The sequence below is a fragment of the Leucoraja erinacea genome, chromosome 24 (assembly GCF_028641065.1).
Source record: "Leucoraja erinacea ecotype New England chromosome 24, Leri_hhj_1, whole genome shotgun sequence".
Classification (NCBI taxonomy): domain Eukaryota; kingdom Metazoa; phylum Chordata; class Chondrichthyes; order Rajiformes; family Rajidae; genus Leucoraja; species Leucoraja erinaceus.
In genome coordinates, this window is record NC_073400.1 from 5,764,399 (window position 1) to 5,908,577 (window position 144,179).

General features: G+C 42.8%; 1 protein-coding gene across 1 annotated transcript; it reads left to right on the plus strand.

The window, feature by feature from the left end:
• Positions 1-3,376: 3,376 nt before the first annotated feature.
• On the plus strand, positions 3,377-90,174 carry trim33 (tripartite motif containing 33). The gene is made up of 20 exons (XM_055654427.1): positions 3,377-4,089; positions 18,957-19,075; positions 27,241-27,388; positions 28,483-28,615; positions 37,810-37,926; positions 40,050-40,164; positions 40,250-40,396; positions 43,958-44,075; positions 44,493-44,746; positions 45,319-45,498; positions 49,723-49,923; positions 52,792-52,936; positions 64,865-64,934; positions 65,521-65,689; positions 68,764-69,116; positions 71,055-71,178; positions 73,280-73,354; positions 80,360-80,512; positions 84,504-84,578; positions 86,323-90,174. The coding sequence occupies exons 1-20, from the start codon at positions 3,438-3,440 to the stop codon at positions 86,533-86,535; spliced, it is 3,561 nt and encodes a 1,186-aa protein (XP_055510402.1). The 5' UTR covers positions 3,377-3,437; the 3' UTR covers positions 86,536-90,174.
• Positions 90,175-144,179: the final 54,005 nt, after the last annotated feature.

Genomic DNA, 144,179 nt, shown 5'->3' on the forward strand with positions numbered 1-144,179 from the left:
TTCCTGCCAGACAGGAAGCAGCATGTGAGGCTGGGAAAGCACATCTTGGACCCGCTACCCTCAGCATAGGAGCATCGCAAGGCTGTGTACTCCCCTCTCCTTTACTCTCACTACACCAACAACTGCACCTCCACAGAGTCCTCTGTCAAGCTTCTCAAGTATGCGGATGACACAACTCTGTTTGGACTGATCCAGGATGGGGAGGAATCTGCCTACAGACAGGAAGTGACACAGCTGGCATCCTGGTGTCATTGCAACAACCTGGAGCTCAATGTTCTTAAGACACTGGAATTGATTGTAGACTTTAGGGGGAGAGAGCTCCCCCCATTCACCATCAACAACACCACAGTCACATCTGTGGAGTCATTTAAGTTCCTTGGAAACATCATCTCCAGGGGCCGTAAATGGGACACCATCGACTCCAGTGTCAAAGAGGCCCAACAGAGGATGTACTTCCTGCGGCAGCTGAGAAAACACAATCTACCAGTGGCAATGATGGCCCAGTTTTATACTGCCATCATAGTCTGTCCTCACCTCTGCATCATGGTCTGGTTTGGCTCTGCCACCAAGCATGACATCCGGAGTCTGCAGCGCATCTTTCGATCAGCTGAGAAGGTTGTTGGCTGCAACCTTCCCATCGATGAACTGTACACTGCAAGGGCCAGAAAGCAAGCGGGTGAGATCATCCCTGACCCCTCTCACCCTGGCCACAATCTCTTTGAAGCACTTCCCTGTGGAAGGCAACTCCAGACTGTCACATCCGCCATAGCCAGCTTTTTCCACGAGCAGTAGTTCTGCTCAACCAAGAACGGAACTCATTATCAAAACATTGAGGGGACGGGGGACACAATTTTTTGGCAGCCGCGCGCGCATGCGCACACTCACACGCGAGGCTTCGGAGGCTCAATCCAGCGCTAAATGCAGCTCAACTGCCTGTCTCACCGGGTTAACTAACAGCCCTGTCTGGACTGATGGGATACCAGCGCTGCTTCTCCGCGCTGGCCATATTTTCCGCAAGCCCAGGCAGGTTAACCTGGCGGGGATGTCGCCCACCTCTCAAAACATGGGAGGGACGTGTCCCCTCTGCCCCCCCCCCCCCCCCCGGATTTTCCGCCCCTGTGCTCAACAACCAAAAGTCTGTAGCCTTCTTTTGCTCTTGTATTTTATTTATTCTTCCCATGTTTAAATTATGTTTTATTCTTAATTATTTACTGTATATTGTGTGATTACTTACGAGCAAAGCATCCTTGTATGTATACATACTTGGCTAATAAAATGTATTCAATTCAATGGATATCTGAGGTTAAAAATAAAAACGGGCAGTACATGTAGGAAACGGGCAGTGTACGTAGGAAAAAAAGTTAGTGCAGCACAAAAATGCTTGTACTCCACCTTGCAACATTAAAAGTTTTGAATTGCAGAACAGTTTTATTTGGTATATGATTAAATGAATTCCATGTGCATTCTCACATTGGATGCCATTTTGAAAATCAAGTATCCCATGTGTCCCATTATGCCCAATATTTATTTCATGAAGAAAATAATAAGGAAAAGTAACTTGGATATCATCACCTATCGAGATAGTTTTTGCACTAGCATTGGGTTGATTAATTAATTTATTTTTTTGTTTGTTAGATATTATCTATGTGTATTGTGTTTACAGGCCTATCATGTTGCTGCAAATAAGAATATTATAGTTCAGTTGTCGATACATAATGACAATTAAACACTCTTGACTTGTAACGCACCATGCAATGATTAGATTTGGAAAAGAACAGCAATGCAATGCTTGCCTGATAGTGTTGTTGAATACCTTCAGTGGGCATACAAACATCAGGATATATTGTACATGCATTGTATTATATGCAGTGAAACAGGTACCTGATCCCCATCTTGTCCTGGGCTTGTTCCAGTCGGAGTGAGGCCCAATACAAATTGGAGGAACAGCACCTCATATTTTGCTTGGGCAGCTTACAACCCAGCAGTATGAATATTGTGTCGGAAGGAACTGCAGATGCTGGTTTAAATCAAAGTTTCGGGTTGAGACCCTTCTTCAGACTGATGTCAGGGGAGTGTGCAGTGCATAGATAAGGAAGTGTATAGACAAGGAAGTGTGAGGTGTGAAAACAGGACAAAAGGAGTGGAGGTTTAGAGCAGGAGCCAGCAACCTTGTTCTGCATAGAGGCCAGGACCCATGTATGTAATCGGATGGCTGGCCACATCTATCGCCATAGTACGAAACTTGGTGTTGTTTTTCGCATTAGTGTTCACGTGTTTTTCAATTAGTTTTCTGCAGTTCCCAGGTCCCTCAACTGCCCAGGGAGTGGCTATAGCGCCCTGGTTGCCTTTGTGCCTCGGGACTAGCTGCAGTTCCCAGGTCGGCAAGTACATGTTAGTGAATGGGAAAACACGCACTTTCACACCCGTTAAAAACAACGAAAACGGACAGTTTTTGAGCTGTAATTTATTGTGCCAGTCGGGGTGACCGTGAGGCACAGCGACCTAAATTTACAGCCCAAAAAAATGATAGAAACTAAGGTAAATACAAGAGGGAGCTGAAGGTGCCAATCCAGCAGAAGTGAACAGCGGACATTTGCCGTGGAGATTTAAAGGTCCAAAATATCGGGAATTATCGCGTTTGCTCGCTGAATTTCATCAAAAGTAAGGCATTATTGACTTTTTTTATCTTTATTCATTTGTTATATGAGAACTTTTAAAAGTGAAAAATCCCTCAGTAAAATTGCAAAATCGCCCATGGATCTCAGGTGGGTTTTAACATGCAAAATGAAAACGCTTCTGAAGCTACATTTACCATTTAAATAATGGTAAACTATCAATGCATTTTGAAATAAATTTTACTCAGATGCAAGCTAATGAATGGGATAATTGTCAGCTGTCAGTTGGACAAAATTAGGACATTTTATTATTTTCCAAAATATATTTCTCAATGTTTCTTGTTTAAAGCCTGCACATGCACATTCACACAAACTACTTATTTATTTATTTCTTTATCATCGAATACATTCCATGCTGCAGGCTTGTATGTTATTAGGATCTTTGCTTCCTATGACGTGGAATCCCCCCTCCTCTCCGTGACGTAATATTTCCCCCACGTGCCGTTGACGACCCTCCCACTCCCCCGGTGGCGTTAGGTCACCTGACCGACCGCAGCTCCCCCTCCCCCACGTGATGTTGCCGATTCCTCCCCCTCTCGGCGTGACAAAACCCCCCCCCCCCCCCCCACGTGACGTGGACGATCTTTGCTTTGGTCCACCCCCCTTGAGCATGGTGCCCAGGCACCCAATCAGCAGCCGTCTAAGACGAGGCATCGAGCCCAGCCAATAAGCGCCGCCGTCTCACGCGGCCGTCGGCGAGCCCGAGAGGATTTTGAATGTGAGCGTGCGCCGTCCGAGGGAGAGAGGAGGAGAAAAGAAAAGATGGCGGAAAACAAAGGTGGAACTAATATCGAGGCGAACGGCGTTGGCGAGGAGGAGAAGAGCGGCCCGTCTGACAAAGACGGGGAGAGTCGGGAGAAGCAGGATCCGGAGGTGGGGGCGATGCTGGGCGCCGCGTTGACAGTCACCACATCGACGCCGACAGCCGCTGTGACGGCGACAACGACAACGACGGCACCATCGCCAACGGCCGCGGCGGTCGCTGTCTTCGAAATGCCAGGGCCCAGCCCCGGACCCGGACCGGCACCCAGTCCGGTACTCAGTCCGGGGGCGTGCCCCAGCTCGGGGCCGGTACACACACCCATCTCCGCATCCGTCCCTGCTCCAGGTCCAAGCCTTGGACCGAGTCCGGGTTCGGGACCGAATCCGGTGGTGGGACCTAGTCCTGGAGTGGGCCCAGAAAAAGCGACGCCGGTGGCGGCGACCGCGTCTACGGAGGTGAACCTGAACCTTTTGGACGAGTGCGCCGTATGCCGAGATTCTCTACAGGGGAGGGAGCCCAAGCTACTCCCATGCCTTCACTCCTTTTGTAAACGGTGTCTGCCGGAACCCGAGCGGCAGCTGAGTATCCCCGTTCCCATCGGGGGCAATAATACTGCAGGAAATAACGGGGAATTGCCCGCTATTCAACAGGGTAAGTACCACTCTACAGACTAACTGGGGGGATCTACCCGTACACTGCGGACTTTAGTTATAACTTTTACAGTAGCGTCTGCCCCTGTTGACATAACCATGCCATCGTCAGATTGTCTGATCTTTTCTTGTTACGTGTGGCAAATCATGAACTCTACTGGTAAGATATACTAGATGTTATGCCAAACGAATTCACGTGGAGTAGGATAACAAAAGTTGGAAGAGGTGAATGAAAAAACAGTTGGGAGATGGTGCTCTCCTTGTGTTATTTGTCCCTAAGTTGCATTAAATTGAATATATTGAATCCTAATATATTCTAATGCCTTTTGCTTTTTTATGATATTTAATTGATTGAGTAAATTTTCATAATCACCATATTATCGGGAATTACCCTTAAAAGTATTTTTAAGCAAAATGGTAATGAATTTAAAAAAAACTTACATTGCATATTTGATACTCTATTCAAGTTTGCCAGCTTAAAAATAAGTTGGGGCTGTTTTGGTCTCGAACATGTTCATAGAAACATAGAAAAACATAGAAATTATGTGCAGGAGTAGGCCATTCGGCCCTTCGAGCCTGCACCGCCATTCAATATGATCATGGCTGATCATCCAACTCAGTATCCCGTACCTGCCTTCTCTCCGTACCCCCTGATCCCCTTAGCCACAAGGGCCACATCTAACTCCCTCTTAAATATAGCCAATGAACTGGCCTCAACTACCCTCATGGGCAGAGAGTTCCAGAGATTCGCCACTCTCTGTGTGAAAAAAGTTCTTCAAAGCGTAGCCTGTCATTTATACTGACGAAAAGATGCTTGCAATAGATGCTTGGTTAATTATTGTTCAGGCGTTGCATTTCATATTTAAATTCATACCATATTGCTATATTCTGAACTGATGCCATCAGAACAATTATGACAAAACTGAAGCAGATGTAGACAACCCCATAAACATAGTGGTGTCAAGCCTTTTAAATGAACTATTTAGTTATCGTTTACAAATGTTTGGAAGTACTGAGAATATTGTTTAGGAAATAAGACCATCAAAATCACAATTTTATAGTGTACCTGTGCAAATCTGATGCTATTTGACTCCTCCCAGTGGTATTTTTCCATTGAGATTGAAATCAAGACCTAACTTCCTTTCATTCATTGAGAAATGGCACTGACGAGGGAAAACAATATTTACAACCTTCCCAAAAACAGAGTTTGTAAAAAATTTCCAGAAATTAATTATATTAGGTGATACGTAATTAATTGCATTATCACGAAAAACATGCTTTTGAACATTTGTGTGGTCTTTGCTGGACAACAGCTGGAAACAATCCATGATAATATGCGGATTGCTTGGTGATTGGAAAGAAAACACATTAACAGGCGATTTATAACCTTCTTTAAATTGAGTAAATGTGTTTTATTAACTGGGGTTTTATTATATTGGATGTTTCATTGCATTTCCCCAAAAATGAATCATGAGAATAAATTCACCTGAACTAACATTTTCGTGAAAACAGATCTGCACCAAGTATGGCAATGTGAATATAGTGAACATTATAATTAAAGCGAGTTGGGTTTGCAATATTTTGCAGGATTGCAATGCTCATAATACCCAAGCATAATAGCTATAAATTGATCTTTTTATGATTTGAGATTGTAAATGTGACGCATTAATTACTTGGCTAAGTACAACATTTCTAGTAATAGGTGATGGTTGGGAATTTCAGAATTGAGAATGCTGTGGAGGAAAAATGGTTATTTGTAGTTGGTTTCAAACCGATGAATGCCATAAATAGTCACTTTGTGAGGGGTTGTTCAAATGGTTGTTTACTTTGCAAATCTTAACCTGTTTCTGCATATTTTTATAATTTAATACTTCATTTTTCATACAAAATGGGAAGGAAATCCAAGTATGCAGCGGTCAACTACATTCAAACTACTAAAGTGCATTTGGTAGGCAAAAATGCTGGAGAAACTCAGCGGGTGAGGTAGCATCTATGGAGTGAAGGAAATAGGCAACGTTTCGGTCCGAAACGCTGACTATTTCCTTCACACCATAGAAGCTGCCTCACCCGCTGAGTTTCTCCAGCGTTTTTGTCTACCTTCGATTTTCCAGCATCTGCAGTTCCTTCTTAAACATAAAGTGCATTTGGGTTTTGTTATGGAAATTTGTTATTGAAATTATTCTTAGCATATAAGTTGTAATTTGCATATGGTATTTTCAGTTCTTTTCAATCTTAGGCTAAATATCACATCTGTTACTGATGAAACTAGTGAAAATGAGTCAAGGTAGCCTTTTGTTGTAGTATTTTCTGAATATTTACATTGAGATGCAAATTATTATTGAGATGAAAATGGGGTATTTATGTGCAATGTATCTCCATGTATATCTAACTTTGAAATTGTTAGTTTTATTTACTCTGTACCCTGGTGTAGGAAATCAATATACCTGTACAAATACATCCTGATGTGCATTTAGATCTCCTTGCTCTCTGAAAGGTTTAGTGCAGATGTTCTCAAATATGCACAGAATTATTGGAAATTAGTACAGAAGATTTGTTTAATATTGGTGTGTACCCTTTGACATTGCAGAAAAGAATGCAGATAAGGCTAATGTAACCCTTTTGACTAAATTGCGTTTATTCATGACAATCTCAGCAGATTTTTATGTTGGTGTTTAAATGTTGGGCGTTTTTTATTGCGTTTAAAACAATTGCAAATTTGGTAAGAATACTTTTAGTGAAACAAAACCATGTCTTTCAAAAATATACAGTGAGTAGTTTGTAAATTGATTTTTTTTTTAAAGATTGTGTGAAATCAGACTTAAAAGTGGGAGCATTCATCAGTAACTGGAGAAAACGGACACGTTTATTTTTGAAGTGCAAATATTTCTGCAATGTTTGCAGCAGACATCTTATTTAGAAGGTTATAAGAATAGAGTAAGCAATGGTAGGATTTGTCCAAAGATTATTGACATTTGTATTGTCAGCTTTGGCGTTGTTTGATATTAGTTTCAATTTGAAGTAAATGTACTGAGAAACTTGTAAGATAATGCATTTTAATTTGCTGAACCATCATTTTTAACAATGCACATAAAGACTGATCATGTAAAACTGTATTTTGGTCGACTATAACAATACAGTTTACCCTTAATCGTGATGTGTACAATGATTATTGCTGCAAACTACTCACACAGAAATGTAAATAATTAATTATTAGGTAGTTAAATTGCAGTTTGTGGAGGTGGTGCTGAATGCTTTCATGGGCACGAAGTATACTCTGCAATACTATGAACGATTAATTTGGTATAATATTTCATAGGATTGTAGCTATGAAATTGATAATCACAAACCCTTTTTAAATACTGTTCTGCTTTTGGAAAAGAGAATGACTTTTTCAGGTAAATTTTATGTAAGTTGTAGACTCACACGGGAGGCCTGGTCCTCCAACGCAACCCACTCCACCACTCACCCATAGCTCCTAACTGCCCCTCTAACTGTTCCCGTCCCCAGCTGCAGGATGTGGCCTACCCCGGCATATCGCTGTTGTGACCTACCACTGCCTGCCGCTGTCTTGGCATACCGCTGGAGCTCCCCACCGGCTTCAGGCGGGGACCCATTGGGAGCATCCTGCAGCTGGGGACGGGGCAGCTTGAGGGTGGGGGGGGGGAGGGGGAAGAGCGTCCTGTAGCGGGGGAAGAGGATGGCTTCAGGCGGGGGCCGGTGGGGGAGGGAGGCTTTCTGGAGGGCTAGTATAGGTTTTGTGGTCCGAAGGGACTGGTTTCCAGGGCTAGTATGCGTATTATGGGCCAAATGAACTTTTCTTGGGCTAGTACTGACTTTCTGGGCTGGAGGGAATTGTTTCCAAAGGGCTAGTAGGTAATTGTGGGCCGAATAGACTTTATTGGCACGTATGGGTGTTATGGGCCGAATGGATTGAAGCAGGGGTCCGAAGGGACTGGTTTCCAGGGCAACCTAAAAGCCCAGCATTATCCTGCACCGACCCCCCCCCCCCCCCATTCATCCTGTACTGATCCCCCCCCCCCCCCCATTCATCCTGTACTGATCCTGATCCCCCCCCCCCCATTCGTCCTGTACTGACCCCCCCCCCCCCCAATTCGTCCTGTACTGATCCCCCCTCATTCGTCCTGTACTGATCCCCCCCCCCATTCGTCCTGTACTGATCTCCCCCCCCCCCATTTGTCATGTACTGATGCCCCCCCCCCCATTCATCCTGCACTGACTCCCCCCCCCCCCCCCCCCCCCATCCATCCTGTACTGACCCCCCCCCCCATTCATCCTGTACTGACCCCCCCCCCCCCCCCCATTCATCCTGTACTGACCCCCCCCCCCCATTCATCCTGTACTGATCCCCCCTCCCCATTCGTCCTGTACTGACCCCCCCCCCTCCATTCGTCCTGTACTGACCCCCCCCCCCCATTCGTCCTGTACTGATCCCCCCCCATTCGTCCTGTACTGTCCCCCCCCCCCCCCCCCATTCGTCCTGTACTGATCCCCCCCCCCCCCCCCCCCCCCCCATTCGTCCTGTACTGATCCCCCCCCATTCATCCTGTACTCCCCCCCCCCCCCCCCCCCCCCCCCCATCCATCCTGCACTGAGCCCCCCCCCCCCCCCCCCCATTCAATCCCCACTGACATCCCCCGTGCTCTCCCCTCGCAATTTTACCTACTCCAACCAACAAGCACTAATTCCCCTGCCAAAATCAATCAATCTCGCACCGATTGCCTTCTCAACACCCTAATGTCTTCAGAGCGAACATTGACTATGTATGGTAACGGAATGCAGTCAAATGTGTTTTAATTCCCAATGTTATTATTTGTTTTAATCTATAAAGATGGATTATGCCCTTTGGCCATCTCTTGTTAGTTAGTGTAATGTTTAACCTGTCAGATGGGTAGAGTCGGTTTTAACAGCTATTATCATAAAATGCCTTTAGAAATTTCCCTGCAACCTGTATATTTTGTTGTGGATAAATTATGTGGGAAGCGAGAGTGTTTATGTATCAGTAGCAATAACGACCCGTGCTATGGCCATGTTATAATTTTTGGTCCTTCACAGAAAACATGCTTGCATCAATCTGTGGTGTGCATGGTTAAGCATATATGTTACCATGGTCCAGGATTTATTGACACAGATTGATCATAGGCTGAATAATCCAACCACATTTTTGTTTGGAAGTGGAAAGAAATAATAGAAATTGTATTCATTGCAATGTGTAAAAAGAGTTGAGATACTGTATTATAATGTTGCTACATGTCATTGTGGTATATGTCATGTCTTGAGATTGGTGAATATGTTTAGTTTATGACTTTTTTTGAAGCGGAAATAATATGTGAATGCTTCATTGAGCATAATTCCGACTGGTAACTACGAACTTCGGCCGAGCACATTATCGCACACGTCATGCATGCCATCTTAAATGACCACCTAAGCTGTCATTTGGCAACCGAAAAAGCTACCTAGGTTGCCCGGCTGACAACAGAGGAAAAAAAAGTTAAGTGAGATCCCTAGGGTGTCCTGCAGCCAGTGGAGGGGGACAACCTCAGGCGGGGCCGTGGGGGGGAAGGCGCTGCCGTTGCCTGCCCCTGCTGTGGTCTGCTGCTGCCTTGGCCTATCGCAGTCGTGTTGTCTCGCCATTGTGGCCTGCTGCTGCCGTAGCCTCTGCTGTCATGGCCGGCCACTGCTGCTCGCCACCGGCTTCAGTTGTGGACTGGTGGGTAGTATTCTACAGCTGGGGACGTGATGGCTTCAGATGGGGGCCAGTGGGGGAGGGGAGCATCCTGCAGCTGTGGATTTTTGTGCGTTTTTGCGTCTGATTTTCGAAGAGATGCGTTGCAAAGGCAAATTGACACACACAGACACAGACACCCCCCCCCCCCCACCTCCTCCAACCGCATCTACTGTATCCGTTGTTCAAGATCGTTGTTATACATTGGCGAGACAAAACGTAGACTGAGCGATCGTTTTGCGAAACACCATCGCTCATCCCGTGTGAACCAACCTGATCTCACGGTTGCTGGGCACTTTAATTCTCCTTTCCATTCCTACACGGACCTTTTTGCCCTCGGTCTCCTCCATTGTCTGTGAGGATATACGCAAATTGGAGAAACAGCATCTCGTATTTCGCTTGGGCAGCTTGCATCCCAGTGGTATGAATATTGATTTTCTTCCACCAGGTAGCCCCGGCATTCCCTCTCTATCCCTCCCCCCCCCAAGTCGCACTACCTTCTCATTTTCATCCTACAAACAGCTTACAATGGCCTGTTTCCTTTATCATCATTACTATTTTGCATATCTTTCATTCATTGTTCTTTATCTCTCTCACCACCATCTATATCTCATTTCCCTTATCCCTAACCAGTCTGATGAAGGCTCTCGACCCAAAATGTCACCCTTGGTTTACCACAGGTAAACTATATTGGAGAAATTGAAGTCCATGACCTTGCTGGTTTTGCATCTTTCCTTTGGCCTATAATATATTCCCATTAAAGTGATTGTCATTTTCTTGTGTTTCAGCTCTGCACCTAATGCCTCAGTGGACAAAGCCTTCTGTATGTCCTCTGAGTGCTGTCGTGACATTCTCCCTGGTTAGTGAGTCAACTCCTCCAATTTTTTACTTCCCTCTGTCATGTCTGAAATATATAAACCCTGGAAGGTTGAGTGGCCAGTCCTGTCACTCTTGCAAACCATTCCTTCTCTCCAGAGATGCTGCCTGACCCGCTGAGTTACTGTTGATTTTGTCGATCCTTGGTGTAAACCAGCATCTGCAGTTCCTTCCTACATCATAGTTTGAAGCACTGAGTCGGGCTTTAAATTAATCTACTTTATCCAGAATACTCCTTGCGCTGAAATAAACATCCCTCTCATTGGCCCTTCATTTGAGACCTACTGGTCATAATTTTACCTATCCATCAGACCTTTAATTTGCTGACCTTCTGCCTTGGTTCCCACCATGTCATTCTAGTTTAACTCAATTCAATTCAATTCAACTTTAATGTCATCGCACAAATACAAGTATCAGTACAACGAAATGCAGTTTTGCGTCAGTCCGTAGTAGTTGTACATAAAGAAGAACAAAAAAAATAGAAATAGGGAAGATACAGAATAATCAGGAAATACAGAATGATTAAACAAAGGGGACGGAGGGACCAGAGAAATCTATCGTCGGGACTCCGAGTTCAGCAATGTGATTGTATTGTTATAGAAGCTTTTCCTCATCCTACTAGTACGTGACCTGAGGCTCCTGTGCCGCCTCCCTGATGGGAGGAGGGCAAACAGTCCATGGTTGGGGTGTGAGGGGTCTTTGATCTTCCCAGCCCGTCTCAGACACCGTTTTCGGTGGAGGGCATCCATGGCAGGGAGCGGGGCACCGATGATGTGCTGCGCGGTTTTCACCACCCGTTGTAGTGCCTTCCTGTCCGCAGCAGTGCAGCTGCTGTACCATACCGTGAAGCAGGTGGTCAGGATACTATCTATGGTACAGCGGTAAAAGTTGGTCAGGATCTGGGGGGACAGGTGGGCTTTCTTGAGCCTCCTAAGGAAGTAAAGGCGCTGTTGTGCCTTTTTGATCAGCTTGGAGGGACCAGGACAAGTCCTCCGAGATATGTCTTGAGGGACCAGGACAAGTCCTCCGAGATATGTACTCCGAGGAATTTATAGCTGGAGACGTGCTCCACCTCAGTCCCGTTTATATGGATGGCGGTATGACTGCCTCCTCTGGTCTGCCTGAAGTCAACAATAATCTCCTTCGTCTTTTTGGAGTTGAGGACGAGGTTATTGTTGGCACACCAGGTGGTCAGGTGCTGGATCTCATCCCTGTAGGCTGACTCATCGTTGTCGCTGATCAGTCCTACTACCGTGGTATCGTCAGCAAACTTAATAATGGCGTTGGATCCGTACTTTGGGATGCAGTCGTGGGTGAAGAGGGAGTAGAGGAGAGGGCTGAGCACACAGCCCTGTGGCACTCCGGTGTTCAGTGTTATAGTGGAGGAGGTGAGGTTATTGACCCTAACAGACTGTGGTCTGTTAGTGAGGAAGTCCAGTGTCCAGTTGCAGAGGGAGGTGGAGATGCCAAGTCCACTGAGTTTGGTGATCAAGCTGGCTGGGATGACGGTGTTAAAGGCAGAGCTGAAATCAATGAACAGCAGCCTGATGTAGGAGTTGTTGTAGTCCAGGTGGGTCAGGGCAGAGTGTAGGGCCGCCGATATGGCGTCCTCTGTAGACCTGTTGGTCCGGTAGGCAAACTGGTGGGGGTCCAGTGTGGGGGGGAGGCAGGCTTTGAGGTGAGCCAAGATCAGCCGCTCAAAGCACTTTGCAATGACCGGGGTGAGTGCCACTGGGCGGAAATCGTTGAGACTCCCTGTAGCTGACTGTTTGGGCACTGGCACGATGGTTGATGTCTTGAGGCAAGTGGGGACAACACCCTGGGCCAGTGAGAGATTGAAAACGTCGGCGAGGACTGGGGATAGTTGTCCAGCACATGCCCTAAGCACCCGGCCAGGGATGCCATCGGGGCCGGCAGCTTTGCGCTCATTCACCTTGCTCAGTGCATCTTGTACAGCAGAGGTGGAGAGGCTGAGAGGTTGTTCATTCGGGGGTGGAGCAACTTTAATGGCTGCGGTTTTGTTGTCCCGGTCAAAGCGAGCATAGAAGTGGTTTAGCTCATCAGGCAGGGTGGCGTTGTCTGGGGGAGGGGTGTTAACTTTCTGATAATCGGTAAGGGATTTGATTCCTTGCCACATGCGCCTGGGTTCAGAGTTGTTGTGGAAATGCTCCTCAATCCGCCGTTTATGATTGAGTTTAGCAGTCCTAATTCCCATTTTCAGATTGGCCCTGGATGAGCTGTATCCCTCAACGTCGCCAGATCTGAAAGCGGCATCGCGAGCCTTCAGTAGGAGTCTGACCTCCCTGCTCATCCACGGCTTCTGGTTAGGGAAGGTCTTTATCTCCTTGTGGGTAGTGACATTATCGGTACAGAATTTTATATAGTCCAGAACTGTTGAGGTGTACGAGTTGATGTCCACTTGTGAATTGGAGGTGGACTGAGTAGCAAAGAGACTCCAGTCTGTCTGCTGAAACTGCTCCTGTAAGTCAGAGACAGCCCCCTCAGGCCAGACCTTCACTGTCCTCATGGTAGGTTTCACACGTCTGATCAGAGGTGTGTATTTGGGGAGCAGGAACAGGGAGAGGTGGTCAGACTGTCCAAGGTGGGGGAGGGGGAGGGCTTTGTAGGCTTCAGTGATATTAGTGTAAACTAAGTCCAGAACATTGTTTCCTCTGGTTGGGCAGGAAACATGCTGATGGAACCTGGGGAGTACAGTTTTAAGGTCGGAGTGGTTGAAATCACCCGCAACAATAAATGCCCCCTCTGGGTGAGCAGATAGATGTTTGCTGATAGCAGCTTGCAGCTCTTCCATTGCTAGCCTGGCATTAGCGTCCGGGGGAACATAGACTGCAGTGATAACAGTTGATGTGAATTCCCTGGGCAAATAGAAGGGCCTGCACTTTAACATCAGGTATTCCAGGTCAGCAGAGCAGTGACTACCAATCTTAACAGTGTCCGTGCACCATGTATTATTCACATAAATGCATAGTCCGCCGCCCTTGATCTTACCGGAGTCCTCCACTGATCTGTCGGCCCTGAAGACAGTGCGTCCCTCCAGCTCAATGGAGTTGTCTGGGATGTTGTCCTTGAGCCATGTTTCCGTGAATACCATGGTGTTGCAGTCGGCGATCCTTCTGTGTGTGGTGATCCGCAGCCTTAGTTCATCTATTTTACTCACCAAGGACCGGACATTCGCGAGGAAAATGCTGGGCAGAGCTGGCTGGTGAGGATTTGATTGCAGCCTAGCTCGATGGCCTCCCCGCTTCCCACGCCTTTGTTTGCGGTCCCTGCGCCGCCTCCAGACCCTTCCTGTCGGGGGCGCGGACCCGCTAGACCACGGTGTCCTGGTGATCTCCGGTGGCAGCTGAAAGTCGCTTCTGGTGCGCGTTGTGCAGAGACGGCCGAGCTCCAGGAGCTCCTGACGGCCGTACAGAGTCTTCGCTCTAGTGCTCCGGGCGAAAACTAAGGTAATTATTAACAGGAAAAAAACTAACTTACAAAAACTACGGAGACGCAGAGCCTCGCGTTGTGCACGCGACGCCATCTTGGTCCAACGTTGACACCATGTCATTCTAGTTTAACTCCTCATGAGCAAACCTGCACTGATATTGATCCAGTTCGGGTCCACCTTGTTGCTTCTATAGAGGTTATCTCTGCCCCAGGACAGATCTCAATAGTCCAGAAATCTGAATCCCTGCCCCAACTCTTCAGCCACTCATTCATCCATCCTATCTTTCCATTCCTATCCTCGCGTCTGAATGGGATGGTTAGTGTGGACTCGGGCCTGCATCTGCATCTCTAAATTAAACTGCCCTTGACAGGGCTCTCACTTACCTTTTTTTCTCTCTCTGTTGCCAGCTGGGCAACCTAGGCAGCTTTTTAGGTTGCCATGTGACAGTTTTGGTGGTCATTTAAGACTGCTTGCATGATGCGTGCGATAATGTGCTTGGACGAAGTGCGTAGTTGCCAGTCTGAATTATGCTCAATGAAGTAACAACATCAAGAGGGGAAAAAAAGACACATAATATATCCCTTCTGCTCTAGGATTTTGTAATTAAAAAAAAAAGAGAGAATGGAAGTGTACTTTGATTTTCTTTTTCTTGTAACATACTTGCTGCAGTATTATTATTACCTGACCAGACCTATACCATACTTTTGAATGTACATAGTTCCTCTTTTACTCTGCCCACTAAGAAGATGAGTCATGGAAGTAGGTGACTATATTGAATCAATCATGGAACTTGGCAAGTGAGATAAAAATGGCTGAAGTGTTGTTTTGGGGGGTTTGGAGGTGTGGGGGGGGAGGGGGAAATTTCAACTTTAAATGAACAGAAACATTATATTTATGAGTACTTGTGTAACTTTTCTGCTTGATATTTAAACCATCTCCTGAATGGAGAGAGAATCCAGACATCCAAGGTATAAAGAGACTTGGGAGTGCTGGTACGGGACTCCCAAAAAGTTAATTTGCAAGTCGAGTCGATAGTAAGGAAGACAAATTCAATACTAGCATTTATATCAAGAAGACTGGAATACAAAAACAGAGATGTAATGCCGAGGCTCTACCATTTGGAGTACTGTGAGCAAATTTGGGCCCCATATCTGAGGACGGATAACCATATAATAACCATGTAACAATTACAGCACGGAAACAGACAATCTCGGCCCTACAAGTCCGTGCCGAACAATTATTTTCCCTTAGTCCCACCTGCCTGCACTCATACCATAACCCTCCATTCCCTTCTCATCCATATGCCTATCCAATTTATTTTTAAATGATACCAAAGAACCTGCTTCCACCACTTCCACTGGAAGCTCATTCCACACCGCTACCACTCTTTGAGTAAAGAAGTTCCCCCTCATGTTACCCCTAAACTTCTGTCCCTTAATTCTGAAGTCATGTCCTCTTGTTTGAATTTTCCCTATTCTCAAAGGGGAAAGCTTGTCCACATCAACTCTGTCTATCCCTCTCATCATTTTAAAGACCTCTATCAAGTCCCCCCCCACCCCTTGACCTTCTGCGCTCCAGAGAATAAAGACCTAACTTATTCAACCTTTCTCTGTAACTTAGTTGTTGAAACCCAGGCAACGTTCTAGTAAATCTCCTCTGTACTCTCTCTATTTTGTTGACATCCTTCCTATAATTGGGCGACCAAAATTGTACACCATACTCCAGATTTGGTCTCACCAATGCCTTGTACAATTTTAACATTACATCCCAGCTTCTATACTCAATGCTCTGATTTATAAAGGCTAGCATACAAAAAGCTTTCTTTACCACCCTGTCTATATGAGATTCCACCTTCAAGGAACTATGCACGGTTATTCCCAGATCCCTCTGTTCAACTGCATTCTTCAATTCCCTACCATTTACCATGTACGTCCTATTTTGAATTGTCCTGCCAAGGTGTAGCACCTCACATTTATCAGCATTAAACTCCATCTGCCATCTTTCAGCCCATTCTTCCAAATGGCCTAAATCATTTTGTAGATACTTACTAATCCAATTTACCACACCTTCACCCAGATCATTGATGTACATGACAAACAACAAAGGACCCAACACGGATCCCTGAGGCACCCCACTAGTCACCTGCCTCCAACCTGACAAACAGCCATCCACCATTACCCTCTGGTGTCTCTCATTCAGCCACTGTTGAATCCATCTTGCTACTCCTGCATTTATGCCCAACAGTTGAACCAACCTTCCATGAGGAACCTTGTCAAAGGCCTTACTAAAGTCCATATAGACAACATCCACTGCTTTACCCTCGTCAATTTCCCTAGTAACCTCTTCAAAAAAATTCAAGAAGATTAGTCAAACATGACCTTCCAGGCACAAATCCATGTTGACTGTTCCTAATCAGACCCTGTTTATCCAGATGCTTATATATATTATCTCTAAGTATCCTTTCCATTAATTTGCCCACCACTGAAGTCAAACTAACAGGTCTATAATTGCTAGGTTTACTCTTAGAACCCTTTTTAAACAATGGAACAACATGCACAGTACGCCAATCCTCGGGGACTATTCCCGTTTCTAATGACATTTGATATATTTCTGTCATAGCCCTGGCTATTTCTACATTAACTTACCTCAAGGGAATATCCTGTCAGGACCTGGAGACTTATCCACTTTTATATTTTTCTAAAGTGTCAGTACTTCTTTTACTTTGAAACTCATAGTATCCATAGCTACTTTACTAGTTTCCCTTACCTCACATAATTCAATATCCTTCTCCTTGGTGAATACCGAAGAAAAGACATTGTTCAATATCTCCCCCATTTCTTTTGGCTCTGCAGATAGCTGTCCACTCTCTCTGGATGTGCTGACTCTGGAGAGGGTCCAGAGGGGGTTTACAAGAATGATTCCAGGAATGAATGGGTTAACATATGATGAGCATGTGATAGCACTGGGCCTTTACTCGTTGGAGTTTAGAAGGTTGAAGGTTGAAACTTACAGAATAATGAAAGACATAGATAGAGTGAATGTCGAAAGGATGTTTCCACTGGTGGGAGAGTCTAGGACCAGAGGTCATAGCCTCGCAATTAAAGGGTGCTCTTTTAGAAAGGAGGTGAGGAGGAACTTCTTTAGTCAGAGGGTAGTTATCTGTGGAATTCATTGCAATGGATATTTTTACAGCAAAGATAGATAAATTCTTGATTCGAATGGGTATCAAGGGTTATGGCGAGAAAAGCAAGAAAATGGGATTAGGAGGCAGAGATCAGCCATGATTGAATGACGGAGTAGACTTGATGGGCCGAATGGCGTAATTATACTCCTAGAATTTTGAACCACCACCACCTGTTGATACATTGACACCTCTGGGCTGTGTGCTTAATCCCCTGCTCTATACCAATGACTGTATCCAGACACTCCTCCAACACCATTTTAAAATCTATCAACAATATTGCTGTTGTTGGGTGAATAACTGAAAACAAATCTGAGTACAGAAGGGAGATTGATAATCTGGATATTGTGCCAGAACAATAATCCTTGCTTGATCAAGGAGCTGATTGCTGACTTCAGGAAGGGAAAGCTAGGGGACCTTTCATCTCTCGTGATCTCTCTAGATTGAGGCAATCACAAAAGAAAACTCACTAATATCTCCATTACCTCAATGTTTGACGAGATTCAGCATGTTGCAAAATACACGACCGATCGGTGACCGAGCGCGTCCTGTAGAAAACAGTGGCCTGAAGAAAGTGTGTCCAATCAGCGGCTTCATGAGCCGTGACGACCAGTGAAGAATGGCTTGCAAATCAGCAGCATTGGCGCCTAGTTTTAAGATGAAACGACACAAAGTGTAACTTGGCCGACTGAATCGGAATTTTCCAGAGATGCTGCCTAACCCGCTGAGTTACTCCAGCACTTTGTGTCCTTTTGTGTATTAACCATCATCTACGATTCTTTATTTCAACTACACACAATGGTAGTACTGTATTCAGTTATAGCAGACCATGGGCAATTATCAACACCATCTCTCCCCCCCCCCCCATGGCCTGTTATAACGAGGGTTTACTGTACTTTGATATTTGCACCATCCTGGTCCTAATTTGTATAGAGCAACTGATAATGGTATATTATTGTTGTTATTGTATCCAATGTGCTTGAAAAAGTACAGCAAAAAAAGATTTCATTGTTCTGGTTCCTGTCTGATGCATATGACAAACACTCTTGATCACTTTTTTTAGAAGATTAACTAGAACATTGTGAATCTGCAAAGTATTCCAGTTTATATGGTGTAAAAAGGAACTGCAGATGCTGGTATGTACCAAAGATAGACACACAGTGCTGAGTAACTCAGCGAATCAGGCAGCATCTGGACAGAAAGGATGGGCGACGTTTTGGGGTCGGGGAAGAAGGTGACCCAAAACATCCCCCATCCTTTTTCTCGCAGCATGCTGCTTGACCCGCTGAGTTACTCCAGCACATTGTGTCTATCTCCAGTTTTTTTTTTTAATGTCAGCTGTGCAAGTTTATATAAATATTGCAATCTCCTGGAGAAAGAAAATAAATGCTTGAATGTTAGAATAATTTCAACTTTTCCCCTGCAGGTTCAATTTTAATCTTGTAGGTTTTCTATCTACCTTGCAAACGCTATGCTTTTGGTGAATGTCTCGCATTTGAGGGAAATTCTGTGCAGAAAATTAACTTTTTTTTTAAACTAGAAATTATTCAATGTTTTCAATTTTAGAGACTAAAAAAATATATTCAAGGTTGAAATTATTTTTTAAATCTTTTTCAGTGGGTGTCATCCGGTGCCCGGTGTGCCGACAAGAATGTAGACAGATAGACTTGGTCGATAACTACTTTGTGAAGGATTCCACAGACGGGTCAAATAATTCTGATGAAAATTCATGCCAGGTGAGAATGATTTACTTCTGAGGTTTTAAAATTGGCACAATGTAACATATCTTGTGGTTTAGATTATTTGATTGCATTTTATTAGTCGCCCTGGTTAATGCAACTGTTCAAGTGTATTTAAAGTGACAGCATTCTGCCGCTTTGCCATTGCTGGTCATTAGCTTAGATAAAGCCTTGTTTGTATCGCTGATCATTCACAAAAATATTAACGTGCCGGGTAAGTAAATGTTAAAGCAAGGCTGCCAATGCACTTTGTTGAATGCTGTTGCAAGGGGAAGCGACTCTGTTTTGCTCCCAGTATATAAAAGCAGTATTTCCCTGCAACTGAGATGTTGGGAATTACAGATTGCTGGAATCTTGAGCAAAACTATGCTGGAGAAACTCAGCGGATCAGGCAACATCTGTGGATTGGATGGTCAGGTGAAGTTGTGGGTTGGGACCTTCAACCTGATCAGTCCCTCCCCAGATGCTGCCTGACCAGCTGTTCCTCCAGTAGGCTGAATATTACGCAAATATCTGGATCATGGGAATGACTGATGATTTGTCATTGTGTCAAAGCAAGTTGTGGTGGTAGACAATGAAATGGTGTTGAGGGGCCAATAAAAGCTTTTCAAGAAACCTCTTTAGACAGGTGTTCAATAAAATGTACCTCTTTGTTATCCTACCTCATGGGGATTATTTTCAGAAGCCAAATAACCTACCAACCTGCGTGTCTTTGTAATGTGGCAGAAAACCAGAGAAAACCCATGTGGTTCCAGTGAGAACATGGAAACTCCATACAGATAGCACCCATCAGGATTAAACCCAATTAGCTGGCGCTGTAAGGCAGAAACTATCAATGTGCCACCATTCTGCAAGTTGCTTTTCAAAATTGAACAAGGGCCAATTTGGAATTTTTTACTCAAAGCACTGAAATTGCTGAAGCACTTTGAATTACCCAGCTTCAGAGTTGCAACAATATGCACTTTATTTCCAGGTTATGTGTAAATGATGAGATCTTGCATGTGTTGGAACAGTCGTATGGTCTCTGATGGCCCAGATTTCTTTCTGTCCAGAGCATATAATCGTATGTCAGTTTTGCATTTCCGCTACTGTAAAGTGGGTTTTGAAATTGTTCTTTTCTCATCTGCTCATTGAGGGTTGGCTATTAATAGGCAATTTGTATGCCTGTAATTAACTGTTACATCTAAGTACTGAAGAGAAAGCCGAGATAGAGGAGCCTGTTGACGACGCATGTAGAATGGTGCATACGTGTCTGTCCTTGCTAACTGAGAAATTACATGCATGTGATAAGAGGGAGTGCAACAGAGGCCAATTGGGTTGAGGGGTATTTGTCCTATGAAGAAAGATTAGGCAGATGGAGTCTAAAGAGAATAAAAGATGGTTGTAATGAATTGTATAAGATTCTTGCAAGTCTTTTAAGGGTAGATGCAAGAATGATAGCAGGGAGGTTCTACTGCAGTTGTACAGGGTCTTGGTGAGACCACACCTGGAGTATTGCGTACAGTTTTGGTCTCCAAATCTGAGGAAGGACATTATTGCCATAGAGGGAGTGCAGAGAAGGTTCACCAGACTGATTCCTGGGATGTCAGGACTGTCTTATGAAGAGAGACTGGGTAGACTTGCTTTATACTCTCTAGAATTTAGGAGATTGAGAGGGGATCTTATAGAAACTTACAAAATTCTTAAGGGGTTGGACAGGCTAGATGCAGGAAGATTGCTCCCGATGTTGGGGAAGTCCAGGACACAGCTTAAGGATAAGGGGGAAATCCTTTAAAACTGAGATGAGGAGAACTTTTTTTCACACAGAGTGGTGAATCTCTGGAACTCTCTGCCTATGAGGGTAGTCGAGGCCAGTTCATTGGCTATATTTAAGAGGGAGCTCGATATGGCCCTTGTGGCTAAGGGGATCAGAGGGTATGGAGAGAAGGCAGGTACGGGATACTGAGTTGGACGATCAGCCATGATCATATTGAATGGCGGTGCAGGCTCGAAGGGCCGAATGGCCTACTCCTGCACCTAATTTCTATGTTTCTATGTTCTAATGATGTCTAGCTAGGCTGGGGAGTCTAAAACTGGTCCATGTTAAAATAAGCCATTAGCCATCAGGACACATTATAAATAAATGCCCTCACTCTGCGATAGTGAATCTTTTGCAATTCTGCATCTAGAGGTGATGTGGAAGCTCAGTTGTAGGGTATATTAGAGCACCAGATTAATAGATATTTTGGACATTAAGGTAATCAAAGAGTATGGAGCCTTGAGTGGGAAAGGGTGTTGACAATGAAAATGTCAACCATGATTTTTTTGAATGACAGCAAGTATGAGAGGCTGAATGGGCAACTCTTATTTCTGCCATGGAGATGGGAAACTGCAGATGCTGGGATCTTGAGCAAAATAGCCAGGTGCAGGTCAGCCGAAGCCGGTATGTGATGTGTGGATACAGGCAACAGGATAATTTTGGGGTGAAGTAAGTGACAAAGGCAGGAGATGAAAAAGCAACAAAAGATTGTCAGATAAGGAAAGAAGTGTAGTGAAATGTGTAGCTGGAAGGAAGGGTATCTTGGAAGGGGAAAATGAGGGAATAAAAGGGAACTAAGAATACTGAATGTAAGGCGTGTACGAAGGAGGGTAAAGAAGCGGGATGACTGGGGTGGTGGTATGTGGGAGAACTGTGCAGACTATGGTGGGGGGAGGGAGTGCAGGGGTAGGAGTTGGTGTGGAGGAGTGGGGTACTGCATTTGGTGTACTCAATATGACCTCCCTTGCATTGGCAAGGTCAAGCATAGACGAGGCAATCTTTTTGCTGAACACTTGCGCACTCCACCTTATCGTCCCTGTGAGTGTGAGCAGTGAGGGGTTCCCTGGGAGTGTGAGCAGTGAGGGGTTCCCTGGGATTGTGAGCAGTGAGGGGTTCCCTGTGAGTGGGGGAGACCCTGCACGAAATTAAGGGTAAACAGGCAAGAAAACAGTAATTTCAAGTTACAATTATTAAAAATAAATCTGCAGAAAGGGGGCGCTTCCCCCTTTTATCCCAGCCAGGGGAGTTGCCCCTTGGACCCCCCCTATCGCTTCCTTTTTTTCAGTAATTTTTCCCCTGTCTCTTGCCTGTGCGTGAATTCACTCCCTTCAACTGTATCAATCTATCTCTTGCCTGGCTTCTTACCACCCCCAGCTCTTTGCCAACTTATCTCCCTTCTCGAATCAGTCTGAAGAAAGCACCTGCCAAAATGTCACCTGTCCATTCCCTCCACAGATGTTGGCTGACTTGCTGAGTTCCTGCAGCACTTTATTGTTTCTTATTTCTATCATTCTTTATATTCAGATTAATGTATTGTCATGTGCTAATCTAAATGAAATTCCGTATTCACATGAAGCTCATAAAATAAATATAGACTCAAGGCGCTGTAGTCACTCAGCAGGTTAGGCAGCATCTCTGGAGAAAAAGAATGGATGACATTTTGGGTCTGGATCTTTCTTCAGATCAACCTGAAACATCACCCGTCCTTTTTCCCAGAGATGCTGCCTGACGCGTTGAGTTACTCCAACACCTTGTGTCTACCTTTGTTGTAAACCAGCATCTGCAGTTCCTTGTTTCTACATAAGCTTATAAAGTAAACAAAGTGCATACAGTAATGATAAATACTGTAATAAATACTATGATGTTGGAAAACGGCAGAATGGCCCAATGTTGTAGTGGAATCAGAAGATGGTGCAGAAAAATATTAAAATGCAATAATAAAATCAAATGTGGTAGAAATGAGAGCACATGGCTGTCCCTACAGGAATATTGTTTGAAGGAGCTAATCTGTTCAGGAGTGGGGAGATGGTGATTTCAGTGGGGAAGAAGCCGTTCTTAAGTATGAAATGTTGGAGCGAGCAAACCCCAATCTGGGTATCGTCTCCCAGACGGTGGGAAGGTATGGGATTGACCTTTTTTTAACTTCTATTTTTGTTTCAATTGATCATCGAGCACTTTCCTTACAGTCAACTAAGCTTTCTTGCATTTATCATGAATGCAAGCATACAGCAAAGTGGTTGCCGGGTCTGCTCTTGGTCTCGCTGATGTACAAGAGGTCACTGTGGGAACAATGGATGCAGTTGTTGAGGTTGGAGGAGGTGTATGAACCTCTGTCTCACCTGGAAGGACTACTGAGATCCTTGGACAGTGGTGAGGGAGGAGGCGTAAAGACAGGTGTTGCATCTCCTGCGGCTGCAGGGGAAAGTACCCGGGAGGGCTGGTTGGGTGGGAAGGGATGAGTGAACCAAGGAGTTGCAGAGAGTAGACATCTCTGCGGAAGGCGGAAAGGGGTGTAGATGGGAAGATGCGACTAGTGGCAGGATCACGGTTGGGAGTGGTGGAAATGTCAGAGGATGATGTTTTAGTTTATTGACACATGTACCAAGGTACAGTGAAAAACTTTTGTTGCATGCGAACCATTCTGCGGTAAGACAATACATGTTTACAATCGAGCCACTCGCAGTGTGCCGATACATGATAAGGGAATAACGTTTAGTGTAAAGTAAAGCCAGTAAAGTCCGATCAAAGATAGTCCGAGAGTCTCCAATAAAGTAGATAGTGGTTCAGGACTGCTCCGTGGAATAGTTGCGGTGGAATAGTTCAGTTGCCTGATAACAACTGGGAAGAAACTGTCCCTGAATCTGGAGGTGTGCTTATTCACACTTCTATACCAAGAACCGGAGGACATATGTTTAAAATGAAGGGGGAAATCTTAATTACTAAAAGTCTGATCTTGACCACTTCCTGTTCTGTATATTGATTTTAGAAAAAACGCTGCCACTTGCGGCTGTGATTTTTGGCCATCTTACTCGGAGTCCCTCTCTGCTGCGCAGGACAAGAGGATTTTCCTATCAATTAAAAATAAGAGTTATTAGTGTTTTAAAAATGTTGAGATTCTCTCTCCTGAAGGCCACGCCCCTTCTGGAGGGTCTATAAAACCCGGAAGTGTTGAGTGCCTCAGTCAGTCTCTGCAAGATGGGGGAGCGAGAGGGTCACATCTCTCAGTCTGAGCTGTGAATAGCACTGAACACATGTCTACTAAACTAAGTGGCTTTACTGACCTGTCAGTGCCCTTAATGTGGTTTGAAAATATAGTTTGGAAATGCTGAAGCTGTGTTGCCTTTGGTTTAGAAATGCTAAAGCTGTGTTGCCATAGGTTTGGAAATGCTAAAGTCGCCTTGCGTACTTAAAGTCGCCTTGCCTAATTAAAGTTGCCTTACCATCTATATAATTAAAAGTCTAATCTTGACCACTTCCTGTTTGCGCTTTATGTTGATTTCAGAAAGAAACACTAACATGTAAGGCTGTGATTTTTGGCCATCTTACTCAGTCCCCCTCTGCTCATCAGGTGCCGAGGATTTTTCCTGTAGATGAAAAATAAGTTATTAGTGTTTTAAAAAAATGTTGAGATTCTCTTGTCAAGGCCACGCCCCTTCTGGTGGGAGGGGGAGGGACTATAAAACCCAGAAGTGCAAGATGGAGGAGGGAGGGGTCATGACTCGCTGTCTTTAGTGGCCTTGCACCCTGCTTGAAATGGTATGAAACTGCACTTGAATTTGGTGGCCTTACCCTGCTTGAAGTGGTAAAAAACTGCACTTGAATTTGATGACCTTGCACCCTGCTTGGAATGGAATTTCAAGGAATAGTGAATCGACTGCCAGCCCACCAGCCGTGAGTGAGCTGCCAACACCTCAGGCTTGAGTGACTGAGCCACCAGCCCAAGAATCCATTCGGCCCACAATGTCCTCTGGAAACCAGTCCCGCCCACAACACCCATACTAGCGCTCCAGAAAGCCCCTTCTCCCCCCCCCCCTTCATTTCCAGCATTCCCCAATCAGTCTGAAGATGGGTCCCGACCCAAAATGTTTTGTCCATTCCACAACAAAGATGCTGCCTGGCCTGCTGAGTTTATCCAGCACCTTGCTTTTTGTTTATGATTTTAGCATTTGCAGATTCATGTTTCTCCAGCTGATGTTTTTGTCCATTAATGATCAAATCTGTTTATTTGAAAGTACTTAAATGGTTGGGCAATGCAGCAAAACTGGAAAGAGTATATACCCATGATGAAACGGGAAATTAAATTGTATTCTTAATGTCAAGAAAAAAATGGTCATCAGCTGCAGTGCATTCTAGATGTTGTATGTTGTGCATATGTAACCTTTTACTGGGCTGAGCAATTTACCCGAGCTGTCTTTCATTGTATTCAGTGATTGTGTTTCAGTGTATGTATATTTTCAATTCACAAATTGGCTGCAGAAGTGAAAAAAATATACCCAAGTGAGTCATCCCAATGGCTACCCTAATGTGTGCCTAACTGACTGTTCCCTTGTGGTAAAGTTTGCACTGTTGAACACCTTTTTTCACCATGTCTCAATCAAGCTACTGCCGGCTTGAAAGAGAAATGGTGGATCTTATTGGTTTCCTGCCTGAATAGACTACCAGAGCCACGTGGCAGAATTCCTCATTGGCATGCAAGGTATCAGTGTTGCCTGCCTCTAGCGTGTCCAAACACTTAACAATCCTATATGTCCAACGAGATCCCTTCTCATCTTTCTAAACTCCAGAGTGCACAAGCCCAGCTGCTCCATTCTCTTAGCATTTGACAGTCTCACCATCCCGGGAATTAACCTTGTAAACCTACGCTGTATTCCCTCAATAGCAAGAACGTCCTTCCTCAAATTAGGGGACCAAAACTGCACACAATACTCCAGGTGTGGTATCACTAGGGCTCTGTATAACTGCAGAAGGACCTCTTTGCTCCTATATTCGATTCCTCTTGTTATAAAGGCCAACATGCCATTTGTTTTCTTCACTGCCTGCTGTACTTACATGCTTACTTTCATAGACTGATGTACAAGGACCTCCAGATCCCGTTGTACTTCCCCTTTTCCCAACTTGACGCCAATCTCAAATTGAAATACAATTGATAGATCAAAGGGGAAGATAGAGAGTGCAGAATGTAGTTCTCGGCATTGTAGCACATCAGCAATAGCAATGTTTAATGATGTGGAGATTTAGCATAGGGTTGATAATTAAATCAAATCATTTGGACTAGATTGGTTAATAAATTGATATTCAATCGTGTATTTGAAAGTTCAAGTGCAGGATGAACTCAGTGGGTTGGGCAGCATCTGTGGAGGGAATAGGCAGATGACTCGTTTGGATTGGGTGCCTTCAGGCTAATGGAGTAGAGGGGAAAAGCAGGGTGAGGTTGGGGAAAAGCCTGGTGAGAAACATGAGAATGAGGGAAAAATAGTTTGGCTTTGATTGGATGGCAGAGTAGACTCAATGAGCCGAATGATCGAATTCTGCTCTGATGTCTTTCTGTCTTGTGGTCTTAAGTAGCAGGTGGATACGGGGAGGAGAAGGGGATTGGCAGATGGATGGAGGAGGTGACAAAAGCGACAGGTGAATAGGGGGAAAAAGGTGTCAGATGAGGAAAGGAGAGGAATGAAATGTAGAGCCAAAGAGAGAAGCATGGGTGGATGGGAAATAGGGGACTGGGTTGGGGGAGGAGCTAAGAGTGGAATAGTGTAGGGTAGCTAAGTTGATGTGAGATGGTCAGATAAATTATTGCACGCTGGGTGGGTTCTGATGCTGAGGAAATAGAGTGGATATTACTTGAAACTAGGATTTAATGTGTTGAAGATAATTTGCATTTCTCATTTATGCTCCATGTGCAAGCTTATGGTATCAGACATTTGTTTTATTGGCCGAATGTATCAAATGTCTACTTGTGTTTTCCAACATTTCTTGATGTGTTTCACTTCTCTGGTGTTGGCATTTAATTTCTTATTCCTTCATTCAAAAAATATTTGGGAAGTTGTCAAAATTTGAGGGAAACTAATTTGCAGGATAAGTGCCTTCTACATCCAGAACACAGTTATGGTTTTCAAGGTGATTTGTACTTAAATCCTTGCATAAAAAAGTGATTACATACCTGTGATAAGTGTGTATACATTTAATTATCTTAAGTGCAAGTTCTAAATTCTGGAATGGGTTCAAAGAAAGTTTAAATCAAAGTTGCACAGATTTCCTAATGATAACCAACAATACCTTTTGGAGTGATTCTAAATTGACAAGACGCTTTTTAAATTGTCCTTGATTTTTGGTGTACCTACAGATTTCTTTTTTTGATCCACAGGTATGCACAAGCTGTGAAGATAATGCAGAAGCTAGTGGATTTTGTGTGGAATGCCTTGAATGGCTCTGTAAAACATGCGTAGAAGCCCACCAGAGAGTGAAATTCACAAAGGATCACACAATAAGAAGAAAGGAAGATGTTTCACCAGGTTGGGAAACTTGCTCTGAACTTTGAAAATCTAAATTTCTTTGCCGAAGCCATGTAAACGATTAAATGTAGTAGTACAAAAGAATTGGGGTAAAAATCTGATGAACATGAAGAAACTCAAAACTATTTCAGATTTGGGTGTTATCAGGTTGTCTTAGATTGTGCTTCAAAGTCTATGGATTATAATCGTACCTCTAAAAGACGAATAAGGAGTGTCCAGCATATACTTGGATCTGGAAGTTGTCGATATCTGAATGTAACCATTGTATTTATAGAAGGGAATAAAGATTAAGAGTCAGTGGTAATAGTCATAAAACAAGGTATGTTATTCTAACCGCAATTGATATGCTTCCAGGTGTTAAAGTTGTGATCCTTGCTCCAGACTAATAAGGGTTTAGAAAATTGGGGTGAGCTTTTTGATACATGCTATTTGATACGTTGCAGTCCAAACCACTCCTAAGACTTTTTAGTCTTTTTTTAAACAATTTGGCCTAAAAGAGAATTGCAGCCTGATCGTAAATCACAAGCGCATTGGCCTAAATACAACTTTATATTTTATGGAATGTAGAATTCCCATTAATAGCTTGGTTATTCATTAAAAAAATGACACATCTTTCTAAAGTTTGAATCCAGTGCTGGACTTCAAAGTACATTTGTATAACAATTAAAGTAAAATGTTAAAATGGATTGAATACTGCTAAGCACATTACTTAACCCATCTCTTCACTGTTTCATTGTTCATGCAAACAATAATAATTGTAATGGTTAGGAAGAAAAAATAATGTTTACTGGAAATTATATATTGAATACCTGACTTTTTATAACGTGCCCTGTAGCCACAACATGTGTAACATGTGAAAGAAAAGTCTATGGTTTTATCAGTTATTGATTTTGCGATGGAGATCTGTGATGACCATGCTTTGAGGTTTTTCTATCAGGTAGTGAGTGGAAATAAATATTCCCGACAACACTTGCACCGACGCAAACATTGTATTTGCAGAAACTTGTTATTCGCTTACAAATATTCTGTGATGCGAAGGTATACATTCATAGTTTAAATTGTGTTCATTATTAAGAATTTCCTTTGAATTATAGAGGCAGTAGGAGCACCTAGCCAGCGACCTGTGTTTTGTCCCGTCCACAAGCAAGAACAGTTGAAACTTTTCTGTGAAACGTGTGATAAACTAACCTGCCGGGACTGCCAATTATTAGAACACAAGGAACACAGGTAGGTGCAGATTTGCATAGTTTACAAAAGGTCGATCTTGTGAAAAATAGCTTAATATACTGTACAATAACTTTCAGATCTTATTTGGATGTGCGTGTAATGAGCAAATCTGCCAAAAGTAGCCTTTCTTCTTGGTGGTTAGAGGCATGATTAGTAATGAGCATTTTTAATGTGGATTGAGATTTGAATTGGTGCTTTCCTAACTCCACAATTATATTACTAATGACTTCATTAAAAATTAGGAAACGCCAATGTATATGTAGACAGCGTAAGGGTATTTTTGCTATAAAGCGATAGTTGTGTTCTGAAGAAACCTTGTGCTATAGAGACTCGTGTTGACAATTGTGTCCATAGGGGAAGATGGGGTTAGGGGCTAGAAAGTTTCAAATTTCAAATAAAAAAATAAAAAATATATATATATATTGTCAGTAGTAGTTTTGTTACTGCATGCAAAAAATACCAAATGCTGTTACATTGTTTGATAGAATCCCGAAGCACAAGTGCTAGCTGAAACTTTTGATTTTCAGTTTTAATGGCCGCCTGTAACATAGCAGCTATGTTCTTGAGAGGCAATGGTGCCCCAATTACTGTGGGGAGGTTACATGGAAACGTTTATATCCAGGACAGTGTTTTTGTCAATTTCCAAAGTAACTTTTAAGTGGTTCTCTAGTTCTTGATCAAAATCACATTATAACCAGTTTGGTCCGCGCAATGCAAATATTGTTCACCAATTTATCACGTGATATCCAATTTGTGTTATGGAAAAACACGTTGTAGGAGAACCCATGTATATGGATATTTGTAAAAAGCAAATTATGGCATTAGTTCCTCTTAGGAAAGAGATGCATACTGTTGAATTAAACAAATTAGAATTTAGGAAAGTTTCCAAATTTCAACATTTGAGTAGCTGTCCCTGAGGCAGACAGTGGGAAGTGATAAAATCTGAGATGGTCTGTGTGAAGATGTCCTGGTGCTCATCTGTGGGGTCATGGTAAGTGGGAAGAGCTGTCTAAGAGTTGGCACCTGGCTTCAGCCTGGTAGAGGTCAGCTCGCCAGACTATCATGGCATGTCCCTTGTCGGCTGGTTTGATGATATTGTCGCAGTTGCTGCAGAGTGAGTAGAGGGCTGTACGCTCAGAGGCGGTGAGATCGGAGTAGGTAATGGCTTGGATCTGGAAGTTGTCGATATCTGAATGTAACCATTGTATTTATAGAAGGGAATAAAGATTAAGAGTCAGTGGTAATAGTCATAAAACAAGGTATGTTATTCTAACCGCAATTGATATGCTTCCAGGTGTTAAAGTTGTGATCCTTGCTCCAGACTAATAAGGGTTTAGAAAATTGGGGTGAGCTTTTTGATACATGCTATTTGATACGTTGCAGTCCAAACCACTCCTAAGACTTTTTAGTCTTTTTTTAAACAATTTGGCCTAAAAGAGAATTGCAGCCTGATCGTAAATCACAAGCGCATTGGCCTAAATACAACTTTATATTTTATGGAATGTAGAATTCCCATTAATAGCTTGGTTATTCATTAAAAAAATGACACATCTTTCTAAAGTTTGAATCCAGTGCTGGACTTCAAAGTACATTTGTATAACAATTAAAGTAAAATGTTAAAATGGATTGAATATTGCTAAGCACATTACTTAACCCATCTCTTCACTGTTTCATTGTTCATGCAAACAATAATAATTGTAATGGTTAGGAAGAAAAAATAATGTTTACTGGAAATTATATATTGAATACCTGACTTTTTATAACGTGCCCTGTAGCCACAACATGTGTAACATGTGAAAGAAAAGTCTGGTTTTATCAGTTATTGATTTTGTGATGGAGATCTGTGATGACCATGCTTTGAGGTTTTTCTATCAGGTAGTGAGTGGAAATAAATATTCCCGACAACACTTGCACCGACGCACACATTGTATTTGCAGAAACTTGTTATTCGCTTACAAATATTCTGTGATGCGAAGGTATACATTCATAGTTTAAATTGTGTTCATTATTAAGAATTTCCTTTGAATTATAGAGGCAGTAGGAGCACCTAGCCAGCGACCTGTGTTTTGTCCCGTCCACAAGCAAGAACAGTTGAAACTTTTCTGTGAAACGTGCGATAAACTAACCTGCCGGGACTGCCAATTATTAGAACACAAGGAACACAGGTAGGTGCAGATTTGCATAGTTTACAAAAGGTCGATCTTGTGAAAAATAGCTTAATATACTGTACAATAACTTTCAGATCTTATTTGGATGTGCGTGTAATGAGCAAATCTGCCAAAAGTAGCCTTTCTTCTTGGTGGTTAGAGGCATGATTAGTAATGAGCATTTTTAATGTGGATTGAGATTTGAATTGGTGCTTTCCTAACTCCACAATTATATTACTAATGACTTCATTAAAAATTAGGAAACGCCAATGTATATGTAGACAGCGTAAGGGTATTTTTGCTATAAAGCGATAGTTGTGTTCTGAAGAAACCTTGTGCTATAGAGACTCGTATTGACAATTGTGTCCATAGGGGAAGATGGGGTTAGGGGCTAGAACGTTTCAAATTTCAAATAAAAAAATAAAAAATAAAAAATATATATATTGTCAGTAGTAGTTTTGTTACTGCATGCAAAAAATACCAAATGCTGTTACATTGTTTGATAGAATCCCGAAGCACAAGTGCTAGCTGAAACTTTTGATTTTCAGTTTTAATGGCCGCCTGTAACATAGCAGCTATGTTCTTGAGAGGCAATGGTGCCCCAATTACTGTGGGGAGGTTACATGGAAACGTTTATATCCAGGACAGTGTTTTTGTCAATTTCCAAAGTAACTTTTAAGTGGTTCTCTAGTTCTTGATCGAAATCACATTATAACCAGTTTGGTCCGCGCAATGCAAATATTGTTCACCAATTTATCACGTGATATCCAATTTGTGTTATGGAAAAACACGTTGTAGGAGAACCCATGTATATGGATATTTGTAAAAAGCAAATTATGGCATTAGTTCCTCTTAGGAAAGAGATGCATACTGTTGAATTAAACAAATTAGAATTTAGGAAAGTTTCCAAATTTCAACATTTGAGTAGCTGTCCCTGAGGCAGACAGTGGGAAGTGATAAAATCTGAGATGGTCTGTGTGAAGATGTCCTGGTGCTCATCTGTGGGGTCATGGTAAGTGGGAAGAGCTGTCTAAGAGTTGGCACCTGGCTTCAGCCTGGTAGAGGTCAGCTCGCCAGACTATCATGGCATGTCCCTTGTCGGCTGGTTTGATGATATTGTCGCAGTTGCTGCAGAGTGAGTAGAGGGCTGTACGCTCAGAGGCGGTGAGATCGGAGTAGGTAATGGGAACCGAAGTTTTAAGATGGCTGATATCACGCCGGCAGTTAGAAAATAAAAGGTCTATAGAGGGTAGAAGGCTGTCTGCGGGAGTCCCAAGAGGAGGGGAACCAGTGGGGATAGGAAATGGGGATCATCACTGGGTGGTGAGGACTCTCCCATAGAAAAAGGCGTAGAGGCTATAAGCGTCGGAGACAGAAGTGGAGTACATTCCAACTTTCAATCATGGCTAATCTATCTTTCCCTCTCAACCCCGTTCTCCCTGGAACCTTTGACATCCTTAAGGGCCTATCCCACTTGGGAGACCTCCACCGTGACCTCTGGTGAATTTAAGCGACTAAAAAAAAACGCAAGGTTGCGGTGACCTATGACCTACGACTTGCCTCGACTATGTGTACGACCTACGACTATGTTGATGACCTCCCTCGACTATGAAGAAGACCTCCTTCAACTATGCTTCGACCATGTACGTTTTACTCGAGGATGGTCTCTGGCATATTGGTCCGTGAATGAGCTCGAACCCCTTCCACCTCAGAAGACCACACGGAAAACCAACAACGACCAGTGACAAGTGTCTACAGCTCAGATGATTACCTGATAAAATGATGTCATGTCTGCATTTTTTTCACTAAAAAATGCCTCCCAGGTTTTTTAAAAATCATTCTGAACCATGCAAGCGAGGAAGGAACTAGTTTGGAGGATGTTAATAAACATACAACTACTGCTGTTTGCTTCAGCAGCCTTTTTAGAAAGGCAGAAGGGGAAGAGCAAGGGTGAAGAAGAAGCACAAGAAGAGGTCTCAATGGGTGAATGGAGATGTGATGTACTGTCCCAGTACACCAGATGACTGGCTACCTCCTCCTGCGCTATCACCTCCTGTGGCATCACCTCCTGCCACTCCTCCTGGGTGGCATGGCAGGTGTTTTTGAGGGTTGTGCCCTCCCCTGCGCTGCTGCCTTTTTGGTGCCATCGCTAAAACACAAGTCTCCTCTCCAAAAAATCTCACCAACTATGAATGAACATGCCTTGGAGTGAAAGAGGTGACGTTCTGCTGTTTAAATCACCTTTTTTTCCTAGACCTTTTTTTCACCCCGGAACTATTACCTTCAACTACCTAGGACTAGCTTCACGACCTACTACGACCGGCTTCGACTAGACCTACGACTAAAAAAAATCGATTTTTCCCACGCGACCTGCTTTTAGTCGCGGTCAATTTTTAACATCTTGAAAAATGTGCTGCGACCTAGCTGAAGCCTGGACTACGCGGAGACCACTCGCGACCATGAAGGAGAGTGTCGAAGACCTCCTACGACCTCTTGGCAACCTTGGTATGGATCGCGGGCAAACTCAACAGAGGTCACGGTGGAGGTCGCCCAAGTGGGACGGGCTTTACTAATCAGCCCCAGTCTATTAGTTTATTAACTTGTTGGTATGCTTTTAATTGACTGATAAGGGCACATCCTGCACCATTTATCGCTAATTGACAGCTGCTGAAATTTATCCATTTTGGTAGTTGCTGCTCTGAATCTTTTCTGGTTGGTATTTATGAAATTGCTCATTTATTCATTAAACCTGCCTTTAATCTTTTCACCAGTTGTATTAGACTTTTTGAATGAGAATTCGGCCAACTTTTGATCAGTTACTTTGTTCGGAATCAAACATTTGAACAAGCTAGTGAATTAATCACAGATTGGATTGATCACAGCTCTGCTCAACACTGCAAGAAATTGCAGAGTTGTGGGATGTAGCCCACCATTGACTTCATGCGGCCCTGGAAAAGCAGCCAATATAATCAAAGATGCGTCCCACCAAGGTCATTCCTTCTCCCTGCTCCCGTCAGGCAAAAGATGCACAAGCTGGGAAGCGCTCGCCAACAATGCTGAGAAACAGCTTTTTCCCCTCTCATCAGGTTTCTGAACAGTGCTTCCGTAAGATAGCATACTATTCGATTTACCTCTGCTCCATTGCGGACATTGGACTTTGTCTTTGGAACTTGTGCACTAAAATGCTGAAAATTATATCCTGCACCCTGTATCTTTTCCTTTCCTCTACTATTGTACTTCAGTTTGGCTTGATTGTATTTATGTGCAGTATTATCTCATTTGATTGGATAGCATGCAAAACAAAGCTTTTCACTATACCTTGGTACATGTGACAGTATGTACCTTGGTACACATGACAATAAATTAAAATAAACTATATTAAACGTAAAACCTAAAAAAAATCAATAATCCAGTCCATGAATAAATTGATTTATTGATTATTACATTGTTAGTTTATGATATTTTTCTATTGGTGTAATATAACAAACTACGTGAGTTTGATTCAATGTATAATTGTATTTTTTACATTCATACTTTCCTTTTGTTTAGTCCACCAAATGTCAGTTGGGAAAATATTTTTAAACAAAGATATGTCCCTTTCTTTGCATTTCAAGTGCTATTTTCCTCAAGTCTAGTCGCCAAGCAAAGAAGTGTGCAAATGTTGGATTATGAATTGCGGAAAGCCCTTTGAAAACAAAGAAAGAAACAGAGCTTTTGAAGATGATGCTATGTGTGCAATTGCTCACCCTGAATATTTGCCAGAATGGCTTCTATCCATTTCATTTTGTGGGTGGAGGGGAGGTGGAGGATGTTAGTTTAAAGAATGGGCAAGTTTTAACATTTTCTTTTCACAGAGTGGTAAGTACCTGGAATGCCTTGCCAGAGGAAGGAAGCAGATGCAATCGCGGTATTTTTTAGAGACTTTTAGGTTAGCCATATGAATATGCAGAGAATGAAGGGGGTATGAAACATGTGGCATCATGTATGGCACAGATGACATGGTCAGAAAGGCCTGTTCCTGTGCTGTAATGCTCTGTTTACCCGGGAAAGAGAAAACGTTTGTTTTTCAATAGCGGCGAAAGTGGGAGAAGATTGGGTAGAACAATGGAAATAAACCTGGGGTAAAATAAAGTGACCAAACAGCATTTAATGTCAGATTTTTGCCCTCTGTGTGGTGTTGCAAATAGCAAGGCAATGCAGTATACCTAGAAGGCCAGGCAGCACTGATCATTCCGATACAGGTAGAATTGGAGATTTTTGATGTAGAATCCTGAGGGTTGTCATGTGCCCAGACAGAAAATGAGGTTTGTTCCTCGGGCTTGCATTTGGCTTTAGCTGTGCCAGAGGAGACTGTGGAGTGGGAGTAGTACAATGAGGCTCGATCTGCCATAATTTTCTGGAATTTTCAGATTTTTTACCTTTTTTCCGATCGCAGCTTTTGCAGCAGTTATGTACTTGTTTATTTCCTGGCGCTGGGACATGGAAACCTATGTACACTCTTAGATGAATGTTAAATGTTGTTATGTGAAATTTAATGATTGTGGAACTTTGAGTTGGTGTACTGGCCAACACATACAGGTGCACAACCTTTTATCCGAACGCCTTGGGACCAGACACTTGTCGGTTTTCGGATTTCCGAATGGAAGATTTTTAGCGTAGATTAGGTAGGTAGCGCGGGCGGCTTGAAAAGTCTGGAGCGACTGCCTCCCCGGAGACCGGGGTATCATGGTAAATCATTGCATAAATGTTAGTCAGTTAGTTTGGAGGGATTTTATGTGGTGGTGGTGGGGTGGGTGGGTGAAGGGGGAAACTTTAATTCTTAGTCCCCTACCAGGTCGGCGACTCCCAACATCGTGGAGCTGGGGACTCCGTCCGTCCGGCCGCGGGCAACTCTACCCCTGGCTGCGCGTCGCTCCAAATCCAGCGCCGCCCGCGGCCCCAGCTCCGCGAATGTTGGGAGAAGGCGGCCTCCGCGCCCTGGAGCTTACCGCACAGCGACCCGGTAAGGCATTGCCCGCTCCCCGCTGGTATCCCAGCGCTGCGACGCCGCCGACTCCCAACATTTGGTGGATTTGGAGCGCCTCGCAGCCAGGGGTAGAGTTGCCGGGGTCGGAGCTACAACCGGCGCCGCCCGCAGCCCCAGCTGGGAGTTGAGCGGCCACAGCGCTGCGGAGCTTACTGCACGGCGACCCGGTAAGGCATTGACCGCTCCCCGTCTCTCCGACCAGGTAGGGGACTAAGAATTAAAGTTTACCCCTTCAACCCCCCCCCCCCCTTCACATAAAAGCCCTCCAAACTAACTGACTAACATTTAAGCAATGATTTACAGATGTTTAAGTGTCTCCCCGGTCTCCGGGGAGGAGGCAGCCGCTACAGTAGTACAGACCTGGGTTGACCGTGGGTCGTTTCGGGTCAAGTTTGGTGCCAAACGCGAGCTTTGGTGTGCCGATGACATCCTGGAAAAAATGGCCGGTTTTCGGAGGTTTTCGGTTTCCGGAACACCGGATAAAAGGTTGTGCACCTGTACTACATTACCAACGCCACTGAAATTGATTAGAAACAATGCTGGAGTAGCTCAGCGAGTCTGGTAGCATCTCTGGAGAGAAGGAAAGTCAAAGTAGCCTTTATTGTCATTCAGACCTTGTGGTCTGAACGAAATTTTGTTGCCTTGCAGTCCTACATATAGTAAAAATGACAAAAATACACAATAAACACAAATTAACCAGGCACCTCCTCACTGTGATGGAAGGCAAAAGTCTTAAGTCTTTGTCTCTTCCCTTATTCTCCCTCTGCGCCGAGGCGATCCAGGCTTCAGATGTTGTGACCCCGCCGGGCGATGGTAAGTAATGTCAGTCCCGCGGCTGAATCCGAGCTCCGTGAACGGGCCGGTTCAACTCCGCGGCCCGTGGTGGTCAAAGCTGCCGCCCTCCAGTCCAGTGGACGCAGCTGTTGTTACGGGAGCTCCGGAGAACAGGTCACCAACCTGTGACTTGCAAGCTCCCGACAATGTCGTCCACTGGGCCCGTGATCGGGTGGCCGGGTGGCGGCTTCCCCAGCTCTGAGGCCGGGTGGCCGCTGCCCCTGCCCCAGCTCCGAGGCCGGGTGGCGGCTTCCCCAGCTCTGAGGCCGGGTGGCCGCTGCCCCTGCCCCAGCTCTGAGGCCGGGTGGCGGCTTCCCCAGCTCTGAGGCCGGGTGGCTGCTGCCCCAGCTCCATGGCCGGGTGGCCGCTGACGCTGCCCCAGCTCCGAGACCGCCAGCTCCGCTATTAGACCTCGGCGCTGGCGGAGACTGAGACGGGGATACGACAAGAGAAGTCGCATCCCCCGAAGGAAGAGACCAAAACATGTTTCTTCCCCCCACCCACACACATACACAACCTAATAAAAATAAAATTAACTTAAACAGGACAAAAGAACAACAAAAAAAAAGAAAAAAAAACAGACGGACTGCAGGCGAGCCACAGCTGGGAATGGGTGACGTTTTGGATTGAGACCCTTCAGACTTATCTCCAGAGATGCTGCCTGTCCTGTTGAGTTACTCCAGCATTTTGTGTCCTTCTCTCCAGAGAATGCTGCCTCTCCTGCTGTTACTCCAGCATTTTGTGCCTTCTCTCCAGAGATGCTGCCTGTCCCGCTGAGTAACAGCAGCATTTTGTGTCCATCTCTCCACGGAAATTGATGAATTAATAATTTATCTAGTTTGTGCATTCTAACTGCATGACAAAATTACTTTATTGGGTGAGTGATATTTTGGGCAAAATGTCCAGAAATGCAAATATTCTCTACATAGCCAAGAGTACATTATTTAATGTTAACATTATTTTCCTTGCAGTTAGAGGAACGTTTACAACATTGTACCTTTCAAATAATAGCTTTCAATATGAGATTATTAGAAATCTAAACATTAGAATTTTTAAAAAAAAACTGATCTGGTTATATGGTTATATGGTTATCTGCATATCTCTCCTTTAAGCAAATTTAAGAGTTTATTTTCCACCCTCCCTCATGAATGATCTTAGTAATAAATGTTACCCTTTTACCTTCACAGATACCAATTTTTAGAAGAAGCGTTTCAAAACCAAAAAATTATTATTGAAACTTTAATGGCCAAGCTTCAAGAAAAGAAGAATTATGTACAGTATGCAGCTAGTCAAGTACAAAACAGGTAGAGGACTGTGGTCATGATTATACCCTATTGAAATATTGTCATTTTTATTTCAAGCAGGTCATCTTGATCTTGATACTTAGAATATCTTTCAGCAGTTCAGGATGAACCATTCTGTTCCATCCGATTGGCTGCATATTTCTATAGTCAAATGCAAGGTTACTTTTTTTCTAAATTAAGGATCTCGTGTCAAATCTGCCAGTGGCATGCAGGACTGATTTATGTTCTCTGACACTGTCATGTGTTCTGCCATTTCTTCCCCAGCTCTTTATTTTTTGTATCAATGTTTGTATTTGCCTTGGCAATATCATCTGAAATACTTGATTTTTAATGTACCCTTTGCCACTCTTCCACCACCTCTCATTCCTGAACCCAATATTGAGTTTAGTATGTTGTTTTCTCTGTCTGTGTCAGTCGTCCATCCGTAATCTTAACTCAGTTATTATTTTTTTCTCTTGGAGAGGGGTACATGCCCATCCTGAACTGCTGAGCAGACCCGCCTGCTTTACATTTCACAACTCCATCTATTCTTTCATCTAGGTTCTCTTGTCTATGTTCTCACCCTTATTGACCAGATTACTTTGTTTACAGCTTATCACTGTAGTCGCCCTGGTTTTAGCCCATTTGGAGATGCATCCACTCCATTCTGTAAATCAGGGCTTTAGGTCCTAATTACTTTTGTCAATGCTGTGAACAACGTGGCAACTAATGTATAACTATTCAGCTCTGAAATGGTATATTGCATTTGGTGAATCTTTACCTATGGTTACAATCAACACTTGTGTCTCCTGCCAGTGGAGCTGATACACATATGCTTAGTTGTGTTCCTAGCCTTGCCTTACAACCTGTCCTCTGTCAATTGATAATTGGGAAATATTTTATAAGTACTTGAAGGATCGGGTTACCATGGAGAAAAGATTGATTGAGGACAAAACGGAGAGCAATAAATAGATAATATGCATGTAGACAATGTTTTTGGTAGGATACCTTGGGAATTAGGCAATTCTGGGGCAATTCGCAATTGATGAGTTGGATGAAAAAGCAGTGAAAATTTATAGAACTTTTGTGGGATCTTGTTTGGAGTACTTTGTTTACATGGCTTTAAATTTTGTGAGGTTCTGCTGGGAGTTGGTTTTAGCATTGTTTCTTTAAATTTATTCTATGGAGAGGGCATGATTTATTGTGGACAACGAGTAAGATTGACCTGTGCTCCCTGGAGTTTATAGGAATGAAGTGTGATTTCACTGAGAGATCTGAAGGGAATTGAGTAAATGTTGCAAAGCGGTTTCTTGGATGGGGTCTATACTAGTTCAAATTCAATTAGAACTGAAGTGAAAAGATTTTTTAAGTGTCATATCTTTAGAATTTTTCCTCGGGTAATGATGGATGCTCATAATTGATTATGCTCAAGGCTAAGATTAGTAGAACTTCAGGTTTAAAGGACCAAGGTATATAGTGATTGTGTAAGAAAATGTAACTAAATGTAATCAGTTCATTTTGTACATAGTACAATTTTCTTCAAAATTTTAGGTGAGGAAAAAATGATTTGCAGCGTGGTGTTTGAATGTGGAAAGTCAGTTGCAAGACGCTGCTGCAGTAATGTCTTTTGAATGGCATATTTGAAGGAATAGAATAATGAAAGGGATTTTACAGGAGGTTGGAATAAATTAAAATACGATGGAGAAAAATACTTGTAAAATGTTGCAAATTATTTGACTTGCATTTGTTCAATGCACGGAATCCTTCAGACTGACTGAAGTTAGTAAAGCATGCTAAGAAAATGTACCAAAGATTTGTGATTTTACATGTAATGTTCATTTGATTGCCTCCAGACAACGGTCTATATCAAATTGGGTGTGATGATTATATTTAAGGTAAATGGGTAGCTCCTAAAATACTCAAATGATGGGTAGTCATTTAACTAGTTAATTAAGTCTTAGAATTAGGTAATTATTTTAACTTCAAATCATTTGCTTTTTTGTTTAATCTGAAGAATTGTTAAAACTTGTACTTTACAAATAGTTCTGTCCAACCTCAATTCTAAACTCTTGTGCTATTTTAAGAAAAAAACATTGAAGATTTGTCATGTCTTTGTAAAATTACTTTTTTCCCCATATTCTTAGGTTAAATGAAGTCAATGATACGAACAAGAAAGTTGAGCACGACATTAAAGTTGCAATCTTCACTCTCATTAATGAGATAAACAAGAAGGGCAAGAATCTGTTGCAGCAATTAGAGGTATGATGAAAATATTTGTAAATCTTTATATTGTGATTATCTTCTTGCTCAATTTGACTAGAATTCACTACTTATTTTTCTGCAGAATGTAACGAAGGAAAGGCAGATAAAATTACTGCAGCAGCAACAGGATGTTACCAGTCTTGCCAGGCAGGTGGAGCACGTAATGAATTTTGCAAAGTGGGCCATTTCCAGTGGAAGCAGTACAGCACTACTGTACAGCAAGCGCCTGGTAAGGCAGTTGAAATTGTGTTATATTGCATCCACATTGCATCTGGGTTGAAAAGATAATGTTCTGTGAAAAACTAAAATCTCTGTATTATGACCAGTTGATCTGAAAATCTGAAGTATTATTGAAGATGCTTGTACCGATTAGCAGGAATTGTATGCTTTTGTGCTGTAACATTCTGTGTAATTCTGGGAATGGAGAATGAAAATTAATGCTACTAGTGAGTAAATTATGTAAATCATTTAAAATAAGTTGTTTAGAAATGTCATAGAATTATGAATAATGGAAGGAATGTGATTGAAGAGCGTTATTCTTTCTGTCTCTCAGAACTGGCCACTTCTGCCAATCATCCATCTGTAGTTTTGGCTTTTTTTTTCTCTACAATTTAGTCTGGTCTGCTGCGCATGTCTCTCAGTTCTGCTATTAGCAGCACACTACAGGCATAAAGCATAATCGGATTCAACCAGCCACATTAATTCATTTGGTCTCACCCTTACCCCTGTAGTTCTACTGTCGCTTCCCCTTCCTCTTCCCCCAGACGAACAAGGATGGAGATCCCCTGATCATTGCCTTTCACCCCACCAGCATCCACATCCAACAATTTTCCTACATTTCTGGCACCTCCAATGTGATCCCAACACCAGTGACATCTTCCCACCCCTCTCCGCCTTCTGCAGAGATTGCTCCCTCCGTGACTCCTTGTTCAATCATCCCATCCCACCTAAATCCCCAGGCAACTGGACCATCCTACCAACAACTGGAGAGCAGTCCTGAGCTACTATCTACCTCATTGAAGACCCTTAGACTGGACTTTATCTTGCACTAAACTTTATTCACATTATTCTCTTGATCATATATCTGTACGCTGTGGATTGCTCGATTGTAATTATGTATTGCCTTTCTGCTGACTGGTTAGCCTGCAACAAAAGCTCTTCACTGTGCCACTTGACATTAAACTCAACTCAAACTCAACTGCAACTTGGATTGTTTTCTGTGGAGCGATGGAGGCAGAAGAAGAAATCTGATAAAGTTTATAAAAAGTATTGATACGGTAGTCTGTTCTTTACCAGGTCAAATCTCAGGGCATAGGTTTAATTGAGGGGGGAAAAGATTAAAGAAGATGTGCAAGGCAGGTTATCGTCACAGTGGATGCTTGGAACGTGCTGCAAATGGTGATGGTGGAAGAAGATACGAAAATTACTGTTGAAATATTTAGACAGGCACATGAACACGCAGATAATTAATTGGTAAGGATCATGTGCAGGCAGATTTGATTAGTTTAATTTGGCACCATGGTTGGCAGACATTCAAGATTCAAGAGTTTATTGTCATGTGTCCCAGATAGGACAATGAAATTCTTACTTTGCTTCAGCACAACAGGATATAGTAGGCATGAATACAGAACACATCAGTGTGTCAATATACCATTATATAAATATACACACATGAATAAATAAGCAGATAAAGTGCAAATAGACAGATAATGGACTATTAATGTTCAGAGTTAATGGTCAGAGCTGATGATGGACTGGTCAGTGTTTACTACTTTTTGTACTCTTTTCCACTCCTGGGCGCTCAAATTACTGAACCAAGCCACGATGCAACCGGTCAGCATGCTCTCTACTATGCACCTGTATAAGTTAGAGTTCTCCTTGACATACTGACTCTCCGTAATCTTCTCGGGAAGTAGAGGTGCTGATGCGCGTTCTTTATAATTGTATCAGTGTTCACGGACCAGAAGAGATCTTCAGAAATATGCACGCCCAGGAATTTGAAGCTCTTGACCCTCTCCACCATCAACCCGTTGATATAAACGGGACTGGGGGTCCCCGTCCTACCCCTTCCAAAGTCCACAATCAGTTCCTTGGTTTTGTTGGTGCTGAGGGCCAGGTTATTGTGCTGGCGGCACCATTTGGTCAGTCGGTCGATCTCTCTTCTATACTCTGACTCGTCCCCATCAGTGATACGTCCCACAACAGTGGTGTCTTCAGCGAACTTGATGATGGAGGTTGCACTATGACCGGCTACGCAGTCATGAGTATAGAGTGAGTACAGCAGGGGGCTGAGCACGCAGCCTTGAGGTGCTCCCGTGCTGATTGTTATTGAGGCTGACACATTTCCACCAATACGAACAGTCTATGGTCTGTGGATGAGGAAGTCGAGGGTCCAATTGCAGAGGGATGTGCAGAGACCCAGATCTGAGAGCTTGGTAACCAGCTTGGAGGGGATGATAGTATTAAATGCCGAGCTGTAATCAATGAATAACAGCCTGACATGAGTTTTTGTTGTCCAAGTGGTCCAGAGCGGAGTGGAGAGCCAGTGAGATCGCATCCACCGTTGATCTGTTGTGGCGGTAGGCAAACTGCAGTGGGTCCAGGTTTTTGTCGAGGTAGGAATTGATTTGCGCCATGATCAACCTCGCAAAGCACTTCATCACCACCGACGTTAGTGCCACTGGTCGATAGTCATTGAGGCACATCACCTTGCTCTTCTTGGGCACTGGTATAATTGATTCCCTTTTAAAGCAGGTGGGAACGTCAGACCTCAGACGTGAGAGGTTGAAAATGTCCGTAAAAACTCCAGCCAGTTGGTCCGCACAGGTTTTTAGAACACGACCAGGTATACCATCAGGTCCAGGTGCTTTTCGAGGGTTCACCCCTCTGAAGGATTTTCTGACGTCGGCCTCTGTGACTGAGACTTAAATACCATCACAGCGAATGGGGGCTTGAGAAGGCACATCAGTGTTCACCCTATCAAAGTGTGCGTAAAACGCATTGAGCTCGTCAGGGAGTGATGTTTCGCCGATATTCGAGCTACCTCCTGATTTCGCCTTGTAGGAAGCGATTACATTCAGGCCCCGCCACAGCTGCCGAACATCTGTCTCATCCTCCAGCTTGGAGCAGGTCCCCCTTTTTGATGGCCTTACCAAGGTTGTATCTGGACTTCTTGTAGACCACTGTATCATCAGACATGAATGCCCGGTGTCTGGTCTTCAGAAGAGTGCGGATCTCAGAGTTCATCCAAGGCTCTGATTGGGAAACACTCGGAAGGTTTTGCGGGCTGAAAAACCCATTCCTCTGATGTACGGTTCTGTTTTATCTCTATTATTGAACAGCCATACTTTTAAGTACCAGATTGTAGAATTGTGTCCATAATCCATTGTAAATGTTCTAATTTGTCTTTTAATTTGCAATATTAATTACCTTTAGATTCTCTAAATGTTTTAAAATATACACAGCACAGGAACCCCTGACAAAAGATCTTTCGTACTACTGGGTCCTGTAATCTCGTGTACTATTGTTTGTTTTTGCACTATATATGGAAGGGCAGCTGAAAGGCAGACTAGCGGTGAAACTCAGTGTAAATCTGTAGACTGCTTTACTTTGCATGAAGTAATTGAATAGTCAGACTGTTGACGTTAAAGTATGATGTACAGATTACTGTCAGTACTTTGTTATTTATGTGTGCATTCATAATGTTTCCCAGTTAAAGGTGGTGCTGGATCACCAGTTGCCGGAAAAGCAGTGAAAAATTATAAAATGGTTGCAAATGTTTGTTTTTCAGATTACCTTTCAGTTGCGCCATATTCTTCGAGCACGTTGTGACCCTGTTCCAGCTGCTAATGGTGGAATGCGCTTTCATTGTGACCCTACCTTCTGGGCAAAAAATGTGGTAAATCTAGGTAAGGCATTAATAAAATTAACCAGTTAAGAAATGTACTTCTGGCCTTTAGATTGTTAATCACTTCTGTCCTCTCCATCTTCAAACTTTTCCTTGTTTCCTCTCACATAAAGCAAGTGCACCATGTAATCCCCCTATCACCAGAAATCAAAATGTACACTGTTTAAAAAGCTTAATTGCTGAAATATTTGTGAATGTTGTTTTAAATAATTTCCTGGTTTGTTCCTATTAAACAGAATACATCCCCCACAGTTTTAGATTATTTCTTTTACTTTGCTACTTTACTGAAACCTGAAATGTGTCCATAGAGACTTTTGGAATCAAGGACTAACCCAAGAAATTGATCATTTTATTGATGCACCATGATCAAGAACAAATAAAAAATTAATATGAAAGATTTTTATTTTCTAAAAACTAGGTAATCTTGTGATTGAAAACAAGCCGAACCCTCCGGGTTATGCTCCCAATGTAGTTATTGGGCACAGTTCCCAAACCCAAACCCAAGGACAAGCTGGGGGGAAACCTCAGGGTCAGATTAACCTTGCACAGCTACGCCTACAACATATGCAGCAGCAATTTGCACAGAAGCAGCAGCAGATGCAACAGATGAGAATGAGCCACCCAGTAGGACAACATCCCAGGACTACAGTACCGCAGATGGTGCAACAGCAGGTACCTCAACAGGTCATATTATTGAAATGTAGCCAATTTATCATGAAAAGAGATTTGTAAACATTACGAACAATGGAAGCGTATAACAAATATGAATATTATACTACACTAATGCAATATGAGATATTCATTGTTAATATGTCCATAAATAGTCATACATTAGAAATCTAATTGACCAGTGTTTTTAATTAAATTTTGCTATGGGGGGGGGGGGGGGGGGGGGAATGAAGATTTGTTGGATATTGCCCAGATGAATCGAAAATACCAAATAAAAGACCACTATTTAGACATATTGCACCCTAGGGTTTTTACTATCAGATCAATTCTTGTTGAAGGATTCCAGTGTAACTATTTTAAGTATACAGTAGCAAAATATAAACAATGCAAGTCCAGTAAAGTAAGGGGTAATTGTATTTAAGGCACTTGAAGGTGTATTTTTTTTATTAGTTCCCAATTTAATCTACATCAAAGCCTCCTTTGACGTGAATGAGTGTACAACATCAACATTTATGGCAATTATTTTATTATGCAGTTTAAATCCAAGAGTAGATTGATTCAATTTATCCTTTTAGCCTCCACGTTTGATTAGCATGCAAGCCATGCAGAGAGGGAGTTTGAATGGTGCTGCGCTTCAAGCCCATCAGGCTCATCAAGCCCATCAGATGAGAATGGCACAGAATGCTGCTCGCATGGCTGGGATGTCTCGACACAATGGCCATCAGTACCCAATGATGTCTCAGATATCACGGCAGGTAAAACAATCATCTATAAACTCACAATTTGGCATTATTTTATTATTGTCATGTGTACTGAGATACAGAGGAAATACCTTGTTTTATGTGCTATCCAGGTAAACGTAAATTCATGATTACAATCAAAACCATATAAAAGAACAATGGTTAGTGTAAAAAGAAAGGGAACAGGTTGCAGAATATGCTGTTAAAGCCACAGAGACAATGTAGATTTAAAAATGTGCAAGGGCTGCAACAAGATGGGTTGGGAATGGAGATGCATACTTGGCTTGTGAAAGGTCTATTCAAGAATCTTAACAGCAGGGAAGAAGCTAGACTTCAATCTTGTGGTACATGGTTTCAACCTTTTCTATCAACTGCCTGAGGTGCGAAAGACTGGGATGTGAATGACCCTTGATTATGTTGGCTGCTGGTGTAAATAGTAAATGGAGGGAGGCCAGTTTGTGTGATTTTCTGAGCTGCGACCATAACGCTGCAATTATTGCTGCATTGGCAGTGCAGTTGCCAAAACAAGCTATGATGCCTCCTGATAGGATGCCTTCTATGTTGTAGTTTGTTTTAACAAATTTAAATATTCCTTAATGTCATCAAACCCTTGACAATGAAATCGAATTAATTGTGATTTTAGTATTACAATTTTATTTTTGGCACATTATCACTGTTGTGAAAGCTTCACATTTAAAATCCACTGCTAAATGAAAATTGACATTTTGTCAAACTCTTGGATCATTGTGAGAACAACCTAAGTCTTTAAGTATTAGTCTTGCCTTTTGATCCTGTACTAAATGTTTATGGGTTCAAGCCGCATTCCTAATTAAATATGTAATTAGAACTGTCATTTCTGTGCAGTGCCAAGGAAGTATAGTTGGATATGCCCCTTCTGCCCTTACGCCCATTGATTGCAGTCTTAACAACAGTCAATTATTTGATTAAATATAACACTTTATATTCAAGTGAGAATTTTTTTTTTAAAGTTTTATTATTGCTTTAAAAAAAAAAGAAAATTTAACAATAAAGTGGACATAAACCTTTAAATTGACGTCAATTGCTTTCCAAAAATTAGTGGGTGTGGCGGCGCCTAACGGAAGCGGCTCGACTACAGTCGTCTGTCTTTTTTAATTTTTGTCTTGTTAAATGTATGTCTTGAGTTAGTTTTTATTATTTTTTTTATAGTTGTCTATATGTGGGGGGGCTGTGGGGGAAACCTTTTTAAATCTCTTCCCTGTGCGGGGACCCGACTATTCCCTGTCGGGTCTCGGATGTCGTTGGGCCTAACATCGTGGAGCCGGCGGCGACCTCCGGCCGGGACTAACCTGGGGGCTCCAGTTGCAGAGCCTGCGGAACTGAGATCGCGGAGCTGGCCAACTTCGGAGCGGGAAGAGCTGTGGTGGCGTGTGGCTGCGACCCGACTTTGGAGTTCGGAGGCACCGGCCGCAGACCCGGTGAACAGGAACATCGGGAGCTCCAAGTCCCTGGTGGGAGACCGCTTTTCCGAGCTCTGCAACGGCGACTTCTCCCGCTGGAATCGCGGGTTTAAAGGACATGGAGCCTAACATCGCCCGGCGTGGCTTAAACTGCCTCGGGACTTACCATCGCCCGCCGGGGGCTTTAACATCGGAGCCCCAGTTCGCCTCGACACTGCAGTTGGACTGCTGGACCATGGGAGTAGGAACAAAGGGTAGAGATAAAGACTTTGCCTTCCATCACAGTGAGGAGATGTTGGAGACTCACTGTGATGGATGTTTATGTAAACTGTATTAAGTGTGGGTCTTGGATTGTCTTGTAATGTAAAAAACTGTAGAAATTATATTTTGTTCAAACCTAGGTTTGAATGACAATAAATGCATTCTATTCTAATAATATAGAAAAATAGGCGCAAGAGTAGGCCGTTCGGCCCTTCGAGCCAGCACCGCCATTCAATATAATCATGGCTGATCATCTAAAATAGGTACCCCGTTCCTACATTTTCCCCATATCCCTTGATTCCTCTAACCCTAAGAGAAATCTAACTTGAAAACATAGAGTGAATTGGCCTCCACTGCCTTCTGTGGCAGAGAATTCCGCAGATTCACAACTCTCTGGGTGAAAAAGTGTTTCCTCGTCTCAGTAGACATGTAGACATTAGAAGGATTGTGTAGATTTACTCCACGCAAGCCTCTTGCTATAGCTTCTGATCGGGCTCCGCCACCATTGATCCCACTCCCCACAGAATACCTCTCCTCTAAAGAAGGGACCAGACCCGAAACATCACCTATTCATGTTCTCCAGAGATGCTGTCTGACCCATTGAGTCCATGTCGACCATTCACACCCATAGTTCTATGTTATCCCACTTTTGTATCCACGGCCTATATACTTGGGGCAGTTTACAGAGGCCAATTAACCTACAGATCTGCACGTATTTGGGATGTGAGAGGAAGCCGGAGCGCCCAAAGGAACCTCTCACACTAACGGGAAATGTGCAAACTGAACAGACAGCACCCTTGGTCAGGATTGAGCCCCCAGTCTCTTTTGCTGTGAGGTAGCAGCTCTACCAGCTGCAGCACCACTGTCAAGCCAAAATGGCACAGAGATTGCACACAAACAGAATGTCTGGATCTTCCTGGTATGTTTAGGATGAGGAATGAATCTAGCAGTTCGCCAAACTGGCATTCAGTGACGGGGTCAGAACTGAGATTAACATAGAAACATAGAAAATAGGTGCAGGAGTAGGCCATTCGGCCCTTTGAGCCAGCACCGCCATTCAATATGATCATGGCTGATCATCCAACTCGGTATCCTGTACCTACCTTCTCTCCATACCCCCTGATCCCTTTAGCCACAAGGGCCAGGGGGTATGGATCATTTTGATCAAGTTGGTGAATCATTTCCAGAATTGCTCTGCATCCAACCTGACTTGCAAATTAGGGTACAAGAGGCATTGCAATATTTTTGACATACTTTTGAAACACAAAATCCCATGGGGTACATGGCATTGAACTTGAAATGTTTCTACAAGTGGGGGAGTCTTGAACAAGGGGGCAAGGTAACAAACAGTTGGAATTTCTTATTGTAGGTGTTGGTGAATCATTTCCAGAATTCTCTATTCTAGAGGGTTGCAGATGTTAGATTTCTGGAGATAAATGGAGGATATAGTTCCATTTTTGAAAATCATGGTTGAGTGCTAGGTAACTGGCATGTGAGCAAATCAACCATGGTTACATTGAATGGTGAAATGTCCTGCTGCTCTGAATTTGTGTTTATTAATTTGAGGTTTTGTGCTGTTTATTATTTTGTATTTATTTATATTTCAATCTGTGACAACTTTGCCAAAAGTCAAAGCAATGCCTCAGCGCCAATTTCAATTGGGATCTTGCTCATGCTGACCAGCCTACTCCATCTACACTGGTCCCACCAAACTGCATTTGGCCCATATCCTTCTAAACTTATCCAATCCATGTACCCCTCTAAATGATTTTTAAACACTGTGATAGTACGTGCCTCAACTACCATCTCCAGAACCTCGTTCTGACACCACCACTTTTTTATTTTTTTTTAATTTTTAAAAGGAGCCCCTCAGGTTTCTATTAGATCTCTCCCCAAACCCCCCCCCCCCCCCCCCCTCGCCGTAAACTTATGCTCTTATTTGTGATTCCCGAACCTGGGTAAAATATGTGCATTTACACTATCTATTCCTCTCATGGTCTTATACACCTCTATAAGATCACCCATCCCTCATCCTCCCGTGGAAGAAATAAAGTATAACCTCTCCCAAGAGCTCAAGCCCTCGAATCCTGGCAATGTCCTCGTAAATCTTCTCTGCACCCTTTCCAGCTAACATCTTTCCTATAGCAGGGTGACCAAAATTGTAAATGTGACCTCACAAGTCTTATACAATATTGTTAATAATAATATTGGCCTCATGAGCAAAGCAGACACATTTTTTAATAACTTTAGACATCTTTAAAAATCTAAAGATGCCCAAGTAACTAAAGCAAAAGCAGCAGTTTGCAATGTTCTGCATTGTCAGAATAATGTGTGCTGTGAATAGTATTCAAAAGCCTAATTTATGGCATTCATGAGGTAAACCTCATCTGATCATATTATGCAAATATTCATATAATTTTTTAATGTAAATTCTGTGTGTTTATTACCAGTACTTTCTATCTTCTGTAAATGGTAGAATTATAGCAAATAAAGATAACGATGAGAAATTTTAATCTAACCTCATTTGTTTTTGTGACAGCATGCAAATCCTGGCCAGTCTGGGCCATTTTCGGCAGCATCTGTCCACAACAGCATCCCAAATCCGACCAGTCCTACAACAGCTACTTTGGCAGGTGCAAACCGCGGGCCCACCAGTCCCACAGTTGCTACAATAGAGCTGATTCCTTCAGTCACAAACCCGGAAAATCTTCCTCCACTTCCAGATATCCCGCCCATTCAGGTCAGTACCATTGTTTTGAATTAATAGCCTTTTCTGCTATTTTGATTTGTAACAATATCAGATAATAAATGCGTAGTCAACAACAAATGCAGGAAATTACCTTTTGCTTCCTTTTTCCTCCTCCTTTATAGAACCTTAATTATGACTTTAACCTATTAATCTGAAATATTAGGAAAGCTACAATTATGCTCAATTTATTATTAAGATCAAGTTAGTAATTTGCTTGCTGTTTCATTTTTGTGGAAGAGGAAGAACTTCATGGTTTATATGGAGGGACTATCCCAAAATTTAAGAAACTGTTAGACAGGTACATAGATAGGACAGGTTTGGAGGGAAATGGAGCAAACACAGTCAGGTGGGGCTAGTGTAGCTGGGACATCTTGGCCGGTGTGGGCAAGTTGGGCTGAAGGGCCTGTTTCCAGACTCTATGACTATGACTATTAATGTTATTAAGGGTCATTAAGTGGCCAAGGTCCACAACTGCAGCAATCTTCATGTCATCTGGTATCATCATCATCATCATCATCATCATTTTATTCTTCTCCCCTGTGAGTTCATCTAGCTATACTGTCTTTAGTATTTATCTCAAATCTTCCTTGCTGTAGCATGTACCATATTCTTGTTATTCATTGGGTAGAACAGTTCCTCCTATTGGATTTTTCTGGAGGAATGGGTAGATGACATTTCGGGTTGGGACCCTTCTTCAGATAACAAAATGTCCCTGCTTCTGAAGAAGGGTCCCAGCCTGAAACGTCACCTATCCATTTTTTCCAGAAATGCTGCCTAACCCATTGAATTACTCCATTGTTTGCCTCTTTGGTATAAACCAGAATCTGCAGTTCTTTTTTTATTACAATTGGTCTCCAGGTATCTGAGTCTACTCTGAACTCTTAAAGGGCCAGTATGTCCAATTGGGTGCAGTTGTTGTCAGGTTTGGGGGTTTATAGTCTTTCAATATCTCACCCAGGAAATTAATGTTTTCCAGTCAGTTTAGTTTATTGTCACGTGTACCGAGGTACAGTGAAAAACTTGTTTCTTGCTAACCAGTCAGCGGAAAGACATTATATGATTACAATCGAGCCATTTACAGTGTACAGATACATGGTATTGGAATAACGTACAAGGTAAAGACCAATCAAAGGTGGTCTGGGGGTCACCAATGAGATGGATAGTGGCTCAGGACTGTCTGGTTGTGATAGGATACATCTCCATATTAAACTTAATTATTCCTATATTAATTTTGCATTCCTGTTAATCAGGTGATCGGACACGGTTGTGATCGGAGTGGGGTAATCTATTTTGTGATAATAAGATAAGAAAAGTGGTTCCTAGAACTGCGCTCAGTTGTGTGTGTGTGCGCGCGGTCTGCCATGGTCTTGTGTGTGTGTGTGGTCTGCGGTCTGCCATGGTCTTGAATTGCAGCAACAGAATTCCTCCCTTCTAGTTTACTATGTTTTCATCACTTGTTTGTGATTTTCTTTACATTCTTCTCTCTATCTAGACCCCCAAGTCTCCTTGAATTTTCACCCTGTAAATGTTTATGATTTAGCGAGCATTTTGTTTCCTCTTCAGTTCATGACCCAATAATGGTCACATCCGTGTCTGTTCACTGAATGCACAAGTATTTTTTAGAATTTAACCAACCACTGCTGTCAATGGAAATCCTAATATTAGCAATGTTACAAAATTTTGAGATTTAAAAAATCAAGTCTGCAATTTATCCCATCAGATAAAGCATAACAATAAGTTTAATTTGACACCTAATTCACTTTCATATCTCAAGTAATAAAAAACGTTACGGCCATTTTCATACTCGGAAATTAGCATCTTGTTCCCTATTGATTTTCTATGGACATAACAAAAAAGCTGTGATCGTGGACAGTCAAAAGCCCATAACCTTCTTAAAAATTAAGAGAACTGAATGAAATTTTCAGTTATCATAGATTGAACCATTCTGAAACAAATATAAAATAATCTTACTTGGATGACCTGAAATTAAAGCATATAATTAGTTAGTTACCCAATTGTAGCTAATTTCAAACTTCAATCACTAGATCTTAACATCTATCCATTTCTTAATAAATGATTAACATTTTTAAATAGCCCAAGTGTCCAAATAATATTCACAAATAATTCACAATAAAACATGATTTTTAAATCTCATTTACATCAATTTATAGGCCAAATGGAAGGAATTTTGTGTTCATTTGCTGTAAATTAAAGTCAATTTAAATCTGCTTTCTAGTGGGTTCCTGTGAACGCGCTGGTTTAGAACGTTCACATTGCGCTGGATTTGTGCCCTCAAGTGCCCAGAAAAATACTGCGGGATATAAAGAGCCCAAAATGAACTACTCGCTGTAGAAAACTTTATACACAGGGTTAATAACAAGCCCCATTTAATGTAAAAATAAGGTACATACCTTTAATTGTTTGCTTTTTAAAACCCTGGGGCTGCGAGAGGTTGCGGAGTGAGAGAGTGATTTTTAAACTACTATAAATATTATACAAGGCCATAAAAACTAATAATACCTTTTGCGACGGGGTCTTTCAGCGATTTTCCGTTAATGATTTACTAGGCTGAACATTTTCGATTGGAACAGCCTAGTAAAAATCGCGTTTTAAACCCGCCCCCTCTAAACAGCGCCAAAATCACACACACGGGGTAGGGCAGATGCTCAGCCACGATTCAGGTAGGTTTTGTAACATACCTACTAATATTAATTAAAGGTAAATGCTTAATCAATCAGTGAAGACTGACTGATCTTTGCCCACTGTTCACAATAGCAGCTTGAATTGTGTACTACCTATGTAGTACACAATTGAAAAATAATTACTCATTTGCTTATTTGTTTAATATTCTGTACACAGCTGGATGATGCTGGATCGAGTACCTTGGATAATCTTTTGAGTAGATTTATCTTGGAGAGTCACCACCACCCCCCACCACTACCTCCATCTTCCTCGAGTTCAAATCCATCACCTGGACCCTCAGCACCATCCCCTGGACCAGCAAGTAAGGAAATAGAATGCTTGAAATGGACAAACTGAACCTGGAACTGGAAAAAACGATATTTACATTTTTTTCAAATTAAATGGAACTTAGTATTTTGGAAATAATAATAGGAATGTAATATCTAATTTGTTAATTATTACATGCATATTGGAATACTCTGCCTAGAAAACAAGGTGGTGGAAGAGACTTGGTAGTTTCAAAAGAGGATTAGGTACAATGGCTTGCAATAGTATTCATACCCCTTGAACTTTTCCACATTTTGTCACGTTACAACCACAACGTAAATGTATTTTATTGGGATTTTTTGTGATAGACCAACACAAAGTGGCGCATAATTGTGAAATGGAAGGAAAATGATACATGGTTTTCAAATTTTTTTACAAATAAAAAACTGAAAAGTGTGGCATGCAAAAGTATTCAGCCCCCTTTACTCTGATACCCCTAAATAAAATCCAATGCAACTAATTGCCTTCAGAAGTCACCTAATTAGTAAATAGAGTCCACTTGTGTGTAATCTAATCTCAGTATAAATACGTCTGTTCTGTGAAGGCCTCAGAGGTTTGTTAGAGAACATTAGTGAACAAACAGCATCATGAAGCCCAAGGAACACACCAGACAGGTCAGGGATAAAGTTGTGGAGAAGTTTAAAACGGGGTTAGGTTATAAAAAAAATGTTCCAAGCTTTGAACATCTCACGGAGCACTGTTCAATCCATCATCCGAAAATGGAAAGAGTATGGCACAACTGCAAACCTACCAAGACATGGCCGTCCACCTAAACAGACGGGCAGCTAAGAGGCCCATGGTAACTCTGGAGGAGCTGCAGAGATCCACAGCTCAGGTGGGAGAATCTGTCCACAGGACAACTATTAGTCGTGCACTCCACAAATCGGGCCGTTATGGAAGAGTAGCAAGAAGAAAACCATTGTTGAAAAAAAAGCCATAAGAAGTCCCGTTTACAGTTTGCCACAAGCCATGTGGAGGACACAGCAAACATGTGGAGGAAGGTGCTCTGGTCAGATGAGACCAAAATTGAAGTTTTTGGCCTAAATGCAAAACGCTATGTGTGGCGGAAAACTAACACTGCACATCACCCTGAACACACCATCCCCACTGTGAAACATGGTGGTGGCAGCATCATGCTGTGGGGATGCTTTTCTTCAGCAGGGACAGGGAAGCTGGTCAGAGTTGATGGGAAGATGGATGGAGCCAAATACAGGGCAATCTTGGAAGAAAACCTATTATAGTCTGCAGAAGACTTGAGACTGGGGCGGAGGTTCACCTTCCAGCAGGACAACGACCCTAAACATACAGCCAGAGCTACAATGGAATGGTTTAGATCAAAGCATATTCATGTGTTAGAATGGCCCAGTCAAAGTCCAGACCTAAATCCAATTGAGAATCTCTGGCAAGACTTGAAAATTGCTGTTCACAGATGCTCTCCATCCAATCTGACTGAGCTTGAGCTATTTTGCAAAGAAGAATGGGCAAAAATGTCAGTCTCTAGATGTGCAAAGCTGGTAGAGACATACCCCAAAAGACTTGCAGCTGTAATTGCAGCGAAAGGTGGTTCTACAAAGTATTGACTCAGGGGGGCTGAATACTTTTGCACGCCACACTTTTCAGTTTTTTATTTGTAAAATAATTTGAAAACCATGTATCATTTTCCTTCCACTTCACAATTATGCACCACTTTGTGTTGGTCTATCGCATAAAATCCCAATAAAATACATTTACTTTTGTGGTTGTAACGTGACAAAATGTGGAAAAGTTCAAGGGGTATAAAAACTTTTGCAAGCCACTAATTATATGAAAGATGGACATTTTCAGGGACATGGGATAATAGAGGGGGAGGGAGCATTTGTATAACCCTTAAATTGTAGGCTTGTGGATATGTGGAAAGAGTTGCCATAGGAACTATTGGGGGAGGGTGCAATTACAGCATTTTAAAGCCTTTTGGTCGGGTACATGGAAAGGATTGAAGTGACATTGGTCAAATATAGACAAATGGTGCTATTTTGGATAGGCATCTTGGTAGGCAAATGGAAGAGTTGGTCCACAAGTTGTGTTTCCTTCCTATAATTAGTTTCACGGTAATTAGTCCACCATGTGCATCCTGTTAAGGAGCTGATAAAAAAAATAGCCAGACAAAGTGTTATTAGAATCAGAATCACACTTTATTTGCCTGTAATTGACTTGATTCTAGGAAGTGGATCAATAGATAATATGATTGTAATTTCTTCAGCTTGTTAAGTACCTTTTTAGGGAAAACATTGCTCAGTGCAATAAAATCTTCATAGAATATATCATCTGCCATATTATATCGATGTATTTTTGCATTACCTAAAATTTCAGAAGCCTTCTTCATGAGCACTTCCACAAAGACCCTGTTTATCATTTATTTGCTTTTCTCATGTTACAGCAGTTAGTTTCACTGTAATTAGTCCACTCAATGGCATCTTGTTACTGGAGCCGATAAAAGATAGCCACGCAAGAGGTTATAATGAATCCCAGACATTCCATTCAGGTCCTCCCATAGCAATTATTTTTAGATGAACTGCTTGCATATGTTATACTTGAGGACTGCTTGATTTATAAGTATTTGAATGAATGAATGAATGAATGAATGAAAACTTTATTGTCATTCAGATATACACCTAGACACAGTGCACCTTGAACGAAATTTCGTTGCATTTTACTCTCCAAAATCAGGTAATAGTTAAAAGTTCTAGGTGCGTCCATAAAAATGCCTCGTGTGCATGGTTCTGTAAAATAAATATATATAAAAAGTTTTTAAAAAGTGTCTATTTAAAAAGTTCTAGCCTCGGTTTTTTTGATTGTTCAGTAATCTTATGGCCTGGGGGATGAAGCTGTTGCAGAACCTGGTTGTCCCGCTCTTCATGCTGCGGTACCTCCTCCCAGAGTTCAGCAGTGTAAACAGTCCATATTGTGGGTGTGTGGGGGCTCTGGTAATGCCCTTAGCTCTAATCAGACAGCGCTTGTACCCCATGTCCATGATGGAAGGAAGAGAAGTCCCAATGATTTTTTCCGCTGTCCTCACCACTCTCTGAAGGCACTTCCAGTCCGCAGCTGTACAGCTGCCGCACCACGTAGAGATGCAGCTGGTCATGACCGACTCAATTGTGCTTCTGTAGAAAGTGGCGAGGATGGGAGGGTGGAGGTGTAAACTTCTCAACCTGCGGAGGAAGTACAACCGCTGTTGTGCCCGTTTTGCCAGAGATGTAATGTTTGTGGACCAGTTTAAGGTGTCCGTTATATGCATCCCCAGGAACTTGATTCTTTTCACCTGATCCACTGCTGAGTTGTTGATGCAAAGTGGAGTGTGACTGGGATGATTTTTCTTTCTGAAGTCGACGACAATCTCCTTGGTTTTGTTCACATTTAGGAGAAGGTTGTTCCTGCTGCACCAGCTCACCAGCTGTTCCACCTCCTCTCTATATGCCTGGTCGTCGTTATTGCGGATGAGGCCCACTACTGTTGTGTCATCCGCGTATTTGATGATATGATTAGTAGTGGACCTGGCGACACAGTCATTTATTTATAAGATGGAGCGTGACACAGTTAATTCAGAGACAAGGGTCCGGAACTTGAAGAAAGGTAACTGATGGTATGAGACGGGAATTGGCCAGGATAGAAGGGCAAATCCTTATTACTATAAAACTCTGATCTTGGATGTGTGTGTGTGGGTGCGTCTATTTATTTGTTTGTGTGTGATCTCATCTACTCGAAGAAACGATGCGCTAACGGGAACATTTTTACATATTCCGGTTGAGATTTACTTAACTTAAAAAATAAACGAGCTGATGATGTCACAATGGGTCTGCTCCCGCGGCCTAGGCGCACAGTTTTCCACAAGCAGCCTGCTCCGCACTGATTTCCACGCGCTGCGAGTGACGTCAACCACCCCCCCCCTCGACCCGCAGTCCTTCTATTGCCCCTCGCGCTCTCAGCCGGCCGTCCGCCCCGCACTCGGGGTCCTTGAGTCCATGACAGCCCGGCCGCGGCCTCCCTCGATTCCACGTCCGCCCGCAGCCCTCTCTGTCTCTGCCCTCGAGCAAACCAACTCTCCCCTGTGACGACCCCTCCCCCCGGCTCTGGATTGAAGCCGCTGAACACGCAGTCATTTGGTTGACACCCGCCCCGCTCCCTACTACCCCCCTCCTCTCTCCGTGTCTCCCTCTCTGTGCCTCCGTGTCTCCCTCTCTGTGCCTCCGTGTCTCCCTCTCTGTGCCTCCGTGTCTCCCTCTCTGTGCCTCCGTGTCTCCCTCTCTGTGCCTCCGTGTCTCCCTCTCTGTGCCTCCGTGTCTCCCTCTCTGTGCCTCCGTGTCTCCCTCTCTGTGCCTCCGTGTCTCCCTCTCTAGCCGTACCTGCGAGTTGGGGGCTATGCGTGAGTGGATAGGGTGGGGGATGGGGTAAAAGTAGTGAATGAATAATATTAATATAATATCAATGGGGGTGTCTGTGTGTGGGGGGAGGGTTGGTATGTGTTGGTTGACGCCGCAGGCTGCCCCCTCCCCTGCACCCACGTGTTGTGGGAATGGGACCCAACGGGTCCCCCTTGGTCTAGTGATACTTAAAGGGTTGACAGCGGATATGCAATGGCAAAGATTTTAAGATCGCATGGATGAATTATAACAGTTGTTCATCCCTGTCTGGCATAAAAATAAAACGGGGAAGGTGGCTCAACCATGGCTAATGAGGAAAATTAAGGATAGTGTTAAAGGCATATACATTTTCAGGAAGCAGCAAACCAGAGGACTGGGAGAAATTTAGAATTCAACAGAGGCTGAAGGGGTTAATTAAGAAGGGGAATAAAGAGCATGAAAGAAAGCTTACGTAGACAAAAATGCTGAAGAAACTCAGCTGGTGAAGCAGCATCTATGGAGTGAATAGGTGACATTTCGGGTCGAGACCCTTCTTCAGACTGAGAAAACTGACTAAAAGTTTCTTTAGATATGTAATAAAGAAAAGATTAGTGGACAAATAGTGAAACAAAGAAATGTAGAACAGTTAAACAAGTACTTTGTTTGTGTCTTCCTTAGTGAAGACAGAACCAATATCCCAGAATTACTAGGGGGCCAAGGATCTAGTGTGAGGGAGGAACTGAAGGGAATCCACATTAGTCGGGAAATAGTGTTAGGTAACTGTTGGGACTGAAGGCAGGTAAATCCCCAGGGCCTGATGGTCTGCATCCCAGAGTACTCTAGGAGGTTGCCCTAAAAATTGTGGATGCATTGGTGATCATTTTCCAATGTTCTCTTGACACTGGATCAGTTCCTGTGGACTGGAGGGTAGCCAATGTAACCCCACTTTTTAAGAAAGGAGAGAGAGAGAGAAAATGGGCAATTATAGGCCAGTTACCCTTGTATCAGTAGTGGGGAAGATGCTTGAGTCGATTGTTAAAGATGTCATAGCAATGCATTTGTAAAGCAATAAAAAGGATAGGTCAAATTCAGCATTTATTTATGAAGGGGAAATCATGCTTGACTAATCTTCTGGAATTTTTTGAGGATGTAATAAGTAGAATGGATAAGGGAGAACCAGTGCATGTGGTGTATCTGGACTTTCAAACAGCATTTGACAAAGTCCCACACAAGAAATTATTGTACAAAATTAGAGCTTGGTTGGGGGGGGTAGTTCATTGGCATGGAAAGAGAACTGGTTGGCAGACAGGAAACAAAGAGTAAGAATTAGCGGGTCTTTTTCAGAATGGCAGGCAGTGACTAGTGGCGTGCCGCAAGGATCAGTGCTGGGATCCCAGTTATTTACAATATATATTAACGATTTAGCCGAAGGAATTAAATGTAACATCTCCAAGTTTGCAGATGACGCTAATCTGGGTGGTAGTGTGAGCTGCGAGGAGGATGATATGAGGCTGCAGGGTGACTTGGATAGGTTGGGTGAGTGGGCAGATGCATGGAGATGTGAGGTTATCCACTTTGGTGGCAAGAACACGAAGACAGATTATTATCTGAATGGTGTCAGATTAGGAAAACGGGAGGTCCAACCTGACCTGGGTGTCCTTGTACATCAGTCACTGCAGGTACAGCAGGCAGTGAAGAAAGCAAATGGCATGTTGGCCTTCATAGTGAGAGGATTTGGGTATAGGAGCAAGTAGGTCCTACTGCAGTTGTGCAGGGCCCCGGTGAGACCACACCTAGAGTATTGTATTGCAGTTTTGGTCTCCTAATTTGAGGAGGAACATTCTTGCTATTGAAGGAGTGCAGCGTAGGTTAACCAGGTTAATTCCAGGGATGGCGGGACTGACATATGATGAAAGAATGGATCGACTGGGCATATACAGTGCCCTCCATTGTGTTTGGGACAAAGACCCATTGTTTACTTACTTGCCTCTACTCCACAATTTGAGATTTGTAATAGAAAAAATCACGTGGTTAAAGTGCACATTGTGAGATTTTATTAAAGCCATTTTTATACATTTTGGTTTCACCATGTAGAAATGAGAGCAGTGTTTATACGTAGTCCTCCCCATTTCAAGCCACCATAATGTTTGGGACACAGCAATGACAAAAATTAAATGTCATGTTTAGTATTTTGTTGCATATCCTTTGCATGCAATGACTACTTGAATACTGCAATTCATGGACATCATCAGTTGCTGGGTGTCTTCTCTGGTGATGCTCTATAGTATCTTCAAGCAGATGCTCTTTTGCCATCTTTAGTTTATGCTTGTTTTGGGGGCTAATCCCCTTCAGTTTTCTCTTCAGCATATAAAAGGCATGCTCAATTGGGTTCAGATTAGGTGATTGACTTGGCCACTCAAGAATTAACAATGTTTTAGCTTTAAAAACTCCTTTGTTGCTTTAGCAGTATGTTTGTATCATTATCTTTCTGTAAAATGAACCGCCAGCCAATGAGTTTTGAGGCATTTGTTTGAACTTGAGCAGATAGGATATGTCTACACACTTCAGAATTCATTATGAATACCTTCAGAAGTCGTATCATCAATGAAAATAAGTGAGCCAGTACCTTCAGCAGCCATACCAGGGCTCTCGCTTAACTTTTTTTCCCTGTTACCAGCCGGGCAACCTTGGCAGCTATTTAGGATTGCCAAATGACATTTTAGGTGGTCATTTAAGATGGCTTGCATTCGGAATTATGCTCAATGAAGCATTCACATATTATTTCTGCTTCAAATAAAGTCACAAACTAACATATTCACCAATCAAGACATGATATATACCACAATGACATGCAGCAAAATTATAATACAGTATCTCAACTCTTTTTACACATTGCAATTAATGCAATTTTTATTATTTCTTTCCACTTCCAAACAAAAATGTGGTTGGATTATTCAGCATATGATCAACCTGTGTCAATAAATCCTGGACCTTGATAACATATATGCTTAACCATGCACAATACAGATTGATGCAAGCATGTTTTCTGTGAAGGTCCGAAAATTATCATGACATGGCCATAGCATGGGTGGTTTTTGCTATTGGTACAGAAACACTCTCGCTTCCCACATAATTTATCCACAACAAAATATACAGGTTGCAAGGAATTTTCTAAAGGCATTCTATGGTAATAGCTGACAAAACTGACTATACCCGACAGGTTAAACATTACACTAACTAACAAGAGATGGCCAAAGGACATAAATGCAGTAAACATTTGGTAATATATTTAAAGGTGTCAAGACGCCACATTACCAGACATTAGATGTATGTGGCAATGCATGTGGCAATGAAGATACCCTGTTTGTAAGCACCATTTAAAAAAAAATTGTTGATAAACGCTTTTTCCATCATTCCCACTTCAGAATTAACGTTAAAGTTTCAACTGAAATATCTCCTGACCAAATTTGTGATGCATATGACTGACTGTAGAAGTAAAACCGGGATAAATCCAACGTTGTGAATGTTGCTCATTAAATAACTACAGTACTGATACTCCATATTAACATAATTGATTTGCCATTAAAATTAATTCTGCAATAACGTGTCAGTGACAATCGAACACTGCGTTTTTAATGTTTCACGTGTTCAAAATTTAATTAATCCATCTTTATGGGGGGGGGGGGGGGGGGGGTGTGAATCAGTGCAGGATGGATAGATGGTTGGGGGGGGGGGGGGCTTGAGAAGGCAATCGGTGTGGATTGGATGGATTGAGGCAGGGGAATTAGTGAGTGTTGGTTGGAGTAGGTAAAATTATGAGGGGAGAGCGCGGGGGATGTCAGTGGGGTTGAATGGGGGGGGGGGGGGGGGATCTGTGCAGCATGGATGGGAGGAGCAGTGCAGGATGAAGGGTGACAGTACAGAATGAATTGGGGGACCAGTGTAGGATTGGTGGGGAGTGGCAGATGAATCAATGCGAAGTGGCTAGGGAGATCAGTGCAGGATGAATAGATGGGGGGGGGGGGGGGGGAAAGAGTGGGGAGCACAGGGGATGTCAGTGAGGAGCACAGGGGATGTCAGTGAGGACTGAATAGAGACAGGAAGGGGGATCAGTGTGGGATGAAGAGGAGGGGTCTCGGGATAAGGGGAGTGGAGGTGGGGCGTACGAGAGAGAGGAAGGGGCAGAGGAGGTGGGAAGGAAGGCCAGCGCTCCTCGTACAACACATGTCAGGCACAGAAATCGCAACCAAAATATAGAGGGGACTGCGGACACAATATCTTGGCGGCCGCGCGCGCATGCGCACACTCACACACGCGAGGCTTCAGAGGCTTCTGTGAACAGTAATTTCAGCTCAATCCAGCGCTAAATGCATCTGAACTGCCTGTCTCGCCTACAGCCCTGTCTCAATCCAGGCATGGCTGTTGGTTAACCTGGTGGGACAGGCAGAGTGAGCTGGGTTTTGCGCTGGCTGTGGGCCTGGGGGCACCGCGCCCGTCTGACTCCCGACGCCTCTGGCCACCCCTGGGCGTGGGGGGCACTCGGGTGGGGACGGGGATGGTCCAGTGGCGGTTCGGCAGCGATTGCAGCGCCGGAGACCGGGATCGGTCCTGGCTGCGGTGCAGGTCTGCCGAGAGTGTTTTGGCACGTTGCCCTCCTCCAATCATCTCCCCACCCCTACTCTACTTCCACCTCTGATCATCGACACCTCCCTCCTCCAAGGGTTTGTTTTGAAAGCGCTGTTGGCGGAGTGGCAGCAGCTGCTACTACAGGCCGGGCGGGGCGCGGCGCGGTAGCAGGTGATGGATCCGTCACCGCTGCTGCTGCTGCTGTGCGGGGCCCGACATTCGCTCCGACCCTCCGTCACGCCACACTTAGCATCTTTCCCACAACCGTCGTCGACACAAAACGTCACGTTCCTTTTCTCCAGAGATGCTGCCGGACCCGCGGAGTTACTCCAGTTTTTTGTGTCTATCTTCGGTATAAACCAAGTTGCCAAGCCAGGCAAAATGACTCGCCGTTTAGGTTGCCCGGCAGCACTTTGAGTGGTCATTGGCACCCGGGCAACCGTTAATTTCGAGCCCTGCCTACATGCCCAGGCCATAGCACCCCCACCACCATGTTTCACAGATGAGATGGTATGCTCTAGATCTTGGACAGTTTAAACACAGCTGTATTTTCTACATGGTGAAACCAAAATATATAAAAATTGCCTTTCATATAATCTGACAATGTGCATTTTAACCGCATGTGATTATTTTTCTGTTACAAATCTCAAATTGTGGAGTACAGTGGCAAATAAATAAATCATGGGTATTTGTCCCAAACATTATGGAGGGCACTGTATTCACCGGAATTTAGAAGCATGAGAGGGGATCTTATAGAATCGTATAACATTTTTAAGGGATTGGACAGGCTAGGTGCAGGAAACATGTTCCCGATGTTGGGGGAGTCCAGAACCAGGGGTCACAGTTTAAGAATAAAGGGTAGGCCATTGAGAACGGAGATGAGGAAAAACTTTTTCACCCAGAGTTGTGAATCTGTGGAGCTCTCTGCCACAGAAGGCAATGGAGGCCAATTGACTGGATGTTTTCAAGAGTGAGTTATATATAGCTCTTAGGGTTAACAGAATCAAGGGATATTGGGAGAAAGCAGGAACGTGGTACTGATTTTGGATGATCAGCGATGATCATATTGAATGTTAGTGTGCGGTCGTAGGGCCGAATGGCCTACTCCTGCACCTATTTGTTACGTTTCTTTGTTTCCAATTTACAAATTCAGAATCGAATAAGCCTGCTCTTCTGAGTGGAAGGAATTCACATTGTATTTCAGTACACATTGTTGCTTAGTTTGAATTCCTAATATGGACCTGTACCACCTCCTTGGTAAAATAAAAATGCTTATTGAAATGTGTTACCTTTGCTGGCTTTAATTTTTTGGCCACCAAAAAATAAGTATACCATGCCACAAACGGCTATGGCAACAAGAAACAAAGCCACATAAGTTGAAAGCTGCTGACTTATTCTTTTCATATCCCTTTTGTAGTTTAACATCAAACAGCACAGGAATAGGCCCTGTCGGCTACAATGTTTCTGCTGACATGATGTCAAGTTTGGATTGTCCCATCAATGCCTCTTGAAATGTTATATTCTTCTATCTGACTCCAAAGACTCAAATTCTATCTCCTCCAAAGATGTACAGGTTTGTAGGTTAATTGGCTTGGTATAATTGTAAATTGTCCCTAGTGTGCACAATAGTGTTAATGTTCGGGGGTCGGTGCGGAATCAGTAGACCGAAGGGCCTGATTCCATGCTGTATCTCTAAACTAAACTGACGTTCCAGGGAAAATAATCCAAGGTCATCTAAACTCTCCTTGTTCCTCATACCCTCTAATCCAGTCAGCATTCTGGTAAATCACTTAAATTGTAAATCTCTTACAGCCTCTGGTAATCAACACCTTTTCCAAAGCTTCCACGTACTGCATGCAATGAGGTGACCAGAACTGAACACAATACTCCAAATGCAGCCTAACAAATGTCCTAATGAGCTGCATGGCAGTGCCTGACTCCTATACTCAAATCCCAACCAATGAAGGCAAGCATACCACATGCTCTCTTTACTACTCCATCTACTTGTGTTGCTGCATTCGGGGAGTTTTGGACTTGGACCCCAAGATCCCTCTGTACAGATTCAGATTCAATTTCAATTTTAATTGTCATTGTCAGTGTACAGTACAGAGACAACGAAATGCATCGATGCTATTAAGGGTCTTGCCACGTGTACTTTCTCCTTGCATTCAACCTCCCAAAGTTTAAAACCCCGAACTTGTTCGGATTAAACTTAATTTGCCATTTCTCCAACCAGACCTATAGGTGAGCTTTATCCTACTTTAGCCTATGACAGCCTTCCTCACTATCTCCCAAATTTTGTGTCATTTGCAAACTTACCAACACCACTACATCTACGACTAGATTTCTTATTAACCTAGGTGGCATGATGGTGTTATTTTTCAACTTTATTCAAAATATATTATTGGAACAATCTTGTTTTAATCTTGTTTCTCAGAAGGTAAAGCTAAAAGCATAGGATATGTGCTGCATAATTTGAATCTCAAAACCTATTATGGCGACTTGTTCTTTGGGGCAAAATCTAATTTGGAGAGTGAAATGAACTAAAACGGTTATTAAATTAAATGTTGAGTTATACTGAAATATAAATGTTTAATGACAAATTAAGGACATTATTTGAGAATTACCAATTGATGACACTGATGAGTTAACCTTTAATGATACTTATCTTGGCACAATGCCAAAGCTAAGGTGGAAAGAATTGAGCAGCATTGACTCTTATACTTGGCTTACATACCACAGCCATAAGGACATCTTTCAGTGCAGCTTTGCCATTCATATCAGAATCAAAATGGCAACACAATCTGAAAGCCGTCCGTTTTCTGTGAAGCGCATGACTTTCTGATTCTCCATTGGTTATGCTTACAGCTAATTCATGGCTTCTGTAAATATTTGAAACAATGTTCAATTTTTTTCAGTTGCAGCATACCATAGCTCCCATACTCCAGTGAGACCGTCGAGTACCTCCAGTACTGGTAGCAGAGGCAGGTAAGTTGTTTGAAGGTTTCAACATATCAGTGCTTCTTTAGGCTGAAATTACCTTCGCTTTTTTTCAATTTTGTTGCAAAGCCTCCTGAAAATAGCCTTTGCAACAAGTGCATTTCCTGAGAAACTAAGTTAATGTTGGAATTTTTCCCCATGTCATGAGAAGGAGTCACTTGAAACCGGATAACACTGCCTATTTTAATTTTGGATCATATCCAGGCAGAGAAAAACTCAGATACCAGGATTTGTTATGGATTGTGCAGGTGGAGTTTGACGTCAATTTAATCAAACTATAAACTTTAGTGATTCTTCCTGCATCCTTCGTTGTGCCATAGTTAATTATCGTGACAAATTTATTTCCCTCTGCCTTGTTTACAGGGTATGCCAGAAGCAGACTTTGAAATTTGACTTGTTTAAGTTGTTTATAAAAAGAGCAAATTGTTGTTCTGGTTTAGATCTTTCTGCAAAGAAGAGCACAATTGAAGGTGTAATATCACCCAACGTACTTTATTTTTAAATGTGTAATGCCATAGTTATATTACTGTAACGTGGTTAATATTAATTTCTAATTGCTCGTGCTTTGTTGCAGCTGCAGCTCTTCTGGTAGAGCTCACTTAACAGAGAAGGGAATCTCTGTTTTCCGGACAGAATACGTCAAAGTGAAACAAGAACCAGGCACAGAGGATGATGTGTGTAGTTTTTCCGGAGCTTCTGTAAAGCATGAGCATTTGGAAGATGGCCGGCGAAGTGCTTGCATGGTAAACCTCAAATACTTGTGTTAAAATCAAGATCACGCATCTTTTTATAGTGACAAGAATATGCTTGACAATTTAGGTTAAGGCGGCAGAGTCATTTTGTGAGCGCATGTTTTGTTAATATTAATGTGTTGCATTAAAATGTAAATTATATTGATTAACCATTAACTTGCAGAAAGCCTATTGATGTATTACAAACTTATCTAATATAAGTACACAGCAAAGTTATTTTACGAAACTCTTCCTGTTTGCTGTTGACTTTCCTGAGTGTCAATTTTTAAAAATATTTTCAGATAGCTGGTGGTACTTATTTCATTGCAGTAGTGTGTGACAAAACTTCAGGAAAAATACAGAAGATTGTCATGGTAGTTTTTAATTGTCTGAAAGTCTATCGTAATTGTATCTGATTAATTACCAATTTGAGCAGTGGATTTCGGAAAACAAACATTCGGTATTTTAAAAAAAACCTTATCCCTCAGATCTCCTAAAAATTCCTACCTCTCACCTTAAACCAATGCCCTCGTGTTTTGGATATCCATACCTGTGGTGACTGTTTACCTAAGCTATGCCTTTTATAATCTTAGACTTCTATCAGATAACGCCTTGACCTTCTTTCCTCCAGGAAACACATGCCCTGCCCATTCAATTTATCTGTGACTGAAGTTCTTCAATTCAGACAATTTTGTGGTGAATCTCCTTTCGCGAGTGCAATTGTATCCTTCCTATAGTGTGGCAACCAATACTGTACACGATACTCCTAAGTTCAGCCTAAAGTTCTGTCAGAACCCTTCTTCAGCATTTTCTTGGTGTGTAAACCAGTATCTGCAGATCCATGTGTCTCCAGAGTTTTATAAGATTGCAACGTAATCCCCCAACCTACGAAGGCCACCATCCTTTGCCCCCTGCCAAAGTATCGCGCACCAACCACCAACCTGGACACACTGCAGCAGAGCAGAGCCACTGTCGTGCTGCTGCCGATCGGAACGCCTGTTGATGTTTAGTAGAGAGTAGAGTTTAATTTGTTCATGATATATGTATTTTTATTTCTATTTATTTTTTACTGCACACTGAATGGACACTGGTTGAGCAACGTTTTTTTGTTTCCTCTGGGTATGTGAGTACTCAGGAAAATGACAATAAAGATATACTATACTATACTATCAACCTGTATTGCCTCTTTTAGGAAATCATGGACTGGTACACCGAGGTCTCTGTTCATCGACGTTCCCGGGGGCATTATCATTTATTGTATATGTCCTACTCTTACTTGACTTCCCAATTGTATGACCAAGTTGCACCCCCCCTCCAGCAAACCTCCTTGGGGAAGTGGCACGAATCTACAGAATTAATGAGAAACTGATCAACCTGTGGCAACTATTCCAGAAGTAGTCACCCAAGCCTCAGTCATCGATTTGCAGAAGGCAGAGGGAACGTGTGCTGATACTCACTTCTCGGCCGAGCTCCAAGATGTTATTGACTTGTTTTTTGAAGTATATAAGATGTTGGGCATTGCAGTTCACATCAAGACCAAGATCTGTACCCACCTGTGCACCACATTTCCTTCCAATGATAATGATTCAAGATTATGGAAGAAGAGGATGACTTTCCGTTTCTTGCGAGGCATCTCTTGGCAACAGCACACCATGATAAAATTTGCCAACACTTTCAATGCACCAGCATAACCTTCGGTTAATTGAGGAAAAGGTATTAGAAGGTCAAGGCCTGCGATATTTGCCAGGTAGCAGTGATTCCTGCCCTTCCCTGTGCTTCTGATACCTGGACCACCACACCAGGCATCTCAAGACAGATATGTGGAGGAAGGATTTAGAGGGATGTGGGCAAAAATGCAGGCAAATGGGCCAGCTTGGTTGGAATGGTTAGGTTTGACCAAGGGACCTATTGCCATGCTGTATAATTTTATTTCTGACTTAAGGCTTTGGAAAATACTTTCTGCCAAATACTTTAAAATTATTGGGAAGAAAAGAAATCAAAATGCAGTGTCTTTTCCCAGGTTAACATCTTTAACATCTGGAGCTCTAATCCTAAATTGGCCATATTGTTCATGTTCCCAACACCACACTTCCAGAACAGATACTCTGTTCCCAGCACAGTGTGTCAGAAGATAACCAGGTGGACAGAGACACGTATTCATGCATGTTCTCATTGCTTCCTTGAAAACCTGCGTCAACCCTACTGTTTGGGAACCTCTGGGACATGACAGCAGAAAGAGGATATTGTTGAGTGTGCACAGAAGCCTCCAATGAATGACAAAAGGAAGACACCACCGCACAAACTAACCACGTGCTCACTTGGTCTGCCAGCTCTCTACCCCATCTATGGAAGATTCTGTGGTTCTTGCATTGATCTCGTTAGCCATTTCAGAACCCACAAAATAGGAATGGAAGCAAGTCATCATCAATCCTGAGGGACTGCCTGTGGTGCAAAATCCAGCTGGAAATGAATATAAATTATTGTTATTCGGGGCAGAGAACTAAATTATGGGATCCAAAACCTACTGCCGAGATTATTGGTGGAAATTCTACTTTTGGCTATCTGAATACTGACGGGAATCTTTGCAGGCATCAGAGATATATTCTGAGATACTATTCCAATTTACTGTTCTCTCTTACACTGCATTTAAGAATGAGCAAATATACACTGCATAAATATTGCTGTTCCTTTCGTCACAAGCCGCCTTGATTAGATTTTGTTGAAAAATAGTCTAGCAACAAATTGAAGAGGCTTTATTTTTGAACTGCGCGGGTCCAAACAACTAAGTATTTGCTGTAAATGTTCCCCTTGTACAATTTTTGGTGTGCAGTGGAAAAGAGTGCTTCTCTGCAAGAAAAATGGGAATCGGAAGCAGTGTTCATCTGGGGCAGTATTACTATTTCTCAGGACAGACATGGGAATGGCAAGTGAAAACAGGTTCACTTCTGACATATTTGGACAGGGAATGGAGTATGGGCTTTAGAAACCTCAGTGCAGCAATGGGGCACAAAATTAATTTAGACATAAAATTAGTTTGAAACATTTGATGAGAAAATAATTCACTTGCAAACTTCCTTCAAATTTAGATGAGCAGTCCAGAAAGCAGCTTGACGCCACCTCTTTCCAACAACTTGCATTCTGAGAGCGAGACTGATATTGAAGGGCTTCGAAACATAGAAAATCATGTTAAGATTGAAGGCTCCGACAGGACTGGAAGCTGCAGGCAATTGGGTATTACCTTTAATGGAAAATCTCCAATCCGCAACTTTACACATCGTTCACCACGTGTTGGAGGTGATAACAACAACAATAAGGATGATGACCCGAATGAAGATTGGTGTGCAGTGTGTCAAAATGGAGGAGATCTGTTGTGTTGTGATAAGTGCCCAAAGGTCTTCCATCTGGCTTGTCATGTACCTACACTTCTCAATTTCCCCAGGTGAGTCTCGTCATTACATTTCTTTCTGTGGTTATCGCAATACATCAAGGTTTTTCAAATATCCAGGTGTGCTTCCTGATAAAACAGCATGAGGTTTTTTTTTGGACTATCTGCAACTTGCAGAGTAGCATTTGCAGAGTAGCTCTGCTGATGGAATTGCTTTAATCATCCATGTGTACTAAAAGTTGCAATAGATTGCCATCAATAACTAGTGTAAGAAAGAACTGCAGATGCTGGTTTAAATCAAAGGTCGACACAAGAAGTCTGAAGAAGGGTCTCGACCCAAAACGTCACCCATTCTTTCTCTCTAGAGATGCTGCCTGTCCCGCTGAGTTACTCCAGCATTTTGTGTCTGGCATCTAACTTTTTTGGCGTAGTTTAATGGCTGTCCACAGCTTGCAAGGAAAAATTGATCCTTCAGGTTGTACAATTTCATACTCTATAAGGAGTCTGGTATAGAATCATCAGTTTTGCAAAGCATATTGCAAGCAGTTAGTCTGAGAGATTAGTAAGAGTTTGTTTTATAGTTGTGATTTCTAGAAATATGCAGGTGCACTGGGTCTATATTTGTGAGCACAGGCAGCCAGTCTCAAACCTTGATAAAAGGCATTCCGGTGATAATTCTCTACCAGTGATGATTCTCATGTCAGTCTTCTTATCAAGTCCACATCACAAGATTAAAAATTGTTCAGCCAGAGGTGAACATACTTCTCGGCATCTGCATACAATGGTGTCTTGCCCTTCTTGTGCGCACTGGTGGAAAGATTGGTGGAAACGGCCGCGACGTGAACGCTATTTCCTTGACCCCCCCGCGTGAGAGTGATTTGATATTTGATCATGATGGCCAAGCTGGAGAGCAACCTTCAACGGTACTGCTCCTAGTCTGGATCCATTCGGTACCCGAATAAGGTGGACCTTGTTACTAGAAGCTCCAGAACCTAAGAAACAAATTATAGGTTATCATAAGGTGATTGGTTCCTTTGGTGCTATTGTCTCTCCTCCACTGCTTCTTTGTGAACTTTTGGGTTTGCTCAAAATTCAAATATAATTTGTATAATTTATATTACTGCATTATGAACTTTTCCAAGTATTATGTACAAGATGCATTAAGGAATTTGGGGTCTATTGGAAGCTAGCTGCAAACCTGCCAAATACTGGTATTTGATCCACACAACTGAATGATTGTAGGTTGCATCATTGACCTGCATCATAACATTCAGTTGCTTGGTGAATATGTATATCTAGTTTTATTCCATACAATTTGCCTTTCCCATTAGGAATGAAACTAGATGTTAACAATCTGTCAGATGGTAACTATAAACACAAAAAGGGAGCATCCTGATTGCAAAGCCGAGACTTCCTCAATTAACACGCACCTCACTTTCTTTCTCTGATACAAGCATGGTCAACTAATAATAGAATCTTATCAGCCTTCATAAATGGTTAGCATTGTATCCATTGCTGAAGGCAATTGTTGCCTTCAATTTACCAATCTAATTTATCTTAACATGGGAAAATGTGCACTTGTCATTCTCTAAAAACATGGTTTAAAAGAATGGTTAAGCCTGTATTTAAACAGGTTCTCAATTTCTATTCATATTTTAGTCATGTATTGAACTAGTTGATAAACTAACTCCAGACTAATGCATGCGTGTGGGTTTATTTTCCATACGGTACGCTGTTAAACTTTTCTGTGGGTGCAAGGATGCTGTGCATATGCTATGTTTCTGGCCTTTTTAAAAACTGCCAAATTTGTTTTTATGCAAAAGTGGGGTGGCACAATTAAATTATTTATCAAGGACTCCTAATTTTTGATCCCATTAACTGGCCAGGCTGTTTAGTAAGTTTGTGATGTCTGCTGGTACTACTGATACACACACTTATAAATTAATGACAAAATAAAATTTTAACCCTGGACTTTTTCTTTTCGAAATTAAGTGGGGAGTGGATCTGCACGTTTTGTCGTGACCTGTCCAAGCCAGAAGTAGAGTATGATTGTGATAATTTGCATCACATAAAGAAAGGGAAAACTGGCCCCAGCTTGGCCCCAGTTGACCAGAGGGTGAGTTACATTAATTTGTCTCTATCTGTCTTTCTGTCTCTTTCCCTACCTCTTCCCTCCTCCCCTTTTGTACCCTATATTCATTGCAGCATAATGGTGTTGAATGGGCAGTGAATAATGGTGTGGATTTACCATATTTGTCAAGTTGTTCTTTTTTTTTTACCAAGGAACCTGATACATGTGAAGGATATAGAAGTGAATATCACGTTGAGTATATTGATGCACCTTGATAAAGTATCAGGATGGATACGATTTAGCTAATGGGGAAGAGATAACAATGTATAATGTTAAAATTAGTACTGTGAGTCTGGGTTAATTGGGGAATACCCAGGAATTAGCACTTGCACTCTAGTTTATACTTTACTGGGTCCCATTTTCACGCGGGAGGGCTGGTTCCCCAACTCAATGTTCCACCTCTCCACCAATTCCAATATTGATGGACAGTGTGGGGGGGCGTGGGGGGGGCTTTCTAGAGGGCTAGTATGGGTGTTGTGGTCCGAAGGAACTGGTTTCCAGAGGGCTAGTATGGACTTTGTGGGCCGAATGGATTCTTGGACTCGCAGTTCGGCCACTCACGGCTGGTGGACTCGCGGCTGGTGGACTCACAGTTCGGCCATTCACGGCTGGTGGACTCGCAGTTCACTCACTCGCGACTGGCGGACTCGCAGTTCACTCACTCGCGACTGGCGGACTCATCTCACACACGCACACACACACACACACACCCTCCATTTCTCTCACACACTCTTACACACCCTCCATCTCACACACCCCCTCCGTCACAGACATATCTGGGACATATGGCAGTAAAACTCTTGACTATACTCACGCCCGACTTCTGGACTGAGCGTGGCCCTGAAGCCAGGTCCGACTTCTCGACTCGGGTCCGACCTCTGAACTGACCTCTGGCCTGACCGCGACTTCCAGACTCAGCCACGGCTTGTAGACTCGGTTTACTCAGCACGACTTGTAGACTCACAGTTCAGTCGCTCACGGCTTGTAGACTCACAGTTCACTCACGGCTGGTGGGCTCAACAGTTCACTCACTCGTGGCTTGTGGACTCACAGTTCTGGACTCAACTCTCACTCGCGGCTTCCAGGCTGACTGACTCACGCCTGGCCTCCTGGGCTTTATTCTCCTCGCCCCCCCCATCCCCCCGGAAGGGGCGTTACCTTCATGGTGACTGACAGGCGAGAAGACCAATCTGCTGATTTCACGATTTTATAAACCTTCATAACTTTTCTAATATTTCACCAATCGGAACAAAACTTGGTTTGGAGCCGAGGAGAACGGTGAGTATGGTGGCGAAAAAAAATCCTAGTGATATAGGGTAACGTTTTTGCGCAAATTTAATTACAACGCAGTGGTCAAGATGAGAGTTTTAGTAATAGTATAGAAGATAGATCTAATTATAATGAATTTAATATTATATTTTTTCAGTTCTTGCAAAGTCGGCAGATAACTATAGTTAAATTGGATGGATTCTGAAATTTTATTCCCACACAGAACTCTGTCTCGTATTACTTCAGCCTCTTAAATGGGAATTTTCGAACACTCATTGGATATTGAGAAAAAAGGCAGAAACTTAAATTGAGATAAAAGGATTCAATCCCGACCCAGTGCTCTCTGCGTGGAGTTTGCATTTTCTTCCTGTGGGAGCATGGGTTTTCCCTCCCTCTTCAGTTATCTCCCACATACTAAAGATTGTTATTTGGCCACTGTAAAATATGCTTAGTGTGCAAGTGAGTAGAAGAATCTGGGGGAGTCCATAGAATATGTAGAGAATGTGATTAATGTAGCATTTGTGTAAATATGTAATTGACAATCTGTGCACATTCTGTGGACGAAGGATGTGTTTCCATGCTGTAACTCTGTCTTATCACCTGTGAACTCCCTGAATGGTAGATAATGCTCAAGGTGTCAGACATCTTAGAACTCTGTTTTTAATTTTCATATGTTAGAATTGAAATGGTCAGATTTATTCAATTCAATTACAGAGTTCCATATTACTTCAATTGTGTGATGTGCAGTCTAATATAGAACTCAGATTTTAATTCAGTTTTTTAAAAACCTTTTTCTCTTATTTTTCCCATATTTTAGAAGTCAGAACGTCTCTTATTATATCTGTATTGTCACGAAATGAGCATTGCATTCCAAGAACCCGTTCCTAACTCTGTAAGTATCACTGGCGTAGAGTTGTATTCAATTTCTGGTGCTTATTTCTGAAATGTTATGTTATTTTCCATATTCTTTGTGCCAGATCTGCGTTCCAGACAAAGCAGCTAGAATAACTATATTTAAAATAACATTCTATGTTACAGAGATAGGTTGAATAAGTTAGGTCTTTATTCTCTGGAGCGCAGAAGGTTAAGGGGGGACCTGATAGAGGTCTTTAAAATGATGAGAGGGATAGACAGAGTTGATGTGGACAAGCTTTTCCCTTTGAGAATAGGGAAGATTCAAACAAGAGGACATGACTTCAGAATTAAGGGACAGAAGTTTAGGGGTAATATGAGGGGGAACTTCTTTACTCAGAGAGTGGTAGCGGTGTGGAATGAACTTCCAGTGGAAGTGGTGGAGGCAGGTTCATTGGTATCATTTAAAAATAAATTGGATAGGCATATGGATGAGAAGGGAATGGAGGGTTATGGTATGAGTGCAGGCAGGTGAGACTAAGGGGAAAAAAAATTTGTTCGGCACGGACTTGTAGGGCCGAGATGGCCTGTTTCCGTGCTGTAATTGTTATATGGTTATATGGTAGAAATAATTCAACAGTTTAGGCACCATGCGAGTTTTTTCAGCATTTTCATCATTTTGGGTTGATGACTTTTTATGTTGGGAATCTACAACATTTATTGAGAGTAAATGTTACATTTTACTCCATAATAAAAGTGTGCACCAATGTAATAATGAGGTGCTTCTGCATTGCCCTCAGTAGCTAGCACAAAATAGAATGCTCAATTTCTGACACCTATTTACAGGCACTCCCAAACTTGTTTAACAGGCAACTTGTCTAAACAATTCACAATAGGTGGTCCCATTTCTTGAATGACCTGCTATTACATCCACATATATAGAATCATTTCAGAGCAATGTAGCCGGAAACCACTGATTCTTCCTGAAACATTTTCCTTGGCAACTCTACTTTGAAGGATGGAGAATCGGACAAGTTCAGCCAAGCCCGGGTTTGCAGCCATTGGTCAGGATCCAGCGGGTTTGGAGAGGTGGAGCAAGTTACTTTTACTGTGATCCAAGGGCTTAACAAAAGTAAGGAACATAAATTTAGCCACAGGAGAATGGTGACTTCATAGATACAAAAGGATTGCCCGGGCTCGATGTTCTTCCACTTTCAGCCACTGGCGGTGTGACATCAGGAAGGCGAGCGATTGTACACCCACTGCGCACCGTACGATTGACGAGGCTATTCATGCGGCTCACTTTGTAACCTTTGACTGAAAGTACTTTTTTCAGGACGCCACCACTGATAGGACATGTTCGGTCACCATGGGGCACACTCACCTCACACCAGTTGCCACTGCTTCCTGTTGCTGTCTTTTGTTCACTCCACCGTTCTTCCTCCACTGTCTTGCCCTCCAGTCGCTTTGTCCACTCTGCTGCTCTCCCCTCTGCCGCTGGCTCCTCCTTCCCCGGAGTCGTCGACATCTTCAGAAGATGTCGGTGACTGCAGGGGAATCACAGGAAGAGGAGGCAGCGTTGGAGTGGACAAAGTGGTGGCCGACAGGAAGAAACGGCAGCTGGTGAGAGGGGAGGGAGTCTCATGGTGACCAAGTGCGTCCTGTCAGTGGCAGTGGGCTGAAGAAAGCGCTGTTGGCTAGGGGCCTCAACATGAGCTGCAACGGTTTGGCAGCTGGTGGGGAAGGGCTTGCTGGTGCGGACTGGCAGCATTGGCATCTGGTTTTAAGGTGAAACCCCACATAGTGCTGGAGTAACTCGGGTAGCATCTCCGGAGAATGTGGGTAGGTGACATTTTTGGATCAAATCAGTCTGAAGATGGGTCTCGTTCCGGAAACATCGCCTACCCATGTTGTAGAAAAATGTTGCCTAACCTGCTGAGTTACTCCAGCACTTTGTGCTGTTTGTATATTGACCAGCATCTACATTTCTTCGTTTCTACCTAGTTTTAAGGTGATTCTGACGCGTGAAAATCTGACTTGCATAAGGGTTTATGGCATGTAACCCTTATAGTTTGGGGAGTGTCTGTATATATTTATCCTCCATGTGTAGAACCTGAGATGTGTACTTGCTCATTTTGGTACTGCATCTGGTACTAAAATCTCTCTAAAGGGAGATGGTGTACATGATAAATTATTCAATACTTAACAAAAATTAGGTTTACTTCATTACTCATTCAATCATGGCAATCTCTTCCTTCCGTGGACAGTAGCTTGCAGCATTTACTTTGTAAGTGCTGGTGTATTTCACTTCATCCCCCTGAGTTGCCATTTATCATTTGAGTCTACAAGGGAAGATTTAATGGGCTGCATTGCCAGTTATATCAATTTACCCAACAACTTGTATTTTCGAGCAAAGGCATTGGGATGAGATGATGCCTACTCACTGACGTAAACCTTGTAGTCTTTAAGAATATTTTGAAGTTAGCGGTACTTGGATTCTTGAATAGAAAGTGAGTGAGAGTTGTATAGGGAGATGGATGTGTGGAGTTGAAATTTCACTTATTAGCTATGATTCGATTAAATGGTGAAGTTGACTTGAGAGGCTGAGTAGCTTACTACTGTTCAATCGTGTTATTGTTTGCTCCCCATTCCTGTTTATACTCCTTCATAAAATATAAAAAAAGATAGCATAAGAACAGGCCCTTCAGCCCGCAATGTCTATGCCAAACATGATACCAAGACCAACTCCTATCTGCCTGCAGGTAATCCATATCCCTCCATGCCCGGTATATGCCTATCCAAAAGTCTCTTAGTCACTATTGTATCTGCCTCAACCACCATCCCTGGCAATGCGTTCCAGGCACCCTCTAAATATAAAGCAAAACCTGCCTTTTTAAACTTTGCTCCTCACTTTAATTCTATGCTTAGTATTTGATTTTTTTTTTCCTTCCTAAGAAAATAGCTGTGACTTTCTACTCTAAGCCTCTCATAATCTTATATACATCTATCAGATTTCCCAGCAACCTCCGGTGTTCCAGAGAAAACACCTCTACACCCTCTCCATAGCCTCAACATCCTTCCTATAATGGGGAGACCAAAAATGCAGACAATATTCCAAATGCAGCCTAAACAAAGTGCTATAAAGCGGCACTTCCTGACTCTTATAATCAATGCCTTGACCTGAGAGTGTGCCTTCTTTACAAAACTGGATGTTATTTTCCTCACTAAATCTTAACTGTCGCACAATCTAAGCAATTCCTCAGTCATGGTGCTTGCCCTTTTGAAAAATCCACTGTATTTTTGATTTCAGAGTTTCTGGTGCACAGCTGGCAAATGCCTTGCAGTTTCAAGCTTGTTTGTTCTCCCATACTATGTTAAAGTATCGGGGAGTTTTGGACTTGGACCCCATGATCCCTCTATTTGTCTGATGTGGGCCTTATTGTTATAACACAATTTCATTTTGGAACTAGAGAAACACTAAAAGATTACTTTGGAAATTGGCAAGCAGACAAATCTCTTGGAAATAAAATGTTTCCCCCATTGTCTCTTAAGAACACGGCTGCTACTCCCACTGTGGGAGACTGTAGAACTTGACAAGCATTGCTTCTTTTGACACCTGTGCAATATTTTATTAAAATAATAATTAATATACAGCCTTCAGTATTTTTAGCTTACAGTAACAAAAATCAACCATTATTACAAAGACCTTCATTTTTGAATATCCCACAGGGAAAAACAGCTTCATTTTTGTGAATCTGAAACTCTCTAGCCCTTAACCTTCTCTTTCCGATTGATACAATTGTTTTGATAACCTGATTTTCTGCAGCACAAAGTTACTGAGGAATCCAACTTTTGAGTTCTAACATACTACCTGTATGTGGAATTATTTGTTACTAAGATAGAGACCAACCAATCAACTGTTGCTACCATGTTATCTAATTTATTTCCAGTCTTTCCTTCCTCTGAGCTTGTGGCAGCTTACAGTATTCACCACGTTCCTTTATCCCACCTTCCAGGTGTCCAATACTGGCTCAAATCGTTCGGGTATCATCTTAATGCATCATCATCATATCTTCTCAAACATCTATCTTTGCAAACGATCTCATCATATTCAACATCCTTGTCCTTGAGTCCCTGGATATGATGTTACTTCCAAATCATGCCCATCTCTTGTACAATTAATTATCTTTCCCAGTGGACACTACTTTAACCCATTGTACAAATTGCATTCTTTGATTATGATGTGTTTTTCCTCCTTTTTATTGACTACGCATCTTCGATTGTCAACTCGGAGCAACTCTTATCTAAAGTCCATTCATACCTGTTTAATTATAACTGGAGCAATTGAATTGCAGTGTTGTGGCATTTATTCCTTCAGATTGTCCTGAAACTTCTGATATTTATACACTAACATGATGTATGCTGATGAGGGGTCAGCATCCCTTTTCTTTATTACCACTTATGATGCATGCATTTTCAATATTTTGTCAACCTCCTATCTGACATTTTCAGAATGAAGGGTCGTTTTCTTCAGCTGATCAGACTCTTGCAATGGCTAGTTGCAATTCTAGCCCTAACCAAGCATTTGTTGTGTCTTTCTCTGGTGCTATTAATCATTACAGTGGTCACAACGTTAAAAAATGTTCAACCAGGTTTATCGTGGGCAAGTGGATCCTGCAAAACGCAAAAGGCTGGAGGAACTCTTGGGAGCAAATGCGACAGTCGAAGGAATTGAGAGTACGGGATAAGTAACCAACAAAAAGACAGACATAGCTAGGGCCCATGGGCATGCCCATGGCTACATCTTGACTTGAAGGAAGTGAGAGGAGTCAAATAAGTTGTTATGGCAGAGGAGAGTGAGTTGAGGGGAACTGAATGTGTTCCTGTTCCCTAGGAAGTGGAAGTTATTGAAGTGTATCGGATGAAGGTTGGATGGAACTGGACGGAGGGGAACAGGCAGGAACAGTGGGTTTTCCAGGGCAACCCTAGTGGATTTTGGGAAGGAGAGATAAATGGGCAATGTGCTGGTGGGCGCTATAAGGTTGGAGACTAGAGGAGATTAGCAGAGACGATAACATTGGTGAGGGTTGGGAGACAATGATCTCTTGTTCATCAATGGGGTAATGGTCAAGGGGAAAGTATGAAGTGGCGTCGGAGAGCTAACGCCTAGTCTCATTACGGTAAAGGTCAGTCTGATAGTCCACTAAAGCACCTCCCTTGTCGGTGAGTTTGATGACAATATTGCAATGTGTAGCTGGACATCATTAAGTTCGCCGATGACACCACTGTTGGTGGACGAATTACAGATGGTGATGGTGATGAGTCACAGTACATGAGTGAGATCGACCAAATAATGCCTGCACAACAACCTGGCTCTCAACATCAATATAACCAAGGAGCTGATTGTGGCCTTTGGAAGAGGAAGAATGAGGACCCACAATCCCGTTTATAGCGATGGTGGAGAGGGTCAAAAACTTCAAATTCCCGGGCGTGCACATTTACGAAGATCTTTCCTGGATCCAGCACACTGATATAATCATAAAAAAGGCACATCAATGCCTCTACTTTCTGAGAAGATTACGGAGATTTGGTATGTCAACGAGGATTCTCTTGAACTTCTACAGGTGCACAGTAGCGAGCATACTGACTGGCTGCATCGTGGCCTGGTTCGGCAACTTGAACGTCCAGGAGCGGAAAAGACTGCAAAAAGTTGTGACTACTGCCCAGTCCATCACTGGGTCTGACCTCCCCACTGTCGAAGGGATCTATTGAAGTTGCTGCCTCAAAGGCAGCCAACATCATCAAAGACCAACACCATCCTGGCCACACACTCATTTCACTATTGCCATCCGGAAGAAGGTACAGGAGCCTGAAAACTAATGTCCAGGTTCAGGAACAGCTACTTCCCCACAGCCATCAGGCTATTAAACACGACAACAATTAAGCTCTGAACTAAAACAGACTATTGTTATTACTGCTCTATATTTGTTTATTTATCGAGTATTTGTGTGTGTGTGTGTGTGTGTGTGTGTGTGTGTATGTGTATATATACACACTGAACTTTGTTCTTTTTTTTTTTCCCTCGCCCGTTATATACTATGTACAATGTTTACATATTCTGTTGAGCTGCAGCAAGTAAGAATTTAATTGTCCTATTTGGGATGACAATAAAACACTCTTGACTCTTGAATGAGCGGAGGGCTGCATATTTGGAAGGGGATGAGATTGGAGTGGGTCAAGTAAGGAAGGTAGTGTTCCTTAATGACTTCTAGAAACATAGAAAATAGGTGCAGGAGGAGGCCATTCAGCCCTTCGAGCCAGCACCACAATTCATTGTCACCACAATTCATTGTGATCATGGCTGATCGTCCCGTATCAATAACCCGTGCCTGCCTTCTCCCCATATCCTATGACTCCACTAGCCCCTAGAGCTCTATCTAACTCTCTTAAATCCATCCAGTGATTTGGCCGCCACTGCCCTCTGTGGCAGGGAATTCCATAAATTTACAACTCTATTCACATTCTGTCCAATGACTCTGACATTCACCGTCATGAAGTACTTTGAGAGACTGATGATGGCACACACTAACTCTGACTTCCAGTTTGCCTATAGTCACAACAGGTCCACAGCAGATGCCATCTCCATGGCTCTACACTCATCTCTGGAACGCCTAGATAACAAGGAGACCTACATCAGACTCATTTATTCACTATAGCATTGCCTCAATACCATAATCCCATCCAAACATCTTCAAACTTCTGGACTTCGGAGTCCGCTCACTCCCCTCTACCACTGGATCTTTGACTTCTCTCAAGACCACAATCAGTGAGGATAGGCGACACACATCTTCAGAAATTGACTTTTTCTTTGAAATTTGACATACAATACTAGAACTTTTTTTAATGGAAATAAAAAGCATTTGAGTGAGCCGAACATTGAACCACTTCATTTCATTCTTCACCATCGGTGTCTAATTTTATTTGGACACAATTGTAACCAAAATTTGCACTGAAGAGGAATCAACCTTTTTTTTTGTCTCTCTAGGTTCCTGATTATTACAAAATTATTAAGAATCCAATGGATTTATCCAGAGTGAAAATGAAATTGCAGAAAAAACATTCCCAGCATTACCAAATGCCGAAGAGCTTTGTGGCTGATGTCAGGCTCATTTTCAAAAACTGTGAAAAGTTCAATGAAGTAAGTATAACATGAATATGCACGTATCAAATACACCAACATTTCCAAGTTCTCGTGTCATAATGCTGGTAAGCTTTTTCAGTCATTATTAGTTGATTTTCAACACACTATAATCACGCTTGGACTCAAACTGCATAAAACAAATTTCAGTTGGAAACCAAAAATATATATCGTACAATTTGATTCATGACCAGCATTATTGATGCATTATTGAAGACTTTGGAAAAAAGAAACTGGCACACGAGGATAATGCCACACAAGTTCACTAATAATACTAGTTATTCATCAGTAATTTCAATTTTGACTACATTCAAAATGTGGATTCAGGAAAATAAAATTGATAGCAACAGGCTACAAATTGGAAAGCAGATATTAGGGGCTAGCAGTGATTATAACAGAAGGTAGGAAGTGATAGATCACAAAAAGCAATGCTGTAAACCCTAAATGTGGAATTAAAATTTGAGATAAAATATCAAAATGTGCACGTTAAATCTAATTTGGAGTGATCTGAACCGAAGTATAATAAAGTAATTTGCAAACTTGCCAAATTTATCCAACTAAATGCGAGTTGTGCATTTTGGAAGCTAGCTGTAATGTGAAATGTTTATTGATGATTTTGCGTGATATGGATGTTGCTGGTGAGGTTAATGTTGTTCATCCCTAATTTCCCTTGGAGGAGGTTGAGTTGGTTCCGTGAATCTTTGCAGCTTATCAGGTGAACACATTTCCACGATGCTTATAGGTACAGAGTTATAAGATTTAGGCTGAGAAACAAAGTAAGAATATTTCCCAGTCAAATATGATGTATGACTTGACAGAATCCTAGCAGATGGTAGTGATCCATATGTCTGTTGACTTTGTCCTTTGGAGAGGTGGAAATGATGTGTCGGCAGCCAAAGTACATTGGTATTTAATGGTGGGGGTAAACACTAGGTACAATAACAGACTGCAAAGGTACTGTGATTAGATTACAATTAATATTCTTGGGCCTCCATACAAAAAGGATAAAGTACTGAAGAATTGGAACAATTTACAACAATCGCAACTGAGTTAAGAGGATGCGACAAGCTGTGCTGTACAATTCTACATTATACATTGATCATTCATTGAAGTTGTAAACCGAATAATTAGATTCTTTGGTTAATAAAACTTACCAAGGCATACGCCTATCTCTACCTGTAATTTGAGTGTGGCTAATAGTACCTTTATATGGGTAAAGCTGGAGAATCATTGAAGTTAAAAGGGATTAAAGGGTGCTGGATGATATAGGAGGAGACTTGTGGAGTTTGGCTGACTTAGAATTATTGGGATGAGTGACCACGTATGTTTTACATGTAATGACTTTCAACTTCAAAAGATTAAATTTGTAGCCTGATATTAAAAAAATGAACAAATCTTGTGTTTTATTATCCTTGTATGATTATGGTATTTGCTTGATCTTTTGCATTTGTCAGCTGACTTGGGAGTAATAACTTTTTTGCAAGCACAGTCTTTGGCTAAAATAAGACATAGCAGTTACCAAGCTTTCAATTTGGCAAAAACAAATCCAAAATAAATGTATAATGAAATTCTAAATTTGACATTGTAGCATCAAGAGTTCTTTAAAGTGATTAGATCTGTTTTAGCCAAATATATATATTTATATACTACTGGTTGTTTGTTCAAATGAAACTATGTTATAAAACTGACTTCATCAGGTCTGATGGACTGCTAGTGATTGCAGCCGACATGTTCTTCTATAGTCTAAGTCAGGGGTCAGCAACCTACAGCCCCCGGGCTGAATGCGGCACATAACCCAAAATCATCCGGCCCGCAGCCGTTTTTGTTTTCTTCCGTAATTATCTGGCCCACAGTCTTCCATCATCTCCGGTACCTCCCGGGCCAGAGGCCGTGGAGCCCAGGCACGGTGAAGCAAGGACGCCTGCGCTGGCGGCCGCAATGGTGGAGCCGCCGAGCTCTGGCTGTAACTCATCCTGCGCAAAGCCGCCAGCACAGTCACGCAGCTGTGTGTAGGCTTCACTGTCGGGATCAACGATCCACTCTTATGATCTTTGGTCGGGATTGGGGTTGTTAATAAGCCGGGGACGAGTGAGTATGACTGGAGTCCTCGAAGGGGCGGGATCCATGTGTACACGTGATAGATGTGGTACGCCATTCGCTCACAGACATGCGTCCAGGCCCCTATGCAGAACAAGGTTGCTGACCCCTGGTCTAAGTTGTCTTGATTAAATGTGATTTGATAGACCCCTTGGCAAATTTTGTTTGGCTTGGGTACAAGTTCATGTAAAACTACTGTGTGACTATTTTGACAAATCATAGCTCAAAAGGTCTCCTTGTTTGTGCATATACAGCGATCTTAATTAAATTTTTTTTTAAATGTTGCTGGCAATGTAAAACTGAACTTTGCATAATTTCCATAACATTCAAGGATAACATTGTTAGCTTTACTGGTTGGTTCTGGTACATGCAATAGTATTGTTTTGCAAATCACCATGATCCTTCTGTCTCCGAGTTCTGCAATTGATCATTAGATGTACGTTTCCTGCAACATCACACTTTCCTGTATTATACTCTATTCACCATTCCCCAATCTCTCTTTATCCCTTTCTAGACTCTTTAATTCATTTCTTACATATCTTTGTGTTATCAGCAAACTATTAGCCAAATCTTTGACACCGTTTTATCAATTATTTACATTAAAGTGTAAAATGCTGTGAAATTGTGACAAGAGTAACCTTACTCGTTACATCTTGCCAATCGTTTATCCCATTTTTATTTTACTCCAAGACAGCCAGTTGCTTGTTCATGCCACTGTTACATCCATATGCACATGTACTCTCTAATGTTTTGTACTGATTTGGTTCTATCTGAGCAAGATTGGCGATTTGTAAAATTGACAGGCAACTTGATTAATTATATAGTAAGTGGATACATTTTGGAGATATAGAGTCCTTTTGGGTATGTTTCTTCATCTTTGGTTCCTGTAGTCTATTTCATTTGTTTGGTGTAGTTCCATATGTGATGCACAAAATAGCTTTCTGTAGAGTGTGGACACAACATTATTCCAGATTAAATACAGTGGAAAATCTTTTTTCCTTGTCCAGCATTTCCATCCTTCAGCCTGACAAACATTATCAGAGCTCCAACCAGTATTCTTCGCGTTATCTTCAGTTTTCTCCCCTCGGTTCAGTGGTAGTAGTAGCTAGTGTAGCATTCCGCACGGTATTTGCACCATGGCAAATTGCCATAGTGTAGATTGCAATAGGCTTGTTGTGCTCCTCCATAACGCCCAATTTGGATTGTAGTGGTACTGGATGTTTAGAAATAAAGGAAATTACTGAGGGAAAGATGGTTCCTTTGACAAAACCCAGCTCACTGAACACTAACCAAGAGCTGGATTTCTGCATTGCAGATTTCAATATGTTTAACTGGTGGGAAACTGCCATGATTTTATTTAAGGTAGACACAAAATGCTGGAGTAACGCAGCGGGTCAGGCAGCATCTCTGGAGAGAAGAAATGGGTGACGTTTTGGGTCGAGGCCCTTCTTTTGATTTTATTTAACATTGTTATTCCATGATGAATATAAAATCTTCCATTTCTTGCAAGATTCATAACAAATAAAAGAACAAGGTTTACACAAACATAGCGTCTTTCTAGCAATGTATGCTCTTATTTTGATTTTACACTTTGAGCATGATCTTGTGTTGCAGAACGTGTTCACATATTTTATCTAGATTGCATATGTTTACATATGAAGATAGGGTAAGTGCTTAGAAAGTGAGCATGACATTTACATCCAGTTGTTGACCAATTATATTAAACTACTACATTATTTTACATTCGTAACAGATTGGTCCTTAGGTCTGCGGTGCAAATTGATATGCACTTAACAGGGTAAACTATACAGATATTAAGGAAACTTTTTGATGTTTATCTATTTCCGTGCAACATAAAACAAATTTATGTTATGAATTTTATTGTCTCATAAAGGTTACCCTATTACCTGGGGTTCAAAATGGTCCTCAAGCCTTCATGGGGACCAAAGAAAGGGAAATGAGAACCAAGGTAAAACATAACCCCTGCTTTTGACAGACCTGTTATTTTCTCTGCAGTCTGTAATCAGTTGAATTTTGTTGTTTATATAAATTCAAATATGACACATGGTGGATGAGAAATAAAGATGTAGGACATCACCAAGGCGCAACAGAAAATCTTTTTGCATTAGCCACTGCACTTGAATCAGATCAAAATCATAGTGGATTTTCACTTTGGTTTAAATTCAGGGAGCAGGATAAGACTAATGAGCCAAGGTCTGTGTCCTACTCTCTGCATCTTATGCATATGGACTTTAGTTGGTTATTGGTTGGCTTTGTTAGTGGAATGGCTGGTGAGAAATGGGATGTAATGGTGCTGCAGATGGGGCTTATTTAGTCTTATGCTTAGTGGAGTAAAGGGAGCTTTGCTGTTGACATGGAATTCTTTGCATGATCTAGAATTGCTTTTTGGTGGGTATCCTCAAAGGGGAACATTCATTTTACCAGAAACTGTCATTCAATTACTTTGTTACAAAATAATGTAATTGGACTAATCAATTATCTTACCACATCTCTTTTTTTCCCCCCACATGGAGGTTTTTAATGCAAATAGAGTTGTAAACAACTTGGAGACTACCCCTTTCTAGCCTTTAATGTCTCCTTACAAACCCTTTTGACATTCAGCAGAAAATTAACGCTCTGTGTTTTAGAAATATCGAAAGGAAGTTCATAGATTCCTGGATATATCCCTCAAGTAGCTTCACAACATTGGTTGTAGGACCTTGTGTATATTTATTGACTGCATTTGCCAACAATCCTGTCATGTTAAACGTAGTCAGATGAGATGCACAGAGATGTTGTGAGGTAATGAAAGACTATTTAAGTGCAATTTATTGTTTTTATTTGAGGTGTGGGTTAAATGTAAGTTGTCTTTCAGGTTTGTTGTATGGTCTTAATGTGAATTACGCAGTAGTTGCACGTAAAATGTTTGCCTAATGTGCAAAAGGATATCTCAAAACACTTAGTATGTGATCAATGTTACCGTTTCATGGGCAGAATGATGAAGTGGATTTGCCACATTAATTCATAATATATGATAGTATTTTTTAATTATTGAAAAGAGATTAATTCTCTTTATTCTCGTCCTTATCTTAATTGTGAGCTATTTCTAAAATCCATACATATTACTTAAAATAGTATGGCTATTGTCTCTAGATACACACTATTCAAAAGTGAGTTTATATCTGGGTGTGCTTTATTTTGAGGATTTCATATATGCCAAATTCATTTTCGGAGTTACTTAAAGTTTAGGGTAGATTATGTATGCATATTATAAACTTCAGAGAATTTATTCCAGAAAGTTTTCAATATTTCTCCTTATCTGGAAATGCAATGAGGGCTAATGGCTTCCCATTCCCTCAACAAAGTGAACATTTTTAATTGTGGGCATTGAGTTTTAGTAGGTGAATTTAAAAACATTAACCTTTGTCGATGATCGTATCCCCGTTGAAGGCCAGACAAGGGATATTTCCAGTAGTTACCATTTAACTGCCAAGCATAAACTAAATTTCTCAACTATTTAGACTCCAGAGGTCTAATTCATTCTTCTCCCAACTAAAGGCAATACTCTTAAAACACATTGGGAATTAACTTGTCATAACAACCCATCTAGTAATACGCATGGACTTTTAATAAAGAAATACTTACTTCCTTATGATGGTGTAGCTGTTGTGTTAGTAGTAAGATTAACTATTTTGTATGTGTTCACTTTTTAGGCAGATTCAGAAGTGGCCCAAGCTGGAAAGGCTCTAGAAAGCTATTTTGAAGCAAAACTACAAGAGGTTTATTCAGACAGAACCTTTACACCTCTAATGGAATCAGATTCTGATCATGAAGAAACTCATATAAGCGAGGATTCAGATGATGACTTTGTTCAACCTAGGCGAAAGCGTCTAAAATCAGATGACAGACCAGTGCACATTAAATAATTTTCTTCACCTTGAGAGGAAGATGAAGATGAACTTGTTAGACCTTTTTTTGCCCTTGGCTCACTGGAAGTGAGCAACATACCTGTGGCGATCTGCTGGTTGGTTGTAAAAGCTGATACCCACCAAACAGTATTTATTAGAGTTTTAAAATGATTTTGTACAGATAAATAAGACTTTGTTGCATTTGTTCATTTCCTGAATACGAGGACTCTTTCCAGACTGTTGCTTTTTTTAAAATAAAAAATCCTTGCCTTTACTGATGTAATTATATAATTCTTTGTGGTAAATGTGTAGAAGGCTTGTATTTTATTGGCATGCACAACAGAATATTTATTAACTCTACACACCTTTAATTTGCATATTTAGAACGAAAAGTTTAATTTGTGTAAAATAAAACCAGCTCAATTATCACTTTGGATAAATATATTTGATCTTGTCTTTCAGGTGGCTGTTCTTATTTTGTTATCTTGTTTCAATGATTGAGTCTTCTGAATAGATTCAAAATCTTGCGCTGTCCATTGAATGTCAGTGTTTCAATGAGGTGTACATGTGCACTGTAATAACTGCCGTTAACTACACTGTAAACTGTGTTAAGGACCACAGTAACATATGTAACACATCTTAAAAATACAAGATTTTTTAATTTATTTTTCCTAACAATTGTAAATGTATTTTATGTGTGCATATTTTTGTTTTGTACTTCGCAGTTAGTAAGGATCCATGGACATACAGGGCCAACAAAATTATGAGTTATGATATTGCCCTAATATGCTTCAGCAGTCTAACTTATCACTTTTATTCTACACCTTTTGATATTCCAGTAGTTTTTTATTACCTCATGGGCTTCCATATTTTCAAAATTATTGAAGAATTCAAGGCAGTTTTGTGGCATATTGATCTCATTCTGTGCCCTCTTGATCCTTCATTGGATGCATAAGTGAATACCGCGTAAATTTAGAACAGAATCACGAGTACCCTTTTAAAAGAGTAGCTTGCAAAATTATTAATTTTAAACATAATTGAGCAGTTCATGTGCTTGATTATTAAACAACAGGATCTTGCCTCTAGTACACTAAACATTAAGTAGAAGTGACTAGTCATTTAATGTAAGAATCATATTTTCTATCCTTTGGAATTCCCCCGTAAATTTGGCAGGAGCTGCTGCTATGTTCCGTGCTGGTTGGGATTGTCCAAACTGAGATTGACGAGTCACAACCTCGGGCTCAGTGAGTTTACTTAATTCAGCAAAGCAAAAATGTCCATAATTCCTGTAACTTGATGCTAACTATTGATGTCTGTAATTAGGGTGGCTAGTATTGGAAATTCAGGACCATGGTGCATCTAGCACAATATGACATCTCCAAATTTTACATTCGGTGCCTATTTTGGGGTATGTTCAATATCAGAATATGACAAGAAATCATGTGAACAACAAGAAAGCCATCGTGGATTTCCTCCTGGAGTTTGCTGGACAAAGATTCCAAGTTTATTCTTGAATGGCAACAGACTATCAGTTTTCCTATGACTTGTTTTACACTTCATTCCAAATTCACAAAATTTCGATCAACTGGACATTCAGATTGTATTTACAGTGGTCAAGTTATTGATGGGAACTGTGATCTACAGCTGTTCTACTCAAATTGACTTTGGAATAATATTGCTGCGAGCCAAAAATTAAAGTGTGTAGTCAGGAATGGAACTGCAAGTGATCACCCTGCTCTCAGTAGTAATACACATATAATTTTGTAGATGGAACAATTACATTTGGAATTTGTATTGATCTTTAATTTTATTAAATTGAAATCTTAACTGGATTAATATAAAATTATTCAGTGCTAATAATTTATTTAAAATATATAAACAATGCTGAAATCATTTGAACAATTTAATGCTATCTAAGATTTTTCTGTCAACCATTATGTATTGTCGTATGAGAAGTGTATGGTTTGTGTACAGAATAGGCAGTAATACCAAGGCATCTGAAGCGTATCGGTCAATTGAATTTTTTGTTGTGATTACGGTATAAATATGGAAAATCTGAACTTCTGAAAAAGGTAAATATAGGCTCATGGCACCCACAACATGTTTTGCACCACAAATATGAACGTCTGGAGAAATAATGGTATCAACATTTTAAATAAAATATTTCCCATTTCTTCTTGCCTATGGCGTGCACAGCCTAAAATTGTAGGACAACTTGTTCTATTTGATTGTGCAGGTCAGGTTAATTGCATTCGTTGAAACAGGGCGGACCACGTGAAGGTTGCAATCTTCCACCCCATTTCTCATTTGAATGCGTTAGAATTCCAAGGCAAGAGGGCTCTTATTTGAAGAGGCTTTTATGAAAGGAGCCAGCAAATATGGCTATTTGCTTTTATTGTATTTCCCTGACATCTGCTATGTAACTGGTTTTCTGTCTCCACTCAAAATACTGGTCAACCAGTAAGTGGGAAAGTTGATTTCTTTTTCAGGTTTTGAAAATCAATATACCTGCTGCTTTTCTATAATTGATGTGCTGCATATATTTTACAGTCAATGTTAATCTGTAGCATTCTGCTGGATGCTACTGTTTTTTTTATTTTTCCCAATTTCAGGATGCAGAATATTTGTTCATAAATCTTAGTTTACATGTAGCTTTTGTGCAATTTTTCTTTTGTGCTCTAGTACTATTTTGAACACCTGCATCTGACTACTAAATGTCATATTAGCTGGTGAATAGCAAATCTGTAATAGGCTTTCCATCATTGGGAGGTAGGTAATTAATGTTTGTACCCATAAACAATGCAATCCCTAATCAATTGTTAAGCTCCAACGAGCAGAATAAAATGTTTAATTGGGATCTTTTTATTTCATAACTTACACCTTTTATGTACTTCAGTAGACCATGTTTTCATTTGATAATGGAATTGTAAGAGAACATTGACATTACTTCTAAACAGTTGATGCCATGTGACATGCATCTAATGTGTACTGCAATTCTGTTAAACACCAGTAAACATTGATGCTGCTATTAGATATTGCAAAGGGGGAATGGACCATTGAAATATACAATGTTATATTTAAAAGAGAGCCTGCAATCGACTGAAGCAGTGTACAGTGAATTGTGAAGTTGCAATAATAGCATATTTATAAGTTGCACTTTGTTTCTATATATATATCTTACTACATTGTGATAATTTGTGCATTAGCTCAAGTGTTGGACTGAAATCAAAAATAGTAGAATGACATTGAAGTTATTACTATTTGAGACTAAAACTGAACAAATGACAAATGTTACTTTATCTTCATAAGCTGTTTGTGTGTGCCATGAAAATATACAGCCTCATTAGCTACTGATCATACTCGTCGATCGTCCTATGGATGAATTTTAAACGATTTAACTGTCTTTTTTTATGATTGCCAGTTATGACTGTTGCACCCGCTGTGTTTTTTTTGCTAGTTTTGTAACTTAAAGTTTACAGTATTTTTGTCAAAATGAGTTATTTAAAAGCCTGTTAACAGTTTGTAAATATTATCTGTTTAAAATAATATGGAATGTGTGTTGTAGATGATAACATTTGTTGCATTAGAACAGAAGAAAAGCTTTAATTGGAAATATTCTCCTTGGTCATTTCTATTAAATTGTACAGTTGGCAAGGGCCATGTAGTGAGGAGTGCTTTTTCTTGTGCTTAAACGCAGGCGTGGCCTTCAATGCTACCACAGTGCAGATGATTCTCCAATAAAAATCAAGGTGTCAATTTTGTTGAAATAAATGAACATTCTGGTTATTCAATTAATAAAAAATAGATTTTTGTTCAAGGCAGCGGAAAGATTTCAGCTAAATCAATGCAAGCACATGTGACAATAAATTTGAACGGTTGAATCACAAATAATTAATTTCTGCTGAGGAAAAATAATATGAATCTGTTTTACAATGTTGGAATGAGTCGGGGCTTTTCAGCAATGAAGTTTGAATACAGACTAGAATTTGTATGGGCATTTAAATACTGCCCTGGCTAACTAGATGCATGAAGAATTTTGAATCCCAGACTGCAGGCTGTGTAATCTAAATTTAGCAGACTAAATTTTAAAGTCTGAAATTGATCATAAAAAAACTAGATTGTACAATTTTTGTGTTACAGATCTTTGGGGAGATGGCCTGGTGTCTACTCAGATATGTTGGTGACACCAGACTCCTTGTCAAGCGATTGGCTCTTACTGCCTCTGAACTAACTGGCAAGCCACTCAGTTAAAAAAAAACGACATTACAATTAGATATACAATTTAACATTGACCAATGTGCCAAATTTGAACATGTTTATGTTGCATCCAGAAGATAAACATTAATGCTGGAGTAACTCAGCAGTACAAATGGGTGACGTTTTGCATTGAGACCCTTCTTCAGAATGAAAGTCACGGGAAAGGGAAAAGAGAGATAAATGATGATGGAGAGGAAAAATGAATGAAATAAAGGCAGAAAAGTAACAAGATACTGGAAACAAGTCATTGTTAGGTGTAGCTAGGTGAGAACAATCTGGTGTTACTGGGGGGGGGGGGGGGGGGGGGGGGGGGGGGGGGGGGGGGGGGGGGGGGGGGGGGGGGGGGTGGGGGGGGGGGGGGGGGGGGGGGGGTGGGGGGTGAGAGAAGGAATGCAGGGGTTACTTGAAGTTCGAGAAATCAATATTTGTACCACTGGGTTGCCAGCTACCCACGCAAAAGATGTTCCTCCAATTTGCATTTAACCTCACTCTGACAATGGAGGAGGCTTAGGACAGAAATGTCAGTGTGGGAAATGGAAGGGGAATTAAAGTGTATAGCAACTGGAAGATCAGGTAGGTCCAGGCGGACTGAGCGAAGGTGTTCAGCGAAACGGATCACCCAGTCTACGTTTGGTCTCGCCGATGTATAAGAATCCACATCTTGAACAACAGATACAGTAGATGAGGTTGGAAGAGGTGCAAATGAAAGGGTTGTAGATGTTGCATCCAGCCCAGTTCACAACACAACAGCACAGTATGGTAACAAGCCCTTCGGCCCTCAACTTCCGCACCCAGTATGATGCCAAGTTAAACCAATCTGCCTGCACATATTCTTCCATTCCTTGCATGTGATTTGGGGATTTGTCCACCTTGATGTGCTTCAAGAGCCCCAACGCCACTTCAAAGGTCTTTTATTGTTACGTGTACCAATTAAGGTACAGTGATATTCTTATTACCATACAGCCTTAAAAAAAAGCACCGAGACGCACAACTACATAAGTTAACAAACATCCACCACAGTGGATTCCACATTCCTCACTCTGGATGGCAATAAAGTCTAATCTTCCCTCATTTTTCTCCCGCGGTCAGGGCAATCGAAACTCCTGCCGGTGGTCGAAGCTACTGCAGCTTGGCGCTACCGAAGTCGGTCTCCAACCAGAGACCACGCGCTCCACAATGTTAAAGTCTGCAGGCTCCCGCTCCCGAAGTCAGTCTCCAGCAAAGTTCTCCAACTCCGCGATGTTAGGCCACAGTGCAGACGGAGATACAATATGGATTGCATCTCCGTCGAGGTAAGAGATTTAAAGTTTCCCCAACCTCCTCGCATAAAACAAGCTAAAGAACACACAAAAAATATGTTTAACACGTACTAAAGAAACAACAGAGAAGGAAGGGACAGACAGGCTGTTGGCGAGGCAGCCGTTGCTGGCACCTCCCTTTATATAACCATATAACAATTACAGCATGGAAACAGGCCATCTCGACCCTTCTAGCCCGTGCCGAACACGTATTCTCCCCTAGTCCCATACACCTGCGTTCAGACCATAACCCTCCATTCCTTTCCCGTCCATATAAATATCCAATTTATTTTTAAATGATAAAAACGAGCCTGCCTCCACCACCTTCACTGGAAACTCATTCCACACAGCCACCACTCTCTGAGTAAAGAAGTTCCCCCTCATGTTACCCCTAAACTTCTGTCCCTTAATTCTCAAGTCATGTCCCCTTGTTTGAATCTTCCCTACTCTCAGTGGGAAAAGCTTATCCACGTCAACTCTGTCTATCCCTCTCATCATTTTAAAGACCTCTATCAAGTCCCCCCTTAACCTTCTGTGCTCCAAAGAATAAAGCCCTAACTTGTTCAACCTTTCTCTGTAACTTAGTTGCCGAAACCCAGGCAACATTCTAGTAAATCTCCTCTGTACTCTCTATTTTGTTGACATCCTTCCTATAATTAGGCGACCAAAATTGTACACCATACTCTAAAATTGGCCTCACCAATGCCGTGTACAATTTTAACATTACATCCCAACTTCTATACTCAATGCTCTGATTTATAAAGGCCAGCACACCAAAAGCTTTCTTTACCACATGAGATTCCACTTTCAGGGAACTGTGCACAGTTATTCCCAGATCCCTCTGTTCACCTGCATTCTTCAATTCCCTACCATTTACCATGTACGTCCTATTTTGATTTGTCCTGCCAAGATGTAGCACCTCACACTTATCAGCATTAAACTCCATCTGCCATCTTTCAGCCCACTCTTCCAACTGGCATAAATCTCTCTGTAGACTTTGAAACTCTACTTCATTACCCGCAACCCCACCTATCTTAGTATCATCTGCATACTTACTAATCCAATTTACCACACCATCATCCAGATCATTGATGTACATGACAAACAACAGTGGACCCAACACAGATCCCTGTGGCACCCCACTAGTCACTGGCCTCCAACCTGACAAACAACCATCCACCATTACTCTCTGGCATCTCCCATTCAGCCACTGTTGAATCCATCTTGCTACTCCACCATTAATACCCAACCATTGAACCTTCTTAACCAACCTTCCGTGAGGAACCTTGTCAAAGGCCTTACTGAAGTCCATATATACAACATCCACTGCTTTACCCTCATCAATTTCCCGAGTAACCTCTTCAAAATATTCAAGAAGATTAGTCAAACATGACCTTCCAGGCACAAATCCATGTTGACTGTTCCTAATCAGACCCTGTTTATCCAGATGCTTATATATATTATCTCTAAGTATCCTTTCCATTAATTTGCCCACCACTGACGTCAAACTAACAGGTCTATAATTGCTAGGTTTACTCTTAGACCCCTTTTTAAACAATGGAGCAACATGCGCAGTATGCCAATCCTCCGGCACTATTCCCATTTCTAATGACATTTGAAATATTTCTGTCATAGCCCCTGCTATTTCTACACTAACTTCCCTCAATGTCCTAGGGAATATCCTGTCCGGACCTGGAGACTTATCCACTTTTATATTTCTCAAAAGTGTCAGTACTTCCTCTTCTTTGATCCTCATAGTTTCCATAGCTACTCTACTTTTTTCCCTTACCTCACATAATTCAATATCCTTCTCCTTGGTGGATACCGAAGGAAAGAAATTGTTCAAAATCTCCCCTATCTCTTTTGGTTCTACAGATAGCTGTCCACTCTGACTCTCTAATGGGCCAATTTTATCCCTCGTTATCCTTTTGCTATTAATATAGCTGTAGAAACCCTTTGTATTTACTTTCACCTTACTTGCCAAAGCAACCTGCGGGGGGATGTGACCTTTTTGTCGTATTCCCCTTCTCTGCCTCCGTCTGCGCTGAGGCCTAATGGAGCTGACGACCTCGAGGCTCCGGAGGCAGAGCCCGTCAGGACTCGCCCTGTGCTCACTCCCGTGAGGGTGACCCGGCTCAGGGCTGGAGAGGTTGGGACGCTCCCATGAGGGCGGCCAGCCCGAGGGTGGAACGAGGCTCCCGTCGGAGTGGCCGAGCTCGGGGAGGTGCGGCGCTCGCAGCCCGAGGAAGGTTCGGTGCCCAAGTCGGGGCGGCCCGGCATGAGGGAGAAGCGATGCCCAAGTCGGGGCGGCCCGGCACGAGGGAGAAGCGACGCCCAAGTCGGGGCGGCCCGGCACGAGGGAGAAGCGACGCCCAAGTCGGGGCGGCCCGGCACGAGGGAGAAGCGACGCCCATGTGGCCCGGGGGAGGGGGCATGTTGGGGCGACCCAGCCCGAGGCTGAAGACGGCGCAGTACTCACGTGAGGGTGGCTGGGACGGTGTTCTGGCGGTGATGGCCTGAGTCCGGGGTTCAGCCGTGGGCCAGCGGCTGCGGCTGCAGAACTGGTGGGCGACAGCTTCAACCACCCCGGGCCGCGGTGTTTGAGCCGCGGGACTGATTTATAACATCGCCCGGGGGGTATCGCCCCAGCTCAGAGGGAGAAGAGGAGGGAAGAGACTGCAGACCTAAGACTTTTGCCTCCATCACAGTGAGGAGATGCTGGGTGGACTCACTGTGGTGGATGTTAATATGTGTTTATTGTTGTTTTTATTGTATTATATGTATGACTGCTGCAATTTTGTTCAGACTTCGGTCTGAATGACAATAAAGGCTATCTAATCTAATCTAATATCTTCTTTTAGCTTTTCTAATTTCTTTCTTAAGATTCTTTTTACATTCTTTATACTCCTCAAGCACCTCATTTACTCCATGCTGCCTATAATTATTGTAGATCTCTCTTTTTCCAAACCAAGTGTCCAATTTCCCTTGAAAACCATAGCTCTTTCCAATTTTTACTATTTCCTTTCAACCGAACAGGGACATAAAGATTCTGTACTCTTAAAATTTCACCTTTAAATGTCCTCCATTTCTCTTCCACATCTTTCCCATAAAACAAACTGTCCCAATTTACTCCTTTTAAATCCTTTCGCATCTCCTCAAAGTTAGCCTTTCTCCAATCAAAAATCTCAACCCTAGGTCCAGTTCTGACCCTCTCCATAATTATATTGAAACTAATGGTATTGTGATCACTGGTCCCGAACTGTTCCCCAACGCATACCTCTGCCACCTGACCCGTCTCATTTCCTAACAGGAGGTCCAGCACCGCCCCTTCTCTAGTAGGTACTTCTATGTATTGCTGCAAAAAACTATCCTCCACACATTTTACAAACTCCAACACATCCAGCCCATTTACAGAATGTGTTTCCCAGTCTATGTATGGAAAATTGAAATCTTCCACAATCACTACCTTGTGCTTACTACTAATATCTGCAAGCTCCTTACATATTTGCTCTTCCAATTCTCGCTCCCCATTTGGCGGTCTATAATACACCCCTATAAGTGTTGCTACCTCTTTCCCATTTCTCAGTTCCACCCAAATAGCCTCTCTAGACGAGCCCTCTAATCTATCCTGCCAAAGCCCTGCTGTAATATCTTCCCTGATAAGCAATGCAACACCTCCACCTCTTGCCCCTCCAATTCTATCACACCTGAAGCACCGAAATCCTGGAATATTTAGTTTCCAATCACAGCCCTCCTGCAACCATGTTTCACTGATCGCCACAACATCATACTTCCAGGTGTCAATCCAGGCTCTAAGTTCATCCACCTTTCTTACAATGCTCCTAGCATTAAAATATACACATTTAAGAAACCCACCATCTCTTATTCTCTGTTTATTTTATTTTTCTTCTCTCTCCCCTACATTTTGGGTCGGAGTGCTACCATTCTCTGCCTCCTGCCTTACACACTGACTGCTAGCTTTCCCAATACGAGTCCCTCCCCCAACCATACTAGTTTAAAGTCTCCCCAGTAGCCTTTCCAAATCTCCCCGCCAGGATATTGGTCCCCCTCGAACAGAGAAGGAAGGGACAGACAGGCTGTTGGCGAGGCAGCCGTTGCTGGCACCTCCCTTTATCTTAAACTACCCTTGCATATTAGTCTTCCCCGCACTGATCCTCGTATCTTTATTGATGAATATATATGCAAAGTACTCGTTTAGTAACTCATCTACATCCTCGGACTCCCATGCACAAATTCCCTCGTAATATATGAATACAAAGTCTTGGGATTTTATTGAATCTGACTTGCCAATGACATTTCATGGTCATTATTCTTTTAATTGTTTGAGTTCTTTCCTGCTTCCTATATATTCTTCTAAGGCACTGTCTGATTTTCTTTCCAAACCTTTAAAAAGCTTCCTTTTTCTCTGACCAAATTTACATTCGCTTTGGGTTCTGATACCTTCCCATTCTTCTTCTTCTTCTTCTTCTTCTTCTGCCTTCATACTAGAACACCCTGACCCTGAACTCTGATCAATTGGCCTTTAAATGATTCCCAGATCGCAGGTGTGGATTTGCCCAGTAATAACTACTTCCAAAATAGTCACCCTAGTACCTGCTTAATAATGCTATGATCTGCCTTCCCCAAAGATTTAGACGTCCTTATTCATAAATATCTTAAAACTTAGGGAGTTATTGCCTCTGTTCCAAATTCTTCTTCTGAAGCATGTCACCTGAACAGGCTTGTTCCTTGTTTCAAGGTCCAGAATGGTCTCTTGTTGAAATGGACTATCCATGTATTGTATCAGGAAACTCTCTGCCCTATCTAAGGCTTTTGCATTAAGTAAGTTCCAGTCATTATTGGGGAAGTTAAAGTCACCCAAAATGACAACCGTACTGTTGTTACACCTTTCTGTAATCTTTTTGTCTGTGTATCTGTTCCTTGACCTCCCACTGTCTATTAGGATTACCCATTAGAGTGATTGCAACTTTCTTGTTTGTGCTCTACATAAATTGCCCAGTGAACGTTCTAGTATGTCTTCTCTCAGTGCCACCATGATATTCACCTTGATTAGTTCTTGGTTCTTGATTTCTTGGTCCTCCAAAATATTCCAAATGGAATTTACACTGGAGGTGGTGAAGGGAGGGCTTACGCCAGAAAGGGTTATTGGGAAGAAAGAGCTACTTTAAATGTAGTTGCATCTGGTTGGATAACTATAGTTGGGTGGAGATTATTCCATGCTTTAATTGTGCGGGGGAAGAACGAATTGCTGTACACATCTGTCTTTGTAGCTGGGATCACAAATTGGATCGAATGCCCTCGTCTGCTCCTAATTGGTTTGGGTTTGGTGTAGGTCTTGTAGTCTATGTCGAGCTGACCATTTAACATTTTGTAAAAACAGGTCAAACGGTGAGCTTCACGCCTGTCTTGGAGAGGGTTCCACCCCAGAGAATTCAGAAGTTTGGTGACACTCGCTTCTATCTCATAAGTGTTAGTAACAAATCGAGCGGCCTGTCTTTGGACACGTTCGATGGAAGAAATGTTTTTATTTGTGTATGGGTCCCATGCTGCAACTGCGTAGTCCAAATGAGGTCTAACGAGGGTGAAGTATAGCTTCTCCTTGACAGAAGTTGAACAATGATGAAAGTTGCGCCTCAGGAAGTTTAGGACACCTGTTGCTTTCACCGTTGCATGATGAGTCTGACCATTCCAACGCAGATCATTCTGCAATTTGATGCCAAGATACTTGGTTTGTTTGGATTCTTCAAGGGTGGTACCAAGTATTTTGTAAGATGTTTCGCCTGGATTCCTCTTTCTGGTGACACGCATAGTTTCACATTTGGAAGGGTTGAACTGCATGCCCTATTGTTGTGACCACTCAACCATAGTATCGAGATCCTTTTGGAGAGCATCTTCATCATCAGCTGACTTAATTGGACGGTACAGCAAACAATCATCAGTGAAAAGTCTGGTCGTACTTGCGACTTTTTCATGGATGTCATTTATGTAAAACAAAAATAGGTGCGGGCCAAGTACTGTGCCCTGGGGTGTACCACTCAACACTGGATGCCAATTGGAGTTCTTTCTGTTCACCCACACACACGCTGAAGACGTTTTGTCAGGAAACTGGAAATCCATCGTTTCGTGTTGAAACGAATACCATAGAAGTCAAGCTTCCGAAGCAGTCTCTGGTGTGGGATGACATCAAATGTTTTAGAAAAGTCCAGCACAACTAAATCCGTGATGATGTTACTATCAAGGTGCTTGGCCAGGTCATTTGTCGTCAGGATAAGCTGAGACTCGCATGACCTATGCCTCCTAAATGCACGTTGGTTGTCAGCAAGAATGTTATGTTTGCTCACGTGTCGCATCAGATTACTATCAATTAAATGCTCCAGCAATTTGCAGCAAGCACTTATTAATGAAACAGGACGATAATTCGCTGGGTTGGTGGTTGAACCCTTCTTAAAGAGAGGAGTGATGTTAGCCTTCCTCCAATCCAGCGGAACATCACCTGAGTCAAGCGATTGTTGGAAAATGAACTGCAAAACTGGAGCCAGTTCTTCGGCTGCGATCTTGAGGGCTTGATTCTGTATCTGATCTGGTCCAATTGCTTTTGTGGTTACGCAACTACTCCATCTAATTTACCTCCCTCTCTATCACGTGTGAAACATCACAACTCTGGAACGTTGAGCAGCCAGTCCTGCCCCTCTCAACCAAGTCTCCTTAATGGCCACAACATAGAGCCTGGATCAGTGCTTGGAACTAAGTTCATCTACTTTATCCTTGTGTCAAAGTAAACACACAAGCCCATCAGCTTCACCATATTCCTTAACTTCTTGCTTGTCCTTCATATCAGGCTTGCATCTAGCTTCCCATCAGTCCTTCCATTAGCTGATGAGGGGCCCTGGTCCCTCTAGTACTACTCTGCAGGGTTTAAACCAATATATACTAGTATCTTTGGTTAAACCAGCGAACTTCCCTGAACGGATACTGTTCCCCCTCTAGTTTAGGTGCAACATGTCAGTTTTGTACAGATCACCTCTGCTCCAGAAGAGATCACAATGTGCCAAAATCTGAATCTCTGTCCCCTGTCCCAACTCCTCCACTTTGCTATCATTTATCCTACCCTCACCTTCATGTGACACTGGGAGTAATACAAAGATTTTTACCCTAGTGATCCTGCTTTTTTTTTTTTTTTTTTTTTTAACCTATTTTTTGGATAATGTGATTATTTTGTGTGCTGCCGGAGGGTTTAACCTATTTTCCTATCTCTCTAGGTTGGTGCAAATGTATGGATATGATCCATTATTATGCATTGCGTTTTTGCCAGACTAACGCATGAATTATGATGAATAACTAGCATCAATTTGACAGATATTTGACGAGTGCAACATATTTATTCATACTCAAGTTTTAGAAGATGAAATATCAAATCATGGATTTAAACAAAATCCATTATATCCATTATATAGGTTGAACACCGATTATTCGGCACCCTCTTTTCCAGACTTTTTCTGGATTATCCAACAGGTCACATGAAAGTGAAATGACAATACACCCCTGCCCGCTAATGACACCTCACCCGTATCTCGAAAGCACCATGGAATGCCAGAAACCTAGATACAAATATAAAATGTGAATGGAATCATGGGCGGAAATCCCGGGAGGGACACGTCCCCCTCATGTTTTGAGAGGTGGGGGACACTCCCTCAGCAATGTTCCGTTACAACGAGGGTTTACTGTAAACTAACCATAGGGGAGGGTGTTATGACTGTTATTGCCGATGACTGTAGATGAACATTGTGCAGTTACAACAAATGTATCCATTTCTGACCCAACGATGGACAAAGTTATTGATGATGCTGCTGAAGATGCCTGGAACTGCTGCTGAACTTTGAGGGACTGCAGCTGTGTTGTCCTTAGACTGAGATTCTTGACCCTTTTTCTTTGGGTGAGACAGAACTTCAGTCGCTGGAGTTGAGGATCAATTGCAGTGGCCCTGTGGGAGCGAGGCTAACTTAATCCTCAAGGTGAGTTGTTCCAAGGAGATCCATGATTCAAATTCTATAATGTGCACCAGATAGGCTATCTCAACCTATTGCCCAAAAGCACGCCTCCAGACATAATGAAAACTAGATTTTACCAAGTGAGTGACCATACAGATGTAGCGGAAGTCTAATGGGCCTGTCCCGCTTAGGCGACTTTTCAGCGGACTGTCGGCGAATGTCAAGTTGCTGGCAGTCGCCTTAAAAACCGGGAACTGGAACGGCGACTGTCAAAGTGGGACACACACACGCACACGCACACGCACGCAAAGGCGGGGGCCAGGGCAAGTGGGGAGTGCTGTCTGAAATTCACATGGTACAAAGCCAAGGTGATACAGACACACACCGCGATGAACAGGAAGGTTAGTGCTGTGGTTAAGACGGCTAGCACAATGTACGGTAAGTCCTTCAAAAGAGGGGAGAGGGTGGGAGAAGGAGTGAAGGCAACATTTAAGAAGCCAGACAACTTTTTAATAAGCCAGAGATACTCAGCTGTGAAGCTCGGCGGACATTTAGCATTACCGGTCGGTTATCCTTGGTTCTGAAAACTCCTGCTTACGTTTTTTTCCCCCAATGAGCCAATGAAAATGACCTGTCTGCAAAGGCGATTAACTAAAACTACCTATGACTATCTCGACTACGTATAACTACATGGCGACCCCACTACAACTGCACCTACGACTACAGGATTATCGGTTTTCTCCATGGCGACCAATATTTGGTTGCAGAAAAATTGAAAATTTTGCGGCGATCATACTGAGGGTGATCATACTAGTTCCCAGAATGCGGGAACTCCTCGCGACCATGAAGACTCACCAGCGACCATGTGGCAAGCGCAGAGTTTCCTGCACTCGCCTAAAAAGCCAGCTAAGTGGGACAGGCCCATAAGGGATTTATAGCAAAAGTGCTGCATGTCATTGAATGCTATGGTGCCTTAATGTGGATATGCACAGGACTTCAAAGCAAGAATCAAGAGTATTGTCATATGTCCCAGACAGAACAATGACAATCTTACTTGCAGCAGCACAACAGAATATTAAACATAGTACACTAAACAATATATTAACGAGAGAAAAAAAAAGTCCAGTGTGTGCATATATGCACATACTCTCAAATATATATATATATATATATATATATATAGATATATATATATATATATAGATATATAGATATATATATATAGAGATAGAGATAGAGATATATAGATCATAAAAATTGTTATATGCTAGAATTTCTCGAGTGATATTTTCCTCTAAAATCTCAATATTAAGTAAGCAGTGTATATGTGCAAATGTTTTGATGGCGTCGGTATGTGCAGTGTTTTATTTTCCTGACCCTTCACAACAGCTCGCTACCAATTGCCAGCAGCATTTGTGTGGGGATTATTTGCTTGCAAATATATGTGCCTCTGCTGTAAATCAATTTGGCACAGAGTGGGGAGTGGACCTCATACACATTGATATATTACCCAACACACGCTCATTTAAAACATTCCCCAAGACCTTGTTTGAAGGCACTTGTGCATTCCAGGCCTGGTCACTAAAATGCCTGGAGTGGTGTGGGTGGTTTTACAGTAAATGCTTTGCACTTCCAAAATGCCACACCCTAATTAGATCTGATTTTTGTTCATCCTGTTTTACTAGAATGGAAATGCACTCTGATGCTACTTGCCATTTTCCTTGTGTCTATCCATCAGTAACTACATTCTACCCAGAGAAGACCCAGTTCAGGTATCTAATGGTTATTTATCTTGGATAAGAAATATAACAAGCTTCCCTCTTCATTTGAGAGATTTTAAATGATGGATGAAGGTGAACATATTAATAGCGTGGGAAACGCCACTCCAAAGTAAACATCTTAACTACAACTTAACCAAGGCATATCAAAAGATGGATTTTAGTGAGGCATTTGATAAACCTCCAAAAGATTAAAATGCATGGGATTCAGGGTATATGAATTCAGAACTGATTTACGTCTTTCAGATACAACGCGAAAACATGCCCTTCGACTCACTGTGTCTGCGCCGACCATCGATCACCCCGTACACTAACACTATCCTACACACAAGGGATTATTTTATGTTTTACCAAAGCCAATTAACCTACAAACCTGTACGTCTTTGGAGTGTGGGAGGAAACCGAAGCTCGGAGACAGACGTATAGAGTCATGGAGTGATACATTGGCCCAACTCCCACACCAGCCAACAATGTTCCAGCTACACTAGTCCCACTTGCCAGCGCTTGGTCCTTAACCCTCCAAACCTGTCCTATCCATGTACCTGTCCAACTGTTTCTTAAACGATGGGATAGTCCCAGCCTCAATTACCTCCTTTGGCAGCTTGTTCCATACACCCACCACCCTTTGTGTAAAAAAAGTTACCCCTCGGATTCCTATTAAATCTTTTCCCCTTCACCTTGAACCTATGTCCTCTGGTCCTCGATTCCCCTACTCTGGGTAAAAGACTCTGTGCATCTACCCGATCTATTCCTCTCATGATTTTGTATATGGTGGAAGGGCATAGTTCTGGCTGGAGGTGTTTGACAAATGGGGCTCTGCAGGGATCTGTGCTGGGATCTTTGCTTTCGTGATGTATACAGATGACTGGCGTAAATGTAGAAAGGCTGGTTATTGTTTGCAGACGGCACTGAGATTGCTGGAGTTGTGAACAGGGAGGAAGGCTGCCAAAGTATACAGCACGATGTAGATGAACCACAGAAATGGCAGATGGAGTTTAATCCAAACTTTTTTTTTTAATACAGTGGTGATTGATTCCTGAAGTTATGAGAGCTGTCCTGTTTTGAACAATTGATTTGGGAACATTTGGCATAATAGGTAATAGACTTTTGCATATTATGAAACGATACGATACAACTTTATTTATCCCAGGAGGGAAATTGATCTGCCAACAGTCATAAAACACAAGATACATGAAACATGAAATTAAAGTGGCGAGTGGAAAAGATTGGGGAGGGGAGGGGGGAATGGGAGTCCGTCTACCCCACGACAGAAGGAGTTGTACAGGAAAAAAAAAATGATCTCCTGTGGCGTTCTGTACTGCATCTTGGTGCAACCAGTCTGTTGCTGAAGGTACTCCTCAAGTTGACCAGGGAGTCATATTGGGAGTGAAGTGCAAACCCATACCATCTACAATCCTCAAAACCAGCAACTACAGTGATTCCAATGGTTCAGCACTGTGATGCTGTGGTTTTAGTCTTACTTGAGCTTTTCATCTTTCTACATACTGTAAAATGCTGAGACAGTGTAAAAGGAGAAGTTCTTGAATGCTTTTCTTTTCCCTCAGGAATTTGCAAAGCTTTGACAAAGAAACATTGTCATGGTGGTGGAGTGGCAAGAAGCAAGTCAACACAGATGGTAGAGCAATAGGATGTGGAGGAAGGAACTGCAGGTGTGGAGGAAGGAACTGCAGGTGTGGAGGAAGGAACTGCAGGTGTGGAGGAAGGAACTGCAGGTGCTGGTTTAAACCAAAGATAGACACAAAACGCTGGAGTAACTCAGCGGGACAGGCAGCATCTCTGAAGAAAAGCCTGCACGTCACCGTCTATATCTCTCGTTTCCCTTTCCCCTGACTCTCGGTCTGAAGAAGGGTCTCGACCCAAAACATCACGTATTCCTTTTCTCCAGAGATACTGCTTGACCCGCTGAGTTACTCCAGCTTTTTGTGTCTATCTTCGGCAGAGCAGCAAAACGTTGCCGCTAGTTTGAATCTAAGAGAACACAGATGGCAATGTTGTCATAGGGTTGGGGGTTACTTAAACCAGTCAGGTATATTTGGTATTCAGTGTTGTTTTCCCTCCAAATATTAGTGCCTTTGCAGCTGTGATATGGTACAACCAAGGTTCTGTGTTCTGTAAACAGTGCCTCTTTATTTTGTTCACACTGGTAGAAAACGTCATTCTTTTGAGTGAAATGGATCAATACTTCTCTATATATTTCATCACCTTCACATTTTTTCATAAGCACTTTTTTTGGAAAAGGAAACGCAGAAATGAAATGATAATTGAAAGAATCAAGAGTTTCCCTTGAGGTGAGGGGAGTGAATGAAAGAAGCCTTTATTTATTTGCTGCTATCACCCTCATTCTATTCCACATCTCTTCCCATATTTTATTCTGCACCACAAAGAACCACTTTGTGGAGACAAAGAGACTACAGATGCTGGAGCCTGGAGTAAAAAAAAACTGTTGGAGGAATTCAGCAGGTCAAGCCGCATATATGTAGGCAAAGGGATAGTCGACGTTCTGCGTTAAGATCCTGTGTCACGGCCGTTCTGCTTGGTTGCCCAAGCCTGCCCCTAACTCCTGATCACAGACTTGGTTCTTTTTAATCCAATTTCTTCCCCGCTCCCTCTCCCCCCCCCCCCCCCCCCCCCCCCCCCCCCCCCCCCATGCCCACTTTGGGAGAGTAGACACGTTGAGGTACGAATGGCTCCTTTAAGAATAAAATTGAAAATCAGTCAATACCCACTGACAATATGGACTTAATACATGAACCCTGATGGCTTTCAACACAACAACTTGTATAGCAATTGATAGAACAGTGGCACAGCTAGTAGAGCTGCTTCCTCACAGCTTGTGACTTGGGTTCAATCCTGACCTCCTGTGCTGTCTGTGTGGAGTTTGCATGTTCTCCCTGCGACTTCAATTTTCCTTCAAGTGCTCTGGTTTCCTCCCACTGGCAGCTCATTCACTCAAGGCTGGTGGGCTGGCAGTTGACTCACGCCCATTCCTTGAAATGCCACTTCAAGCAGGGTGCAAGGCCACCAAATTCGAGTGCAGTGTCATACCACTTCAAGCAAGGTGCAAGGCCACCAAATTCAAGTGCAGTTTCATACCATTTCAAGCACATCCTAAAAATAGTGGAATAATTGGATACTGTAAATTGTCCCTGATGTGTAGCTGGATGCAAGAATCTGAAAGTTCACGTTATAGGAGTAGAATTAGGCAATTTGACGCGTCGCGTCTACTCTGCCATTCAATCATGCCTGAACTCTGCCCCCTAATCCAATTTTTCTGCCTTCTACCCTTAACCCTTGACACCATTCTAATCAAGAATTTGTCTATGTCTGCCTTAAAAATATCCATGGATGACCTCCACAGCCCTCTGTGGCAATGAGTTTCGTAGATTAACTGCCCTCTGACGAAAAAGGTTCCTCCTCACCTCTTTTCTAAAAGAGCGCCCTTTAATTCTGAGGCTATGACGTCTGGTCCGAGACTCTCCCACCAGTGGAAGACCCACATTTGGTCACCCTGCTATAGGAACGATGCCATTAAGCTGGAAAAAGTGCAGAGCAGACTTATGAGGACATTGCCTGGACTTGAGGGCATGAGCTGCAGGGAGAGGTTGAGCAGGCTGGGACTTTATTCCTTGGAGTGCAGGAGATTTGGGGGTGATATTTATTAAGGTACGAGACTAAGTGGGACCCGTTGTGTCCCAGCTTCACACGGGAGAGCTGGTCCCCCAACAAAATATTCCACCTCTCCAACTCCAATATTGATGGCCAGTGGTGGTGGGTGGGTGATAGTTCTGTGGCCATATTCTTGCGCAATCCGCATAAGGTTATGACTGTAAACAATATATTAACAATGCAACAAAGTCTTTTATTCCAGAAAGTCTTAATTAGGTCTCAAACAGAATGATGATTATCCACAAGTATAAACTCGTTAACAGCAGATCCAAATGTCTGTCACAATGATGATACACGCATAATCAATGGTATTCTTGTTAAGGGGCTGTCCCACTTGGGCGGCCTAATTGGCGAGTTTAGGAGAGTTTGGAAAAAATGTCATGTTGAAGACTAGCTGCGACTAACTTCGGGGAAATTGGTCACCGAATAGTGGAGAGTGAAGATGACCTCCTTCGATCTCCTTCGACCTCCCTTCGACTATGATGAAGACTATCTACGACTACCTTTGATTACCTTCGACTACCCTCGATTACCTACGACCAACGTGCCAACCTACTACGACTAAACCTACGAGTAAAAAAGGTAGATTTTTTCCATGGCGACCTTTATCTACTCGCGGGCATTTTTCAGCATGTTGAAAAATACACCGTGACCTAGCTGAGGCCTCGAGTACACGGGGACCACTCTCGAGCATGAAGGAGAGTTACGAAGACCTCCTACGACCTCGTGTCAACCATGCTGCGAGTATGAGTTGAGGGCAAACTCGGCAGAACTCGCGGATTAGGTCGCCCAAGTGGGACAGGCCCTTTAGACTTTGTCTGCGGTTTCCTGTCACCACCACAACACAATCCACATCCCTATTCACTAATTATTAGCCCTCACTATTGGTTACCCTACATCAGTTACAACGGCGGGGGGGGGGGGGTACAGTTTCATATCCCCTTCAGGGTAGGAGATCAAGAACTAAAGGACATAGGTTTAAGGTGGGAGGAGGAAAGATTTAATAGGAACTTGAGGGACAACTTTTTCGCAGAGGATGGTGGGTATATGGACCAAGCTGTCTGAGGAAGTAGTGGTTGAGGCAGGTACTATAATAACATTTAATTCAGCATGGAAACAGGCCCTTCTGTCCAACTTGCCCATGCTGACCAATATGTCCCATCTACACTAGTTCCACCTGCTTGCGTTTGGCCTATATCCCTCCAAACCTGTCCTATCCATGTACCTGTCTAATTGTTTCTTAAACATTGCAATAGTCCCAGCCTCAACTACCTCATTCGGCAGCTCATCCCATACATCCACCAACATTTGTGTGAAATGGTTACCCCTCAGATTCCTATTAAATCTTTTCCCCTTCACCTTGAACCTATGTCCTCTGGTGCTTGATCCCCCTTCATTGAGCAAAAGACTGTGCATCTACCCGATCTATTCCTCTCATGCCCATCGAGGTTGGCTGCAGAGGTTTTGCAGGGCAATCGCTCTACAAAGCCTTGAGTGCACTGGGCATCAACGGAGTGGCAAGGAGAAGGGCCATCAAGAACACCACAGAGGCAGCGGAGAAGGCCTCGAGATGGCTCTGGATCAGGAGAAGAGGTCCATGGGGAGGAGCGAATGCCACCTGAACACAAGTCGTGGTCTGATCAACCGCAGCTGGGTCGCCTGGGTGAGGGTGTCTGATGTTGAAAGACCCGAAACACCCAATGACCCCAGGTTACATCACTGATGATGTGTTCAGGAGCATCTATCGATGTATTTGTATCAACCTCTCCCTATAGCTCAAACCTTCGAGTCCTGGCAACATCCTCGTAAATCTTCTCTCTACCCTTTCCAACTTGACAACTTCTTTCCTATAACATGGTGCCCCGAACTGAACACAACACTCCAAATGCGGCCTCGCGAACATCTTATATAACTGTAACACGACCTCCAAATTCTATACTCAAGACTCTGACTGATGAAAGCCAATGTGCCAAGAGCCTTTTGACCACCTGATCTACCTGTGATGCCACCTTCAAGGAAGTAGTGTCGAAGTTGCGACCCGTAATAAGACTCAAGGACTTGAATCATTAACCATCAGTACTAGGTTATTTTCTTGCGCAAGAGGAGACGTGACTCATTCAAAGTCTGTGATCACATCTCTGAAGTTTGATGGCACAACAAGATATTTATACACAAAGAAGACTCAATGTGATGTACAAAGGTTGATTAGTGCAATGGTGATAATCATTAGTTTGCACATAACAAACAAAGAGGATCATTTATGATTCACAAGCGTTGATTAGCTTGATGGTGATAGACAATAGTTCTGTATGGTACACACAAAGGAGATGGCTCAGGATGCACGAGGGCTGATCAGCTCATAGGTGATAGCCACTAGGTCTGCATGCAAGGGGTGATTAGATCAAAATGTTATTGAACAGAGTGTGTAGGAGGGAACTGCAGATGCTGGTTTAACCTGATGAAAGACTGAAGAAGTGTTTAAGAAGGAACTGCAGATGCTGGAACACCGAAGGTATGACAAAAATGCTGGAAAAACTCAGCGGGTGAGGCAGCATCTTTGGAGTGAAGAAAATAGGCAATGTTTTGGGTCGAGACCCTTCAGACTCGACCCAAAACGTCGCCTATTTCCTTCTCCAGCATTTTTGTCAAAGACTGAAGAAGGGTATTCTTTCTATAGTGTCTTCTTCAGTCTGAAGAAGGGTCTCGACCCGAAACGTCACCCGTTCCTTATCTCCAGAGATGCTGCCTGGCCCGCTGAGTTACTCCAGAATTGAGTGCTAATGAACAGATACTGGCTGGCGACTTCTTGTTTAGCATGCAAGTGTAAGGACAATCAGTATGTTAATGAACTGATACTGGCTAGCAACTTCTTGGTTTAATGCGTTAATGAATTCCACACTTCCTACAACTCTACTGTGATGAAGGAGTCACCTATATTACTATAACCATATAACCATATAACAATTACAGTACGGAAACAGGCCATCTCGGCCCTACAAGTCCATGCCGAACAACTTTTTTTTTCCCCTTAGTCTCACCTGCCTGCACTCATACCATAACCCTCCATTCCCTTCTCATCCATATGCCTATCCAATTTATTTTTAAATGATACCAATGAACCTGCCTCCACCACTTCCACTGGTAGTTCATTCCACACCGCTACCACTCTCTGAGTAAAGAAGTTCCCCCTCATATTACCCCATAAACTTCTGTTCCTTAATTCTGAAGTCATGTCCTCTTGTTTGAATCTTCCCTATTCTCAAAGGGAAAAGCTTGTCCACATCAACTCTGTCTATCCCTCTCATCATTTTAAAGACCTCTATCAAGTCCCCTCTTAACCTTCTGCGCTCCAGAGAATAAAGACCTAACTTATTCAACCGATCTCTGTAACTTAGTTGTTGAAACCCAGGCAACATTCTAGTAAATCTCCTCTGTACTCTCTCTATTTTGTTGAGAAGTAAAATGTTTTATTTGATAGAAAAGATCACTGGATTGATTTTAAATATGTGACACAATATACCACATCCAACAGCTTTTGGGACTTCTACACTATGTACCAGTATTCCTAGATCCCTCTGCTCTGCAACACTCCACAGAGCCCTACTGTGTAGGTCCTGCCCATGTTAGATTTTCCAAAATGCAACACCTCACATTTCTCTGTATTAAATTCCATCAGCCATTCCTCTGCCCACCTGCCCAACCGATCAAGATCTTACTGCAGCTTTTGCCAACCATCTTCACTATCTGCAATTCCGCCCACTTTTGAATCATTTACAAACTTGCTAATTTGTCATGTATGTTCTCATCCAAATCATTGTTATAGATGACAAACAGTAATGGGCCCAGCACCGAACCCTGAGGCACACCACTAGTCACAGGCCTCCAGTCTGAGAAGCAACCTTCCACCGTCACCCTCTGCTTCCTTCCATGGAGCCAATTTTCTATCCAATTCAGCTATCCCTCCTTGGATCCCGTGTGATCTAACCTTCCAGAGCAGCCTACCATGTAGAACCCTGTCTAATGCTTTGCTGAAGTCCACATTACAACATCTACAGCTCTGCCCTCATCAACCCTTTTGGTCACATTTTCAAAAAATCTATAATAGACATTTGGATATATACAAAGAAAGGGAAGATTTAGGGGGATATGGGGCAAATGTAGGTAAATGCGGTGAAGCTTAGATGGGCCATGTTGGTTAGCATGGACGAGTTGGATGGAAGGATGGAAACACGTGACTGCAGATGCAGGAACTCGACTGGGCAGTCCAGAAAGAGGGTCCAAACCCGAAATGTCAGTCATACTGCATGAAAACAGGCCCCTCGGCCCAACTTGCCCACACAGACCAGCATGTCCCATCTACATTAGTCCCACCTGCTGGTGTTTGGCCCATATGCCTCTAAACCTATCCCATCCATGTACCTGTCTAAATGTTTCTTAAACGTTGTGATAGTACCTGCTTCAACTACCTCCTCTGGCAGCTCGTTCCAAACACCCACCACCCTTTGTGTAAAAAAAAAAGTTGCCCCTCAGCTTCTTATTAAATCTTTCTCCCCCTCACTTCAAACCTATGTCTGGTTCTCGATTCTCCTATTCATTCTTAGAATAAAGGGGAGGTCATTTAAGACTGAGGTGAGGAAAAACCTTTTCACCCAGAGAGTTGTGAATTTATGGAATTCCCTGCCACAGAGGGCAGTGGAGGCCAAATCACTGGATGGATTTAAGAGAGAGTTAGATAGAGCTCTAGGGGCTGGTGGAGTCAAGGGATGTGGGGAGAAGGCAGGCACGGGTTATTGATAGGGGATGATCAGCCATGATCACAATGAATGGCAGTGCTGGCTTGAAGGGCCGAACGGCCTCCTCCTGCACCTATTTTCTATGTTTCTATGTTTCTACTCTGGGCATGAGTACTTGTTCGATCTGTTCATCTCATTATTTTGTACACCTCTAGAAGATCGCCCCTCATTCTCCTGCGCTCCAAGGAATAGAATCCTAGCCTGCTCAACCTCAATCCTAGCCTGCTCAACCTCAATCCTATTGCTCAAGCCTTCGAGTCCTGGGAACATCCTCATAAATCTTCCCTGCACCAGGGAATATTTATTTTTTGGTGATTTTTTTTGTGATACTGCCTGTAAGGGAAATTCATTTTGTTGTCTCAAATTGAGATGACAATAAATTTGAATACAATACAATACAATCCAGGGAATTTTTGTTGGATGATGACCAGAATCCCTGTGATTTAGGGACTTAAAGGAATCATTTTGCCCCATTAGTTTTCCAGGCACATCATCTCTAAAGATTGGTTTAAGTCCTCCCTCCCTAAGATCGTTAATCTTTCCATTATTATTTGCCTGTTTATAGATATATAGAATGCTACAATAATGTGTGTCTTTAGACCTTAGCGATACAGCTCGGTAACAGGCCCTTCTGCCCACTGAGTCTGCGTTGACCAGCGATCACCCCATACACTAGCCCTAGCCCGATACACTGGGGCCGATTTATAGATGTGTAATGTCTGAAGAAGGGTCTCGTCCCGAAATGTCACCCATTCCTTTCCCTCCAGAGTTGCTGCCAGTCCCGCTGAGTTTCTCCAACTTTTTGTGCCTATCTTCGATTTAAACCAGCACCTGCTGTTCCTACCTACACTTGGAAAAATTCTAACTTTACCTACAAACCTGCATGTCTTTGGAAACTGGGAGGAAACCGGAGCACCCGAAGGAAACCCACGTGTTCACAGGGAGAACGTACAAAGTGTAGAAACTGGACCTGTAGTCAGGATCGAACTTGGGTCTCCTGCAGTGTAAGGCAGCAACACTACCGCTGCGCCACTGTGTGTGTGTGTGTGTCCCCGCCATGTCAAGGTGCCCAGAACTGAACACAACACTCCAAATGTCATGCATGCACAGGGCTGTTAAGATTGTCTGTCAATCCAATCATAAAATAAAAACAGCTGTAGCAAGCATGTGTACTGAAAGAAATGAGACGAATATCAATGAAATGTTTGCAGGAGTTATTTTGCAGATTTCCTTCCTGGGTTAATTGGGTACTTTCATGCATCAGCACATTCAGCACAGGCACCTTATTCCCCAACAAAAAGGTGCTTTTCCCTCGATCTTTGAGTGTTGTCATTTGGTTTTTGGAAGAAGCATTTAGTTGTTTACTTCTGCATATCCAGGTCATGTGGGGTGAAATATCTTAAAATTGGTGCCAAATGTATCTGGCGACTCTGTATGTTGTCTCGGTACACTACTGCGATACACATGTACTGTATCTGCGATGCTTATCTAAGATGCATCTAAGTGCTTGTGTATAATGATACCTGTACTGAAATGTACACACAAATGTATTTCACTGTACCTCAGTACATGTATGGATCTGTATTTGTCATGCAGTGAAATTAATTTTAGTACACAGTTCAGTGCAGGTGAGCCTGGCCTTTCTGGTGGCTCCTCTATCTGCGGTGGGTGAGCTGGGCCTACTGGGTGGGTCCTCCGGCAGGTTAGCTGGACCTTCCAGATGGGCCCTTGGTCTTCTGGCCACGGTTCGCTGGGACAGTGACAAATAAAGTACTGTTGTATGTGAAAGGATGAACTGCAAATGCTGGTATAAATCAAAGATAGACACACACTGCTGGAGTAACTCAACCGTACAGGAAGCATCTCTGGATAGAAGGAATGGGTGACGTTTTGGGTCGAGACCCTTCTTCCGACTCGAAATGTCACCCATTCCTTCTCTACAGAGATGCCGCCTGTCCCGCTGAGTTACTCCAGCGTTTTGTGTCTATCTTCAAATTACTGTTGTATACATACTGAAGAGCTGGGGGAGGGATGTTGTACACACAACAATGTTTCACTATCTCAATATGCGTGTCAACAGTAAAGCAACACTATAGACAAATGGGGGTATCTGGGAAGATCTCATGGAACAGTCTACGTTCAAACATGTGCCGAAACCAAACCTTGCCCCCTGCAGGAAAGCTGCTTGTATGACACAAAAAGCTGGCATAACTCGGTGGGTCTGACAGCATCTCTGGAGAAAAGAAATAGGGGAATCTTTGGGTCGAGATCCTTCCTCAGAAGTCTGAAGCATCTCGACCCGAAGCGTCACCTATTCCTTTTCTGCGGATATGCCGTCTGACCCGCTGAGTTACTCCAGCTTTTTGTGTCTATCTTCAGTTTAAACTAGCATCTGCAATTCCTTCCTATACCAGGGCCTGGATAGAGTGCAAAAGAGATTAATTAATGAGGATGTTACAGGACTCGAGGGCTTGACAGAAGGGAGAGGTTGGGGAGGCTGGGACTTTATTCCTTGGCACACAGAAGAACAAGGGGTATAAAATCACGAGAGATAGAGAGTGTTTATGTACAGAGCCTTTTACCGAGGGTTGGGCAAATCAAGAATGAGATGGAATTGTCTTACGTTGAAAGGGAAAACATTCCTTGGGAGCTTGAGGGGTAATTCTTTCACACAGTGTGTGGTTAGAATACAGAACACACTGCTGGAGAAAGTGATTGAGGTTGGTACATTAACACCATTTACAAGACATTTGGGTACGTACATGGATAGGTTTAGAGGGTCATGGGTCAAATATGACTAGCTTAGATTAACATGTTGGTTGGGATAGGTGAGCTGGGCTGAAGAGCCTATTTCCATGCTTTGAATTTGACAATAGAAGTGGAATAGTATTGTATTTTGTTTTGAAAGGCCATCCTGCATTTGAAGCACAAGGAATAAAGATGCTGCGTACGCCGTCAAGACGCTGGGTACGACCACAATGCGCCTGCATGCCGACAGGCCATTGGCGCGCAAAGATTTCGGCCACTACAAGAATTTCGGAGGCCCGCGCGATGTCAGGACCAGCCCCGCACACCTCCGCGCTCCTAAGTGGGACCGGCCCCGCGCGGCCATACGTTGCCCTCAAGCGACCACGAGGTCGCGTAATTTGCGAGCCAAGGTTGCGTAAGTGGGACAGGCCCTTTACCCGGAGGTATGAATATTAATTCAGGAAAGCAGGGACTGCAGAAGGACTTGGATAGGTTGGAAGAATGGGCAAAGAAGTGGCGCATGGAATGCAGCGTAACAATGTGTGGAGTCATGCATTTTGGTAGTAGGAATAAAGATGTAGATTGTTTTCCAAATGGGGAGAGAATTCAGGAATCGGAGGTGGAAAGGGACTTGATGCAGGATTCCCAAAAAGTCAATTTGCAAGTCAAATTGGTAGCAAGGAAGGCAAATGCAATTTTGAGAGGACTAGAATGTAAAAAACAGAGATGCAATGCGGAGACTTTATAAGATGCTGGTCAGATTGCAGTTGGAGTATTGTGAGCAGTTTTGGGCCCGATATCTGAGGAAGGATGCGCTGGCATTGAAGAGGGCCCAGAGGAGGTTCAGGAGAATGATCCCAGGAATGATTGGGTTAACCTATGCTGAGCATTTGATGGCACTGGGCTCGTACTCGTAGTTTAGAAGGATGAAGGGGCACTTCATTGAAACGTACAGAATAGTGAAAGGCCTGGATAGAGTGGATGTGGACAGGATCGTTGTCAAACCTGCAAAACCTATTTTATAAATTCAGTGAGCTGTCATCCTCAATAACGCCACTGGATGTCAGTAGAATCTCAAAAAAAAAAGATTCTACTGTCAGCAAGATAAGTAATAATTCCACAAATGAAATGAAATGAAATGCAAGCAATTCTACAGCTGTTTAAAAGATGCCTACATCAAATGAAATGGAACAAATATTTGGCAATTTACAGTTTTGCCTTCTGCCTGTACCTTAGTGCTACTATTTAGAGAAAATAACACTTAGTTATAACCTGGGAGAACAAACTTTAAATAACCGAAGATAGGCACAAATAGCTGGAGTTGCTCAGCAGGCCAGGCAGCACGTCGAGTTGATTGCATTATTCGAAACAGGGTGGCCCACGTGAAGGTTGCAATCTCCCACCTCAAATGGGTGATGTTTCCCGTCGAGGCCCTTCTTCAGACTGAAAGTCACGGGAAAGGGAAACGAGAGATGTAGATGATGATGTAGAGAGATTTAGAACAAATGAATGAACGATATGCAAATAAGTAACAATGATGAAGGAAACAGGCCATTGTTAGCTGTAACGAGGTGAGAACAAAAGCAGTGGTCAAGGGTGTTTGATCTTCTGGTGCTGCAGGAGACAAGTTGGTGGAAGTTAGGGAACGATTTCTTCAGGTTGGCTTTGTTGAAGTTCCCGGCTACGGTGGTAAATGCCTCGGGGTAAGTTGTCTGGTGCTTGTTGACCTCGGCGTGCAGCTCCTCCAGTGCCTGGGGTGGGATGTAGACCGCGGTCAGGATGATGGAGGTGAATTCCCTCGATTGGTAGAAGGCGCGGCACTTCACCGCCAGGTGTTCCAGGTGCGGAGAGCAGGAGCTCTCAAACATCGACCAACTCTCAACACGACCATCAAAGACGCCTATCGCTCTGTCCCTCGCCCTCACGTCGGAAAATCCGACCATACCGCGGTGTTGCTTCTTCCTGCATACAGGCAGCAACTGAAGAGAGCACCCCCAGAGGTGAGGACTGCTTCCGTTCCCACCTTGTTACAGCCTGTTTCTTTCATCATTGTACAAAGCTGGTTGGGGGAGGAGGCAGAGGAACAACTACAGGACTGCTTGGAGTCTGTAGACTGGGCAAAGTTCAAGGACTCAGCAACGGACCTGAATAAATACTGCGCAGTAGTTACAGACTTCATTAGGAAATGTGTGGAGGTCTGTATCCCAACAAAAACCTTCTGAACCTGAAGCCTTGGATGGATTATGAGATCCGCATTCTTCTGAAGACCAGATCCCGGGCATTCAGGTCCGGCGATGCAGAGGTCTATAAGAAGTCCAAATACGACCTTGGTAAGGCCATCAAAAAGGCCAAAAGGGACCTGCTCTGAGCTGGAGGATGAGACAGAAGTTCGGCAGCTGTGGCGGGGCTTGAATGCCATCACCTCCTACAAGGCAAAATCAGGAGACAGTTCAAAAGACAGTGAAGCATCACTCCCTGACGAGCTCAATGCGATCCATGCACGGTTCAAAAGGGAGAACACTGATGTGCCTTCCCGAGCCCCCATTCGCCCTGATGGTATCACAGTCACGGTCACGGAGGCCAGTGTCAGAAGATCCTTCAGAGGGGTGAACCCTCGGAAAGCGCCTGGACCTGATGATATACCCGGTCGAGTTCTCAAGACCTGTGTGGACCAACTGGTGGGCGGTTTTGCGGACATTTTCAACCTCTCGCTTCTGAGGTCTGAGGTCCCCACCTGCTTTAAGAAGGAATCAATTATACCGGTGCCCAAGAAGAGTAAGGTGACGTGCCTCAATGACTATCAACCAGTGGCACTAACGTCTGTGGTGATGAAGTGCTTTGAGAGATTGGTTATGGTGCACATCAACTCCTACCTCGACATGAACCTCGACCAACTACAGTTCGCTTACCGCCACAACAGGTCGACGAAGGATGCAATCTCACTGGCTCTCCACTCTGCAATGCACCACTTGGACAATAAAAACACTTATGTCAGTTTGTTGTTTATAGACTACAGCCGAGCGTTTAATACCATCATCCTTTCCAAGCTGGTTACCAAGCTCACAGAACTGGGTCTCTGCGCATCCCTCTGCAATTGGATCCTCAGCTTCCTCATCCACAGATCACAGTCTGTTTGAATTGGTGGAAGTATATCATCCTCGATAACAACAATCAGTATGGGAGCACCTCAAGGCTGCGTGCTCAGCCCCCTGCTGTACTCACTCTATACCTAGCAATGTTACAAAATTTTGAGATTTTAAAAATCAAGTCTGTAATTTATCCCATCAGATAAAGCATAACAATAAGTTTAATTTGACACCAAATTCACTTTCATATCTCAAGTATTAAAAAAGTTATGGTCATTTTCATACTCGGAAATTAGCATCTTGTTCCCTATTGATTTTCAATGGACATTACAAAAAAGCTGTGATCTTGGATAGTCAAAAGCCCATTTCTTAAGGAAAGATTAACATTTTTAAATAGCCTAAGTGTCCAAAGATTATTCACAAATAATTCACAATATAACATGATTTTTATATCTAATTTACATTAATTTATAGGCCAAATGGAAGGAATTTAGTGTTCAATTGCTGTAAATAAATGCCCATTTAAATCGGCTTTTTCTAGTGGGTTTCTGTGAACGCGCTGGTTTAGAACGTTCGCATCGCGCTGGATTAGTGCCCTCAAATGCCGAGAAAAATACTGCGGGATATAAAAAGCCCAAAATGAACTACTCGCTATAGATAACTTTAATTACAGGGTTATATATATGCCCCATTTAATGTAAAAATAAGGTACATACCTTTAATTGTTTGCTTTATAAAACCCTGGGGCTGCGAGAGGTTGCGGAATCAGAGAGTAATTTTGAAACTATTATAAATATATTATCGAGGCCTATAAAACTAATAATACCTTTTACGACCGGGTCTTGCAGCGATTTTTCGTTAATGATTTACTAGGCTGAACATCTGCGATTAGAACAGCCTAGTAAAAATTGCGTTTTAAACCCGCCCCCTCCAAACAGCGCCAAAATCGCTGACATGGCTGTGGGCAGATTCCCAATGACGATTGAGGTAGGTTTTGTAACATACCTACTATACCCATGACTGCGTAGCCGGACATAGTGCAAACTCCATCATCAAGTTCGCCGACGACACCACTGTTGGTGGACAAATCAGAGATGGGGATGAGTCGGAGTATAGAAGTGAGATCGACCGACTGACCAAATGGTGCCAGCACAACAACCTGGCTGGCAACATCAGTGAGATCAAGGAAATGATTGTGGACTTTGATAGGGGAAGGATGAGGACCCACAATCATGTTCACATCAATGGGCCAATGGTGGAGAGGGTCAAAGACTTCAAATTCCTGGGTGCGCATATTTCCGAAGATCTTTCCTGGACCCATCACAACGCTGTAATTATAAAGAAGGCACATCAGTGACTCTACTTCCTGAGAAGATTACGAAGATTCGGCATGTCGAAGAGGATTTTCCTAAACCTCTGCAGGTGCACAGTAGAGAGCATTCTGACTGGTTGCATCGTGGCCTGGTTCGGCAACTTGAATGCCCAGGAGCAAATGACTGCTTGAAGTCTGCGATTCAAGGACATCACCAATTGCTGGGTGTCTTCTCTGGGGATGCTCTGCCAGGCCTGTATTGCAGCCATCTTTATCTTATGCTTGTTTTGGGGGCTAGTCCCCTTCACTTTTCTCTTCAGCCATACATGCACAGGCCATAACACCCCCACCACCGTGTTTCACAGAAGAGGTGGTATGCTTTGGCTCTTTGGCGATTCCTTCTCTCCTCCATACTTTGTTCTTGCCATCACTCTGATATGTTCATCTTCGTCTCATCTGTCCACAAGACCTTTTTCCAGAACTGTGGGTGCTCTTTTAAGTACTTCTTGACAAACTGTAACCTGGCCATCTTATTTTTGTGGCTAACCAGTGGTTTGCATCTTGCAGTGTAGCCTCTGTATTTCTGTTCATGAAGTCTTTTGCGGACAGTGGTCATTGACAAATCCACACCTGACTCCTGAAGAGTGTTTCTGATCTGTCGGGCATGTGTTTGGGGATTTTTCTTTATTATATAGAGAATTATTCTTTCATCAGCTGTGGAGGTCTTCCTTGGCCTGCCAGTCCCTTTGCTATTAGTAAGCTCACCAGTGCTCTCTTTCTTCTTAATGATGTTCCAAACAGTTGATTTTGGTAAGCCTAAAATTTGGTTGATGTCTCTAACAGTTTTATTCTTGTTTCTCAGTCTCATAATGGCTGATTTGACTTTCATTGGCACAACTTTGGTCCTCATAATAATAATAATAATAATAATAATAATAATAATAATAATATCTTTTATTGTCATTGCACATCAGTGCAACGAGATTTAGTATGCAGCTCCAACCGATGAAAAAGAAAAGTAAAATAAATAAATAAGCTGTGTGTCGTGACCATCCGAGGGAGACAGTCCAGGGGGGGTGGGGGGCACTCAGCAGGGCCGGTTCAGAGCCGCTATAGCTCTGGGAATAAAGCTGTCTCTGAGTCTGGAGGTACGGGCGTAGAAGGCCTTGTAACGTCTGCCGGAGGGAAGTAGTTCAAACAGTCTGTTACAGGGGTGTGATGAGTCTTTATGGATGCTGACGGCCTTCCTGAGGCACCGTGCGTGGTAGATGCCCTCCAAAGCTGGTAGCTGTGTCCCAATAATCCTCTGCGCTCTGTGGACGACGCGCTGAAGAGCTCTCCTCTCCGCCTCCGTGCAGCTGAGATACTACACAGAGATGCCATACGTTAATATGCTCTCTGTGGTGCAGCGGTAGAATGTTGTCAGCAGCTGTTGGGGCAGACCAGTCTTTTTTAATGTCCTCAGGAAGAACAGTCGTTGCTGTGCCTTCTTGACCAGCGCAGCGGTGTTGGTGGACCATGTGAGGTCCTCAGAAATGTGAGTGCCCAGAAACTTAAAGCTGGACACTCTCTCCACACTTTCCCCGTAAATGGAGATTGGGGCGTATTCTCCATTGTGGGACCTCCTGAAGTCAATAATCAGCTCCTTGGTCTTGGAGGTGTTTAGTGACAAGTTGTTACGTGCGCACCAGTCCGCCAGGTTCTGCACCTCCGCTCTGTATTTTGTTTCATCACCGTTGGTGATCAGCCCAATCACTGTTGTGTCGTCTGCAAACTTCACGATGGTGTTGGTGTCGAATGCAGGAACACAGTCGTGAGTGAAGAGGGAGTAGAGCATGGGGCTTAGTACACAGCCCTGTGGTGTGCCGGTGCTCAGGGTGATAGTGGAGGACAGGTGCGGGCCCAGTCTCACTGCCTGCGGTCGCTCCGTCAGAAAGTTCAGGATCCAATCGCATATCGGCGAGCTGAGGCCTAGCTGGTGGAGTTTGGTGGTGAGCTTGGTGGGGATGACCGTATTGAATGCAGAGCTATAGTCAATGAAGAGCATCCTCACGTACGTGCCCTGTCTGTCCAGGTGAGTCAGGACAGTGTGAAGAACCAGAGAGATGGCATCCTCTGTTGATCTATTTGCCTTGTATGCAAATTGATGAGAGTCCAGTGAGGCAGGGATGCTGGATTTGATATGGGAGAGGACCAGCCTTTCGAAGCACTTCATTGGTATTGGAGTTAGGGCAACCGGGCGGTAGTCGTTCAGGTTGGTGACTTTAGACTTTTTCGGCACCGGCACTATGGTGGCTGTTTACAGGCACTTGGGGACCGTTGCCAGAGATCAAGATAGATTGAAGATTCTCGTGAATACCTCCGTCAGCTGTACAGCACAGTCCTTTAGTACCCTTCCCTGTACTCCATCCGGGCCTGCAGCCTTGCGTGGATTGATCCTACGCAGAGCGCACTGTACCTCCTGAGTGCTCAGTGATAAGGCCTGTCCCTCCGCCATGGCCGGGGTTATTCCACTACTTGTGGTGTTGCCAATTTCGAACCGGGCAAAGAAGGTGTTCAGTTCGTTGGCCAGTGTGATATCACCGTGGGGGCAGGCGGGGCTGCTCTTGTAGTCAGTGATGTAGTCATGTTGATAAACAGTAATAAAAGTTTCCAAAGGTGATGTAAAGACTGGAGGAAAGTTTAGGTGCTGAGAGCTCTCTTATAGCTGCATTAAGGAAACAATTAAACATGCCTGAGCAATTACAAACACCCATGAAGCCACGTGTCCCAAACATTATGGTACCCTGAAATGGGGGGAACTATGTATAAACACAGCTGTAATTTCTACATGGTGAAACCAAAATGTATGAAAATGGCCTTTATTAAAATTTGACAATGTGCACTTGTGGAGTACAGAGGCAAATAAATAAATGATGGGTCTTTGTCCCAAACATTGTGGAGGGCACTGTATGAGACGGGAGTATCGTGAACAGTTTTGGGCTCGATATCTGAGGAAGGATGTGCTGGCATTGAAGAGGGTGTATAGGATGTTTACGAGAATGATCCCAGGAATGATTATGTTAACATATGATGAGCATTTGATGGCACTGGGCCTGTACTCACTAGAATTTAGAAGGATGAAGGGACCCTTCATTGAAACATACAGAATAGTGAAAGGCCTGGATAGTGTGGATGAGGAGAGGATCATTGACAAACCTGCAAAACTTATTGTATAAATTCAGTGTTTAAGAAATAACTGCAGATGCTGATAAATGCTGCAGAAAAATGGTGACATTTCGGGTCGTGAACCCTTCTTCAGACTGGGTTCAGTGATCTGTCATCCTCAATAACGCCACTGGATGGCAGTAGAACCTAAAAAAAAATATTCTACCATCAGCAAGATAAGTATCTGCAATAGAAACATAGAAATTAGGTGCAGGAGTAGGCCATTCGGCCCTTCGAGACTGCACCGCCATTCAATATGATCATGGCTGATCATCCAACTCAGTATCCCGTACCTGCCTTCTCTCCATACCCTCTGATCCCCTTAGCCACAAGGGCCACATCTAACTCCCTCTTAAATATAGGCAATGAACTGGCCTCGACTACCCTCTGCGGCAGAGAGTTCCAGAGATTCACCACTCTCTGTGTGAAAAAAGTTCTTCTCATCTCGGTTTTAAAGGATTTCCCCCTTACCCTTAAGCTGTGACCCCTTGTCCTGGACTTCCCCAACATCGGGAACAATCTTCCTACATCTAGCCTGTCCAACCCCTTAAGAATTTTGTAAGTTTCTATAAAATCCCCTCTCAATCTCCTAAATTCTAGAGAGTATAAACCAAGTCTATCCAATCTTTCTTCATAAGACAGTCCTGACATCCCCGGAATCAGTCTGGTGCACCTTCTCTGCACTCCCCCTATGGCAATAATGTCCTTCCTCAGATTTGGAGACCAAAACTGTATGCAATACTCCAGGTGTGGTCTCACCAAGACCCTGTACAACTGCAGTAGAACCTCCCTGCTCCTATACTCAAATCCTTTTGCTATGAAAGCCAACATACCATTCGCTTTCTTTACTGCCTGCTGCACCTGCATGCCTACTTTCAATGACTGGTGTACCATGACACCCAGGTCTCGCTGCATCTCCCCCTTTCCCAATCGGCCACCATTTAGATAATACTCTGCTTTCCCGTTTTTTTGCCACCAAAATGGATAACCTCACATTTATCCACATTATACTGCATCTGCCAAACATTTGCCCACTCACCCAGCCTATCCAAGTCACCTTGCAGTCTCCTAGCATCCTCCTCACAGCTAACACTGCCCCCCAGCTTAGTGTCATCCGCAAACTTGGAGATATTGCCTTCAATTCCCTCATCCAGATCATTAATATATATTGTAAATAGCTGGGGTCCCAGCACTGAGCCTTGCGGTACCCCACTAGTCACTGCCTGCCATTGTGAAAAGGACCCCGTTTACTCCTATTCTTTGCTAATTCTACAAGCAATTCTACAGCGGTTTAAAAGATGCCTACATCAAATGAAATTGAACAAATATTTGGCACATTTTTAACACGTTTTACAGTTTTGCCTTCTGCCCTTACTTAAGTGTGACTATTTAGAGAAAATAACACTTAGTTATGACCTGGGAGAACAAACTTTAAATAACCGAAGAGGAACACAAAAAGCTGGAGTAGCTGAGCAGGACAGGCAGCATCTCTGGAGAGAAGGAAAGGGTAATGTTTCCATCGAGGCCCTTCTTCAGACTGAAAGTCACGGGAAAGACAGATGTAGATGATGATGTAGCGAGATATAGAACAAATGAATGAAAGATATGCAAATAATTAACAATGATGACGGAAACAGGTCATTGTTAGCTGTAACGAGGTGAGAATGGAAGCTACACAAAAAAGCTGGAGAAACTCAGCGGGTGCAGCAGCATCTATGGAGCGTTCCATATGGAACGCTCCATAGATGCTGCTGCACCCGCTGAGTTTCTCCAGCTTTTTTGTGTAACCTTCGATTCTCCAGCATCTGCAGTTCCCTCTTAAACACTGAGAACGTAAGCTGTTGTGACTTGGCTGTGGGAGGGATGGAGGGAGAGGGGAATACAGGGGTTACTAGAAGTTCGATAAATCACTATTCATACCACTGGGTTGTAAGCTGCCCAAACAAAATATGAGATGCTGTTCGTCCAGTTTGTGTTTAGCATCACTCTGACAATGGAGGAGGCCTTGGACTGAAAGGTCAGTGTGGGAATGGGAGGGAGAATTAAAGTGTTTAGCAAGCAGCAGCAGGTAGGTCCAGGCGGACTGAGCGAGGGTGTTCAGCGAAACGATGGCCCAGTCAAAGTTTGGTTCGCTCAGTCCGCCTGGGGTCTACATATTGTTTTCTCTACCTTCAAGTAACCCATGCAATCCCTCTCTCTCCATCCGTCCCCCACCCAAATCACACCAGCTTTTTGTTCTCACCTCGTTACATCTAACAATGTCCTGTTTCCTTTATCATCGTTACTTTTGTGCATATCATTCATTCATTTGTTCTATATCTCTCTACATCATTGTTTATATCTCTTGTTTCCCTTTCACGTGACTTTCAGTCTGAAGAAGGGTCTCAACCCGAAACGTTACCCATTCCTTCTCTCCAGAGATGCTGCCTGTCCCGCTGAGTTACTCCAGCGTTTTGTGTCTATCTTCGGTTTAAACCAGCATCTGCAGTTCCTTCCTACAAACTTTAAATAACAGCCATTAAGTTTCAGTAAATGACAGAATCTAATTGAGAGCCTTGGGACAAATTCATAGCATCAAGTATTTTTTGCCATATTTGTGTTCAGTGATATGCTTTCTCCTGTTTATTTTGTCTTCTGTCTGGCCGTGGCTAGTGATCCGTCATCTTGGAGCAGAGAAGGTTAAAGAGAGTTTTAATGCAGTTATTCACATAATACAATTATTCATCATGACAAGGATTGAGATCATAAAATGCCATCCCTTTTACCTACCAAGAGAATTCACCTGTACTATCTTGTCGGTGATATACCCACCACCCCAAACCAACACCAAAGTGGCAGTGGATGAATGATATATTCTGTTATGAACTGTCATGAGACAGTACACTCTGATACCATGTTCATCCTTGCCAGTGAATTTATTCAAGCTAACTTCAAGTGCATACTTTCCAAATACTATTAGTATGTCTCCTGCTGCCCCCAACATTAATATTTGGGCTGACTGTGACACCACCGTTATGTGTGACTATCATTCACCATCATTTTGGCCATTCTGATCATCTATCTGTGATCTCCTTCTGACTTATAGACGGGAGTGTGAGGCACCAATGAAGAGAGTAAGACTGTAGTAGTCTGAGAAGGCTGAGGGACTACTGGAGGACAACCTTGAGTCGGTGGACTGGAACAAATTCAAGACCACTCTACCCAGTAAGAAATGTGTTGATGATGGCATTGCGACCAAGACAAGTAGGGTCTATCCTAACCCTGAGCCTTGGATGAACGGAAAGTTTCACGGTCTGCTGAAATGCAGATTCAAAGCTTTCACGAAGGACGAAGGCCACATATGATGTCCACACGGCCACCAGAGATACCAAGAGAGAATTCCAAAACAGAATACCGACTCCATTCATTCATTTAAGTGAAGAAAGCGAATAGTATGTTAGCTTTCATTGCAAAATGATTTGAGTATAGGAGCAGGGAGGTTCTACTGTAGTTGTACAGGGTCTTGGTGAGACCACACCTGGAGTATTGCGTACAGTTTTGGTCTCCAAATCTGAGGAAGGACATTATTGCCATAGAGGGAGTGCAGAGAAGGTTCACCAGACTGATTCCTGAGATGTCAGGACTGTCTTATGAAGAAAGACTGGATAGACTTGGTTTATACTCTCTAGAATTTAGGAGATTGAGAGGGGATCTTATAGAAACTTACAAAATTCTTAAGGGGTTGGACAGGCTAGATGCAGGAAGATTGTTCCCGATGTTAGGGAAGTCCAGGACAAGTGGTCACAGCTTAAGGATAAGGGGGAAATCCTTTAAAACCGAGATGAGAAGAACTTTTTTCACACAGAGAGTGGTGAATCTCTGGAACTCTCTGCCACAGAGGGTAGTTGAGGCCAGTTCATTGGCTATATTTAAGAGGGAGTTAGATGTGGCCCTTGAGGCTAAGGGGATCAGGGGGTATGGAGAGAAGGCAGGTACGGGATACTGAGTTGGATGATCAGCCATGATCATATTGAATGGCGGTGCAGGCTCGAAGGGCCGAATGGCCTACTCCTGCACCTAATTTCTATGTTTCTATGTTTCTAAATGGAAAACAGCTGGCCCAGATGGAGTCCCTGGACGGGATCTGAAACCAACTGGGGTGTGGAGAGGGTGAGGAGTGGTGTTTACATGGAATGAGATGGCATGGCTCTGAGTTTGACCAGACCCACTGGCTGTTACCCTCAGAAGCAAAGCAGATCTATATGTCTTTCAACTGCAGTAGGTTGTCAATCACTGACTAAATGTAAAACACAGATATTTTCTGGGTGTACCCGTGTTTTCAAGCACGAGTGAAACAGGAAAATTAACACAAGTGCTTGGATTTACTGAACTTCATTCTGATTCAAGGCCACTGTACATCTGCAAATGTGATTAAGCACCTGATTGCAATTTGATCAAAATTTGAAATGGAGTTCTTTTGATTTCCTTTGCATTTTCCCAATAGAAAAAGGAAGTTGATATAATTGCCTTCAGCCGCAGAGCACGGCTGATCGATACTCTAACTGTTATAACATAGTGCATGACTGCTAGGTAATCCCATGCCAGAGAAATCAAGTGGAGTGATGCATGTCACATATTCTGTAATTAATATTTAAAGATATTACCTTCAGCGGTAAAGGATGGGTGAACGTAATTCACTGGAGGGTCATGTTAACATTAAGTAGAGAGTAAGCAGATTAATCTTGTATAATAGATGAAATTTAACTCCATGTGCATGTGTCTGCTTTGGCCATGTAGACCAATATGGATTGAGCATTAATAACTAATAACTGAGAAAGTGGCAGTGAGCTGCTGCAGAGAATTATTGTGGACAATTTGATGAGAAGGATCCATGGTATTATTGAGAATTCTGCAACGGGTTCAGCTGTAGGAACATTGATGTGCATTCGAGCCGGGATAATAGCTTCATCCCACCACTGGGGTGGACTGGGACTTGGTGGTTGCTTCACTGCATTTTGGAGCTATTGCAACCATCCATGGCCCATTGGTGGTGGGCAGTGAATGAATTGGTTAGAAGATGGAGCATCGGTCAAGTGGGATGTAGGCTGAGAGCTGTTGGAGCAGCATCCCCGCAGAAGAACGGAATATATCCCAGTATACCCACACCCTTGGCAGATGGTGGAGAGGCTTCAGCTGAATCAGTCATGTCACATCATCAGTCTCGGACCAAAATTTGAATCAATGGCATTATCAATCACAAAAAAATATAGGTGAACAGGAACAAGAAACAAGAGTAAAAATATGGGAACACTCAGCAGGTCAGCATCTGTGGAGAGAGAAAGAGAGAGAATTTTAGGTTGAGGATGTTTTCCAATTCTGACAGACATAAAATGCTGGAATAACTCATCGGGACAGGCAGCATCTCTGGAGAGAAGGATTGGGTGATGATTCTGGGTCGAGACCCTTCTTCAGACTGATGTCAAGGGAGTGAGTGGTACACAGATAAGATAGTGTATAGATAAGAAAGTGTAAAGTGTGAAAACAGGGCCAAGGGAATGGAGATCAAGGAAAATGTAGAATAGATCATTGTTGGTTGGGAGAAGCAAACAGAGATAAAATGTAGTCGGAGACAGTAAGACTGGTTGGAGAACTGGGAAGGGGGAGGGGATGGAGAGAGAGGGAAAGCAAGGGTTACTTGATGTTTTCCAATTCTGATGTGGGACATCTAACCTGAACGCGTTAAACTGGCCAAACACCTCTCTAGAAAATATAGAATTACTGCATTATTTCTGGCAATTTATTGAGCTCCTTGCTTTCATTTGAGAAACACAAATCATTTCCATCTCCTTTACAGTTATTCAAAGATTTATACCAGTTATTTGAAAATGTGCTGAGATCTTTCATCAGGTTCCTTTTCCCTAAAGAGGATTGCTCCAGACTATTTTGAAATTGACTTCAACCTTGAAAAACTTGGCTGTAAAAAGTTGGTGAGAGTACAAGTGTCTTGAAGACGTCAGATTGAAGATTGATGAAGCATTGACTAGCCCCCTTGGGGCCTAGTTAGGTTGGGCATCAAATCCTGTTCTTGTAAGTGATGCCAACACACCCCATTATCAGAGGCAGAAAGGGCATCTTTAAATTGCATGTAATTCAGTGATGAAAGTCCCAAAACCCAGACGATGCACTGTGATGCGTTGGGCGACCAATGCGTCGTCTGACACACGGGCGAATGAAGCACGACTTTGTAATGAAACCTGCGGTTACCAGTGGCATTGAGAACCAAAGTACATGTTTTAGTTTAGTTTAGTTTAGAGATACAGTGCGGAAACAGGCCCTTTGGGCCACCGAATCGGCACCGACCAATGATCCCCGCACACTAATACTATCCTACACACACTAGGTACAATTTACATTTATACCAAGCCAATTAACCTACAAACCTGTATATCTTTGGAGTGTGGGAGGAAACTGAAGATCTCGGAGAAAAACCCACGCGATCACAGGGAGAATGTACAAACTCCGTATAGACCTCACCCGTAGTCGGGATCGAACCAGGGTCTCTGACACCACAAGCGTTGTAAGGCAGCAACTCTACCGCTGCGCCACCATACCACCCAAGGTGCCAACTGCTGCTTACTGTTGAGGTATGGAATGGGTGCAATGGATATCTATCAGAATTGTGCTGTTTGCTGTGCAAAAATGTGGTGTTTTTACCTTTTAAGATACCGCTATTTTTCAGTACATTATTTCACCTAAATTTCTAACTCCATTATTGAACTGGAATTATCTGTAAATTTAAATAGTAATCTAATAGACATCAAAAGTGATGAAGCTCAAGTAAAATACAGAATAGATCATTGCTACTGTAGATGGTTTATGCATGCAACCTATAATGTAGCTACCTCATTAACCACGCCCCATCATATCAGTATAACTATGATATCCTCCCCGTGTTTCCTCCCACTTGGTCCCGGTATGCCTGAAGGCTGGATGCAGTCAGTGCTGGGACGTGTGTGCCATGTGCTTTAATAAACGCTTTAGTAAAGGTTACAGTGTGTCAGACTAAGCACCTTTACAGCTACCTTGGACAATGTGACAACAATGTAAACAGGGATAAAATGTAATCAGGGAAACAGTCAGAGAACTGGGAAGGTGGAAGGACGGAGAGAGAAAGCAAGGCTTACTCGAAGTTAGAGAAGTCAATGTTCATACCGCTGTGGTGTAAGCTGTCCAAATGCAGCAAAATATGAGGTGCAGTTCCTCCAATTTGCACTGGGCCTCGCTCTGACAATGGAGGCTAACGTGAGAATTCCCTCTGCCACATTAGCTAGTACGGCTTTCATTTACAGGTACAGGTTACTAATGCAAGGTATTTGTCCAGGCATAAATTGTTCAACAATGCTTCTTGTAAAATCTATTGTATTTCAAGGCCAATATTAAATATCCATGTCTATTTACTCAGTGGCATTTCAGGGAGCAGTTAAAAGAGGAACCATGTGGGTGGGCTGAGAGTCATATTTAGTCCCGACTTAATAAAATACACCATTTCTGAATCTTATATATTTTTCAACTGATGGCTAGTTTTGTTTTAAAGTGCAGATTGTTAAATTAATTTAAATCCCACGCCTGTCTTGCTGTGGTGGGATTTGAACTCGGGCTGGTGGATTCTCTGTTTCATAAATTAACCATTGAAACATTGCACCCCCTAAATATTGTGTGTAGGAAGGAACTGCAGATGCTGGTTTACACCGAAGATATACACAAAATGCTGGAGTAACACAGCGGGACAGACAGCGTCCCTGGAGAGAAGGAATGGGTGATGTTTCGTGTCAAGACCCTTCTTCAGTCTGAAGAAAGGTCCTGACCTGAACGTCGCCTATCCATGTCCTCCAGAGATGCTGTCTGACTCTCCGAGGTACTCCAGCATTTTGTGTTTTATTCAATGAAATGGACCAGTCATTTGCCACACCCTGGCTGCAGAAATTGTGCAGAAGATGCAAATTCTACCATGAGATGCTTATCCCTTAAAGTGGGAAACCTTCACCACTTGTAAGGCTGTGCTAGAAAATTGGTTGGATGCAGTCACAACATCAGCCAAGAAAGAGCTCCCATCAGTGGTGTGGTGGAGTGCAGTCTACAGTCTACAGTTTGCACTGCAAAACACAAAGACAGAGGGCATCTTCCATCCTTACCCGCAGAGAGAGAGAAAGAGAAGCATACATTGAGGAAATAATCACCCGAGTGTTCCTCTCTATCTCAAAGGCCACCTTCGATTGAAACCCCCTGTATAATTAATTGCGGAGGCAAGAGACTTAGACTTAGTTCCTCCCACACTGTTGTGTGCATTGGGCAGCAAGCTTTCGCCATTCTGTTCGGTTATGTGCGACGTCTTCCACCCTCGATATGCTTGCGTCCCGGGTTTCTAAATCCTTCTGGAATGTTCGCCTCCATGTGAGTTTTGGTCGGCCTCTTTTCCTTTTTCCGTCAGCTTGCCATGTCATTGTTATCTTAGGTGCACGTTCTGGTGACATTCTGAGCACATGCCCTGCAGATTTCATCCTGCGTCCCTCTATGTGCTGGCTGAGGGGCTTTGTGGCAGTTTCCCGGTAGATCTCCTCGTTTGTGATGTGGTCTCTGTAGCTAGTCTTCAGGATCTTCCACAAGCAGCGTTGCTGGAATGCATCCAATATTTTTTTCATCTTCACCTTGATATTCCATGTCTCACTGGCATCGAGGGCTGTGGGGAGGACTACGGACTGGAAGAGCTTTTACCATTTGGATATCCCGCCATCAGACCATTTTGGCTGCATTCTTCTGAAGACTGATGCAGTTTTACCAATTCGGGAGTTGACGTCTCCATCTACTGTGAACATGCTGCCAAGATAGGCAGGAGAAGCAACTACAAAAGAGAAGTCCATCATGACAACTACAGTGGGGAAGTAGATATTAATATTAGCACGCAACACAAAAAAAAAATGTTAATCGGATTTTAATTGACCTAAGCCAAAGTAGTACAAAAATGTTCAGTGACCTTAAAGGCACACATTGCTGAGAGTACATGCACCTTGTAATATGGGAATAATACACAGTGCATCACATCATCATTCCGTTCTTGATAGCACAAGGGAAGCCACATTGGCATTTGAAACAAAATAGATACAATGAAGGAACGTGGGCTGAGGTTTTAATTTGTGCACTTAGTGTCTCGAAAACCAGACTGAGGTTCTGAAAAGCCTGGGAGAATCAGGATCAATGGTCCATCAGTTAACCTATGGCCTTTGATAAGTTTGAGAGTATGAAGAAAGAATGCAAAGGAAATAAATCAAATTCACCTAATGAAAGCAGATGTTGAAAAGGGTAACTGAGGTGAGATTGGCTGATTGATTGAAAAACTCAAAGCCTGTCAATTGAGATTGATGGATTGGCACGCTGGCGGCACAAAGTCCCAGGTGTGTTGACGTGTTCTAGATATTCATTATTTTGTTTCATGAATTAATCTTGGACAATACAGGATGATGTCAAAATACCTTCTGTTATGTACGAACCTTCTTGTCTTCAAAAATAGCTCTGTAACCATCTGTTTGGATGAATTTAGTTTAGTTTAGAGATACAGCGTGGAAACAGGCCCTTCAGCCCACTGATTCCGCACCGACCAGCGATCCCCGCATACTCACACGATCCTACACACACTAGGGACAATGTTTACTTTTACCAAGCCAATTTACCTGCAAACCTGTACATCTTTGGAGTGTGGGGGAGAAAACCGAAAATCTCAGAGAAAACCCACGCAGGTCACGGGGAGAACGTACAAACTCCGCACAGATAGCACCCATAGTCGGGATGGAACCCGGGTCTCCAGCGCTGCAAGCAACTCCACTGCTGTGGCTTTGTGCCGCCCAATATTGAACTATTGAATGTCTTCAGAAAGAAAACCATTTAAGCGTTGGAATCCTTAACGCATATAGGAAGTACCCCACCATCCCCCCTTTATATTACACGTGGAGAACTTGCTGTTCTCATCTATTGAACTACCTTTCGCTCAGCGGTTTTAGAAGGAGAATTTTGTGGAATTCTCTGCCACAGAAGGCAGTAGAGGCCAATTCACCAGATGAATTTAAAAGCGAGTTAGAAAGAACTCTAGGGGCTAGTGGAATCAAGGGATCTGGGGAGAAAGCAGACACGGGTTACTGATTGTGGATGATCAGCCATGATCACAATGAATGGCAGTGTTGGCTCAAAGAGCCAAATGGCCTCCTCCTGTACCCCTTTTCTATGTTTCTATGAGCTGTCCCACCAAGCTGCCTGCTCTAATTCTGCTCTTTCCTGTTCAACACCAGAGAACTCTGCTAGTTTCAATTACATGGGCCGCTGAAGATTTATTTCATCACATGCAAAGGCTTAGAGTGCATGCACCTAATTAATCTTAGACACCGAATAATTTAGATTTCATTCTTAAGAACTCAAATGTTATTCCATCGCTTGATTTCACTGATTAAGTCTGAGATTTGAGGCTTTCTGAGCCATATTGAATTATTGCACCATGCTGAGGCAATCTCAAATCTCGACTGTGAAAATGGTTTAAATCTGTTTGAAAAATATATTCATGTTTTATACATCCAGCCGTTTATGTCGTACACATCAGTAGGTCTCTTGTTTGGTCCCTATTTCATACTTGCTTATCTCATTTTGGTATGGAAACCTTTTAGTTGACTTCACAGCATAGAGAACATTCAACAGGTTAGCACAGAATGGCCCCTTTCGCTCACAATATCTGTATTGAACATGGTGTCAGGTTAAACTAATCTCCTCTGTACGTGATCCACATCCCTCCATTCCATGCATATCCTTGTGCCAATCTAAAAGCCTCTTAAATGCCACTATCGTATCTGCCTCCACTACCGCTCCTCATATCCTGGCATCCACCTCCATGTGTAAACAAAAACTTATCTGCACATCTCCTTTAAACTCTTCCCCTCTTATCTGAAAGCTATTACCTCTGCTCTGTGACATTTTCACACTAGGATAAAGGTCCTCAATTTCTACCTATCGATGCCTCTCATGATTTTGTACACATCAATCCCCTCCACGTCTGGCATTCTAGAGAAACTGATGCAAGTTTGTCCAACCTCTCCTTATAACTAATACCCCTAGTTCAGGCAGTATTCTAGTAAACCACCTCTGCACCCTCTCCCAAGCCTCTGCATCCTTCCAGTAAAGAGATGACCAGCACCACAGACAAAATGTGACCTGGTCATAATTTTCTAAAGCTACAACATGACTTCCTGATTTTTACACTCAATGCCCGGACTAATGAAGGCAAGTGTGCCTGGATGAAGCAAGACTGGGCGGGCCGCGGCCTGTTGGTTAAATCGCCGAGCCCCCCCGCTCCCTCCCTCACGGCCATGCATGGTGATGGGCTTGGCTCGCTGCCGAACGCACAATGGGAACTTCACTCACCCCCCTGCAGGAACTATACAACAGGAGGTGCAACTCCAGAGCAAACAAAATCATGAGAGACCTCTTCCACCCCTGCAACGGACTGTTCCAGCCGCTACGGTCAGGCAAACGCCTCCGTTGCCATGCAGTGAGAACGGAGAGGTTGAGAAGGAGTTTCTTCCCAGAGGCAATTCGGACTGTAAACGCCTTTCTCACCAGGGACTAACTCTCCAGAACGTTTTTCCTTCTATTATTTATTATGTAAAAGAATATGTGTGTTATGATTGTGTTTATAATTTGTTTGGTTGTTTTGTTGTTTGTCTTTGGCACAAAAGTCCGCGAGCATTGCCACTTTCATTTCACTGCACATCTCGTATGTGTATGTGACAAATAAACTTGACTTGACTTGACTTGACAAAGAAAGTCCTGGCATACCTATCTAAAAGCTTCTTAGATACCACTATCATATCTGCTGGCATTACCATCCCTGGCAGCGCGTTCCAGGCACCCACCACCCTCTGTGTAAAAAGAACTTTCCCTGCACATCTCCGTTAAACTTTTTTCCCTTTCAACATGAATCTCTTCCCTCTTGTCTTTGACATTTCCACCTTGGGAACAAGGTTCTGACCTTCCAATTTGCATGATAGGGATGGAGAATGGCAGATGGCAGAGTTGTCTAAAGTTACTCACGGGCTACGACATGTGCAAGGATTTAAAAACAAGGACAGAGATTTAAAATTCAGCGGGGTGGATCTTTTGAGTGGTGACTAAGGACGTAATTAATGATGTTTTAGGTCATAAGGTTGACCTCTCAATGGAGATGGCTTTTTCCCCATTGCTCTGTTGATAGTCTTTAGGAGAAGTGTTATCTCAGAGAAGAAACTTGATGTGGAGTCAAGGCATGTTGGCTCGTTGACCTGAAGATGTAATGAGCTCAAAGTGGAAACAGAAAGGACAGGGAATGTATTGAATGGAGTACTGGGAAACTGGAAGATTCAATTTCGGGAAGAAATAACCTGGTAAAGAATCTTGAGACACCGCCAAACTCATTACTGGTCGGTCTCTGTCTTTTGTACGGGGTGAGTGCCAATCTATCTGTGGCCGTTGCAAATAGATGTGCCTTGATCAGAGCGCCAGAAAATTTTTGGTAATGAATTTCTCTCATTATCAGGATTTGTTACGTTTTGGCTGCAATATGAGAAAATATTTAAAAAGTCAATATTAGACACTGTGGGCCTTTGTAGATTGAGAAAGGGGCAACAAAATGCTGAAAGGATCTTTGTGATTAAGTATTTTTAATTCTTAAATTTATTATCTCATGGTCTGAAACCATGAATCTCACAAAATAAAAAATATTTGGCCAAGAGTCTTTTTTTTTACTTGTTTAGACTCAGCTCTCTATTTTCCGTTCATCAAACAGGGTGGATGGAGTGGATTCTGGAAGGAAGACTGGGTGGGCCGCGGCCTGTTGGTTAAATCGCCGAGCCCCCCCCCCCCCCCCCGCTTCAGTCCGGAGAAGGGTCTCGAGCTGATAAAGTTACCCATACCTTCTCTCCAGAGATGCTGCCTGTCCCGCTGAGTTACTCCAGCTTTTTGTGTCTATCTTCGGTTGAAACCAACATCTGCAGTTCCTTCTTACACATGCAAATTAGCACTGCAGTGTTATGTGACGGTGAAGGAGCCAACCTTCTTTTGCACAAGTCGCCTGATGATAATGGGACTCCACACTCCACGGTGATTTGTACCGACTTGGAGGACTGGCCTCATCTTCTGTTTAATTGGAATTCTTCAGGAGGGATACGCTACGAGGCGACAAGCTCGTCTGAAGTCACGATTAAAATGCAGGAAGTAAGAAAAGGCTGTCACTCAACAGCGCATGAAAATATGCGATTGACATTTTCATTTTAATTCTGCGTAATGTCTCACTCAGCTGCCAGTGAAGGCAAGGGAGCAAGCCAATGCCAGGCAGCTTGTGAAGTGATATGAAAGCCTTGGATGCCACAGCACTGAATCCATCGTGTTATTTTTAACACAGGTTTTATTAAAGGCAATATTCCCAGTGCAGTTTCTTTACTATCATTCCGCAAGCAATGTCAATCAGTGGCAGATCAATTGATGCATCCTGCATATACTGGAGGCTTGTGGTTGACAAATGACTGGTACATACTTAGTTTAGTTTAGAGAGACAGTGCGGAAACAGGCCCTTAGGCCCACCGAGTCCGCACCGACCAGCGATCTCCCTCCCCCCCCCCCCAACTGCACACTAACACTATCCTGCACACACTAGGGACAAGTTACACTTTAAACCAATTAAACTACAAACCTTTAGGAACGGAAGATCCCGGAGAAACCCCAGGCAGGTCACGGGGAGAGAGTACATACTCCGTACAGACAGCACCCATAGTCAGGATTGAACCCGGGTCTCCGGCGCTGTAAGCCAGTTGCTCCACCACTATGTCACCATGCTGCCTAATAGCCACGTGATTTTGTGGCACATATAATCAAATGAAGCGTAAACTCTGTGTGATCACTTTCCCAAAAGCTTTAACACCCCGTCCCATTCCCACGCTGACATTTCCGTCCTAGGTCTCCTCCATTGCCACAGCGAGGCCAGACACAAACTGAAGGAACAGCACCTCGTATTCTGCTTGGATAGCTTACCACTCAGCGATATGAACATTGACATCTTCAACTTTAGGGTAAGTAACGTACCATCTACTCCCCCCCCCCCTCCCACACACACACACACACACTTATGTGCTGTATGTGACAGCTCTTGGGGTGAAAGATGAGGACTAGGGGACCCCAACAGTCTTTTATTTCCCAGTTCTCCGACTAGTCCGACTGTCCCTCCGATTACACTGCATCTCTGTCTGCTTTGTTGTCACCTTGTCCTAGCTAACATTGGTCTATTCTACACTTTATTTGATCTGCATCTCTATTGATCCCTTACACTTCATTATCTCTGTAACTCCTTCTCCCCTGATGCTCAGTCTGAAGAAGGGTCTCAACCCGAAACGTCACCTATTCCTTCTCTCTGCCTGTCCCGCTGAGTTACTCCAGCATTTTGTGTCGGTCTTTGGTATGAACCAGCATCTGCAGTTCCTTCCTACACAATTTACTGGAGTAACTCAGCGGGTCGAGCAGCATCTGTGGGTGGCAGGGCACAGTCAATGTTTTGTACCAAAACCTTAAATCAGGACTGATGCACATTTTGACCTGAAATGTCAGCCATTCCAGCCACGGATGTTGCTGGAACCACTGAGTTCCTCCGGCAGATTGTTTGTTGCTCCAGATGCCAACATCTGCAAACTCTTATCTCCAGAAAGATATATATTTTAAATAGTGCCAGATTTTATTTTAAAAATATGATTAAAGGGATATGTGCATCCTTGTACACGAGACAGAAAGCTAACACATGGATCAATAATAAGGAAGGCAAATGACATTTGGCCTTTATTACAAGAGGATTACAAGAAGCAAAGATGTCTAACTACAACCACCAGTGGCCATGGAGTATTGGGAACAGTTTAGATCTTCTTGCCTTAGGAGCAGTGCAATGAGGATTCAATGGGCTGGTTCTTGGGATGGTGGGTTTGCCAGTGATGAGTATCTGTGTACACAAGTATAATGTGTAGGAAGGAACTGCAGATGACGATTTACACCAAAGATAGACACAAAATGCTGCCGTAACTCAGCGGGACCACCAGCATCTCTGGAGAGAAGGAATGGGTGATGTTTCTTCAGGCTGAGAGTTAGGGAGCGAGAGACATAGAGATATGGAAGGGTAATGTGTGAAAATGACAGATCAAAGGGAACAATGTTCAAGGAAAATGTAGATTGGTTCATTAGCTGAGGGGAAGATGATAAGAAGGCATGTAATCACAAGTATTATATTCCCTAGAGTTTAGACATATGGCAGTTCATTTTGCAGTGCACTTGAGCAATAATATACATGATCATGTTTTGTATTGCCGGAGTTTGTACCTTCTCCCCGTGACCTGCGTGGGTTTTCTCCAAGTTGGTCAGTTTCCTCCCACACTCCAAATATGTACAGGTTTGCAAGTTAATTGGCTTGGTGTAAGTGTAAAAACTATTCTCTAGTGTGCAGGGATAACTGGTCAGCACCAACTCGGTGGGCTGAAGGTTTTGTTTCTGCGCTGTATCTCTAAACTAAACAGTAAACCTTGTCTGAACTGCTACAAAACCATCTCTGCTCAAAAATGGATGAATTTGCATCTCCATAGTACTAATCACAAAAGTCAGACGGACTGTCTGCTTCAAATAGCTAAGCAGAACTTACTCTGCATGAGAGTTATGTTTCGCAAAGTCCTTCATTGAACGTGAATTGCTCTGAACATGCTGAACTCATGAGCGATTATAGAAAGGCCTGTCTGTCTCTCAGATGATTCCACTCTGTATTTTTTCATCTTAATCCGTGGCTACAATTTCCCTAGTTTTGTAGCTTCCAGCTGGAACGCATCTCAGGAGTCAGTTTATTGTCCCTGCAAATGCACACAAAAGCATTGATGTTTGGCTTAGCCAGGCGTAAAGAGAGAGCACTCTGTCAAAGAGTGAGTCCAGATTTTAGTGATTAGAAGCAGGCAATACAGATCTGTTGAATGGATGCATTTCTCTGGGTTTCTTTTGTCAGTCTTGGGCTTTTTTTAAATGCAGGTGTATAGGAATGCAGGCAGCATGGTGGTGCAGCGGTACAATTGCTGCCTTACAGCGCCAGGGACCCGGGTTTGATCCTGACTACGGGTACTTGTCCTTACAGGGTTTGTACATTCTGCCCGTGACCTACATTAGGTTTTCTCCGAAATCTTCGGTTCCCTCCCACACTCCAAAGAGGTACAGGTTTGTAGATAAATTGACTTGATATAAATGTAAATGATCCCTTGTGTGTGTAGGGTAGTGTTCGTGTACGAGGATCATTGGTTGGTGCAGACTCGGTGAGCCGAAGGGCCTGTTTCCACGCTGTATCTCTAAACTAACCTAAACTAAACAAACACATTTAAAAGTTTAAGAAAGAACTGCAGGTGCTGGAAAAATCGAAGATAGACAAAAATGCTGGAGAAACTCAGCGGGCGAGGCAGCATCTACGGAGTGAAGGAATAGGCGACGTTTCAGGTCGAGACCCTTCTCCAAAAAAAAATGTAGATCATCAATTTGTGTTAAATAAAATTCCTTCCTGTTCCTCTAATGTACCATGGTGGTTTTGAGTGGAGTCGCTACCATTCAAACTTTCAAGCCAAGGTTATTCCTGGACCTCTTCATGTGCTGTCATTCTAGGACTCATTGACAGATTTGAGCAGTCCATCGAAGGGTCTAAGCCAACACAGGGTCTGAAGTCTCACAGATTTTAAACCTGACCATGCACCAATCTGACAGAGCGCATTCAACAACTTGTGTTTTTAAGTCAGAATGTCTAAGCTTTATCTAATAAACGTTATTAAATCCCTTTGACCCAATCGTGTACTGGACAACTAATCGTTCAAATGCCTTTCTCAATTCTAATAATCATTCATATTATTCAACTTCAGGAGTGGCACAGCCGTGCAATTGGTCTAGCTGCTGTCTTCAGTGAAGTCAGTGGGTTCAATCCTGACCTCTGCCGCTGTCTGTGTGAAAATAGGTGCAGGAGTAGGCCATTCGGCCCTTCGAGCCAGCACTGTCATTCAATATGATCATGGCTGATCATCCAAAATCAGTACCCCGTTCCTGCTTTCTCCCCATATCCCTTGATTCCATTAGCCCTAAGCTATATCAAATTCTCTCCTGAATACATCCAGTGAATTGGCCTCCACTGCCTTCTGTGGCAGAGAGTTCCACAGATTCACAACTCTGGGTTAAAAGGTTTTCCTCATCTCAGTCCTAAATTGCCGACCCCTTATTCTTAAACTGTGACCCCTTGGTTCTGGACTCCCCCAATATAGGGAACATTTTATCTGCATCTAGCTTGTCCAATCCCTTAAGAATTTTTTATGTTTCTATAAGATATCCCTTCATCCTTCTAAATTCCAGCAAATATAAGCCCAGTCGATCCATTCTTTCATCACATGTTTGTCCCGCCATCCCGGGAATTAACCTGGTGAACCCTCAATAGCGAGAATGTCCTTCCTCAAATTAGGAGACCAAAACTGCACACAATACTCCAGGTGTGGTCTCACCAGATACTCCAGGTGTGGTCTCACCAGATACTTCAGGTGTGGTCTCACCAGATACTCCAGGTGTGGTCTCTGCATATTACGATGTTACCAAGCGTTACTTGCCCAACCGACTGTTGTTCATTCATGTGAGATGTATGTGACAGGGGGTTCATGGCACTTTGCCAGTCACCTTCAGGAACTTGTTGTGGGCCTTCTCAAACACCTTTGGCGATAGTCCTGCCACAATAGAGAATTAAAAGTTAATGAAAACATGGCAGAAGTGGCATGTCAAAATCAAGTTGAAGGCACATAAATCTTAGATGATCTGTGCAGAATGTTTCTGCTCTCAGCTCTTTCAAATTGTATGATATTGGCCAGGCAAGCAGTATTGTTGAGGTGGAATTATTGAGGTACAACGTGTAGTGGGTACAATCTGCCATTCCAACATCAGGGACAAGCACCCGCTCTGTCCAGCGTGGAGTCCAGGTTCCTCAACACCACCTGTCCAGGACAGAGTGGAAGGTGAGTGTGGATACTTCATGTAACATTGTATCCATGGTTGCTGGTCAACTACTCCAGGTGCATGGACTCTTTCCTCTGCATCTTATATCGTCAGAGTCAAATGAGGAATCAACATGCAATTATCTCACTTTGAGCAATGATGCTGCTGTCACCCTCGGCTTGTTTCCAAATGCAACTTGGCACCTTTATGCCCTGTTCTCATCCTGCTCCCAGAAGTTGTACCACCAACGCCATCCTTCAGCCAAGTCACATACCTCTGTTGGCAGTAATTATATTCACACTGAGTAAATTACTGCTTTGAATTTGTCCATCATTATGGACAACTTGACTGCTGAAAACTGGGAAATTCAAAAGCTCATCTTGTAGGCTTTTAAGCTTTTGCATTCCTGTAACCATTATTTATCTGCATTAAATGCCAGACATGCATGGTAGGAAAAGTTGATGTGTAAATGACAAAGAACATCAAGATGCAACGTGAATGTTAATGTATATCCGTTTATATTGATTGTCTATGTATTGCTGTGGATGCCTAAAGATTTACATAAATGCATCATTTATGTAACTAGGCAATTGGAACTTGGTTTGAAAAATGAGGATTTTAATCATTTTGGAAAGCCTATTAATTAATGTCCAGTTAGTTTGGCTTTGAGGCATTCTTGAATTTCTTTTGATTCTGGCATGGGGAATTAGCTTAGACTTTGGTTATTAACACAGATTGGGTTCGATGCTGTGACTCCCTTGTGTGCCTCAGAAACTCAAATATAGCAGCTCCTGACCTACATCACTCTCCACCAAAGTGGTTTTGCCATCATTTAAAACACTTGATAAAGATCATTGTTCATTGGGAACTGGTATAAGTTGAATTTATAACTTATGGCATTTAGCCTGAAAATCACGTCTAACTCAATTGCATTTGTATTTGGATTAATAGAAAATACCATGTCCTTCTTATTGCTTACTTTGCTGAAGAACATTTGGCTGGAGTTTCTGCATTGGAGCAATTGGAAATTATGTCCGAAATGCATTTAAAATTGCACTAAACATTATAAACTTCAATAAAATCAATTTGCACCATCTCAGATGTAAAACCATGCATGCCAAAGTGCAATTGTTTCTTTCCTTTGTTTCCATTAAGGTTGTTCTGTGATGTAATTAAGAGTGGTAAGCTTATTCGTTTTCATTAATAATAATTGAAAATGAATTTGTCACCAATGCAGGTTTTTTAAACAAGAGCGTGCAAAGTGAGCTTCCTAATGAGTCATTATTGTAAATCATTTAAAGGTATTTGTTTGAGTCATCCAACAGATTTTCGTTGTTGTCACTAATCAGTAAATTAAGTATTTGCTGATATGGAAAGCATTTAAACTGCACCTGCTAGTGCCTGGGTACTGAAGAGCGTGAAAAGGAATCCCAAATTAGCACTGTTAAATCATGAGAGGAATAGACCAGGTAGATGCACAGAGTCTCTTGCCCAGAGTAGGTGGACCGAGGACTCTATGAAAGATGATAAACACTGAACTCAAAAACTCCTTGAAGGAATGCAGCAACCTGCTAGTCTTTCTGGAACAGGGGGAGAGGGGGGGAGAGGGGGGTTACTATGGTTTATGACTGCTCAGAATGGGAAGTTTCATTTGGGATGGTGTTGAGAACCTCGAGGCCACACATCAGGACCACACAGAAGCCCTACATACACTGCAGAAGGAACACACCATCTCAAGAACTACCCATCTGCCCCTCAGTCTCCTGTCCCCTCCATGAAAGAGTGGACAGTTTCAGCAATAACCAACTCAGAACTTCAAGACTGCAAGGTAGACAAAAGTGCTGGAGAAACTCAGCGGGTCCCGAAACGTTGCTTATTTCCTTCGCTCCATAGATGCTGCTGCACTCGCCGAGTTTCTATAGCACTTTTGTCTACCTTTGATTTTCCAGCATCTGCAGTCCCTTCTTAAACACTTCAAGAACTGGAATGGAAGCAAGTCATTCCCAATCTCAAGGGATTGGCCATTGGAGAAAACTATAATAACATACTATTGATTGATATATACGGTAAGTCTTTTGTTATCTGTGTGTTTGCTTTTATTTATCTCATGAATTCCTTTTGTTTGTGGTGTTATTTCCGACCCTGTTCCAGAATAGCTTCACTTTTATTTCAATGAAGCGGTGATTAACCTTTAATTGAGAAAATTACAAACAGTGACTGATTACGCTCCTTCACTCTAATTGTCTGCGTTATGCTATTTGCTCAATTCTAAAGATTTAGAAAAGATTTTCAGTCTCAGGAATATTAAGGGAAATGCAAGACGATTTTACAAGTACATTAAGGGAAAGACGGTGACTAGAGAGAGAATAGCCCCCCCCCCCCCCCCCCCCCCCCCCCCCCCCCCCCAGAAGCCAAAGTGGCCATCTCTGTGTGGAGCCACAGTAGATGGGCATGTCATCAATGATTATTTCTCCTCAGTTTTTTACTGTGGAGAAAGTCAGGAAGACTGAGAAACTTTGGACAGTTATTGGAAGTGTCTTGAGGACAGTCAGTATCATGGTCGAGGAGGTGTTGTATGAAGGAGATACATAAATCTCCTGGGCCTGATCAGATATATCCAAGCACACTGTGGGAAACTAGAGAAGAACTTAGGTGAGATATATGAATCTTCATTAAATACGGAGAAGATGCTGGAGGGTGGCTAATGTTGTGCCTCCATTTAAGAAGGGCTGCAACGAAAAACCTGGGAACTACAGAACGGTGCCCCTAACATGTATGGTCGGCAAGTTACTGGAGAGGATTCTGAGGGATAAGATGCATTTGGATCGACAGGAGCTGATTGGGGATAGACATCGTAGTTTTTGTACGTGGGAGATCATGTCTCATGAATCGATCAAGTTTCATTGAACAGTTTGATGAGGGGAACGCTGTAGATGTTGGCTATATGATATCAGATTCAATTTTAATATCAGTGTACAGTACAGAGATATCAGTAAGTCATTTAATAAGGTTCTGCGTGGTAGACTGCGTTTAATGCAGATAAGTGTGAGATGTCAGATTCTGGGAAGACAAACCAGGGCAGTACTTCACAATGAATAGCAGGGCTCTGGAGAGTGTTGATGAGGGATCCAGGAGTTCAGGTACATAATTCCTTGAAAGAAGTATTATAGATAGATAGTAAGGTCAAGGCTTTCAGCGCATTGGCCTTCGTCGGGTCAGGTTATTAAATATACAAGACATCGGTGAGACCACATATATGCTCTTGTGTTCAACGTTGGTTATTCTGCAATAGAAAGGATGTTGTTAAGCTGGAAAGGGAACTAACCACAGGAGGAATCCAAATTTCACAACTTTATGCTATCAGAGTACGGAGTTAATCTTTTGGTCAGCTGATGTTTGAACAATGCCACAAATCTCAGAAACATTTGCCTAGTAAATCTTTGAGTTGAAGGGACTACTGGATATTTCAACAGGTCAGACATCATCTGCAGAGGCTGAAAAAGGCTCTGCTTCTGCCAATGATTCTCCAGCAGTCATGCTTTTGTTTTAGATTCGCAAGATCTAAGAATATTGAAAGTTAATTTAGGAAGATCAATGGCAATGGAAGGACAATTGCCTATAAATGAAGACAGCACTGAGATGAATTAGAATTCCCTCACACAGTGAGGAGATTCAGCGCCCAAGCTGAAGACACTGCTTAGCTTGAATGAGGACCTGTTACCGCTGGCTTGTCCAATGTGAGTGATGTCAAGGTCCATCAATTGCTCACCGGCATGGGGGTTTGTGCCCATGCACAAGGTGTGCAGGCAGTAAATGCTACACAGATGCCAGCTGAAGACGGTTGAGGCAAGTCCTTTGTTTATCTACTTTGTTTGTGGAGAAATCGCGATACCAGGCGAGATTCAATAATTCCGTCTTAAATTCAAGATTAATGCATGTGGGCAGACGGCAAGCCGACAACATCTTGCGACCTATCAGTACTGGCTGCCAAATATCTCAGCTTATTTACAATGCACCAGCATTTATGTAAAACATGACATGTATGGTAAATAAGCTGCATTATAAAATGTGAGGGTCGTTCTTGCTTTGTTTCCTTGTGCCCTCTCTGGTCATCCTGGTGTTCGTGCCACCCAGTATCTGGAAAATCTGTGAGACACCTTGTGGTTGGTTTGTCCATGGTGGCCATGGACTGAGAACTGCACCCTCCCATTGGGGAAATGGTTGGCCAACCAAGCACTTTCCTTCCTTTTCTTTTCATTTCTTTTCTTTATTTTTTACCAAAAATAATTTAAATCAATAATTTACAAAAATGATATGTACAATACAAAACAATACAAACAAACCCACCACCGTAATACAAAGTAAAGCAAATATTCTTAAATACTGAATATTAAATAACTGTTTCACACTCCTAGTTGAGGATAATGGTTGGCCAAGCGTGGCATGTACCACTGGTACTCCTTTGTCAGGTGTTGTATATCTTTATTGTCATTTCCTGAGTATTCGCATACCCAGAGGAAACAAAAAAACGTTGCTCCACCAGTGTCCATTCAGTGTGCATGAAAAATAAATAGAAATTAAAAAAAAAAAAAAAAATGTCACAAATTTAACACTCTACTAAACATTCAACAGGTGTTCCGACCGGCAGCGGCACAACAGTGTGGGGGTTTGTGCGCGATACTTGGCAGGGGGCAAAGTCCATTTAGCAGTCTTATAGCCTGTGGGAAGAAGCTGAGGAGCATCCTGCTGGTTTTGCAGCTAATGCTCCTGTACCTCTTCCCAGATGGCAGGATGGAGAAAATGTCATGCGATGGGTGGTAAGGGTCTTTGATGATGGAGATGGCTCTGCTGATACATCTCTTCCTGTATATGTCCAGCAGGAAGGGGAGTGGAGCACCAATAACCAGTGTTGTGGGCTTGCTACCCACATACCAACTCTGTGATACAGTGTATTAATTGCCTTGCACACGATGACAAGATCATTAATAAACCACCTTTGGATGGGGTCTACTTGTGCAAAATTGTTCGTTGGTAAACCTTTTTTTCATTGGGCCATTAATCCGACTGACTGACTAATGTTCCAGTGCATTTCTGTGAGAAAGTCGCACTGAGTTTAAAAATGGATGATAAACCATTGGCCTGAAAATTAACTCAGTTTCTCTTTCCACAGATGCTGCCTGACCTGCTGAGTTTGTCCAGCTTTCACTGGTAAAGGGCTGGCTCACGGTACTGTTTTTATTTCACTTTTTCAGATGTTAAGCTGAAGCACTGAATAACGTCTCCGGCTCCTGTAATACCACACCACCTGAGCCAAGCTCAACCAATAGTTACATTAGTTACAACATCCACACAGAATGCACACGAGGTCAGGATCGATTACAGCACAGGCACTGTGAGGCAGCAGCTCTATTAGCTGCA

Bases quoted from the DNA above. Each gene is read 5' to 3' on its own strand.
- trim33 (XM_055654427.1), top strand. From the start codon at position 3,438: ATGGCGGAAAACAAAGGTGGAACTAATATCGAGGCGAACGGCGTTGGC. The intron at 4,090-18,956 runs GTAAGTACCACT...AATCTTTTTCAG, and splicing joins ATTGCCCGCTATTCAACAGG to TGGGTGTCATCCGGTGCCCG. The intron at 84,579-86,322 runs GTAAAACATAAC...TTCACTTTTTAG, and splicing joins AAAGGGAAATGAGAACCAAG to GCAGATTCAGAAGTGGCCCA.